Source organism: Natator depressus, chromosome 8, assembly GCF_965152275.1.
Source record: "Natator depressus isolate rNatDep1 chromosome 8, rNatDep2.hap1, whole genome shotgun sequence".
NCBI classification, from domain to species: domain Eukaryota; kingdom Metazoa; phylum Chordata; order Testudines; family Cheloniidae; genus Natator; species Natator depressus.
The window spans coordinates 104,954,283-105,086,949 of record NC_134241.1 but is presented as its reverse complement, the minus strand read 5'-3'; the positions used below and the strand labels follow the sequence as shown (position 1 = coordinate 105,086,949).

Below are 132,667 nucleotides of genomic sequence, written 5' to 3'. Positions count from 1 at the left end.
CCTGGGAGCCCAGGGCAAAGAGTGGCCAAGGGGAGCCAGCGTGAGGCTGGCACGGATGGGTGGAGGGGCTTTGCCCTAGCTGCGGCTTGGGAGCCCTGGCTAGGTGCCCGAGGGGAAGCACCAGGCCAGGCGAGCTGGTGGCCGTGCTGCAGGCACGGGCCTGAGCACAGAACCAGTAGTGGATACATCTGACTGCAGCTCGGCGCTAGCCAAAGTGGCCTGCAGCAGAGCAGGCCAAGGCTTGTCTGCCTGTCCGTCTGGTCTGGTGAGGGGGGGGCTCTCAGGGGCCAGGGCTGGAGTGTGTCTATGGTCCAGTGACGCCCAGGTGCTGGAGAGCCCTTCTCTTCACAACTGCCCTGCGGCCCCTCTCAGCAGGGGAAGGGGCTGCTGCAGAACCGGCCCAACTTTCAGGGGTCCAGCAGTTCCTTGGGTCGCCCAGCTGATGGGCCCAGCTACGTGTCAGCCCTGTGACCTGGGGTGGGCAGGGCCCTTCATCCCTAGGGCTGCAGGCTCACCCGGCCTGCACCAATGCAAGCCCCAGAGTGAGCGAGAGCAGCTGCTTCTACGTCTCAGCTGGCCAAGCCTCCTGCCCCCAAGGCTTGAAACTCAGCTGGGCAGCCTGGCCCAGCCCCTGGCCCTTCTTGTGCTTAGCGGGGTTTGGGGATGCTCAGTTAGGGGTGGCTCTGGGCCTGGCACAAGCGGGGCCAGTTTGCGCTCTCATTTGGGACCCTGCCTGGTTCATCCCAGTCTCACCGGCTTCTCTCCAGCCTCAGTTAGTAGGAGGCCACGTGGGTTTCTCAAGCGGGTCAGGGAGAGGCTGCCCCATGGCATGGGGCCAGGTTTAATTTCCCCTGCCGTACTTAGCCTGCCACTGTGTGATACTGTTGCATCAACCTCGTAGGTTTCCTCTGCTATGGGGCAAAGGCTGGAGCTGATGCATCTCCCCACTGCCCCCCCAGGTGTGGGGCAGCCCAGTGCCTGGGCCTGGTGGCTCCCTGCCCCTCATGCCTTGTCCTTAGCAGTGGGTCAGTGGGGTGGGGTGCAGCAGGATGCGCTGGTGAGGAAAGGCGCACACTGGGCAGGGCATGTTGAGACCCAGCTCTGGGAGGCAGGGCCCGAGCCTGGTGCAGGAACAGCCAAGGCAGCCCCTCCCGGGCCTATTAGAGCCGCCCGAGCCCCAGCCCGAACGGGGGCCAAGCTGCTTTTCCAGCGCAGTGGGGCCAGGCTGCCCCTTGCTGCTGCCACCAGGGCCCTGCTGGGAGTTGGCTCCCAGTCACCCCAGGGTGTGGATGGCTGATGTGCCCGCTGCCTCCTGCACCATGCACCCTGGGGCTGCAGGAGGGAGGTGTGGGAACAGCCCCTGCTTGAGGGCAGCAGGCTCCAGCTCCTGGCAGCCTTTCCAGGCTAGGCGGGGAGCACCAGATGACAGTAGGAGCAGGAGGTGTCCTGCCCCTCCCTCCCTCCCTCCCAGCCTGCCTCAGTTGTGTCTGGCGTCCTGTGGGTCAGCAGGCCTGGCAGGGAGCGGGTCAGGCCCCCCCCCCCCCATGTCATGGACAGGCTGGGGTGAGCCCTGCCCTGCTGGTGCCCGTTCCTCAGGAGGAGCTGCCAGGGCGGTGGCCGGCTCAGTGGCAAGCTCCAGCCATCACGGTGCCACCCCCCAAAACCCTGGAGCTGGAGGGTGGGTCTGTAGAGTGTGATCCCAGCTCTGCTGGTTCCCCTCAGCCTTGACCCATAGCCCCTGCTCACATCCCATTGCACCAGGCACTGTGCCCCTGTGGTGGCGGGGGGCTGTGGTGTTTGTGGGTACAGGGCCATCCCCGTGGGGTGAGCCCCACATCTTTTATCCCCAGGTTCCAGTAGCTCCTCCTCCCATCCCTTTGCAACACCTTCCTGGGCCAGCCCCCTACTGGCGGTGCTCTGGGGCTAGGCCCTTTGGTCCCACCTGGGACTGCAGCCTCCAGCAAGCCAGGCTCTCTCTCAGGGTCCCCTCACGCGGGTGCCCCCCCAATGTCCCCTGATCTCTCGCCTGCAGTGACTCTCTGAAGCGGGCACAGGCTCAGCACCATCAAGCTGCGTCTTTCCCCATCCAGGGGGCTCAGGCTGCTCTTTGTCCCCCCTCCTCCAGCCACCCCTAACCAGCTCACCCGGGCCCGCGCTCCTTGCCCTTCCACATGCTAGAGCGGGCTGGTCCCCCGAAGGGCTGGGCGGCCAGGGCACCAGGGGCGACGTTCTGCAGTGTCCGGGCTGGGCAGCAGACACGCATTACTCATGCTACTCCCCCACTCCGTCACCCCCCAGGGCCCCCCGCAATGAGCTGGAAGGGCGGGGGTGAGTGAGGACACCCTTGTGCAGGTTAGCTGGGACCAGCGAGGCCTGAGCGCAAGGCAGAGAGTCCTGCCCTGGGAAGTGTTTGCATTGGACCCAGTTCCCAGGGGTTGGGCTGCGCAGTGGGGCCATTGCAGTGACGCTTTGCCTGGAGCCTGGGCACTGGGAGGGCTCTGCCCACTCCCTGGGGCAACCCGCGCCCTGCGTCTGCCCCTCAGGGGCACATGCTGTCACTAGCGTCAGCCCCTTGGCTTCCACTCTCCCACCCTCCTGGGACTGACCTCGGACCCTCCCGCAGGGCTGGGGCAAGCCAGGCGCACCCCGCAGGGAGCATCCCCCCAACGCCCTGACTCTGGGTGACTCCGTCAGCAGGGTAAGAGCAGGAGGGTTTCTGGGCACGGCGTCAAGCGCCCCTGGTTAGCAGAGAGCAGCAATTCAGTGGGTCAGCCTGGAGCCCCGCGTGTTCTTCTGAGCCTTTCTGTGGCCCCGGCCAGGCGCTTCCCTGACTCCAGCAGCCCGCACTTACCCCCCCCCCCCCGCCTTTGTCCTTGTTCCTGGGGAACTCGCGTCACCTGGCCACCGCCTCAGGCCTCTGCTCTGCAAAGGGCTGCCTTCCAGAGAGGGCAGCCCCCAGACGTTAGTTGGTAGGTACCCACCGTCCGGGCAATTGGACTCTCCATGGAATGGGGCCAGGCCCAGCTAGGCATTAGTCGCGCTCTGCAGAGTAAACAATCTCCCCAGCCCTAGTTAACCATGCAGCTCTTAGGGGAAACTGAGGCACACACCGTAGTCATCCCACAGGAAAAAGCCCCCCCTCACAAAGGGTGAGAGTTCATGTTTGGGTGGCTCATTCATTCCAGGCAGCAGGTTAAACACAAACAAGAGGAAGTATTTCTTCACACACCACACAGTCAACCTGTGGAACTGGTTGTTAGGGGATGTTGTGAAGGCCAAGACTATAACAGGGTTCAAAAAAGAACTAGGGAAATTCATGGAGGACAGGTCCATCGATGGCTGTTAGCCAGGATGGGCAGGGATGGTGTCCCTAGGCTCTGTTTGCCAGGAGCTGGGAACGGGCGACGGGATGGATCACTGGGTGATGCCCTGTTCTGTTCATTCCCTCTGGGGCCCCTGGCAGCAGCCCCTGTTGGCAGACAGGACATGGGGCTGGACGGACCTTTGGTTTGACCCAGTCTGGCCCTTCTTAGGGCCAGCACCCCTGGCGCCATGCCCTGTAATGTGCTGTGCCAGCGGCTGGCAGGGCCCCTTGTGACCAGCGAGCGTGACGCACCCAGCACAAGCCAGGGAACAGCCGCCACACAGAGCTGGGGCTGTCAGTGTTGGGGGACGTGTCCCTGGAGGTTTCATACCATGACATGCTTTCCCAAGATTACCCTTTAATTCCTGGTGACCCCAGGGCACTCCTGGAGGGCTGGCCACCCTACGCAGCCCATCTCCATGTAAGGGGGCACACGGGTTTCCACCCCAGGCAAGAAGGGGTTAAAGGACCACCTGAAGGCCTTGTTGGAGCAGGGGGCAGGCGTCTGGGCAGGGAGGAGGAGAGCGGGCAGTGCGTGTGGGTGGCAGGGGAGGTAGGCCCAGGGCAGGCTGGGGAGGCCGGTCTGCTGGAGAGAAGCGAAGTGTTCAGGTCATTTCCTACATGTTTTGGACAGGGAGGGGCAGAACTGGGTCACCACCGCAGGGAAACCGAGGCTCAGTGGTTCCACACATGGCCAGCAGCGCGCCTGGGGGCAGGGGTGGAGCTGGAGGGGCTGCCAGGCAGGCTGGAGGAGCAGGCGAGCAAGGGGTGGTGGGGTGCTGGGCGGGAGCGTGACAGGGGCAGCCGGGGCCCAGGGCTGGGCACTGGGGAGACCCGGGCTGTTACTGGTTCTGCCACTCATCCTGTGACCCTGGGCAGGTCATGCCAGGCACCAGATGGAAGCAGGGCCTCCCCCTCACTCGGCTGGTCTGGCAGGTGCTGCTAAACCAGGGATACGGCCACAGCGGGAGCAAACTGAAGCAGGGGGCTTGTGGGCGGGCGTCAGCTCCACTCCCCCGCCCCCTCAGCGCTGGCCTGGCTTCGCCTTCACAAACTTTTAACCCGCAGACTGTGAGGAGCTCAGAGCCGTGGGCACAGCCAGGGCAGGTGGCTGGCAGGAGAGGTGCCCATGCCTGCTCAGGAGCGGGCCTGGGTGTCGCTCCCCCTGCCCCTGGAGCACTCGGGCCTGGCTCACACCCAGTCGGGGCACCCCTGTGGAGGCGGAGAGTAGGGGACATGGCGCTCCCCTGGTGGGGGAAGGGGCGGAGCTGGGGCTCGTAGCAAGGTGCCCCTCTGCCCGCGAGTCGGGCTGCGGCAGTCAGGACACAAACCGACTGCTAGGGCTACGGCCCAGCACCCCTGCGAGCAGCCAGCTGCACCCGGGCTCCCTCAGCCAGAGCAGGGGGGAGGGGAACACACAGGCCCCCCAAGGCACGTCCCGTGGAGCCTCTGGCAGCAGCCCCAGCCCTGTCCCGGCTCGGATGAGCTCCCTGGCGCTGCTGCTCCGGGCCAGGCCTGCCTGGGCGCCGCCTCCCGCCTTCAGCCACGGCTGCCTTGGCCTCGCTGTCCTCAGGCTAGCGCTGCCAGGGGAGCCGGGGGGACGCCGAGCTCCTCTACCTGCCCCCCGGCGCTGGGCAGGGGACCCAGGCTCAGGGCGGAGGCCAGGCCCTGCCCAGCCCAGGCCTTGCCCCTGGGAGCTGCCGGCTGGGGTAGCGAGGAGGGGAGGTCACTCCCCTGTGCCCTCTGTCCAAGGTGGCCATGGAGGCTCATGGGGGAGTGGGCCGGGGGTGTCCGCCTGCCCTGCCGAGTCGCACCCCGAACGCCATCGGGTTCTCTAAGGCACAGCTGTATCCAGGCCAGCGTCACCAGCAGCCCCAAGGATCCTGCACTCCCCCGTCTCCAATGCCAGGCCCCAGCGGGAGAGGGCCACTCTTGGCATCGGCCCCAGGACTGAGCTGCAGACGGGCCCAGGGCAACCCAGGGCAGGAGGCTGGAGCCCCACAGGGCCCGTCTCCCAGCAGTGGCGTCCCGCAGGGTCAGGGTCACCCACAAGCCTCGTCTTCGTAGGCGATCGCGATCCCCCTCCGGCCCGGCACGGCCTTTGTCACGGGCGTCTGGCCCAGCTGCTGCTCCAAGCCCCGCCAACTGCGCGACTCCAGGAAGGAAGCTGGGAGCAAGGGAGGGGAGAGCGGTTAGTGGGAACCGGGCACAGGCCTGTGGGGGAGCTCCCGGCTGCTCCAGCCCGGGCTTCTCCCAGCAGGGGGCGCTGTGGGACGGGGAGGGCTGGCTGGGTCGGGTTCCGGATACCCCAGCCCCAGCAAGGGGCGCTGTGGGACAGGGAGGGCTGGCTGGGTAGGGTTCCAGATACCTCAGCCCCAGCAGGAGGCGCTGTGGGACGGGGAGGGCTGGCTGGGTCGGGTTCCGGATATCCCAGCCCCAGCAAGGGGCGCTGTGGGACGGGGAGGGCTGGCTGGGTCGGGTTCCGGATACTCCAGCCCCAGCAGGAGGCGCTGTGGGACGGGGAGGGCTGGCTGGGTCGGGTTCCGGATACCCCAGCCCCAGCAAGGGGCGCTGTGGGACGGGGAGGGCTGGCTGGGTAGGGTTCCAGATACCTCAGCCCCAGCAGGAGGCGCTGTGGGACGGGGAGGGCTGGCTGGGTCGGGTTCCGGATACCCCAGCCCCAGCAAGGGGCGCTGTGGGACGGGGAGGGCAGGCTAGGTGGGGTTCCGGATACCCCAGCCCCAGCAAGGGACGCTGTGGGACGGGGAGGGCTGGCTGGGTAGGGTTCCAGATACCTCAGCCCCAGCAGGAGGCGCTGTGGGACGGGGAGGGCTGGCTGGGTCGGGTTCCGGATATCCCAGCCCCAGCAAGGGGCGCTGTGGGACGGGGAGGGCTGGCTGGGTCGGGTTCCGGATACTCCAGCCCCAGCAGGAGGCGCTGTGGGACGGGGAGGGCTGGCTGGGTCGGGTTCCGGATACCCCAGCCCCAGCAAGGGGCGCTGTGGGACGGGGAGGGCTGGCTGGGTAGGGTTCCAGATACCTCAGCCCCAGCAGGAGGCGCTGTGGGACGGGGAGGGCTGGCTGGGTCGGGTTCCGGATACCCCAGCCCCAGCAAGGGGCGCTGTGGGACGGGGAGGGCAGGCTAGGTGGGGTTCCGGATACCCCAGCCCCAGCAAGGGGCGCTGTGGGACGGGGAGGGCTGGCTGGGTAGGGTTCCAGATACCTCAGCCCCAGCAGGAGGCGCTGTGGGACGGGGAGGGCTGGCTGGGTCGGGTTCCGGATATCCCAGCCCCAGCAAGGGGCGCTGTGGGACGGGGAGGGCAGGCTAGGTGGGGTTCCGGATACCCCAGCCCCAGCAAGGGTCGCTGTGGGCAGAGGTTTGGCATCACTTTATGGGGTGGAGAGGGTGGACAGGGGAGACACAGGGAGGGTAAATAAAGCAAAGTACAAACCCGCCGGGCTGATCTCGGCCAGTGCGAGTGCCGGGTTCCTGCAGGCCAGGGCAGAGCTGGAGGATGGGGCCGGGGAGCTGGAGAGCCCAGCCGCGCGCAGCTCCCCAGTGATCAGCGACACGTCGGGAACGTCGTCTTCTCCAGGGACCGTGTCTGGGAAGCCGACATGTGCACAGCCACCTGCCCGGGTGAGAGTCATCAGAGAGCAGCCTCTGGTGGCAGCCATCCCCAAATCCACCCTACCAGGCTGGGGCCCACACTGGGGTTACCCTGCATCTGGAGCCTCACACGGTCCAGCTCACCCAGTGAGTCAGGGTGGGAGCCGCGTGGCCACATAATGTGAGAACTGGGTATGGCAGGGCTCCCGGCTACTCCAGCCCCGGCCTCTCCCAGCAGGAGGTGCTGTGGGGAGCAGGACAAAGTGCTGGCTTGGGGGGAGCCCCAGCCCCAGCCAGCAGGGGGCGCTGCAATAGCTCCCGGTGGCTCTGGCGCTGCCCCCTTGGCATGGAGCCGGCCGGGTACCTGGCAGCAGGTCTCTGAAGTCAGTGACATAGAGGCTGCTCCATTCCCGGGCCGGGTTGCAGGCCAGCTCCAGCTCGTAGGGTGTCACCACGGGCCGGTAGAAGTCCTTGGAGTCCAGCAGGGAGTTCTGGGGACAGGCCACCAGCACGAAGATGTCCACCTCCAGGAAGTTGGCCAGCTTGGCGGGGCTCAGCTTGCCCATGGCCAGGGTGTAGCTGCGCTTGCCGGCCCGGCTCAGGGTGCCCCGCAAGTGTTCCAGGATGGAGAGGTAGCCGGCCACGCCCAGCGTGCCCACCAGGATGCCCACCACGCGGGCATCCCGCGCCCGCTCCACCAGGTAGAGGCGCCGCAGCAGCGCCCGGTTGCCGTCGAGGCTCTCGCGCCGGCCGTGGCCCGTGGCCGGGTCGAAGGAGCTGAAGGGGCAGCAGTTCCAGCTCAGCATGAAGTTGGTGAGGGCCAGGCCCTCGGTGCCCACGTAGAACATGGCGTAGTCCTTCAGCCCACTCTGCGCCTCCACTGCAAAGAGGCGCCCGAACTGCCGCACCAGCCCCGGGCCCTGCGGGCAGTCGGGGGCCTCGTCACTCGCCAGGCGGGAGAAGACGACGTGGGGGTACTCCGGGCCCAGCAGCTGCTCCAGCTCACCTGGGGGGAAGGGGATGACAGGCTGAGCAGGCCCCACGCAGGCCAGCCCCATGCAGAGAGCCCGCCGGGCAGGGACAGGAGAGGGCTGCCAGGCAGGGGCATCGGTAGGCCTGTGTATGGGGGACCCAGGCCGGGTCAGCAGGGGCCCGTGGAGCTCAGGGGATCGGACGGGCTAGCCAGCCTGGTTTGGTTCCTGCTGCTGCTCTGACCCATCCCCCCAGGCGAGGAGCAGTGCTGCAGCGGGCGCGCGACCCTCCCTGCACGCTGTGACAATGCACCCCATACTCCCCACGGTGATAGGATGATGATGATGCATCTGGTACAAGATCAGTCATGTGAGGGGTCTCCGGAAAAGTGATGATTTGCTGGATAGGATCACCCGATCCGTGGGCATGTGTCAGTTTTGTATCTGGAGTTACAAATATTGACTGGGGACCTGCACTTCAAATGGGCTCACCCTGGGCGACACCCACAGCCAGCCTGTCAGGTACAGCAAGGAAGAAGCTTGACTGTGCCGATGGCCTGTCAGCAAAGCCAATGGACCATGGAAAAGCTTAGCCTTCCAGTGAACGTTTCAGCCAGCCAATGACTAATGGCTGCTATGACCCAGCAAGGACATGTGACCAGACCACATGACCCTGAAGTCTGTTTTGGTACCTGTATTTTTCCACAAACTGGGCTGGGAACAAAGGCTTCCTGCCAAAGGGAGAGACTATATAAGGTGTGGAGTGAGATCATGATTGGTCTTCACTCCCCCACAACTCAACACCTGGAAGCAGCTTCAAAAAACAAAGGACTTGGAATAGGGGAGGGGAACCCAGGTTGCCCAGCAATTGCAGTCTTTGCCTTAACAATCTGCAAGCCGGCTTGTCCCATCATTCAGGGTGAGAAGCAGCTAATTCAAATGCCATCTGTCTAGTATGTTAGGCTTAGTTGCGGTTTTGTTTATTTGCTAGGTAATCTGCTTTGATCTGTTTGCTATCCCTTATAATCACTTACAATCTCTTTCTGTAGTTAATACACTTGTTTTAAGTTTTATCTTAACCAGTGTGACTTTAAGTGAAGCATCTGGAAAATCTCAGCTTGGTTAACGCAGGCTTGTTGTGCATCTCTCGCCCTCATTGAGGGAACTATATTAACGAGCTTGCGCGGTATAGATCCCTGTGCAGTGCAAGATGCTATAATACTGGGTTTATACTCCAGTAGGGGTGCAAGGCTGGGGAGCTGGGAAATTGGCTGGTGTCTCCTGTTTGTCCTTGAGTGGCTTAGGTAAAGCACTCAGGTAGCTCAGCTGGGTGTGTGGCGCCACCTGCTGTTGTGTTGGGTGATAACAGGGCCTGGAGAGGCTCGCTGAATCACCAGCACAGCAGCGTGAGAAGGGCCAGCCCAGCTGGATGATTTAGGGGGTACAGTGGTTCACACGGCCCCCAGACTGCACCCCGGGGGTGACAACCCATCACGCACGGCCCACCCCAGACGCAGCTCTCACCTAGCGCATGGGCGTAGACCACGTCACTCAGCACCACCACGTGGCTCTGGCGGTCAGGGTAGAGCTCCCGGAAGGCCCCGGCGCAGCGCTCCGTGTCCAGGGGCTGCCGGCCAAACACGTGCAGCACCAGCAACTTCCTGCAGGGGCTGAGACACGCTGGGCCGTAGTGCACCACGGCCTCCGCCCCCACGTGCTCCGCAGCCACCTCGTCCACACAGCAGCTACCGGAGGAAGGGAAAGTGTCAGCCGGAGACACGGCGACCTCGGGGGCCCACGGGCAACGCAGCACAGGAGGCTGCTCTCCTCTGCCCCCACCTACTCCCGCTGGGCCCTGCGCTCCGACACCGGGGTGCCCGGCCACTCTAGGCACAGTCGCAGCGGGCCCAGCATCGCTTTGGGCAACCTCCCCAGAGCCTGCACTGGCCACGGCAGGAGAGGGGGGCCCAACAGCCCAGCAGTGAGCAACGCGCCCTGCTCCTCACGGAGCCTCCCAGGGGCGGGCAGAGGAGCGGGGATTCACAGGACCCCCTCAAACCGACGGGGATGGCACGGGCGACCCATCAGTCAAATCAAGCCCAAAGCTGCCGTTGCTTACGGGGCGCGGTACAAGTCACGCCCCTCCCCGGAGGGGAGCAGCCGGTTGCTCACTGTAGTGGGACCTGGCACAGAATGATCAGATGGGCGTGTTAACAGGACCCAGGGGGAGCAGCGAGAGCGCCAGAAGGGCCGCAGGACAGGAGGAAAAATGGGGGGGGGAGCCCTCTGAGCCCCAAGAGGAGGCAGGGGCCCAATCAGAGGGGGATGGGCCATGCCACCTGGCAGCCCAAGGCTGGGCGCACAGCGGCTCTTGTCCTGGGGGGCAGCTTCTCACCTCCCACGGATCCAGCATGGGGGAAGGGCTGAGGCTGGAGCCCAACCTGAGCCCAGGTGTGGGGGGCCCCACGCCACCCCTCCGCGGCACCTACCTGCCATACGACGTGTCCCCCAGGATGTACATTTTGCTGCCGGTCGCCTCCTCCATCTTGGCTGCGACGGCGGCTGAGTCTGCCAGGAGCTCGTCGGGGAACTGCAGGGCAACCTGCCGGCAGGGCCAGCGCAGGGAGATGTGGGTACATGCAAGGCCCAGCCCCCCGCATATGGAGCCCCTGCCCAGCCACGCTTAGGGCAGCCCCACCGAGCAGAACAGGGATCTCTGCAGCCAGCCGTGGCCCCATCATGGGCTGCCTGGGTCAGGGAGCCCAGGAGCCATTTAGTTCTCTGTGACACCCCCTCAGCCCCGGGGTGCTGCTGCCCGCTCCACCGGCAGGCCGGGGCGCCAGGACAATCCCCAGCTCCCCAGGGAACCTGCCCCAGCTAGCGGGAGAGGCGCAGCCAGGCTGAAGGGCGCGTGCGGCCCATCTCTGTGGGAGGGTCACTGGCAGCGCCAGCCGGTGTGGGCCTGCACCTGGGGGTGGGAGGTGGGTCTGACACCAGCGCGCTACCCAGGGGAGCTAAGGGACCACGGGCAGGCCTGGGGGGAGAACGTCCGAGCTCTCGACACCGACTCACCCTGCGAAACCCGCTCGCTGTGACGAAGGCCGCGGCTCGCTCCAGCTCGTAGAACTCATCGAGGGCCTCGGCAGGGGTCCTGCCGCTCGACTCCTTGACAGCCAGGGCCCTCTGGACCACCTCGGCCCCATCGTGACTGAAGAGGGTCGCCATGGTTACCCCAGCATCACCTGCACCCACAGGCCGTGGGGAAGGAAGCTGGAGCATTTATCAGGGTTTGGCCGCGCTCCGGAGGCTGCAGTGGCCTGGCTGTGACGGGTCAGTGCAGCCGTTACAGTGCCGGGGAACCCCCCGGGTCGGTGTAGGTCCCCCGCCTCCCTCCCACCAGCCTAGCGCCAGCCACTTGGGGCTTAGGTCACTTTCCCCACGGTGCTCACGGCTGGTTCGGGGAGAGCCGTGGGGGAGGGACTGGGGGGCAGAGTGGGGGGCGGGGGGAAGCTGGGGTGGGCTGGCTCGGGGAGAGCCGTGGGGGGAGGGGCTGTGGGGCAGAGTGGGGGGCGGGGGGGAAGCTGGGGCGGGCTGGCTCGGGGAGAGCCGTGGGGGGAGGGGGTTGTGGGGGGCGGGGGTCTGGCTGCCGTGGGGGGCGGGACTGGGGGGCTGGAGGGGGCTGTGGGGCGGGGGTCTGGCTGCCGTTGGGGGCGGGACTAGGGGGCTGTGGGGCGGGGGTCTGGCTGCCGTGGGGGGCGGGACTGGGGGGCTGGAGGGGGTTGTGGGGGTCTGGCTGTCTGGGGGGTCCCAGCGGGCTCCGATAAGGAGCCCGGCGCCCAGGTCTGGCCGTCACTAGGGCCCAGAGTGAACAGCCTCCGTCCCACGCGGGGTCCCAGCCTCCCCCACTCACCGGCCTCCCCGGCACAAACCACGGGGACTCGCCCGGGACTCGCTCCCAGGCCAAAGACAGAGCCAGCCAATGACGAGCCGGCATTGTCCCCGCCCGGAAATCCCGCCCCCAGAGCTCGGAGCCAATCGCAACACGTGTGGGAGTGAGGCTGCGGCCGCAGCCAATGGGAGGAGCCGGCACGGACGTGCGGTGAGGAAGGGGCTGGCGCGGAGCACTCTGGGCTTTGTAGTTTGGTCCCCTGGTACCGCCCGCCCGCCCGGGAGCCAATCGCCAGCCTCGCCTCGGTCACGTGCCGGGGCCCCTGGCCCGCCCGGTCACATGGTGTGAGTCAGGTGACCTGCCCCTGTCCCGGCCGGTCCTTCCCCGCAGTCCGCGCTGAGGAGCCGCCGCCATGTCCGGGCCCCTCCTGCTGTACGCGGGCCTCGGCCTCGCCTTCTGGAGCGCGCTGGCCGGCGTGGGTGAGCGGCGAGGCCGGGGGAAGGGGGGTTAGTTGGGGGGCGCGGAGATGGAGGGGGCCGGGGGAAGGGGGGTTAGTTGGGGGGAAGGGGTCGCTGTTGGGGGGTTAGTTGGGGGGTGCAGAGATGGAGGGGGCCGGGGGAAGGGGGTTAGTTGGGGGGGAAGGGGTCGCTGCTGGGGGGTTAGTTGGGGGGTGCAGAGATGGAGGGGGCCGGGGGAAGGGGGTTAGTTGGGGGGGAAGGGGTCGCTGTTGGGGGGTGGGGGCTGGGGGGTTAGTGGGGGGATGCAGAGATGAAGGGGGGTTAGTTGGGGGGAAGGGGTCGCTGTTGGGGGGTGGGGGCTGGGGGGTTAGTGGGGGGATGCAGAGATGGAGGGGGCTGGGGGAAGGGGGGTTAGTTGGGGGGAAGGGGTTGCTGTTGGGGGGTGGGGGCTGGGGGGTTAGTGGGGGGATGCAGAGATGGAGGGGGCCGGGAGAAGGGGGGTTAGTTGGGGGGAAGGGGTCGCTGTTGGGGGGTGGGGGCTGGGGGGTTAGTTGGGGGGTGCAGAGATGGAGGGGGCCGGGGGAAGGGGGTTAGTTGGGGGGGAAGGGGTCGCTGTTGGGGGGTGGGGGCTGGGGGGTTAGTTGGGGGGTGCAGAGATGGAGGGGGCCGGGGGAAGGGGGTTAGTTGGGGGGGAAGGGGTTGCTGTTGGGGGGTGGGGGCTGGGGGGTTAGTTGGGGGTGCAGAGATGGAGGGGGAAGGGGGGTTAGTTGGGAGGGTGGAAGGGGTCAGAGTTGGGGGTGGTGAGGGGAGGGGGCTGGGGGGGTTAGTTGGGCGGCCGGGGGAGATGGTCAGTTGCGGGAGGCGGAAGGGGTCAGAGTTGGGGGAAAGGGGACGGGCTGGGGGGGCAGTGGCAGGAGTCCCGGCGTGTGAAGTCCCTTCTGTCTGGGCAGGGATCTGCCTCGCACCCCCTGTCCCAGGGCAGCGCCCTCCTGCCTTCGTTGGCACCTGCTGGGGCAGGAGAGTCGGACGGGGCTGGCTCCAGGCAGGAGCTTGGGGCTTCTTGCTCCTGTCGCCCATTTCGCTGAGCCCAGGCCAGTGGCGACCCGCAGACCGTGGCAATGGGACAGGGGGCCCTGCCTCTCCTGCTGCGGGGTGCTCCCAATCTCCTCTTTGATCACAGGGAGCTAAGGTTGGCCGGCTGCCTGGTGGGCTCTGAGCGTTCCTCCTGTCCGCTTTGGCTCTGGCTGTGGTGCGTGGGCTGAGCTGCAGTTTGTACCAGTGTGCTCTGCCCCTAGGCTGCATTCCTTAGCTGGGCATTCGCTTGCAAGTGTCTGCCACAGTGGGGTAGAGCTGTCTGGTACGTAGTGAGTCCAGAGCCCCCATCTGTGCCCTTTGGCAGCCCCTGCAAAGGCCAGGAATGAATGACCCTGGAGACTGAGCCCCCTTGTGCCCGAGCATGAAAGGACCTGCAGTGTGGGGGCTCTTCCGGACAGGGTTCAGAGGCATCAGTGGGGGGCTGTGGCAGGTTTGCGTCGCTGCTGTCTGCTGGACAGGTCCTGTGGACAAGCTGGGGGGGAGCTGGACTGGTCCTGTGGACCAGCAAGGGCCCAGTCTCCCTTCGCTGCAAGGATTCTCCCGCTAAGACTTCCCTCGGGTAGGAGTTTCTCTTCCCTGCTACGCCCGCAGGACTCTTACACTAATCTGTAGTAGTTCTTGGTCAGCATCCCCTAGGAGTGTCTTCAGCTGGATCTAGATAGTCACTTTTTGGGGGGCATTTCATCCCCTCATGTTGAAGGGGACAGGTCTACCAGGCAGAGCACAGAACTGGGAGCCAGGCCTCCTGGGTTCTATTCCTGGCTCTCTGACCCACCCTGCTTCACCTCTTCCCCGTTGGTAAACAGGGGTGACCGGTGGTGTTGTGGGGGCTAGTCTGTGTCTATCAAGTGCCAGGCAAGTTGTCATTTGGCTCAAAAAGGGAGGAGGGGCAGCAGCAGGACTGCAGGAAAGCAAGTAACTGTGGCTTTCCAGATGGAGGAACCCAGCCTCTTCCAGGCTGAGAAGCTGGCTCTCCTTCGTGGTTGTCAGAACTATGTTGTTTTGGGTAGGTGCACAAGTTTTTCCAAGCTTTGGCTTGAAGCCGGTGGCGTAACAATTCTGCAGCGCAAAGGAAATGCCCCATGGAAGGGCAGCCCTCCTGGCAGTGGGGTCAGACTGTCTGGTATCCTCGTGGTGACCATGGTTTTGAAGGTCAGAGCGTCACTGAGGACTAGTCAGGCTGTACTTTGATGGAGTTGCAGGTTAGCGCCTGCTCTCACAGCCGAGTGAGGTGGGCACGAACAGCCTGGCTCCTCTGAGAGACAACTCCAGGCTCGGTGCTCAGCTGAAGGGGCAACTGAATAACAAGGTGACCGTGCTGCTGGCTCGCTAGTTCGGTCAGGATCTCCCTGGAGGTCCTATGGGCCTGCACCGCTCTAGTCCACCCCCTGCTGAAGTGAACACCACATCCAGAGTCGGCTTAATGAGATCCACGAATCAGGCAGCTCTCGGGGACGTGCTGAGTGCAGCATCGGGGACGTGGGCTTGCCGAGCCATCGGGGAATGGTTTCTAGTTGAGGCCGGGCATTGACTGCCCATGTCTGGTGCAATCCCAGCTCCAGTAAAGAGCAGGCGGGGACCGATCTGTGCCTTTGTTTCTGCATTCTTGCATGGTCAGCAAAGTGCCAGAGAACTACCACCGGGAATGCGCCAGGGCTCGCTGGCGGCACCGCTGCAGCCTGCAGTGACCCCCGCCTCTGGCCTCGCACCTGCGCCGTGCAGTCTGGTTGCTGGCACACAATGGAAACCGTGTCTGTCACCCGGCCTGTTTTGTCAATAAAACCCAGGGCCGAATATGTTCTGAGCCAGTGAGAAGGTGCTGTAGGAACCTGCTTTGGGTTTGGCCCCGTGCTAGTCAGTGGCAGCTGTGACTGGCTGGGCCTGGTGGCAGGACCCCAGTCTGTAGAGCAGGAACTGTAGAACCCAAAACAGTAAACAGTCCCAGTGCAGACAAGTCTGCCCTGGCAGAGACACTCGGGCATCTGGGCACACGCGGGAGTGGGGAGAAGGGAAAGGGGCCTGCAACGCTTCTGCCCATGCTATAGGAGTGGTCCCTGTCAGGAACAGCCTCCCTCCCCTGCGGGAGCCGTGCTGTTCCTTGTGCGGGTTGCTCAACTGCCAAGAGTGACTCGTTCCTTCCTCCTTTCGTGGCGGGGCCTTCTGGGAACAGCTTTGCTTCCTCTCTTGCGCTCCTCACCCCGTGGCAACTCCAGCCAGAGCTTGGGGTGTTGGTTCACCCTCCCCCAGATAGCGAGGGGCCCCCGCTTGGCATGTTGCAGTCAGGCTGGCCGTAACTGACCGGTGTGTGGTGATCCCAGTCTTCCAGCTCCTAGCATGGGGAGAACATGAGCCACTGAGGCCCTGGGGCTATTGTTGGGGGTGTCTTCAATGGGTTCAGGATAGATCTCGGCAAACTGCTCTGGAGAGGCCTGCACTTTGTCCCAGATCACAGGGTGTGGGGGCAGGAGCGGGCAGGGCCGGGGTGGTGGATCCTGGGCATCGCAGACACCTGTTTCTCAACAGAAGCGAGACCCAGCAGGCTGGAATAATCTCCCGGCAGGCACATGGCTCGTCTGGAGCAGGGCAGGGCTAGATACCTCCCTTGCCCAGCTTCCCTGTCCCAGTCCTTGCTGGCTAGAGGCTGGGAGGCAGGCAGGGTGTAGTGGGTTCTGAGCTGCTTTTAATGCCATTTGAGCACTGTCAGGTGAAGAGCCAGCACGACGTGAGCTGCCAACCCCAGTGATTCACGGGCTAGAGGCTGGGGGTCCCTGGGTGACTGGCTGCATAGTGCTTGCTGTCGTCAGTGGTCAAACGGCAGGGCCGAGCCTGGCTCCCCTGCATGCAGCCAGGACTGGCCCCACTACTGGCTGGCTGGAGCATTGAGCAAGCGCCCCAGCCGGCCTGGTGGGTTAACTCTGGGCGAGCCCCTCTGGCTAGAGGCTGAGCAGCGCGGCTGGCCACGGAAGTGATGGGCCAGTGCAGCCAGCCACCTTCCCTCAGGGCTTGTGGTGCCCGTGGCGAGCCTGTGAATTCTGCGGGGGCTGGTGAAGCCATGGATTCTGGCCTTGGCATATGAGGGAAGGTATTTGAAGCTGTTTTGGAGGTGACTTGCCGCTCTCTCTTCCTCCATGTTCCCTTCTAACCCTGCTTTGCTGAAGGTGTGATTGACATACTGCATGCACCATGCAGCCATCCAGCCTTCGCGCTGCTGCTGCCGTCTCCGGGGGTTACCCACCCCATGTATCTGGTGTGATTCCAAGGCTGTAACGTCTGCCTTCCCTTATCTGCTCCTTGGAGCCGGAGCGAGGCTTCCTCTCTGCCTGGGACACACCCTGTCCGTTTCTGGGGCTGTATAAACAATGCATGTCTTCTCCATTCTGCAGCTCCATTTTCCAGCTTGCGCTTCCTAGTGCCCCTTGGGAAGCGCGAAGGAGATGTGCCGTTAGTGAGGGGAAACTTCGGACAACCAGTGTCCAAGGCAGGGCTGGGCTGGCCTGCTGGAAACCGTTCTGATTCAGATGTCCCCGCACTGGAGGGGGGGGCTAAGTGCATGTGAATTTCAAACTCTGTAAAGGGGGGAGCTGAACTGGATGGAGCTGGGCCCTGCTGCTGGCCCTTAGCTGTGCTTGTTTGAGGCCCAGGTTCTTGGCTGCGACCTGACAGATGAGTTGTTGGCCTTTTCCTCCTGCAGGCAGAAATTGGTTCGGGCTTTAGGCTCTGCACAGCACGCTGCGATTCAGAGCCTCTCCTGCTCCGAGCACTGGTCAAGCTGTCCCCGATTGGGGAGCGTTCGAACGCCCTGGCTGGGTGCTCGTTACTCACCTCTTCAGAGCTACTTGTTTTTACAACGCAGCGTTTGTACCTGTGGGGTGAGGCGGCTCCCTCCCCGCCAGCCAGAGAACTCTGCCCAGCTTCAGCTGTCGCATCAAGCTTCTGGCCCCGATGCGGCGTCACCTTCTGGTGTCACCGGTTCTTGCCACTGCTCAGAGGGCGCAGAGGGAGATGGACATGGCACTGGGCAGCTCCCTGCTGCCAAGGGGAGACCTGGGGGCAGTCAGGAAACTGACCCAAGGCTTGTTAATTTCACGCTGCTCTTGCTTGGGCAGGCTCTGAGCAGCAGCTGGCCCTGACTCTGAGCGGTGGCTGCTCCCTCTCAGTCTCTCTCGTATCCCCTCTGGCTGGCTGGGGAGTGGGGTGCCTTCAAGTCCTGGTTTGGGGGCTGGGGGAGTTGAACTATTGATTTAGGAAGTTTTACTAGGTTTACGAGTCCCTGCCACGTAACCCTCAGAAACAAACCAGTCATCGTTACAACAGCGTGCATTTGTTTGAAGAGACTTGTGAAGGATTTAGTCACCAGCTCTGGTGGTGTGAGCGTGTTAGTGAGCTTTGGTGCAATGCCCGGGCCACATGGTTTCTAGTGATCGCATTAAAGCGGATGCACTGATTGCAAGCGTTTAGCAGGGGAGCAAGCCTTGTGCTGTGTACCCCTCCGTACAGCAGGTTGTGTCCATGGGGAGGGTTTGCTAGGCCTAGTGTGTCTAGCAGGGCTTGTGCACGGCAGCTGCTGTGGGTGCCAGGGAAATAAGGAGATTAATTCCGGGGGAAGAGGCCAAGTGCTGAGGCATGAGAAGTACCTTTACAAGCAAGACTGTCATGGGAAGGAGGGGGCTGAGTCCCCTCCACCAGCCACTGACACGGGAGAAATGGCCCCAGGCTAAAGGGGAGGCCAGTTTGTTAGACCCCCCCACCCCCCCTTTACGATGGGCACTAGGGTGCTGCTGGGGATGCTCAGGGATATGCTGAGCAGGGCGTGGAGGCCTCTCCTAGCCCACCTGAGCTGGGCTCCTTGCAGCTCTCGATGTCACCGTAATGGGCTGACCAGATGGGCTGCTAGAGAGTGAGACTCACCCCCACCAGAGCGTGGCCTGCTGCCCTAGCACGCAGAGAGCGCAGGAGCACGTCCCCTGCAGCTCCCTCACCAGCCGCCACAGTGCTGGGCCCCCCGCGCTGTTGGAGCAAGCAGAGAGAGGTTTTTCAGGAGTCACGGAAGAGAACAAGCCACGAGGTGGAAGGTCAGGTGATGGGCAGAGCCCACGCAGCTTCCATGGCTCCTGCAGGGCCAGGATCTCTGCCAGGGCAAGGGCCTGTGTCCCAGGGTAATGGCCCAGGGAGCCCCACAGGATCGTACCCACCTGTGGACCAGAGGAGCAGGGCTGCAGCATAGCTGTGTGCCTGGCTGGGCGAGGTGACACTGTGGCCAAGAGCACCAGAGGCGCTGCCCTTGGGCTTCTGGGTGTCGGGTCCCCCATGGGTTGGTGCCGAACCGCAGGGGACTGTACAGTCCACAGACAGCTGCATGTCCTAGCGGGAACACAGTCCTCCTAGAATCCGCTCCTGGGTGAGCAGGGACCCAGGCTGGCTCAGCCGACCCTGGGATCCTCCTTGAGCAAGGGGCCGGTGGGTGCGCTTGGGCTGGCACATGCTCCTCAGTCCTGGGGAGGCTGCTCCGGCTCATTTGTGTGTTTGGGGGCAATGTGCTCTTGTGCAGTGATTCTCAACCCACGGGCCACTTGAGGCCCATCAGCTCACAGCTGCAGCCCATGTGACCCCCTCAGGGCCATACAGGCAGCATATATATTGTGTGGATGGGGCCCACATAATAGAGGGAGCCGCATATGCGGCCCATGATGGTAGATAGGTTGAGAGCCAGTGGCCTAGCGGTTAGAGCATGGCTCTGGGAGCCCGGAAGGGCAGAGTTCTAGTCCTGATTGCTGCTCAGCCCCTGCTCCATATCCTGCTGGCCCCTGCCAGCACTCAGCGCATGCCAGGCTGCTCCTCGGCCATTCCCCCGCAGGGCTGTCAGACCTAGTGCCCCAGGACTGAGCTGAGCTGTGGGGCAGCCCAGACCCATCACTGATTGCTGTGCCCAGCCGGCTGCAGACTGTCCCTGCCCTGCAGCGCTCCCGGGGCGACTGTCAGTGACTAGTGCTGGCCCTGACTCATGGTGCGGTCGCAGGCTCAGGGTGACGGGGCAGCATGTGAGGATCAGTAGTAAAGGAACCCGGCCTCTGTGCTGTGGAAGGAATGAGCCAGCCTTGCCGAGCGCTCGCTCACACACTCTCTTGGAGTCGGGGGCCCCCGCTGGCTGGAGGGGCAGGGCACTGGGTGAGCTGGACAGACCCCGCTGTGCCCCGAGGGCTCCCTTGCCCAGGCTGGGGGAAGGGGCATGGCGGGCGACCTCTTCTGTGCCTTCAGGGCCAGATTGGCCCCCGTGGTCCTGCTGGAATGGGGCGATGGTCTCTCGCTGCTGACCCTGCTTTGTGGGTGGAGGAGGGGCCAGATACCATGGTGATGGGCACAGTAGCAGCACGCACAGGATCTGTCTCCAGTCAGTGTTGGTGCGACGCCCCCTATGTGTGCGAATCAGATGGTCGTCAGGCTGGACCATGGCTGCTTTCAGCGTCTCTGGCGGGAATCGCCGGGACAGCTGCTGTCCGGGGGAAGCCACGGGGAATCCTTCCCACCCTAAGCTCCCCAGAGCAGGGTGTCTGTCTGGAGGGCCGTGCCCCAGAATGCTGCCTGGCACGGGGCTTCCTGGTGCCCTTCTGTCCACTGGCAGCCAGGCTGCTCGGTTGGTGTGGGCGGCTCACAGCAGCCGGGTTGGGCAGGGTGGGAGCAGGCAGGCCAGGCGGGGGCTCAGGCCGACTGAAGGTTTCCCTCTTGCTCTTGTTTTCAGGTATCTGCTACACGATATTTGACCTGGGCTTCCGTTTCGATGTGGCCTGGTAAGGTGGCTACACCTGGCTGGGCCAGTGCCCTGCTCACTCCCACCATGCACTGTCCCATTCCACTGCTGGATCCTGCCACGGGGTGCCGGGCTGCGGCTCCCCTCCCCTCCCCTCCCCATTGCAGCCAGCAAAGCCTGCACCCTGCCCTCAGTGTCCAGTCGCACTCTGCTGCCCCTGCCCTGGCCCTCCCTGTGCCGAGTGCTCTCTGCCAGCTGCCTGTGGTGCTCTTTGCCGGCAGGCACTAGCCAGATTGCCCTGGGCTGGGCTGGCTGATTCCTCCAGCAGCCAGCCCTCCGCCTTCCTCCACCAAGGGCAATGGGAACAGGGCTTTCAAGTGTTCTCCTGCCTGGCCTGGCCTGCACTGCAGGAGGAGCCTGCCTGGCCATGTCAGGGCTCTGGTGGTGAAGGCTGGGGACAAGGAGTGGCGGGGTCTGCTTGGAGCCCCGGGCAGCGTTGGGCTGGTCTCTTACCGAGCTCATGGCTCTGCCACGTGCTGGGGAAGGACAGGTGGGCCCTGGGGTTCCTTGCTATGTGCTGCAGACCCGAGACTGGTGACTCCCCTCCCCTTTCATTGGGCCACCCACGTGGGCAGCCGTGGGTCTGGGGTGGTCAGGAAAGCCAGTGAAGTGTCTCCGTGTGCTGGCTGTGTGGTGCTGCAGGAGGGGGTTGGGGGAGCCGCATGGCAGGCAGCCGTCTCGCCTGCTGCCCTCCTCCCGTGGAAGGGAGGCGCTGGGCTGTCGTCCCCTGGACTGTGGCCCTCGAATGCTGGGGTGGGTAGGGCCGGCCCAGACTCTGCACTAACGAGGTTCCCTTCTGCGTCTAGGTTCTTAACGGAAACCTCCCCCTTCATGTGGTCCAACCTGGGCATCGGTCTGGCCATCTCGCTGTCCGTGGTGGGCGCAGCCTGGTGAGTTGGGTCCCATTGTCTGGGACTGCCGGTCCCATGGGGTTTGCTGCTCCCAGAGCCTGTCTGCTGGGCTGGGGGCAGGGGAGACGTGCCCTGGGGGCGGGGACTTGCTATCAGGCGATGCCTGAGTCAGCCCCTTGGCTGTGGCCTGGCTCCAACCTCATGGCAGGGCCCCCTCGGGTCTGGGGCAGCGCTCTGACTGGCCTCGTGCTCCTGCTGGCGGCCTGGGAGATGTCAGATGTCTGGCTGGTCTCCGTGGGTTCTGTGCCAGCGAGTTCCAGTCAGGCTGGCGGCTGCCCTGTGTCCCTAGGTGCCGCTGCTTTTCCCAGCCCGTCTCACCGTGCGCGCCTGTGGTGTGAGCAGGAAGGGCTGGGCATTCAGCTCCCGCGGAGCTTGCTGCGAGCTCTCTCCAGTCAGCGCTCGGCTCTGCTCCAGGGAGGCACCATCTCCTCGTTGGCAGCCACTAGCTCTCCGTCCAGGGTCCTGCAGGCAGGTGCCCACCCCCGGGCTCCCTCACTGACTGGCCTGTCTCTCGCAGGGGCATCTACATCACTGGCTCCAGCATCATTGGTGGGGGAGTTAAGGCCCCCAGGATCAAAACCAAGAACCTGGTCAGGTAAGGACAGCTGGTACCCCGTGCTTGATGCTCTGGGACAGATCCTGGCACCTGGAGCACACAGTGCCCCACGGGGCTAGTCAGCGGTTCACCTGAGCTGCTCACACTTCCCCAGCACCCGGGCCCCTCTGGGCAGGGCCTTGTGCTGTACAGTGCTGACCCTGCTGGTCTGCGGCTGCGTCCGGTGCTGGGATCCCAGCCCTGCTAGTGGTTGGGTCGGATCACTGTGCAGCTGCCGGATCGAACAGCTCCCCACCCCACAGCCTGCCCCCTTCTCTGGCCCACGCGCCCTGGTGTGTGGGGGCACCGGTCAGTCCCCACCTGAAGGAAAAGGCTCCTGCCCAGGCCTCGGGGCTCCGCACCCTTGGACTGGAAATGTGAAACATCCTGAAGCACCAGCGCATGCTGGGAAAGGCAGTGCTTCCTGTCCCTGGCTGGCTGCAGGCCTGTGTGGGGTACAAGGCCCCCCACTCGTGTGTCTGCCTGTTGGATTGCTGTGGGATGCTTCCCATCTGTGCCGGGATGGCAAAGGGCCAGCGCTGCCCCCCACAGAGCGTCTCAGCCGGGGGGCCGAGCAGGGGGAGATGCCCTGGGTGGTGTCAGTGTGGGGGCCCTCGCAGGGAGACGACTTGTCTGTCAGCACGACAGGCAGCTGTGAGGGGCAGAGGCTGGGCCGTGGGCCGCTGGGTCCGGTTGCTAACGCTGCCCATCATCCACAGCATCATCTTCTGTGAGGCCGTGGCCATCTACGGGATCATCATGGCGATCGTCATCAGCAACATGGCTGAGGTGCCAGGGCCTGGTTGGGCTGCCTGCCGCTGGAGTGGGGTGGCGGGAGGGTGCAGCCCCTGGAGATCTGCACAGTCTCCCCGACACATTCTTACGGGGGAGGAGGGGCCCAGCCAAGGCTCAGGGTCTCTTCACTGCTTCCCTCAAATATCGCTGGGCAGAGCAGTAAACCCAGTGCAGGCTTCTGGCGGGGGGAGCCTCTGCCACATGGGGTGTCCCTTGGCTCCCCTGGCCTGTGGTCCTGGCTCTAACTGGCCTGTATCAGCTGCGGCAGTGGGCAGAGCCTGGCGCCCCACTGGGCTCGGTGCTGGCTGCCCACAGGGCGTTTTTTGGCTGGGATAGTGGGCGCACGGATCCAGGCTCTGTGAAGCCATTGAGGCGTGCAGGAGCTGAGCTGGGCTCCAGGAGGGGAGATGGCAGGGCTCTGGTAAAACCCTGTTATTCCAGCCTAACCCGGGCAAGAGGCAGCGCCCGAGCTCGCTGCCAGAGCAGGCTGGGCCCTCTCGGGAAGAGCTGTGGTTCCCTTGTCCAGAGCAGGGCAGGACTCGCCCCGGGTCCCACCGTGACTTGAACCAGACCTGGCTGTGAGTCCCAGCCCATCTCCGAGGCAGGGCCATTTCTCCCTAGCCCGCCAGTCACTCTGGGGAGCCAGGGAGAGTTTGTCCAGTGCAGCGCGGGTGGTGCTGCTTGGCCAGGGCAGTGCGACACAGTAGGGTCCTTGCCACCATATGCCCGCTCAGACAGACCCAGACGCTGGTTATGTGCTGGGGGAATCTCCCTCTGCCCCAGCATGTGGCGGGGAGGGGCCTGTGGAGCAGGTAGCTAAGGCCCTGGACTGGGACTCTGGGGGTTTGGGTCCCAGCTCTGGGCAGCCTGTGCCCGTCCCCATGGCAGGGAGCTCTGGCCAGGCTGCTGTACCCCTACCGCTAACCCTGCTCCATGTGTCTCCTTCCAGCCTTTCAGCGGCACCACCCCAGAGACCATCGGAGCCAAGAACTACCATGCAGGTAAGCGGCGCCCTTCCCCATGTCTGGAGGGGCCTGTGGGGCCAGCGGGCTCTTCCCTGAGTGGAGGGAGGCTCCTGCACCCTGGCCCCATGCCAGTGCCTGTTCTCGCTGCACGCTCCGGCATGCTCTTCCCCAATGGGTGCACAGTGGTCCTAGTTCGCTCTCCCCAGTGAGCGACGGGCCCCTATGTGCTCAGTGCAGCCCTCCCTGGGATGTTTGGCGGCAGCCGGACCCCTGCGAGAGCAGCTGTGAGCCCTGCCCCTGCAGGTCCAGCTGTTTAGGGTGGTGGCTCGCCTGGCCTAGCATTGGGAATGGGGGTGTCTGGGCTGGGTGGAACCCAGCCCTTGGGGCCTTTCCTGAGTCTGCCAGCAGAGCGCCCTCTGCTCTCCCAGACTCCATCCTGCTGGGCACCTGCAGCGGGCTCTGGACCTAGGGCAGCTGCCACAGGGCAGGGCAACGTTGCTGCCCCTCAGGTGTGCCTATGTGGCCATATTTGGGGGTCCAGTCTCTGGGGGCATCTACCTTGGTAGCTGGGGGTCTGGGTTCGCTACCTCTGCTTCCCCTGCCCCAAACGCAGGGTATCACCCGCTCTTGGTGCGCGGCGGCTATTTGAGCTCGCCCTGGTGCTGCTGGAGCGGGTCCATGGCCGGCTGAGTGCACAGGGCCCTGCCTGGCAAAGATACTTCAGGGAAATGGCTGGAATTTGGCAGCCTTGGTTTGTCCTCTTCATGTTCTGCTCTGTCCCCTTAACTCTGCCCCTGGCAGCTCCTAACAGTTTCCTAGCCTGGGCCAGTGCCCGGAGCACCCTAGCGGGCTCTCACAGGAGGAGGCCGAGCCCCTGTGCAAGGCAGGCCCTGGCCTGAGACCTGCCGCATCTCACTGCTCCGTGCCCCACCCCTCCAGGTTACTCCATGTTTGGAGCCGGCCTGACCGTGGGCCTCTCCAACCTTTTCTGCGGGGTGTGCGTGGGCATCGTGGGCAGCGGGGCTGCGCTGGCCGACGCCCAGAACCCCAGCCTCTTCGTCAAGATCCTGATCGTGGAGATCTTTGGCAGCGCCATCGGGCTCTTTGGGGTCATAGTCGCCATCCTGCAGGTACTGGCTCCTGCCCTGCTGGGCCCAGCATGCTCCTGGGGCCCCCAGCCCCACATCTGCCCCAGGCATGGGCTGCCCAGCTCATCAGACAGGCCTAGGTGTCTGCAGGGCCTCAGTGGAGGGCTGCAGCCACTGCTCTCTGGTGAACAGAGAAGTCCACCCAGGGGACACTGGCGGGTGGGGGAAATGATGATGATGCAGTGGCTCCATCTGGCCTGGCTGCTGGAACCCATCTTGTCACTGCCAGTCCCCCTCCGTCCCCCCCCCCGCCTCTCCCCCAGCAGTCACAGGGAATGGTTCAACTGGGCACCGGAATTGGAGCTGATTGTGCACAGGGCTGATCGGGGAGGAGCAGCCTGCAGGTCCTGCAGCTTCAGGCAGGCTGCCTGATCAAGGCAGCTGGGGGGGCACCTGGCAGGGTGTGCTCCTGGGAGGGGCTCGGGGCATGCTCTGACCTGTCTCCTTTCTCTCTGCAGACATCTAAAGTAAAAATGGGGGACTGAGCCCCTGCCCGTTCCGGCCTGGCCCCCTGCGGGCACGTCTGTACATATTTATTTAATGTTTCTATTTCCTGATCGGGGGCATCGCTTCGCCGCCTCGGGCGCGGGAGCCCAGGTGTATAGAACCGTCCCTGCTGATCCGCTGCCCGCTGGCCCCATGGAGGAAATAATCATCTGTGTGTGAATTCGGCTCCCTCCTGTCGACCCAGCCAGGTGGGGGGGAGGGGGTTGCTGCCTGAGTGTTCCCGGTGTGTGTAGAAATCAATCGACCAGTGTAAGTCAGTGTCACGTGAAATAAACATGGTTCCTGTCCCCGCCTGCTGCATTCTGTCTGTGCCATGTGCTCCCCTACTGCCCTCAGGGCATGCCGGGGCACTGCCAGCCCTGCCTGGCCACGGACATGGCACTGGTGTTCCCAGAGCCCTCTTCCAGCGGTGGCAGGGCTAGCCCAGATCTAGCTCAGCGCTGCAGGCAGCTGCCAGCCCTGGTGCTGCCCCCTGCTAGCGCCCGGGGAGGCACGAGAAGAAAATTCTTACACTGGCATGGACCTGTGCCCAGTGTCCCAATGGGTTGGTGGAAGGGCGGCCTGCCTGAGTGTCCTCATACAGCTGCCTCAGATCACTGCTGCAGCCGAGGGAGGCCCAGGGGTGGGGCTGGCTCAGAGCTGAGGGTTGGGAGTGTCTTGGACTGACATCAGGCTAACTGGGCTATAGCTTGCTGGGTCACCCCGTTCCCCACCTTTCAATAGTGGTGCAACGTTAGCTTTTCCTCAGTGCTCTGGTGGAGCATGTTCAAAATGACGTAATGGATTTGGAGAGCTCCTCAGCCAAGCCTTTTAATAGGTTTGGGTGCAAGTTATCCAGGCCTGCGGATTCCAAAGGTTTCACTTTAATACTTGCTGTCTCGCATTTGCCCTAGTCCCTGAGGGACTAGGAAGTGTTTCATTATCACGCTCAGCTATGGACGTATCATCCTGCATCTTCCCAAATATATAAGAGAAATCGTTGTTGAGTACTTCTGTGATTGACGATTTTAGCATCCTACTCTAATACTGGCCACGGACCAGTGCTAGGATTTGGCTTGTTCCTGATCTATTGAAGGGATTCCTTCTCGGTCCTTACCCCTCCAGGCCATATTCCTTGCTGATATCTTTAGCTTCCTGAACAACTGTCTGCATTTCCTAATGTCCAATTTCTACTCATTGCTACCAACTTCTCATTTTTCCATTTTGGTTTAGGTGTGAGGTGGGGAGAGGTTGGGTAGCAGCTGTCTTCACCTCCCCTCTTTTAACCCAAGAAGGCACCTGTCATGATTGCAGAATTCGTTTCTGGGGGTCGAACGCTGCGTCCTTAAGCAGTTCTTTGCCTTCACATGTTTTGTTGACATTTGTCCTCCCAGTCACCCACCATTGCTCACGATTCTTGTCAGCCTTGGGGAAACGGGTCCTTTTAAAGCCCAAGTCTGGCTGTTACCAGTTGGGACATTGCCATGCTCACAAATGAGCTTAGTTTGTGGTCGCTAGCATCCAGGTGTGACAGGTTCGGTCACAGAGACCCCCTTGGAACTGTCACCCAATGTGCTCTGAGCCCTTTTCCCTGTCGGCTTGGGACTCCAGAACCCTGTCTTGTTAAGCCACTCAGCAGGTTACCTGTCTCCAGCCCCCAGCTCCCAATGGGATCCAAACCCCAAATAAATCCGTTTTCCTCTGTATAAAGCTTATACAGGGTAAACTCATAAATTGTCCGTCCTCTATAACACTGATAGAGATGCACAGCTGTTTGCTCCCCCAGGTATTAATCACTTACTCTGGGTTTAATAATAAACAAATGCAGTATCGAAGGAACACTCCTCCTAGTGCATCATGTGCTTGCTTTTAGACAATGGTGGGCCCCAAACCAAAATGGAGTCATATATGCTAACTTTTCCTTAACACATGTCACTGTAAGACCTCATTCTTCATTACCCACAGGCTGGCCCCCACATCTATAGGAAGGCTTGCAGGTAAATAACCCATCTACAACCAGGTTTCAGAGTAGCAGCCGTGTTAGTCTGTATTCGCAAAAAGAACAGGAGGACTTGTGGCACCTTAGAGACTAACAAATTTATTTGAGCATAAGCTTTCGTGAGCTACAGCTCACTTCATCGGATGCATTCAGTGGAAAAAAACCTACAACCAATCGTCCTAGTCCATGGGAGCCATCGAGATTCTAAACCACCATTAATGACTCACGCTTTGCATAATTACAGTAGGGCCCCAGAGTTATAGTTTCTATTTCCAGATACAAGAATGATACATACATACAGATAGGATGACCACATTCAGTAGATTATAAGCTTTGTAATGATACCTTACAAGAGACCTTTTGTGTAAAGTATATTCCAGTTACATTATATTCACACTCTATAAGCATATTTCCGTAAACATATGGAGTGCAACCTCACACCAGGCAGCCATAATTTTTTAGAGGGACAAGGTGAGTGTATTGGCCCAAACTCTGGGGGTGAGAGAGACGCTGTCGCGCTTACACAGAACTAAACAGCTTGGTCTAATGCCTGCGTCCCACCTGGCTATAGCAACCCTGCATCCATCAGGTTTTAGGTCAGTGAAGAATTCAGTGTGTCTAATACAAACTTGGCTCTTGTTGGTTGCAATACTGTTTGTGTAGAAAGTTCTGTTTTCGACTGGCCCACTGAGCTCTGCAGCTTGTGTCCCACAACCTGAAGTCCCCCATGATCACACGGGGTTTCTTTCTGCACAGTGGGATGTTGGAGGAGCAGCTCCACGTGTTCCCTGTCTGACTGGGGGGCTCTAGCCAGGCCCTCTCGCGTTTTGGGATGTATGGGAACATTGACCCAGGAGCACCCTGGAGCCTGTCCTGCAGTAGCAGTGATGCCAGAGCAGGGGATGGTGTCTCCAAGGTTGAGGGCCACCTGCCTGCCCGTGACACCCCCAGCCCCCATTCCTAAATGGGGCGGAGCCAGCGTTGCACATTGCAGCCGGGGACTCTTCCCCCCCCCCCATGTGTAGCACATTTGGTGTCATACACCAGTGTTTCTAATTCCTCTTGTCTATTACCCAGGAGTCTGGTGTTGGTGCCCAGGCCCCCACCCCCAGGGCACGGCCCTCTGCCCCCCAGTCCACTTGCTGGTGCACAGGCCCCCACCCCCACACAGTGGTGCCACCCCACCTGCTCCCTGGTGCCCCTTCCCTGCACCACCCACACCCTTGGTGCCCCCGTCCTGCATCACCGCCACCCAGCGGTGCCCACCTACACTTGTCCCCCTGGTGCCTCCACCCTGCCCTGCCCCACCCCCACTTGCTGGTGCCCCCTTACTGCCCTGTCCCTGCTCACTGGTGCCCAGGCTCCAGGGCCCTGCCCCAGACAAGGGGGGGTTCCCGCCAGGAGTCAGCCTTGGGGGTCCCATTGCAGGGGCGGTGCCTGACGCTTCAGGGACCGAGGGGAGGGGATTGGGGGCAGGGATGGGGTGAGGGGGCAGGGATGGAGCGAGGGCGTTGCCAGGCCTGAAGGTGGGGCCTATTGATGGAGGGGGCACGCTGGTCTTTGGTGGGGGCGGAAAGGTCATGACCTATGGAAGGAGTGGGCAGGGCAGGTCCTGGGGTCACAGCAAGGGTGGGACTAGGGAAAACGGGGGTGGGCCCGTCCTGGGGGCGGGGCCTAGGGCAGTGGAGGCGGGGCCGGTCCTGGGGGCGGGGCGGGGCGGGGCCGGGCCCAGGGCGGCGGCGCTGCGGTGCGGGAGCGGCCGGGCCTGGTCGCTGCGGAGCGCAGGGCGGAGCGGAGCCGAGCGGGCCGGGAGGCCCCGCAGCCCGCGATGGGCGCCCCGTGGCCCGGAGCGGGCGCTGCCGCTGCACACGGGGCCGGGCTGCGGGGCTGGCGGGGGAGCCGGAGCCGCCCGCACTGAGCCCGGCCGGGCCGGGGGAGCCGCCGCGTCCCGCAGCCGCCCGGCCCCCGACCGGTGAGTGCGGCCCCCGACACCGGGCCCCCCCCCGGCCCGACACCGGGTCCCCCGCCTGTCCACCCCCCCGTCCTCCCATAGTCAGCAGCCCCCGGGGGGGCGGGGCCCCCCAGCTCCCGCCGCCTCCCTCCCCCCCCGGTGGGGCGGCCCCTGTCTGCCCGGGGGGGCCGCAGGCCGGGGCAGAGCGAGCGGCCCCAGGGCCCCTGTTTGTAACCTGGGGCTGGGGGGGGAGTCCCTGCTCAGGCCCCCCCGGGCTAGCACCGCCCCCGGCAGCCCCCCCCCCCCCCCCGCTTAGCTCCTCCTCGCCTTTATCCCCAGCCGTCTCGCCCACCCCACCCAAAATGGCTCCGGCGCGGCGCCCCGGGCCGCCCCCCCAGGAGCGGGGCCGGGCCGCCCGCGGGCCGGGAGCGGGGCCGGGCCGCCCGCGGGGCCCGAGGGCCGGGAGCGGGGCCGGGCTGGGGCTGGCTCGCTGCTGGGCGCGGCAGGAGGCTGCGGGCCGGGCGCGGGGGGCCCCGTGGGAACGGCGCAGGTTCGGGGGGCAGGCAGTCTGGCTCATGGCGTCGGGGGGCTGGGGCGCGACGCCAGCGGGGGAGAGAGGGGGGTTTGCCGGGTTCCCAGCGGGGCTGTGCCCTGGCGCCCCTTGCTCCTTGTCTCTGGCAGCTGGGTGGGCTCCGCAGAGGGCCCTGGGCAGAGACCGGGGGAGGTGACTGCGGGTGCGAGAGACAAGCCCCTGACAGGTGCCGGTCCAAGCAAAGCGGTGACCCCGGCTGCCTTGTCGCCCGGGGTCCTGGGACCCAGCAGCGCTGGCAGCTCTGGGCGCTGCGGGAGACTCGCTTTCCCCAGCCGTCGTTGCTCTGGGGCCCTGCTCTGGGTGCCCGCCAGACCGCCTGCGGAAGCGGGTCGGGCTGCCAGGTCCGGATGGGGCTCCCCGGGGGCAGCGTGTCCAGCTTTGAGTGGCCTTTGGACGGGGCACCCGCCAGTGCAGGACTGTCGCTCAAATCACGTTCTGGGCAACGGGTACACGTGGGCATTCGTACCTGCCATCTGCCCGCACGGGGTGACTCCGGAGCGGGGAGGACAGCCACCCACCCATGCTGCAGGGAGGCTTGGCTTGAATCCTGACCAGCCGTGACCCTGTTTCTTTGCACTCTGCCAGTGTTTGTGCCAGCAGCGTTTCTCTCTGGGAGTGGCTGCTGATCCCGGCCTTCACACGGGACCGGGGGTACTGGGGCTCCAACAGAGGTATTTGCTGGGCCAAAACTTTCCCTCATCCAGTCGGGCCACGGAAGAGGGAACTTCTGCCTTGGGTGACCCGTCCTGGCTGGTCAGAATGGCCGGCAGCCCCAAATGAGCCGTTTCTGAGGCCCGGAGACCTGACTGACAATCGCTGTTCTCACAGGCAGTTTGCAAAAAGCCTGAACTGACCCAGTTATTCACAACAAGTAACTGGCCTGGCTCTGCTCAGCTGCCGCAAACTCCATTAATGACCTATTCAAATCACCCTCAGCCTCCTTCCCCGCTTGCTGGCACACCCTGCCTGGGCCAGGCCTTAACGGCTCCATTGAGCTACACACTTTAGAAGGGGGTGTGATGGAGCAGGGAGTGGGGCAGATTGACCTGGGACTGTCGGCATTGGGGATGGGATGGCAGGGGGTGGCTTCACTGGAGGGACGATACCTGAGCCAGGAGCGGGGCTGGGGCCAGGTGACGCCTTCTGCCCGGGAAGCTGGACCAAGGCTGGAGGAGGAGTCAGGGGGAGGCTGGGGGAGTCAGCTGGAGGGGGTTTTGAATTGGGAGTGGACTGGGGAAATGGAGAGAATCCCAAGGCTGGGGTCTAAGCTCCCTGCCCCCCAAGAAGGACCTGAATGGGGGGTCCTGGTTGTACCAAACAAGCTCTGTTTTCGACTGTGTTCCTGTCGTCCATTAAACCTTCCGTTTTGCTGGCTGGCTGAGAGTCATGGGGAATCGCAGGAAGAGGGGGGTGCAGGGCCCGGACTCCCCCACACTCCGTGGCAACAGGAAAGAAATAGAAAATTTCTCAGATGGGCCACCCTTGACCCTGCATTTCCACACCCTGGGGTTCCTAGCATCCCAGCCCCAGCGACTGAATTGCTGCCTTTAAAAAAAAAATTAATTTAAATTAAAGAAAGGTAAAATAGGAAGGAAACTGGCTTGTGGATGCTGTGGGGTGGGAGGCAGAGCTGCTCTGGTCCTTAGCAAAGTTCACTTGTGTTTAGACTCATAGATCCCAAAGCCAGAAGGGACCATTGCAATCAGCTGGTCTGACCTCCTGTGTCTCACCAGCCCAGAACTCCTGGAGCAGAGCTGTTAAACTGAGTCTGGATGTTTTTCTAATACTTGCCAGTGACGGAGAATCCACCCCCACCCTTGAAGGGTTAATTACCCTCACTCTGAAAAATGGTGTCCTTGGCAGGTTTTCCACCCCTCTCCTCATTCTCGTGGCTCTTCTCTGACCCCTCCCCAATTTATCAACATCCTCCCTGAACTGTGGCCACCAGCCCTGGTCACGGGATTCCCGCAGCGGTGGCACCAGGGCCCAACACGGTACAAGAACCTCTCTGCTCCTACTCGAGATTCCTCTGTTTATGCACCCCAGGGTCCGATTCTCACAGCCTCGCACTGGGCGCTCAGGTTCAGCTGATCTCGCCCCCCCCACCCCCGAATCATTTTCAGAGTCCCGGCTCCCCGGGATCGAGTCCCCTCTCCTGTAGGTACGGCCGGCGTTCTTTGTTCCTAGGTGTACCCAGCGGACGCCTCAGCCTGCCGGTAAAGAAGGGGTGTTTCTCTCTCGCTCAGTACAGGCTCTGTGTCTTAGGGGCACTTCCTGCTAGCCTGGCTGATTTCCAGCGTGGCCTGGTGAGGTCCCTTTCCAGGCAGGCTGAGGCTCCTGTGGGCCCCGGGAACGGGGTGGCCGGGAAGGCGAATGAGAAGGAAGATGTAGTTCCAAACCAACTGCAGAGACATTGCTCCGTGTGAAACGCTCCTGGAGCAGTGCAGCCCCAAAGGCACGTGAAAGGGAGTCGGGGCCCTGGGCGCTGTGTGGCAAGCTGCCCCCGGGTTCTGTGACCTGCCCGTGCGGCCAGCTGGGGCTTGCAGGGCTGCCCTGTTGAGGTGAACGCCTGGGGTCCGCCAAGGGGACGGGCAGGAGTTGGGGAGGCGCAAGCAAGCTGGTGACTCCCCTGCCCAGCTGACTCTGAATAGACTAGCGGGGCTCTGTGTCCCCCACTTCCTTCCTCCCCCCCGCGTGCCACGGGCTGTGTCCCCCACTTCCTTCCTCCCCCCCGCGTGCCACGGGCTGTGTCCCCCACTTCCTTCCTCCCCCCCGCGTGCCACGGGCTCTGTGTCCCTCCTTCCTTCCTCCACCCCCCCCGGTCCCACGGGCTCTGTGTCCCCCCTTCCTTCCTCCCCCCCACGTGCCACGGGCTGTGTCCCCCACTTCCTTCCTCCCCCCCGCGTGCCACGGGCTCTGTGTCCCCCACTTCCTTCCTCCCCCCCGCGTGCCACGGGCTGTGTCCCCCACTTCCTTCCTCCCCCCCGCGTGCCACGGGCTCTGTGTCCCTCCTTCCTTCCTCCACCCCCCCCGGTCCCACGGGCTCTGTGTCCCCCCTTCCTTCCTCCCCCCCACGTGCCACGGGCTGTGTCCCCCACTTCCTTCCTCCCCCCCGCGTGCCACGGGCTCTGTGTCCCCCACTTCCTTCCTCCCCCCCGCGTGCCACGGGCTGTGTCCCCCACTTCCTTCCTCCCCCCCGCGTGCCACGGGCTCTGTGTCCCTCCTTCCTTCCTCCACCCCCCCCGGTCCCACGGGCTCTGTGTCCCCCCTTCCTTCCTCCCCCCCACGTGCCACGGGCTCTGTCTCCCCCCTTCCTTCCTCCCCCCCACATGCTATGGACTCTGTGTCCCCCCTTCCTTCCTCCACCCCCCCCAGTGCCCTGGGCTCTGTGTCCCCCCTTCCTTCCTCCCCCCCACGTGCCACGGGCTCTGTGTCCCCCCTTCCTTCCTCCCCCCCCCCCCCGCGTGCCATGGGCTCTGTGTCCCCCCTTCCTTCCTCCCCCCCCCCGCGTGCCACGGGCTCTGTGTTCCCCCCTTCCTTCCTCCCCTCCCTCATGTGCTGCAGGCTCTGTGCCCCACCTTCCTTCCTCCTCCCCCCCCCCCGTGCTGTGGGCTCTGTTCCTCCCCTCCCCCCACCGTTCGTAGTGGTCTCTCTCTCTGGGAGAGACGTTCTTCTGGGTGCCAGCCTGTTACCTCTCTTGGGGCCGGGCAGGGTGGGCTGGGGGTGGTTGTGCTGGGGACACTAGTGGCTGCCCTCAGCCAGGGCTGTGATCTGGAGACCCCTGCAGCAGTGCTGGAAGCCGTGTCTGTGCCCGCGGGATGCCAGGGCTCCAGGTGTGACGGGACGGGCGTGCGGAGAGGTGCCATCAAGGCGAGCGTGGGCTCTCCCGAGCTCGGCCAGCCAGCCAGGCCGGGGGTGGGCGCGGGGAGGGCTGGTACCTGCTCTGGTGAGCCGGGGGTGGGCACGGGGAGGGCTCATACACTAGCTGAGAGAATACGGCTCCTTCCTGATCTTGTGCTTTCAAGTCTGTGACCCTGCAGTGGGGGGTCTTCCCAAGCCTGCCCTGAAGGGCCCAGCCGGCCAGTGGGGCTGTGGGGAATGACGACAGGGAAGCCTTACCTGGAAGAAGACGCTGCCTATGGAGCAGGCCATGGGGAAAGGCTGCAGTGGCTCCCTGGGTGGAGGGGGGGCTTGGAGGTGGCAGAGACATGTAGGCTGGGAGGGCGAGTGCCAGGGTAGGAAAGGGCTCAGGGAAATGCAGCAAGCTCTGGGGTGGAACAGGCCTGGGCTGCAGACGGGAGGGTCCCTGAGCTGGAACCGAGAGTAAAGGGCGGGCCCAGCCCCTGGGGACGTGGCACCGGCGGGGCAGTGAACAGGAAGACTGCTTGAGCCTGTTCGTGAGAAGAGATTTTCCTGCCCCCAGAAGGGGAAACCCCGAGTGTTACCTAGCTGGAGGCTGTGTCCTGAGGCCGGGGCGGCTCCTGGGGCGAGAGGGGCTGCAGACGGGGGTAGAGGGACAGTGAAGGGGCATCGACCTCACGAGCCAGGCCCCAGCATGGCCAGGAGGAGGCGCCAGCTGGCGGTGAGTGACGCCCCCATCAGAGCCCAGAGGAGCAGGTTTTCTCCCAGACGGGAGGGGGACGGTGGCTGGCTCCCTGTCTACAGCGAAGTTATGCCAGAGTGCGCCCAAAGCCAGTGGGCGCCCCCTTTCCAGCCGCGTGCCGAGGAAGGGGCGACCAGCGGGAGCTCACCCTGCGCGCGGGACAGAACAGTGTGTTTGGGAAGCTGAGACGAGCCGGAGTGCAATGGCTGGACGGACGCGAGGGGACGGAGTGCGTGCGAGCTGAGGAGGAAGGGCTGTTCTGCCGGGAGCCTTGGAGTCTCTGGGGCCTGAGTAGAGGTGCGCCCAGCTGCTTGCCCGGCCCCTCCCGCTGCTCTGGCAGGCCCTGGCAGAGAGCCGGCCACAGCTGGAAGGGGGAGGACCAGTAAGACCCCAGGCTGTAGCTTGCAAAGTTCAGTCGGAGCCCCTCGGAAGCATGACTCCGATTTGCTTGTAGCTGGTTTGTCTTTATCCCTGGTACTTGAATTCTCCTAAAATCCTCGGTGTTCATAAACGGGTTCCCGGCATGGGGCTGGCTGGGAACGGGCGGGATCGGGAACTTGGGGAGCCAGGCTTTTGTCTCTGCGCAGGAGCAACAAACCTAAGAGTTTTCTGTGCCCCAGGAGAGGGCTGGGCACGTCGGGGCAGACGGCTTGGGCGGGCCTGCAGGGCATTGGGGTCGCTTCGCTGGGGGAGACCAGCATGGGGCTGGGAAGTAACAAGCAGCTGGAATCGGAGTGGCTGAGCTGGGGTACGCTCATACGCTGGCTGGATGCGTCTGGATGGGGCACCGGGTTACAGGACACGTGGGGACCCGACCTCTCCCTGGGCTGGGTGGGGTAAAGGGGCTCCCTGGGGCGCAGGGGCCTTGTCCTGACTGTTGGTGTCCCCTGGGCAGGACTGGTGCCTTGGCGGGAGCCGCCCCGGAGCTTGGCGCACATGCATGCCCGCCAGTGCCCAGAAGATGACCAGGCTGCTCCTGGGGGTGACCCTGGAGAGGATCTGCAAGGCCGTGTTGCTGCTATGCCTGCTGCACTTCGTCATCATCGTGATTCTCTACTTCGACGTCTACGCCCAGCACCTGGACTTCTTCAGCCACTTCAGTGGCAGGAACGTCTCCCGGGCCCAGCCCTCCTCCAGCTCCTCCCGGCCCAACGGCACCGCCCCCAGCTGTGGACCGGCCGGTGCTGACCCAGCCCCCAGCGCCAACCACTCCGGCACCGAGAAGCCCTTACTGCCCTGCCAGGAGGTGCCGCCTGGCTTAGGTGAGTCGCTGGGGCCAGGGAGCTGGCTGGGCTGGGGGAGGGTGGGCAGCCGGCTGGGGCGGGGAGGGTGGCTGGCCGGGGCAGGGCGGAGCGGGGAGCTGGAAGGGGCGAGGCTGGGCTGGCTGGCCAGGGCAGGGCTGGGTTGGGGGAGGGTGGGGAGCTGGATGGGGCGAGGCTGGGCTGGCTGGGGTGGGGCAGGGCGGGGAGCTGGAAGGAGCAAGGCTGGGCTGGGTCGGCTGGGCATGCCCATGTGTGGCCAATGCTAGCCTGGCCCTGTGGGGTTGAGACTGACTCTTCCAGAGCTGCCAGCTGCCTCCTTTCGCTGCCCTGTGGCCGTGAGGGTGGGAGTGTGACGAAACGGGACTGTTCTTAATGTTTCCTCTGAATAGTGTGGGGGTGCCTCAGTTTCCCCTTGGCAGTTCTTAAGTATCTAGGTGGTGGGATAAGGGTGTATGATCATTGCAGAGCCTGAGAGGGCAGGTGTGTGCAGGGGTCTGGACACAGACAATGGCTGACACCCTGTTTCCTGGCACCTGATGGCCTGGGCCCTTCCCCCCTGCAAGGTGAGAGCTAAAGGGTTGGAGAACAAAGGAATCAGGTGACCTCCTGGCCCGGGAAAGGGACAAAGCCCAGAGGAGGAGGGGCTGGAGGGAGTTTCAGTTTGGGGCTGGCTGGGACATGGAGTGAAATGCAGACAGGGTTGTCTGGCTCACTGCCCCCCAAAATGGACCCAGCTGAGGGGTCCTGTTCTCTGCACCTACAAGCTCTGTGTTAGGCCATGTTCCTGTCATCTAATAAGCCTTCTGTTTTACTGGCTGTCTGAGAGTCACGTCTGACTGCGAAGTTGGGGGGCAGGACCCTCTGGCTTCCCCAGGAGCCCCGCCTGAGCGGACTGGCTGTGGGAAGCGCACGGAGGGGCAGAGGAGGCTGAATGCTCTGAGGTCAGACCCAGGAAGGTGGAAGCTGTGTGTCCCAAAGACAGTCTGCTCCCAGAGAGGAGACTTTCCCAGAGTCCTGCCTGGCTTCATGGGGAGCAGTTCCAGAGCATTGCCCGGGGACTCCGTGACAGGGTGACTGCCCTGCACAGCATCGGGGGTGGCCTGGGGGCTGCCTGGGATCTGGCTTCCTAGCCATTCCCAGTCCCTGGCCGTGCCCCCAGCCAGCAGGGGCTCACAGCCGCAGCCCCATGGGAACGTCAGATTTCTCCCATGCCCCGCGCCGGGGTCGGCACCATGAGACCAGCCTCTGGGCTGGGCAGGAGGTCGCCTGCCAGGGCCGAGTGGAGCAGGCCTGAAGCCAGCTAGGGTACAGAGCCCTGCCTGTACCATGGCTCCCCCCTGCAGTGCCCAGCGCTGAGCTCCCTGCCCGGTGTGCCCGTCCTGCCACAGGCCCCATCGGGGTGGGGGCACCGCCAGCTGCAAGCCTGAGGTGTGTTGTGGGGCTGATTGCCAAGTGCTCGCTGAGCTGCCAGGGCGCAGTCCCTGGGAGCACCAGCCAGGCTCACTGGCGCATGCTGGAGGCTAACCCTGCTGGCGCGTGGCCAGGCTGGGCATTTTCCGGCTAGGCTCCAACTGGCCCCACGTCTCCCCTCGGGGCTTGCCCTGTGAAATCGCCATGGACATGGGGAGCACTGCGGAGGTCGGAGTCCTGGCAGGTGACTGTCTCCTCAGCCCGTACTGCTACCTCCCTCCAGCCCCGCTGCACGGCGGGGTCGGGGCAGGTCTGCAAAGGTGTTGACGCCAGGTCCCTTCTCCCAGCACCTTGGCACTGACCGCTCATTAGCGGGGCTGCCAATGGGCTTGTGGGGGGGTGGGGCATTGCTGCACTGACATGGGAGCAGCCCTGCACCCCAGGGTGGGGGAGAGGGAGCCTGGCCTGGGGGGGTCCCTGGGCACACCCGATTCACCTGGGCATTGGGGCTGGGGGCTTTGCATTCCTGATGCCAGTGGGTTCACCGTTGCCCCGTCAGAAGCGATTGCACCCGATTCCTTGGGCACTGCCAGTCCCGGGTGGGGAGCCCAGGGCGGGGTTGCTGGGGGCTGTGGGTCAGGACTGAGGGCACTGGCAGAGCTGTCACAGCACCCCTCTTGCCAGTGAGCCCTGCCTGCTGCTCCAGGGGCTGCGCGTGGGGCACCTGGTAACCGGCTCCCCCAATTCCCTGCAGTTGGCCGGCTTCTCATCGAGTTCAGCTCCCCCATGAGCATGGAGCGGGTGCAGCGGGAGAACCCAGACGTGAGGGAGGGTGGCAAGTACGTGCCCCCAGACTGCCAGCCCCGCCAGAAGGTCGCCATCCTCATCCCCTTCCGCCACCGGGAGCACCACCTGCGGTACTGGCTGCATTACCTGCACCCCATCCTGCGCCGGCAGAAGGTTGCCTACGGCATCTACATCATCAACCAGGTGGGGGGGCCTGGGGGCAGGACAACAGCCCCTCCCCCAGATCTCAGGGGCCCAGCTCAGGGTTCTCCCATTCCCAGCGGGAGGCTGAGCCCCGGCAGAACTCGGCCCCCGAGGAGGGCCCTGCAGTCTGGCCTGTGCATGGCGTATTCGGGGCTGGCTCCGTGCACCCTGCCGGCTGAGCCCAGGGCAGACCGCGTGGCTGCTCTTCCGGCCCCGGCTGGCTTGGCTCCCTCCCTGGCTGGGTTCCAGGGGTGCCCCGGGGCGAGCTGCGCTAAATGGACCCGTTTGCCTGTGGCAGCTGGCCAAGACCTGCCGGCCGGATTTGAGGCCTGGCTCTGCTCACGGCCCCGCCGGTGCCCCTCAATGCTGACCCGCAGCCCCTCCGACAGTGCCCGTGGTTACGGTGGCTCCAGCCAAGCAGGGCGAGCCGGGGACACGAGGCTGCTGCCCAGAAGTGACTGGGCAGGGCCCGTGGGCTGGGCCGGCGGCAGAGGGCCCTTTCCTATCACTACTCACTGAGCGCCTCTCCCTGGCGGGACAGCCCAGTGCGGAATGGGGCAGCACAGTGGGGTGCTCGGGGGCCGGGGGGTGGGGCTGTTCGTACAGCTGGGCGACGCGTCTGAGTGCGTAGGGCAGGAGTGCCGGGGGGGGCAGGCGGCTGGCACTGGCCTGGTAGCCCCCCCTAACGCTTGTCCCCCCACCCCTGCGCAGTACGGCGAGGACACCTTCAACCGGGCCAAGCTGCTCAACGTGGGCTTCCTGGAGGCCCTGAAGGACGAGGACGACTACGACTGCTTCGTCTTCAGCGACGTGGACCTGGTCCCCATGGACGACCGCAACTTGTACCGGTGCTACGAGCAGCCGCGGCACTTCGCCATCGCCATGGACAAGTTCAGCTTCAGGTGAGTGCCGGGGGGGCCGCGGATGGAGCCGTGGCGCGAGCCAGCCCTGGCCCCGTCTGCAGGGCCCCGCTCGGCGGGCAAGGAGGTGGCCCTCTGGGAGGGAGGTTAAGTGGGAGGGGCGGCGCGTGCCCTGGGACTGCGGGGAGCCTGGGGGCAGAGGGGTGGGAGTGGGTGGCGGAGGTGCCGTGCTGGGCATCGCAGAGGGGCAAGGGGTGCCACTTGGCAGAGAAGCGGGCGACGGGAGCTGGTGGGCTGGCAGCAGCTTTCCTTGCAGGCTCTTGGTCCTTGGGAGCCTGGCCCCCTTCCTGAGCCAGAGCAGAGCCCAGTCGGCGCCCGGGGGGCAGAGAGCATTGCCCCCGGCTCTCCCTTGGCCTGCCCACGCTGACGCGGCTGCTGCTTTTCCCTGCAGGCTGCCGTACGCTGGCTACTTCGGGGGCGTCTCAGGCCTGAGCAGGTCCCAGTTCCTGAAGATCAACGGCTTCCCCAATGAGTACTGGGGCTGGGGAGGCGAGGATGACGACATCTTTAACCGGTGGGTGACCCCCCGGTGCTGCGTGCCAGGTCCCTTGGTGAGCTCCCCTCAGTGCCGCTGTGCCAGCCCAGAGCCCAGCCCTCCACTGTGGCTGGAGGGCCCGGAGCACAACCGTGAGGCCCTGAAAGAGACACCTGCCCCTCAAAGCACCTCCCGTCGGTCCGGCTCCCAGGCAGCCCCAGCCACGGATGTCACAGGCCCCGGCATGCGGCGCTCTGCCCCCCTGTGGCCGGACTCGGGATGGACAGGGCTGGCTGGGGGCGTGTGTAGGTCTGGTCAGGAACGCAGCTGCTTTGGATTGGGGCCCCATGGAGCGGGCTGGGCAGGGCGAGGGCTCCTGGGTCCTGCCCGCCATTCGGCTTGCTGCTTGCTACCTCCCCCGGCAGGGCCTGTGTGCTGCACCTGTGCCAGGCAGCGGGGTGGAGCGCCCAGCTCCGGGGGGCGGAGGGGAGGCGCCATCTCTGCAGTCTCGTCCGTCCCACTGCCAGGGAGAGGAGCCGGCCCAGTGTGCCCGGCCCGGCGAGCCCTGCTGAGCTGCCTGGCACTTCACATGCCCTCCGTGGTGCGGCATGGCTGCATCACGTTGCTGTGCCCTGCCTTACGTTGGGAGGGGCTGGTCGGGCCCAGCTGGGCATGCCCTGTTGGCATCTGTGGTGGGCCCAGTGCAGGATCTGCCCCCGAGCTGCTCTTGCTGCCCTGGCGCTTTCCCGGCTCTTGCGGGACTTGTCGCCTCAGTGGCCACGTAGATGCCGTCGAGGTGGAGATGTGGCTTAGTGCTGCCACGGGGCAAAGCCAACCGTGGTACTGGGTCCAAGACACAGCTGGGATGGGGGCACGTGGGGAGAGGGGCTGTGCCAGTGTGTTGCACCAGGCTGGGCATGGAGCAGGGCAGCGCCTGGCCTGGGGAGACGGAGAAGCTGCCACTGATGGATCAGGGAGTGCTTGCGAAGCGGTTGGGGCTGGGTGAGTCTCATTCCCTAGGCCAGCAGCTCCCTGCAGTGGCTGGCTCCAGGTGGCTCAGACTCACGTCCGGAGGCCACTCGGCAGCAGGGCGGTTTGATTGAAATCCTCGGGTTCAGTCGTGGTTTGCATTGGTCCATTTCAGTTCTTTGTCCATTGGTGGGGGGCCAGCACCAACTACGTGGCTTTGTAACCCCAGAGAGCCTCCCGCTCAGCCCGGGGCTGCTGTCTGCAGCTGGCTTGGGGCTGCTGTTAGCAATTCCCTCGCTTAGCATGCATGTACGTGTCCCTTGGTCCCCGTGCCCTGGGTTACAACATGGGGAGGGACACAGCTCTGGTTTGCTCAGTGGTGATGTTTTACTCCTGGCTGGGCTCAAACTGGATTTGGATGGAAATTGGAGGTCAGTTAAAATGCACAAAACCCAACCCTTGAAACCCACCCTGGTGGCTGGAGACCCCAGAAGAAAGAAGTCCTCAGACTGTGTTTGGTATTGACGGGGCTGTGTTAAAGCAGTGGCGGGTGGGCTGTAGTTACTGAGTTGAGATTGTTTATGCTTCCCAGGGCCCAGGCCCCAAAGGGATTTAGGAGCCTAAAGATGCAGCTAGGTGGCTAGTGGGACTTTGGAAGCAGGGTTAGGTGAGGTGCCCAACTCCCACAAAATCCAGCTCAGGAGCTCTTGAAATCCCCCCCTTGCCCTCTGGCTTCCTCTTTAGGTGCCTGCCCACCTTCGACCATCTGGCCGCAGCCTTTGTGTGGGGGTTGGCAGCTCTCCTCCTCTCCCACCTGGTTTGCAAGGGGAAACCAGCTGACCTGCTTCCTCACCTCCTGGTGGGTTCCTCGATCTGGAATGAACTAGTCCAAAGGGAGGGAGGGGTCCGATGCACCTGCCAGACAACCTGGCACCTAAAGGCCTAGTGGCAATGGCTTTTTGGCAGGGATGGCGCTGACCTGGCCGAGCGGGACTGGCAGCGTTGTCTCCGTCGTGGAGGGGGAAGCCCTGGGTCTGGCTAGTTCAGGCAGTTCCTGGCGCGGTTCTGAAGCTGGAGCTGACCTCGGAAGCTGAGAGGTTTCCCCGTTTGTGTAAATTACGCAAGGAGCCGGGCCTTGAACTCCCCAGTGCGCGAAGGGCTCCGTGCGCAGCCACTTTTTAGTATTTATTTAAATGTTAACGGGTCGCGGGGAGCGTTGGCTGTGGCACGGGCTGCGGGCGGGGGGGGAGCGTTGGCTGCGGCGTGGGCTGGGGGGCGGGCGGGGCGGGGGCGCGGGCTGGGGGGCGGGCGGGGAGCATTGGGGGCGGGGTGGGAGCGTTGGCTGCGGCGCGGGCGGGGAGCGTTGGCTGTGGCGCGGGCGGGCGGGGGGGGCGGGGAGCGTTGGCTGTGGCGCGGGCGGGCGGGGGGGGCGGGGAGCGTTGGGGGCGGGGGGGCGGGGTGGGAGCGTTGGCTGCGGCGCGGGCGGGCGGGCGGGGTGGGAGCGTTGGCTGCGGCGCGCAGCTTGACTTGATTTCATAGTTCATGTCGGTCAGGATGATCACAAAGAAACGTATTTCAAAGCCCATGGACTTGCCCTCGCCCCGCTCAGCAGTGCGGTCCTGCTCCAGGGCCCTGGTTGTGACTGCCCCCTGCTGGCGTCCCAGTGGTGGTGCAGGTGGGGCCTGTGGGCATGGCGGTCTCCCTGAGCAGCCAGTAGCATCTGGCCTTGCGCTGCCTTGGCCCTGCCCTTGCTCCGCTCCCCAGTCACGCTCAGAGCGGCAGGAGCCCTGGCGCCAGCTGGGCCCCGTGGGAGCGGGCAGTGGGGGGGGGCACAGGCCCGGTGGAGGTGTGGAGGGGCTCAGGCCAGTCGCTACAGACTCGGGGGGCATAGGGGTCCAATCCCTTTCCTGCTTGTAGCGATGGCAGAGGGCCAGGCCCACCGGGGCTGGGGCCAGATCCCAGCTGGCCCAAACCGTGTGCCCCTCTTGCCAGCCTGGCTCACTCTGTCCCCAGGATCTCTCTGAACGGCATGAAGGTGTCGCGCCCCGACGCCCGCATCGGGAGGTACCGCATGATCAAACATGAGCGCGACAAACACAACGAGCCCAACCCACAGAGGTGAGACCCCGGGCCCGGCCTGCCCCGCGCCCCCCAGCTGGTCACCGCCTCCAACGCCCCATGTGTTGCCTTGGCTCCGTGGCTTAGCACTGCCTGTGGGAAGCCTGCCTAGGAAAGCTCCCCCCACACCATCCAAGAGCCCTCTCCAGGCCATGGGGTCATTCAGGCCCAGACCCCAACCCACCCCCAGCTAAGGCTGCTGGAGAGGGGCCGGGGGAGCCGGCTCTGCCTCCAGATGGGCACCTCAGCAGGCAGCAGAGGGTGGGGACAGCTGCGGAGTAAACGCTGGGGTGTGGTGCTGGGAGCCAGGATGCCTGGGTTCTCTTCCCTTCTCTGCCACTGACTCACTGTGTGGCCTTGGAGAGGCGCCCCCGCCCCTTTCTCTGTGCCTCAGTTTCCCCCACCCCCGGGTGAACCTGCTCCTTTGCACACCTGGTGCTCTCTGGCTGGGTGAGAGGGAAGCCCTGCTGTGCAGCACTGGGCTCCTCACCCTGGGCTGGCATTGCCAGGCAGGGACCACAGCCCCAAGGGCCACCCAGGGCTGTGCCCTCTGGGGCTACTGCTGGCCAGGGGAGAGCTCAGCGTGCACTCACACCTCTCTGCACCTCTGGCAGGTTCACCAAGATCCAGAACACCAAGGTGACGATGAAACGGGACGGCATCAGTTCCCTGCAGTACCAGCTCGTGGAGGTGACGCGCCGGCCCATGTACACGAACATCACGGTGGACATCGGCAAGCCGCCCCCACGCCCAGCCCGGGGCTAGCACCTTCCCCCAGCCCACGGGAGCTGGCCGTGCCCTGGCAGGGGAGGCTCTGTGCCCTGGGCTGGCTGGATGCGGAGCCGCCTTGCCCTGGCCCAGGGGTGCGGATCGAACCAGGACGTGTTCGGCCCACGCTGTCTGCCTTCTGGATGTGGCTGCGCCTCAGAATCCCCCCTCACAGCGCGGTGGTTAGCCCTGCCCCGCGGGCCGGGGACAATGCAGCAGCCCCCCACTATCCAAAACGGCCCCAGCCAGGGGCTTGTGAGAGCTTCAGGCTCTGGCTAACAAACCCCAGCCCTTGACGAGGAGATCCAAGCACTGAACTCCGTCTGCAGCTTCCTCGGGACAGGGCATGCTCTGCGCTGTGGTCCTGGCCGGGCGTGTCACCCGCAGGGTCCATCGCTGCCCCAACCGGCTCAGTCTGGGCCGGCGGCAGAAGGGGCTCTGTGCCCTGCGTGTTCAGCTCTAGCTGGCCAGGGCTCGTTTCTGTGGGTGCTCGCAGGGCTCCTATGGGGCAGTGTGACTGGGAGAGGGGCCAGTGCCCTCCGCCTGGCCCTCTCAGGTTCCCTGCCACCTGCTCCCCCTCCTGCCCTGCCCTGCGGATGCCTTGCTCCCAGCAGGGCGCAGGGCTCTGAGCACAGACGCAGCCCCTCTCGCTGTCTTCCTCAGCTGTGTCAGCTAGTGCTTAGAGCCCAGGCCAGGACACCTGGGTCCTAATCTCAGCTCTGCCCCAGGGGCAGACCTTGGGCAAGTTTTGTGCCTCAGTTTCCCCCATACCAGGGGCTCATGGGCTGGCCCCTCCCGCACGCTGTGGCTGTGTGTGTGGGTGTACTGTATCCCTGAGAGGCTTCAAAGGGACTATTCCCATCCTGGCCCTGCCGATGGGCTGCGCTGAGGGTGTCACAAAGCGGGGGAGCCCTTGTCTGCCCCGCTCACTCCCTACAACCCCCCTGTGCGGATGCTCCACTTAGCGGGGGAAGGCGTCTCGCAGCCTGGGGAGGTGGGTCACCCCAAAATGGCTGCTTCTGGAAGGAAGGTTGGTGGCTCTGTGGATATCCCCAGCTGTGGGCGGGGGCGCAATGCAAGCCTGGACCCAGCCCCTCGCTCGCTAGCCCCTCGCTCGCTGTCCCCTGGTGCTTCCTGCCAGGCAGCCCTGCGCCTCCCCCGCCCGCCGACTCCAGCCGCGCCTTGTGCTGCACCCACCCAAGGGCCCTTTTCCAACACAGAACATTGCAGCCCAGCTCTTCTCTAGGGCCGGGCCCTCAGCAGGGGGCAGACGTGATCTCCAGAACTAGTTTGCCTGGTGCCCTAGGAAGGGGAGGGCTCCTTGGTGGGGATGGGCACTGCCGGCCCTGGGGGGCAGGAGCTGGTGGTGGGGCAGAGGCCTGGGGGTTCCCTCCCTCTCTCCAGCCCAGGGCCATTGCACCAGCATGGAGCTCTATGTATAGTTTAACCTGTCCACCCCCCCCCCACCCCAAGACATGGCCCCCTCCCTCGCTGCCTGTCCCGGCTGGGCCCCAAGCCCGATGCGTGCGAGAACACTGCCAGGGGCAAGGAACCAGCACCACCTTGACTGCCAGGAAGTGGGGGGCACAGCATCCTGCCACCCCCCCCTCCCCTGTACTGCTGCCCCCCAAGCCCTCCCACATACCACTGCTCCCCCCCCCCCATTCTGAGCCCCCGAGTCATGGCCTGGTCCCAGCCCTACCCTGGAGCGATGAGAGAGAAGCAACCAGTGCCTGGGTGGGGCGACTGCCCCCCGCCCCCAGCGGTGATGTTCCCTCTGCACGCTGGGGGGCAGGGAAGGCGGCGGGCAGCACGCCCAGGCCAGGGGCACCGCTGCCTTCTGTCCGTTTGAATGTTTGACCGGTTTTGAGCGTATCCCGAATGCAGCCTTTGGTCCCAGCGACCAGACTTTTGTATTTAATAAAGTTTCAAAAATTCAGAGACTGTAATGTGGAGTCAGCGGAAGGGGACAGAGGCTAGGACCAGGGCACAGTAATTATGTCTGTTCTCACCCCCCCCCCCCCGGCCTGGGCCCCCTTTGTGTTGGTTAAAGCCAGGGTGGTGGGGCCAACCCTGCAGCCCCCCCCTCGCTGCACTCTGGGCTGGGGGACCCTAGCAACTTCCAAATCTGACGGTGGGGCAGGGCCATCTTCTGCCCCCAGGATCTGTGAGCCAGCCGAGCCCCCCAGCTCCTCAGCCCGGGGTGGGGGCGGGCCCTGGCAAGAAGAAGCCAGAGGGAGTCGAACCAAAAAGTAGCTTTGTTGCCGGTGGCTCAGGGCTGTCCATGCTGGAGCCGCTCGGACCCCAGGCGGGGGCTGGGTTTCAGGGTCTTCCCAGCAAGGCTGAGGGCGGGAGCTGCACGGCACAGGGGCGTGGGGGACTCTGGGGTGCCCCCTAAGCACCCTGCTGGTGTGGGCATCCCAGGCCCCACAGGGGCCCTGCTCAGGGAGAGGCTGGGAGCCCACCCTGCGGGGTCCGTGGCAGGGATGGGTGGGGTCGCTGCCACTCGGCTCCCAGCCACAAGGCTGGGGGGTGGGTGGGGGGACTCCAGAGGGAGCCTGGCCAGGGCTGAGGGGGCCGGCGCTGGAGCCGGGCTGGGGAGGGGGCCCGTGGTGCAGCCTAGCTGGGGGAAGGGGGTGTTGGGGAAGAGCCATGGGACTGGGAAAGGGTTGGGGTGGGGCCCATGTCCAGAGGAGCCTAGTGGCATAGCTGGGAAGGGGTCAGTGGTGCAGCTGAGGGTGCTCCGCGACCCAAGGGGAAGGTGGGGGAGGGGTGTCTGGGATTGGGACATGGGGGAGGGGGGCTCTGGGGCCCAGCGGGAGGAAGGGGAGGGGTGTTGCGGGGGAAGGGGGCTCTGGAGCCCAGTGGGAAGAGGGGAGGGTTGTTGCGGGGGGAGGGGGGCTCTGGGGCCCTGCGGGGGGAGGGGGGCTCTGGGGCCCAGCGGGAGGAGGAGGAGGGGTGTTGCAGGGGGAGGGGGACTCTGGGGCCCAGCGGGAGGGGGAGAGGGGTGTTGCGGGGGGAGGGGGCTCTGCGGCCCAGCGGGAGGAAGGGGAGGGGTGTTGCGGGGGGAGGGGGCTCTGGGGCCCAGCGGGAGGAAGGGGAGGGGTGTTGCGGGGGGAGGGGGGCTCTGCGGCCCAGCAGGGGGGGGGAGAGGTGTTGCGGGGGGAGGGGGCTCTGCGGCCCAGTGGGAGGAAGGGGAGGGGTGTTGCGGGGGGAAGGGGCTCTGGGGCCCAGCGGGAGGAAGGGGAGGGGTGTTGCGGGGGGAGGGGGGCTCTGCGGCCCAGCAGGGGGGGGGAGAGGTGTTGCCGGGGGAAGGGGGCTCTGCGGCCCAGCGGGAGGAAGGGGAGGGGTGTTGCGGGGGGAGGGGGGCTCTGGGGCCCAGTGGGGGGGGGGGGCTCTGTGGCCCAGCGGGAGGGGGGGAGGGGTGTTGCCGGGGGAGGGGGGCTCTGGGGCCCAGCGGGAGGAAGGGGAGGGGTGTTGCGGGGGGAGGGGGCTCTGGGGCCCAGCGGGAGGAAGGGGAGGGGTGTTGCGGGGGGAGGGGGCTCTGGGGCCCAGCGGGAGGAAGGGGAGGGGTGTTGCGGGGGGAGGGGGGCTCTGCGGCCCAGCGGGAGGGGGAAGGGGTGTTGCGGGGGGAGGGGGCTCTGGGGCCCAGCAGGGGGAGGGGGGCTCTGCGGCCCAGCGGGAGGAAGGGGAGGGGTGTTGCGGGGGGAGGGGGGCTCTGCGGCCCAGCGGGAGGGGGAGAGGGGTGTTGCGGGGGGAGGGGGGCTCTGCGGCCCAGCGGGGGGAAGGGAAGGGGTGTTGCGGGGGGAGGGGGCTCTGGGGCCCAGCGGGGGGAAGGGGAGGGGTGTTGCGGGGGGAGGGGGGCTGTGCGGCCCAGCGGGGGGAAGGGGAGGGGTGTTGCGGGGGGAGGGGGGCTCTGCGGCCCAGCGGGAGGAAGGGGAGGGGTGTTGCGGGGGGAGGGGGGCTCTGCGGCCCAGCGGGAGGGGGAAGGGGTGTTGCGGGGGGAGGGGGCTCTGCGGCCCAGCGGGGGGAAGGGGAGGGGTGTTGCGGGGGGAGGGGGGCTGTGCGGCCCAGCGGGGGGAAGGGGAGGGGTGTTGCGGGGGGAGGGGGGCTCTGCGGCCCAGCGGGAGGGGGAAGGGGTGTTGCGGGGGGAGGGGGCTCTGGGGCCCAGCGGGGGGGGGTGCTCAGGAGTTGTGCCGGTCCAGCGGGCGGCAGGTGCGAAGCCGCTCGCACTTGGCCACCCGGTTGCCCTCCCAGTAGCCCGCGTCCTGGCCGTCGTGGCAGCGGCACCGGGTGCAGGGCTCCACCCAGACGGCCTCTCCGGCGGGGATGACGCGCGTCCGGCTCCTGTCCGCGTAGCAGTTGGGACCTGGGGGTGGGGGGCTCCGGTCAGCAGCGGGCGCGGCCGGGTGGCTCCTGGTACTGCCAGGCCGCCTGCCACGGGAGACTCCAGCCCAGCCCCCCCAGCCGGGCAGAGCCTGGTGCCCCCATGGGCCCAGAGCAGGGCCCTGTCCAGCCCCACCCCACCCAGGGCCATTCCCCAAACTTCAGGCTTTGCCTTCCCCTCCCCATTACCTGTCCTCCCCTCTCATTCTCATTCTCCGCCCCACAGCTGAGCACCTCCCCCCCCCCCCGCCCAGATCCCCACAGCAACTGCACCTCTCACTGCCTCTGGGGGTTCTGAAAATGCCCCCGCCCCAGGGCCACCACACCCCCTGTGCTTTCCACCTTCCACCAAGCCCCTTCCCCACGCTCACCGTCCTGGCACGTGGGGCAGCACCGGCCCTTCTCGTAGACGGCGTTGACGCAGGGCGGGGGGGCGCAGTCGGCCACCAGGCAGCGAGCGATGCCGTCCGGGTCACAGGTGCATTGCTCACACTCCGAGGGCTGGGGGACAACGGGCCGTGGGTCAGAGGTGAGCTGGCCCCAGGGGAGCATCCTCCCCACTCCCTCGCTGGGAGTACAGGGCTGCCCTCCACGTGCTCGGCTCCCAACACCCTCAGTGCCCCTCTTGGCCCCACTCTGAAATCCACCAGCTCTGTTCCCGGCTGGGTGGCCCAGCCGAGGGGGCACAAACCCACATGCGCTCTGGGACCCCTGGTCCCGCCCATGCCATTGCTCGAGCAGCAGACGTCAGGCACCTGTCCTAGCCGCCAGGCCCAGTGCCAGGCTCTGCACCCTGGGGGGGCACCCTGTGACAAACTGGGACTGTTCTTAATGGTTCCTCTGACTAGTGTGGGGGTGCCTCAGTTTCCCCTAGGCAGTTCTTAAGTATCTAGGGGGTGGGATAAGGGTGTATGATCCTTGCAGAGCCCTAGAGGGCAGGTGTGTGCAGGGGTCTGGACACACAGAATGGCCGACACCCTGTTTCCTGGCAACTGATGGCCTGGGCCCTTCCCCCCTGCAAGGTGAGAGCTAAAGGGTTGGAGAACAAAGGAATCAGGTGCCCTCCTGGCCCGGGAAAGGGGCAAAGCCCCGAGGAGGAGGGGCTGGAGGGGGAGTCAGTTTGGGGCTGGCTGGGGACATGGAGTGAAGTGCAGACGTGGTTGTCTGGCTCACTGCCCCCCAAAATGGACCCAGCTGAGGGGTCCTGTTCTCTGCACCTACAAGCTCTGTGTTAGACCATGTCCCTGTTGTCTAATAAACCTTCTGTTTTACTGGCTGTCTGAGAGTCCCGTCTGACTGCGGAGTTGGGGGGCAGGACCCTCTGGCCCCCCCAGGACCCCACCTGGGCGGACTCGCTGTGGGAAGCGTACGGAGGGGCAGAGGAGGCTGAATGCTCCGAGGTCAGACCCAGGAAGATGGAAGCCGGGTGAGGTGTGTGTCCTGCAGACAGGCTGCTCCCAGAGAGGAGACTCCCCCAGAGTCCTGCCTGGCTTCATGGGGAGCAGTTCCAGAGCATCGCCCGGGGACTCCGTGACACCCCCCCCCCCCCCGGTGAAGCTATCCCGCAAGGGGAGGTGGGAGCCCAAGATGGGAAACACCCCATGAGCCAGCCAGTTCCTCTGCCCTGGGGCTGACTGAGAACCGGTGCCTCCTCCAGGGGAAGTCTCTGTACCCCATTCTCCACGCCCACGACCCCCCGGCATCCAGGCTTTGGGAAGCCCCTGCTGGCAGCACCCCAGCTTGGCCGGCTCCAGCGCACCTGTTGTCAGAGCCCAGCGTGCCCAGAACTGAGCTGCGCCAACTCCTAGGCCAGGCTGTTTCGGACATGCCCCTTCGCACATTTGGCTGGCAGAGGAAACGTGGCAGCAGAAGGGGCCATGCCCCGGGGCACACTGAGGCTGGAGGAGATGGGCACTGGCCATAGGAGCCCGGGGATGCCTGGGCGCCAACCCCTTCCTGGCTCTAGGATCCCACCTGGCAGGAGCAGGCCAGCGGGGTCCTGCCTCCCCATGCTCCTGACAGGCCAGAGCAGGGCTGGGCCCTTGGCCAGGCCCCACCAGTGCCCCAGGGACGGGGATCGGACTGACTCCGCTCCGCTCGAATCCCCTGCACAGTCACGTCCGTGCCGCTCCGCCAGTCCCGGCGCTTATCCCCGTCGGCTCCGGGATGGGGACATGGGCACAGACAGCTAGACCCACCTCCCCGGCACCACCCACCAGACCCCCCAACCCGCGAGCCTGGAACAGCCCAGAGGAGTCCTGGTGCTCAGCTGGACCCACCAGTCCTCCCTCTGGCGCTGCCCCTGGAGACGGCACTGGCCCTTGGTGCCTTTTAACCAGCCCCTTGGCAGTGGCACGAGCCTGTAGACCCTGGCCCGTGACTGCAGCAAATCCCCCAGCCCAGTGCCCATCCCTGCCCCCTCAGGGCAAGGGGTCTATGTCCAACCAAACGCCCAGCCCCACCCTGGTGCCCGGCACCCACCCACTGCGACCCAACACTAGCCAGCCCTGCACCCAGCCCCATCCGGGCCCCCACCGCTCAGTGCTCACCTCCCGACCAGACCCGCTCACCCTGCTCAGTGCCCACTCCCTGACCAACCCCATCCCGGGCCCCCCCCGCTCAGTGCCCAGCCCCGCCCCCTCGCTCAGTGCCCACTCCCTGGTGCCCAGCCTGCCCCCTCACTCAGTGCCCACCTCTGACAAGCCCCATCCTGGCCCCCACTGCTCAGTGCCCACTCCCCTGCGCCCAGCCCCGCCGCTCAGTGTCCATCTCCCAGTGCTCCCCCCCCGACCAGCCCCCACCGCTCAGTGCCCACCCCCTGGTGCACCCCACGACCAGCCCCCACCGCTCAGTGCCCACCCCCTGGTGCCCAGACCCGCCTCCCCTGCTCAGTGCTCACTCCCCGACCAACCTCATCCCAGCCCCCCCGCTCAGTGCCCCCCCCCGACCAGACCCTGACGCATGGTGCCCACCCCCTGGTGCCCAGCCCCGCCCCCCCACTGAGTGCCCACCCCCTGGTGCACCCCGCGACCAGCCCCCACCGCTCAGTGCCCACCCCCTGGTGCCCAGACCCGCCTCCCCTGCTCAGTGCCCACTCCCCGACCAACCTCATCCCGGCCCCCCCGCTCAGTGGCCAGCCCCGCTCAGTGCCCCCCCCCCCGACCAGACCCTGACGCACGGTGCCGACGCACGGTGCCCACCCCCGCCCCCCACTGAGTGCCCACCCCCTGGTGCCCAGCTCCGCCCCCCCGCTCAGTGCCCACTCCCCGACCAACCCCATCCCGGCCCCCCCCCCCGCTCCGTGCCCCCCCGGCGCCCCGCCCCGCCCAGTGCCCGGCCCGGGGGCGCACCTGGAAGCGCTGGCCCAGCCCGTAGACGCGGCCGCGGTGCTCGCAGCCGACGCGCTCGCAGCGGGGGCAGCAGGCGGCCGGGTAGCGGCTCACGTGGATGCAGGCGGGCGGCAGGGCCGGGCAGGGGGCGCGGGCGCAGGCGGGGCCCCGGGCCGTGCACTCGCAGCGGCTGCAGGGCTCGCCCGGCGGCACGAACCGCTCGCCCGCCGAGTAGCGCCGCCCGCCCGCCTCGCAGAGCCCCGCCGGGCGCACCGCCGCCTCGCCCGGCAGCGCCGCCAGCAGCAGCAGCAGCAGCAGCAGCCGCATGGCTCCGGGGCCGGTCCGCCGCGCAGCGCCCGCGGTCCGCGCTACGAGTCCCGCCGGCCGGGCGAGCCCCCTGCCCCGCCCCCCGCGCCAGCCCCAGCTCCGCCCCCTGTGCCCCCCACGCCAGCCCCCAGCTCCGCCCCCGGCGCCCCCAAGCCAGCCCCCCAGCTCCGGCCGCTGCCCCGCTCCCTGTGCCCCCTCGCAGCCCCCCTGCCCCGCCCCCTGTGCCCCCAAGCCAGCCCCCAGCTCCGCCCCCCGCGCCCCCAAGCCAGCCCCCCCAGCTCCGGCCGCTGCCCCGCCCCCTGTGCCCCCGCGCAGCCCCCCCTGTCCCGCCCCCCGCGCCCCTAAGCCAGCCCCCCAGCTCCGCCCCCTGTGCCCCCGCGCAGCCCCCTGCCCCGCCCCCTGTGCCCCCGCGCCAGCCCCAGCTCCGCCCCCTGCCCCGCCCCCTGTGCCCCCGCGCAGCCCCCCTGCCCCGCCCCCTGTGCCCCCCGCGCCAGCCCCAGCTCCGCCCCCGGCGCCCCCAAGCCAGCCCCCCCAGCTCCGGCCGCTGCCCCGCCCCCTGTGCCCCCGCGCAGCCCCCCCTGCCCCGCCCCCCGCGCCCCCAAGCCAGCCCCCCCTGCCCCGCCCCCCGCGCCCCCAAGCCAGCCCCCCCAGCTCCGCCCCCTGCCCCGCCCCCCGCGCCAGCCCCAGCTCCGCCCCCTGTGCCCTCGCGCCAGCCCCAGCTCCGCCCCCTGCCCCGCCCCCTGTGCCCCGCGCGCCAGCCCCCCCAGCTCCGCCCCCTGTGCCCCCCGCGCAGCCTCCCTGCCCCGCCCCCTGTGTCCCCCGCGCCAGCCTCCAGCTCCGCCCCCTGTGCCCCGCTGCGAGTCCCGCCGCCTCGGGGGGGGGCACCGGCACCTTTTGGTCGCTTCCCCTTTAAGGGGCCGAGCGGGCGGGAGGAGGCGGGGCGTCACTATGGAGACGGGGAGTTTATCCTGGTAACGGGGGGGCGGGGCGAGGAGCGTCGGGCTGGAAGGGCGGAGCCACCCCCCGCCTGGGGCTGTGCGGGTTCGGTGGGGCAGGGCCTGGGGAGGCTCCATGGGGCGCAGGGTAGAGGGGGTAGATGGGGCAGGGGTAGATGGGATGTGGGGATAGAGCGATGTGTGGGGCAGTGGGGGGGTAGACAAGGGTGTGGGGTGGCAGAAAGGGAGTGGGGCTGTGGGGGGCAGATGGGATGGGCAGTGGGGCCACAGACGGGGTGTGGGGGCAGACGAGGTGTGGGGCTGTGCGGAGCAGATGGGGTGGAGCAGTGGGGCAGCAGATGGGGGTGGGGCAGTGAGGCAGCAGACAGGGTGTGGGGCGGCAGACGGGCGGTGGGGCGGCAGACAGGGGGTGGGGCTGTGGGGGGCAGACGGGGTGGGGCAGTGGGGCAGCAGATGGGGGTGGGGCAGTGAGGCAGCAGACGGGGTGTGGGGGCAGAGGGGGGTGGGGCAGTGGGGCAGCAGACGGGATGTGGGGGCAGAGGGGGGTGGGGCTGTGGGGGACAGACGGAGTGGGGCAGTGGGGCAGCAGATGGGGTGGGGCAGTGGGGCAGCAGACGGGGTGTGGGGGCAGAGGGGGGTGGGGCAGTGGGGCAGCAGACGGGGTGTGGGGGCAGAGGGGGGTGGGGCAGTGGGGCAGCAGACGGGATGTGGGGGCAGAGGGGGGTGGGGCGGTGGGGCGGCAGACAGGGGGTAGGGCTGTGGGGGGCAGATGGGGTGGGGCAGCAGATGGGGGTGGGGCAGTGAGGCAGCAGACGGGATGTGGGGGCAGAGGGGGGTGGGGCAGTGGGGCAGCAGACAGGGTGTGGGGGCAGAGGGGGGTGGGGCAATGGGGCAGCAGACAGGGTGTGGGGCGGCAGACGGGCGGTGGGGCGGCAGACGGGGTGGGGCTGTGGGGGGCAGACGGGGGTGGGGCAGTGAGGCAGCAGATGGGGTGTGGGGGCAGTGGGGCAGCAGACAGGGTGTGGGGTGGCAGACAGGGGGTGGGGCTGTGGGGGGCAGACGGGGTGGGGCAGTGGGGCAGCAGATGGGGGTGGGGCAGTGAGGCAGCAGACAGGGTGTGGGGGGCAGAGGGGGGTGGGGCAGCGGGGCAGCAGACAGGGTGTGGGGGGCAGAGGTGGGTGGGGCAGCGGGGCAGCAGACAGGGTGTGGGGCGGCAGACGGGGTGGGGGCTGCGGGAGATGTCGGGGGATAGGGGCAGGGTGTGGGGCTCAGCCTAAGATTAGGGGCCTGCCTGCGCTGAGCCAGCCTGACCACCCCTCTCTCCGCCCCGCAGCGGGCGCTGCCCCCATGTTCCCTGCCCCCTTGCAGCCGCTGCCCTCGCTCTGGAGGCTGGTGGAGGAGCAGGTGGTGCCCAGCGAGAAGCCCGAGGTGAAGAGCATCCTGGGGGTGGACGTGGTGGAGCGCAGCTTGGAGCTGCACGCGGAGGTGAGCCCCCCGGCCAGCCCTGGGTCCGGCCCCAAGCCCAGGGAGCTGCCCCCGTCCCGCAGGAGCAGTTCATTTCCCTTGGGGTGTAGCCGCCTGCACCCAGCCCAGTGCCCCTTCTGGCTGGGTGCAGGCAGCTCCCCTGCTTGGGGGGGAGGGTTCCCAGTGGGGCGAGGGGGCCTTGTGGGGCGAGGCAGGATCCTGGCGTTGAACGAGCCGGGGTGGGATATCAGGGACGCGGCCTGAGGGCAACGCTGCCAGGTGGGGTGGGAGTAGGTCGTGCCCATCGGAGAGCCAGGCCCCTGCTCTCCTGCAGCCTCCCTTCACGAGAGCTGCTCACGGCCTCAGCAGATGTGGGTCCCCCTCCCCGATCCCCTGCAGTGGGGCCCTGTCCCATGCCAAGGGCTGGGCTCAGCTGTTCCCCGGCGAGCTGTGGGGGGTTGGGTGGGGGGTGGCGGATGGGACAGACAGTCCTTTCCTCAGTGGGAGAAGCATCATTATTTGGCACTGTGGATGCTGCCACCCTGGCCACGGGCCCCTCCTGCGTCGAGAGTCCAACCCCAAACAGAAACGCCCGCACCCAGGGAACGTGGGGTGTTGGGTGGGGGGGTTGTAGCCACTGGGCAGCCTTAACTCTGTGTTCCCCACCCAGCCCCCTCCAGGATGCTGCCAGCACGCCCAGCCCCGGCCATACACCCAAGGGCCCCTGCCCTCGGGCGCTTGCCGCCCCAGGCTGGGCCCCTGGGTGGAGGGCTTCCATGTAATCCCCGCCCCCCACAGGGGGTGTGTGTCGTCTTCACCCTCCTTCAGGCCCGTCTCTGTTGTCAGCTGCTGGGCCGGCCCTGCGATGCCCTCGGGGCAATGCCAGAGCTGCAGCCCGGCTCCTTTCACATGCTTCCCTGCAGGCCCCTAAACAGCCCTTCCCGACCAGCCCGTTGTCCCCTGCCCCTCACCCTGCCCCCCGTGACCTGCACTCATTTCTCCATGGCAGTGGCCTCAGAACTGGGGGCAGGGCAAGGGGCAGCAGCTTCAGGCCTTTTCGGGAGCCCAAAAGCTGCTGGCTGCGGGCCTGTGTCCTCTGCCCCGGCTGTGGGGTCAAGGTGCCCTGGGCCGGATGGTGCTGCGGGCTCCTGCCTGGGGACGGCATGGCGGGGGTGCCTGCCTGTGTGTGTGGGATGCACGTGGGAGGGGTGTCCTCATCCCTGCTGCAGGAAGGGGCCTGTGGGGGCCTCCCTGCCCCTCTCCCTCCATGCAGAGTCCCACTTGAGCCGTGGGTGGGGCCAGACCCGGTGCGGTGCCATGGGGCTGAGGTGGGGCTCGGGGCTGCGTTCCCAGGTAACGCCTCTCCTGCCCCTTGCTGTCTAGGTGGAGACCCTGGTGGAGCTGTGGCGGGAGGAGCGCTCAGCCTGCGCCGGGCTGGATCAGTGCCCCCCGCAGGGGGCCGGGGGCTGGGCTCTCCTGACAGCCCCCACCCACCTCAAGGAGCTGGTGAGACGGGAGCTCCGGATGCTGCTGCTCAGTCTCCAGCAGAAGGCGTCCCAGGAGGGCAGGTACCCGGGCTGGGCGGTGTCCTGGGCACTGAGCCCCCCATGGCCCTGTCATGGACCCCCAGGACCGTGCCCCTCCCCCTGCTTGGGAGCTGTGTCTGGGAGGAACCTTCAGTGCACCAGACCCCCATGGGGCCCCTCTCTGCCTCCAGGGCCGGCACCACCGCCTCCGAGACAGCTCTGGGCACCCTCCTGCTCCGTCCAGCGCGTGCACCGAGACACCCCTGGGGGAGCCTGGTGCCCGGCGCAGGGACACACGCACCCCCTGCCTGCAGCGAGGCTCCCGCAGCGAGGCCGAGCCAGGTGGGTTTGTTGGTCAGCCGGACACAGCATGGGCCTCCCTGCTCAGCCCGAGCCCATGGCTTGGCCTGTGTCGGTCTGACCCCGAGGAGCCCCCGACTCCTTCCTGCAGCCTCCCCCACCAGTCCTTTGTTCTGGGCTCAGCTTCCCTGCGGAGAGGTGGGCAATCCAGCTCCCTTGGGCCCCTCCACCAGTCCTTTTCCATGGCCCATCCTGGCTCAAACAGCTGCGCCATCCTTATCTCCGTCTCCCAGCCTGCCTGTCCCCCTCCCCGCCCTGGTAACACTGACAATAGAGGGGAAACTGAGGCACACAGACGCTTCATGAAAATACAACAGAAAATTCCCCCTTTGTCAGACTCCTCCGGGGGGGAGATGTCTCTGCTCGGTACCCAGCAATGGAGCCCCGTCTCCTCACTCCAGCCTCCCCAGGGCCCCCAGCCCTTCCTGATCGCTGCCCCGCTGCAGGAGCGCTGTGTGTGGGGAGCTATCCCACCCCGAGACCTGCATGCCCCAGTCGGCATGGGGGGCCCTTTGGGGTGGGGGTTACCCTGGCGCTGCCCCCGCTGTGCTGCAGGGCTCGGTGCTCTGCATGGTGCTGCTGGAAGGGCCCTGCTGGGGGTGGGGAGCCGAGGACCCACACGCAGCCAGCCCCAGCTGGAATTCCTGGCTGCCTGGCAGTGCCGGGGGGTGCAGGGGCACTGGGCCTGGCTGCGCTCGCGGCTGGCTGAGCCCTTCTCCCTGCCCGGGGGCTGCGATTGCAGAACCGCTGACTCAGCAGCCGCCTGGCTTAGCCCCTTCTCTGGGCCAGCTTAGCCTCCAGGAGCACTTCAAAGGGCTCTGGGAGCCGGCATTGGCCAGCTGCAGCACCCGGGGCGGAGCAGTCCCCCGGCAGCGCTGGAGACGCTGCTTGGGCCAGGCACGAGGGGCCACGTGCGGGGCACCTGCAGCTGGAGGGGGCCGGGGCAGAGCGGGGAGGTGCCCTGGGATGTGCTGGGCACTGAGGACTCCACCAGGCAGCAGGGCGCCGGGTCCTGTCCATTGCCGCTGACACCCTGTGCCTGCGCTCGCTTTGTCCTCTCCCCCGGCTCTGCCAGTGCCCCTCGATCCCGACAGCCCCGGGCTGGCATCGTGCCCGTCTGTGTTGGCATGAGCAGCGCTGGGTGCTCTGTGCTGGGCCATGTCTGGCCCATTCCAGCCCTTCATGCCCACCTGGGCCTACTTCTTGGGGTGCCTACAGCCCCCCAGCCCATGAGCTGCCCAGCCTGGCCCAGCCATGGCTACTGAGCCCCTCCAGCTGGTGACCCTCCCCAGCCCAGCCCCCCAGGGCCCAACCCAGGCCAGGGGGCTCATATCAGGTCTCCTCCTCACCACAGGGACGCAGCTGGGGCCATCGCCAAGTACAGCCCCCATGTGGTTAGCTTCGCCCTGGGGCCACACACTGGAGGGGAGTGCGCAGCACAGGACAGGTCCCTGTCTGGGGGCACCAGCACGAGGTGGGTCTGTGCCCGGGCACGGCGAGTGCTGCTCCTGCCCCTCAGCTGGACAGATGGTCTACCTAGCTGGCCCCCATCCCGTGGTGTCTGGGCCCCAGTCACCCTCCGCCCTGGGAGCAGGGCTGGGCTCATCTCCACTGGACAGATGGGAACGGGGCCACCCATGAACTGACCCCCCCACTGGGCAGCCCTCCCTCCTGTGGGTCAGCAGCAGGGCGCTCCTGGGGCATGGGGGTGGTGGCCGGAGGGCGGGTGGTGCAGTCAGTGTGGGGCCAGCCCTGTGTATGCCAGATCCTGGCTACTGCATTGGAGCGCTCCTGGAGCTGGGCACCATGAGGGTGCCACCCGCCCGAGTGCTCCGCCCCAGTCGTCCCCACTGTCTTGTAACTCTGGAACCTAATGATGACAGGATACTGCCAACTGGCTCTTTCCGAACCCCCAGCTCCTGGTGCTCTGGTTACAGTGGGAACGTGTACACATCTCGGACCCCAAACTGCCCCTGTCACTTCCCCAAGGACTCAAAGTCCTGCTATCCCCTTCCCACCCTCCCGCCCCTCCCTGCCAGCGACTCTGCCACCCAGCCCTGCACCAGGGCTGAACCACTCGCTCACCAGCGGCCTCTCTGTGGGGTTCCTGGGGGCTGGCTGTGGGGCCCAGCCCAGGGCCCAGGTCTGTGAGCGTGTGGAATGCCCCCGCCCCAGTCAGGGGGGGACGAGCCAGAGCTGCCAGCCCTTCCCCCACCAAAGGTGCTGCTCCCTACACCCCTAATGGTTCTGGGAAAGGGGCCCCCCGCCATGGTCCCCTGGCAAACCCTGTCTGTCCTCTGCCCCAGCCCAGACCCCGGCCTTGTCCACCACCTGGAGCCCCTCAAGGACAAGCTGAGCGTCTCCCGCATCCACCAGGCACAGACCCATCTCCGGTAGGTGAGCCAGGGGCTGGCAGAGACCGTCCGCCCCACCCCAACCCAGAGCCGCCTTCGGGGAGCCGGGGAGAGGCCCAGCGGCTGGGCCTGGGAGCAGAGGGGGACTGGAGCGAGCGCCTGAGCGGGGCACGGGGAATGGAGGGGTGGACTGGAGCAAGGGGCCATGCCAGGGCTCAGAGCGATGCCCCCGGTGCTGCAGCTCTGCCCTTCCAGCCCAGCGCTGCTGTGGGCTCACTCTGGGCTTTGCTCCCAGAAAGCCTCCCAGCCTTGCCCCCATCGCTGCGCCCTGCCCTGCAGCAGGCTCCTGGCAAGAGCCAAGTGCTAACGCCTCCCTTTGGGTGCTCGCCCCAGCTGAAGGTTGGGACTGAGGGGCACTGCAGAGCTGTGGGGGGGAGCCCAGGGCTGGGATAACAGGGGCTGCGGGTCGGGAGTGAGGGGCACTGGCAGAGCTGGGGTGAGTCTGGCTCCCCGCTGGGTAATGGGTTGTTTCCCTGGCGGCGTTGGCATGTCAATATCTCGACCCTGCCCGGGGAGCAGCCCCTTGTGTGGGAGGTGCCAGAAGTGGGACTGTGGCAGGGGAATATCAGTGCCTGAGGGGGGTGTAACGAGGCTGGTTCTGACGGGACCCAACGGAGAGGCGTCAATTCAGGACAAATTGCTTAGAGCAGGGCAGTTACAGCCCCAGGCTGGGGTTCCTATGCCCACCAAGGCAAACCAAACCAGCCAGACAGAGGACTTCAGTTTTACCCCACTGGCTAACCACAAGTCGCACAAGCAATTCCCTTAGACACCCCAGTTTCCTGGTATCCCCACCAGTGCCACTCGTTATGGGGACAGATGGTTATGAAAACCAATACCCCAGTAAAAGAAAAAAAGTTCCCTCGATCCCAAAGGACCATGCCCCAGACCCAGGTCAATATACAAATCAGATCTTACCCACAAATCACACTGTTGCCGATCCCTTAGAATCTAAAGGTTTATTCATCAGAGGAAAAAGAGAGAGACGAGAGCTAGAATGGGTTCAATGGAATCAATGACATACAGTGATGGCCAAGTTCTTGGTTCAGGCTTGTAGCAGCGATGGAATAAACGGCAGGTTCAAATCAAGTCTCTGGAGAACATCCCCAGCTGGGAGGGGTCCTTCAGTCCTTGGTTTGGAGCTTCCATTTGTAGCCAAGTCCCTCCAGAGGTCGGAAGCAGGATCGAAGACTAGATGGAGGAGCTGCAACAGGTTTTTATAGTCTCTTGCCATGTGGTCTCTTTCTTTGTCCCAAGGACAAGCTGCCCATCCCATGGCCTGGAAACACCTCAGAGTTCTGTCCCTAGGCAGGTCCCTGCACACCTGGCTGAGTCCCCAGGCGTGTCTGCCTTCTCTCACTGGGTCAGTTGTGTCGCTGAGGGTCCTTAATGGGCCATCCAGCAGGCTAGGCAGAGCTGACACCAGCTTGTCTGGGGTGTCCCCCAGAAGCAGAGCACAAGTTTAAAATACAGACAGCACAGAGCCAATACTTACAACTTTAAATACAAAAAAGATACACACATATAGACAGCATAATCCTAACCAGCCAACCATAACCTCGTCTTAGACACCTTATTAGACCCCCTGTATACAAGATTTGGTGCCACTACAGGACCTTGGTTGCAACAATGATCTATACGGTCCCAGATTATGTCAATAACGTCACAGGGGGGCCATGCCCCAGCGTCCCCCGGCCTCCTTCACTGGCTGTCTCCCGTGTGCAGAGTCTGGCAGCCGGGACTGGGGCCCGCGGCTTGGAGAGAACAAAGGGCGGATTGTGGGGAATGAGGAACCAACGGGGCCAGAGGGGAAGCAGGTGGTCCTGTGGTCTGTCTGGGCTGCCCTGCCCCCTCGCTTCCTGGCCCCTGTGTGCTGCCAGCTGGGGGGCAGCCAGGCCTCCTGGAGGGGAGGGGCACTTGGGGGCCAGTGGCCGTTCCACCCCTGCAGGGCCCAGGGACAGCCTCCTTCCTGGTGACGTGCGCAGGGGGTGTCTCTCTGCTCCCCGGCAGCCTGGGGTGGGGCAGTGCCCCCTGCTGATCCTGCCATCCCAGGGTCCTCGGTGGGATGGGCTGTGCACAGAGAGGGGAGAGGAACCCTCACCACCCCGCTGCACTGCTCCTGGCCTGGGCCCAGGGCTGGGGGGGTCCAGCGTGGGCTGGGGTGTCAGGCTCCATCCCTGGCTCTGCCACTGGCTCCCTGGGGTGCATTCCTTCCCCGCTCTGTGCCTGTCCCGAGGGTCAGGGATCGTGATGGCTCCCAGCCCCGGGACGGGGAGGCCTCTCCCATGTGGGCACCAGGGGTTACCTGTACCCAGCCTCCAGGCGAACCCCTTCTGCCCAGCCCCTCCTCCAGACATGGGTTCCCATCCCAGGAGGTTGGTCCTCTGTCCGCTCTTGTGACCCTTCCCAGCCACCCTGCCCAGCCACACAGCTCCAGGGCTGGGGGGTCTCTGGGAGGTGGGTTAACCCTGGCATCTGGTGAGACAAGGTCCCACTGCCATGTGCTGTGAGGGGGCACATGCCCAAGTGCCAGGGGTTGTGCCCAGGGGCCCCAGGGCATGGCAGGGAAATGTTTAAAGCAGACGCTGACCCTTGTCCCGGCCCCCCTCATTCCCATGCATCTGGTGCCCACCTAACCCACCTGTCTCTTCTGCCAGGGCCCTGCTGGAGGAGGAGTGCCGTGCCCTGGAGAGACACATCTGCCACCTCCGGGTAGGACCCCTGGGATGGCGGGATCAGCAGGGGGCACTGGCCCCTGTCACGGAGTCCTCGGGCGATGCTCTGGAACTGCTCCCCACGAAGCCAGTCAGGACTCTGGGGAAGTCTCCTCTCGGGGAGCAGCCTGTCTGCAGGACACACAGCTCACACAGCTTCCACCTTCCTGGGTCTGACCTCGGAGCATTCAGCCTCCTCTGCCCCTCTGTGCGCTTCCCCCAGCGAGTCCGCCCAGGCGGGGTCCTGGGGAAGCCAGAGGGTCCTGCCCCCCAACTCCGCAGTCAGACGGGACTCTCAGCCAGCCAGTAAAACAGAAGGTTTATTAGGCGACAGGAACATGGTCTAACACAGAGCTTGTCAGTGCAGAGAACAGGACCCCTCAGCCGGGTCCATTTTGGGGGGCAGTGAGCCAGACAACCACGTCTGCACTTCATTCCATGTCCCCAGCCAGCCCCAAACTGACTCCCCCTCCAGCCCCTCCTCCCCTGGGCTTTGTCCCTTTCCTGTGCCAGGAGGTCACCTGATTCCTTTGCTCTCCAACCCTTTAGCTCTCACCTTGCAGGGGGAAAGGGCCCAGGCCATCAGTTGCCAGGAAACAGGGTGTCAGCCATTCTCTGTGTCCAGACCCCTGCATACCCCTGCCCTCTAGGGCTCTGCAAGGATCATACACCCTTACCCCACCACCTAGATACTTAAGAACTGCATAGGGAAACTGAGGCACTCCCACACTATTCAGAGGAAACATTAAGAACAGTCCCACTTCGTCACACCCACCCCCTAGATACTTAAGAACTGCCTAGGGGAAACTGAGGCACCCCCACAATATTCAGAGGAAACATTAAGAACAGTCCTGCTTCGTCACAGCCCCGCCCTGGGCTGTCTGGGAGCAGAGAGACACCCCCTGAGCCACCCTGCGTGTCACAGAGTGCCCGGGCGATGCTCTGGAACTGCTCCCCATGAAGCCAGTCAGGACTCTGGGGCAGTCGCCTTCCGGTGAGCAGACTGTCCGCAGGGCAAACAGCTCACACGGCTTCCACCTTCCTGGGTCTGACCTCGGAGCATTCAGCCTCCTCTGCCCCTCCGTGCGCTTCCCACAGCGAGTCCGCCCAGGCAGGCTCCTGGGGAAGCCAGAGGGTCCTGCACCCCAACTGCGCAGTCAGACGTGACTCTCAGCCAGCTAGTAAAACAGAAGGTTTATTAGACGACAGGAACATGGTCTAACACAGAGCTTGTAGGTGCAGAGAACAGGACCCCTCAGCTGGGTCCATTTTGGGGGGCAGTGAGCCAGACAACCACGTCTGCACTTCACTCCATGTCCCAGCCAGCCCCAAACTGAAACTCCCTCCAGCCCCTCCTCCTCTGGGCTTTGTTCCTTTCCCGGGCCAGGAGGTCACCTGATTCCTTTGTTCTCCAACCCTTTAGCTCTCACCTTGCAGGGGGGAAGGGCCCAGGCCCTCAGTTGCCAGGAAACAGGGTGTCGGCCATTCTCTGTGTCCAGACCCCTGCACACACCTGCCCTCTAGGGCTCTGCAGTGATCATACACCCTTACCCCACCACCTAGATACTTAAGAACTGCCTAGGGGAAACTGAGGCACCCCCACAATATTCGGAGGAAACATTAAGAACAGTCCCACTTCGTCACACTGCGCACCTCACCAGGCGGGAGGCTGCCCCTGGTCACGCCAAGCCATGGCCCCCACCGGGGCAGCCTGCTGGGCCGTGCAGGGATGGACTTGCCCTGCCCCACAGCAGCCACCCTCACCCTGGTTCCCAGGGCGCGTGTGCAGGGGAAGGGCTGCTGGCAGGAGTACTGGGAGTTGGGGCTGGGAGCCAAGACTCCTGGGTTTGATCCCTGACTCTGGGAGAGGAGTGGGGTCTAGTGGGTTAGAGCGGGGGAGGGCTGGGAGCCAGGACTCCTGGGTTCTGTCCCCAGCTCTGAGAGGGGAGTGGGGTCTAGTGGATTAGAGCCGGGGAGGGCTGGGAGCCAGGACTCCTGGGTTCTATCCCCAGCTCTGGGAGGGGAGCGGGGTCTAGTGGGATAGAGCGGGGAAGGGCTGGGAGCCAGGACTCCTGGGTTCTATCCTCAGCTCTGGGAGGGCAGTGGGGTCTAGTGGGTTAGAGCCGGGGAGGGCTGGGAGCCAGGACTCCTGGGTTCCATCCCCAGCTCTGGGAGGGGAGCGGGGTCTAGTGGGGTAGAGCAGGAGCCTGGGAGCCAGGATTCCTGGGTTCTATCCCCAGCTCTGGGAGGGGAGCGGGGTCTAGTGGGGTAGAGCAGGGGGCTGGGAGCCAGGACTTCTGGGTTCTGTGGCACTGTGCTGGGGAGGGGTTTGTGGCTGCGTGAAGTGGTAGCGCCCTCTGCTGGGGGCCGGCGGCTTGGCCACGGTATGGTTGTGCTGTGGGTTTCCCAGTCCAGCGTGTGCTGGTGAAATATTTCACCGGGCCTCTTCTGGGCAGTGCCATGGCGATGGGCCAGGACCAGCCCCCCGTGGGACTGCTCCGGCCCCTGGAGGCGATCAGTGCAGGGGTGGCTGTTGCAGACACTCCTGGTGGGGGGGCTCGCCCTGCTCTGAGAGACCCTACGATAACATGCCCCTCCCACACCCTGGGGGCAGTGGGCAGGCAGTGCTCTGACTCTCCCCCCCTCTCCCCAGTGCTGCCTGGAGCAGGAACACCGAGCCGCTACGGCGCCAGCGCAGGAGCCAACGATGGCTGGTAAGAGACCTGCCCGACCTCTCCCCGGGGAGCACAAAGCCAGTGTCCCGGCCCAGCCTCCTTGCCCCGGTCGGGGTGGAGCGCCACGTGTCACGGAGTGTGGGGGAGTCCAGGCCCTGCACCCCTCTTCCTGGGATTCACTGAGACTCTCAGCCAGCCAGTAAAACAGAAGGTTTATTGGACAACAGGAACACAGTCCAAAACAGAGCTTGTGGGGACACCCAGGACCCCTCAGTGAAGTCCTTCTGGGGGAGCAGGGAGCTTAGACCCCAGCCCTGGGGTTCCCTGTCTTCCTCCACCCAGCCCCAAACTGAAACTAAACCCACCGAGCAGGTTCCCTGCTGCAGCCTCCGTCCACATTCCTGGGCAGAGGTGTTACCTCCCCCTCCCCCTCCTGGCTCAGGTGACAGGCTCTCAGGTCTCCCGTCCCCAGGGCACATTCCCAGGTCAACACTCCCCCCTCCCTGCTGCGTCACATCGTCACACCGTCCCTCACTGAGGTCGGCCAGGTCCCTGAGCTTCTGCAAGGAGGGATCTTTCCTCAACTCGGCCTGGAACTCAGTGGCTGGGGAAGGGATGGGGCCCGGTTCCCCCTCCGTGGCCAGGTCTGAGGCCGCAGCCTCTCTGAGCTGTGCCCCTCGGCGCTCCCTCCCCACCCGAGTAGGGTCTCGCGCCTCCAGTGTGGTACCCTCCCCAGGGTCAGGTCGCAGTGCCCCTCGCCGGCTCTGGCTACGGGTCACAACCAGGGCGGTCTGGGGGTCGCTTGGCCAGTCCTCTAGGTCTCCCCCCATCAAAACTTCAGTGGGCAAATGGTGGTGTACCCCCACATCCTTGGGGCCCTCCTTGGTCCCCCATTTCAGGTGTACCATTGCCACGGGCACCTTAAATGGGGTCCCGCCCACCCCCGTCAGGGTCAGGTAGGTGTTGGGCACCACCCGATCTGGGGCCACCACCTCGGGCCGGGCCAGCGTCACCTCCGCGCCCGTATCCCAGTATCCATTGACCTTCCTCCCATCCACCTCCAGGGGAACAAGGCACTCTCTCCGGAGGGACAGCCCCGCACCCACCCTGTAAACCGAGCACCCTGAGTCCAGAGCCTCCAGCCCTCTGGCGGGGCTGGCTGGGGGTACTCTTCCCTCCTGAGCAGGTGGCAAACTGGTAGCCCCCCTTTCCTGGGTCGCCTGCCCCTCGTCCAGCTGAGTCCCTACCCAGTTAACCCTGGGTAGGTTGGGTCTGCTCAGTTTGTCCCGGAGCCCGGGGCACTGGGCCCGTACGTGGCCTCTCTGGCCACAGTGATAGCAGCTCAGGTCACGTTGGTCCCCTCGAACGGGTCGGAGGGGCCCGACGCCAGGCATTCCCCTTTGGAGGGGGTTCTCCCTATTTCCCCGCTGGGAGGCCCCATGGTGACTCTCTCTCTGCATCGGGGGGGGCCTGTTCTTTTGGGACTCCTCCCGGCTACCCCCTGACCGACTGTTCACCAACTCGTCGGCCAGCTGCCCTGCATGCTGGGGGTTCGCGAGCTTTTTGTCCACCAGCCACAGCCTCAGGTCGGAAGGGCACTGTTCATACAGGTGCTCCAGTACAAACAGGTCAAGCAGGTCCTCTTTAGTTTGGGCCCCCGCTGTCCACTTGCGGGCATATCCCTGCATCCTGTTGACCAGTTGTAGGTAGGTGACCTCAGGCGTTTTACGCTGACTCCGGAACCTTCTCCGGTACATCTCGGGGGTCAGCCCAAACTCACGGAGCAGGGCCTGTTTGAACAGTTCGTAGTCCCCTGCCTCTGCCCCTGTCATTCGGCTGTACCCCTCCACGGCTTTGGGGTCCAGTAAGGGGGTGAGGAACTGGAGCCTGTCTGCAGGGTCAACCCTGTGCATCTCGCAGGCATTCTCAAAGGCCGTCAGGAAGCTATCCATGTCCTCCCCCTCCTTCCGCTGGGCCAGGAAGCACTTATCAAAGCTCCTTGCAGTCTTGGGTCCCCCCTCACTCACCGCAGCCGGGGCCCCACTGCTCCTCAGCCTGGCCAGCTCCAGTTCATGCTGTCTTTGTTTCTCCTTCTCCTGCTGCTCATGTTGACGTTCCCTCTCCTTCTCCTGACGCTCCCTCTCCTGCTCATGTTGACGTTGTTTCTCCTTCTCCTCCTGCTCATGTTGACGTTGTTTCTCCTCATGTTGACGTTGTTTTTCATGATCCTCCAGCTCCCTCATTTTCCTCTCCCTCTCCCATTCCAGCCACATCCGCTCCAGGGATGGGGAGCTCCGCTGGGAGGATCCCCTCTTGGCTCCTGGGGTCAGGGGGCCCTCGGTATTCGCTGGGCTTCCCACAACCCCTCCCCCAGGCATAGGTAGGAAGGGTCTCGGGGTGTCCTGGGCAGCAGTCTGACCCCTCCCAGCCTGGTCAGGCCCCAGGGCCCACGCTGCGTCCGCCGGGCGGCTTCCCTCAGGGACAGGGATCGGGTCATCCAAGCGATCCCTCTCCTCCAGCTGGGCAATCAGCTGTTCCTTGGTGGACCTCCCGACGCGCAGCCCCCTCTGCCTGCACAGCTCCACCAGGTCGCTCTTAAGGCGTTTAGCGTACATCTCCCGGCTGGCCACTCGCAGGCCGGGCAGCTGTCCACGGTTTCCAGGAAAAGCCCCTAGTGTGCCAGTCCTTCTTGAGGTCACCACCTCTTTGCCAGGGTCGAGCTGCAGACTCCTCCGCCCCTGGGACCGCTTGCTGCAATCCCCCAGGGGACCCTGTTACTGCAAAAGTCCTTCTCTCTGGTCACACACTCCCAGGGGTTAACCGCCCACTGAAACCGTCTCTCTCTGAATCTTCAGCACGCCTTGTCCCCGTCAATCCCCCTTCGTTTTACTGTTCCCCAGTCACTTACTGCAGGAAGCGCCGTTCACGGGGTGCAGTAGATCCCACCGCTGCCACCAGTTGTCACGGAGTGTGGGGGAGTCCAGGCCCTGCACCCCTCTTCCTGGGATTCACTGAGACTCTCAGCCAGCCAGTAAAACAGAAGGTTTATTGGACAACAGGAACACAGTCCAAAACAGAGCTTGTGGGTACACCCAGGACCCCTCAGTGAAGTCCTTCTGGGGGAGCAGGGAGCTTAGACCCCAGCCCTGGGGTTCCCTGTGTTCCTCCACCCAGCCCCAAACTGAAACTAAACCCACCGAGCAGGTTCCCTGCTGCAGCCTCCATCCACATTCCTGGGCAGAGGTGTCACCTCCCCCTCCCCCTCCTGGCTCAGGTGACAGGCTCTCAGGTCTCCCGTCCCCAGGGCACATTCCCAGGTCAACACTCCCCCCTCCCTGCTGCGTCACATCGTCACACCACGTCCCCATCACGGAGATGCAGCTGGCTCTGGGGAGGGTTGCAGGGTGTTTCACAGCCACACAGGGACAATACCCAGTCGTTGCAGGGCAGCCAGGAGCTGCGAGCTCACTCAGCACCACCGCAGGCCCCACTCTGCACCCCCCTGGGCAGTGCTTGGGGCAGGCCAGCGAGGGACGCTCTGCCTCTCATCAGCACTTCCCTTCCGTGCAGAGCTGCAGGAGCAGAGACGAGCCATGGAGCAGGACCTGCAGCTGGGCCAGCTGGACCCCAGGCCTGGCCTCTCCCAGGAGGTCCAGTGCCCTGAACCTGTGGCCCCCCGACAGCCCAGGTAACCCCCTTTGAAGAAATTGCCCAGGGGAACCCTGCGTACCAGCAAATACAAGCACCTCAGGCTTGGGACTGAGGGGCACCGGCAGGGCTGTGTGTGGGGAGGAGAGGGGCCCCAGGGATGGGATGGGGTGGACTGGGGGTCAGATCGAGGGGCACTGGCAGGGCTACAGGGACCCCAGTGGGCAGCAGGTCGTAGTGAGGGGCACTGGCAGGGCTTCAGGGGGCAGGCTGGGACTCTGGGGGGCAGCGGGTTGGAGTAAGGGGCACTGGCAGGGCTGCAAGCTGGGACCCCGGGGGGGGCTGGCTGGGGCCCTGGGGGGCAGCGTATCGTAGTGAGGGGCACTGGCAGGGCTGCAGGGGGCAGGCTGGGACCCCCGGGGGTGGCAGGTCACATAGGCCGTGCTGGTTGCAGGGGGCCCCATTGTGGGATTATTGCAGGGCCTCAGGCTATCACTGCAGGCTGGGGCGGTGGGTTCGGGGTCGGTCCTGGCTGAACCCTGCCCCCTGGACGTGAGCCTGTCTCCGGATGTGGGGCGGGGCGGGGCGGGCGGTGCTCTGTCCCGGCGGGGCTCTGCTGACGGCACTGTCTCCCTGGCTCTGCAGGTGTCCCGTGGGCCTGGGGAGCCCGGCACCAGCCAGCGTGTCCCCCCGCCTGGCACCAGCCGCTCCGTCCCCGTCGGGCCGCCGAGAACCAGCCCCGCCAGCCCCAAGCACTGTGCTGGGCCGAGTGCCCCTCGACGGGTGCAGCTGCTCTCTGGGCGGCCTGGCTGGGGGGCTCCACGGAGGGGCTGCGACCCCCGGCTGGGCCTCTGGGCACCAGGACCTGGCCGCGCCATCACCCCCAGGAGCTGGGGTTCCCCCTGCAAGCCCAGCCTGCAGCCGCCTGGCCCCCCTGCCAGCAGGGCCCAGCCTGACCTTCCTCCCCTCGCCACCTGCAGAGCAGCGCCCGCCCCTGCGCCCCCTCTCCGGCCGCCACCTGAGGCTGCTGGGGTGCCAGGGGCCGAGCTAGTGCTGTGAGCCTCTCCCCGCCTGCCCTGGGGCACGGGGTGGGGAGCCTGGGGCAGCCTGGCATGGGCAGGAGGTCCTGCCCCATCTCCCCCCCAGCTCCAGCGCCGCTTCCTGCCCCGCTGGGTCCCTCTGTCCCTGGCTCGCCCTTGCTCTGCCCTGGAGGCACCCAACCCACAGGGGCATTGTCGTCCCACCCCACCCCGGTATCAGCCCCCTCCGCGTCTTGGGGGGCAGCTCCTGAGCTGAGCCCTGGGCCTGGCCTGCGACGCCCCCTCCTGGCTGCCCCCTGCCATGGTGCGTGGGGAGCCATGCAGCGTGCACTGGCCTAGGGGTTGGGTGGGGGAGGGGCGCAGGTACCATGTGCCCAGGGGATGGGGGGCAGAGGGGGAAGGGAAGCTGCCTGGGGCCTGGGCACTTCTCAGTGCTCCTGCCTCTGGGGGGGATGGGCCCTTGGAGCCAGAGGCAGGTGCTGGGGTCTGGCACCGTGCCCTCTCTGCGGGGCCCCCTGCCCTCACCCACCCTGGGCAGGACCCACACAGCTGCCCCGTGGGGCTAGGAGCTCTGCCCAGCTGTGGAGGGGAGCTGGGACCTGCTGTGGGCATGCTGGGTGCCTCTGCCCAGCGCCAGCAGGTAGCAAGGCCAGGCGTGGGGGGCAGGGCCTGGGCCCCTCCGTGCAGCCTGGCGGCTGGGAACGGGACCCGTCGATCTCCTGGCTGCACCGGGCCACAGCATCTGGGCCAGGCCTGGGCGGGCAGTGCCGTGGGGACGGGGTACCAGGGTTGCTCATGTGTGCCTCCCCCCCCCCGCCAAAGAAAGGCAGCCGGCACGCGGACGCAGGAATATAAATTTCATTAAAATCTATCAGACTTTAAAACTCTACACGGGGCGTCACTGGCGCGGGCGGCGCGACCCAGGCCCCAGCACCGTATTGCTAACGATTAGACGGGAAGAGGAGCGTGGGCATCACTGGCACACGGGGCAGGGCACAGGATCCATGCAGGAAGTAGTGCAGCTCCGCGTCGGCTGGGGGGGCAGGACGGGTGGGGGGTGGGGAGAGGTGCCCACAGGGTGCCGCAGGCCCCCACCCAGCGTTGGCACCTTCCCCAGCCACTGCCTGGGTGGCAGAAGTGGGGCCGGCTCCGCTGCCCGTGGTCCCTGTCCCCGGGGCGTGGGTAAGTCCCACCAAACTCACTTCACTGGTGGCCTGAGCAACCCCAGGGCACCGCCCGCCCCCTGCCCCGACCGTGAGGCTCGGCTTTGTTCGGTGCCCGGGTATGGTGGTGGCGAGGCCGTGCCTGGCCCAGGGGGGCACTGGGCTCCCGGCTAGAGGGGGAGCACCCAAAGGAGTGTGCCTGCCCCCCTGCTTGGGCCAGGCCCAAAGCTGGGGGTGGGGGAAGGCCCAGCTGCTCCCCGGCCCCTGACACACACGGAGCCATGGCTGGACACCCCCACGCACCGCGCGGGCTGGGGGCCGGTCCCCCTCATGCCCGGCTGGAGAGCGGGTACAGGGACCCAGGGCCTGTCTGAGCCAGCCCAGCCCAATGCCGTGGGCACCCTCCTGTGGGGGGGCTGTGGGCAGTGATCTGGGGAGCACCCCCCGTTGCAGTGAGGGGCTGTATGCAGCCCCTCCCCCGTTAACACTCATCTGACACAGAGGAAAATGCCTATTGGGGGAAGCCCCCCCTCGTAGTGCTTCTGGCCCCAGGGGCCTCGTGTGCATCTCCTTAGCAGCAGGCTGGGGCGATGCCTCTCCCCCTGGCTGGCTGCCCCTCACCACCATGGGGGCTGTGGGGCCCAGGGTGAATCCAGCTGGGTCAAGCAAACCCCTTCGCAGTAGGGTTTGGAACCAGCCCCCTGGCCCATAAAGTGCTTGCCCTCCCCAGGGCAGAGCCATGAGGGTGCAGGGCCACCCTGCAGCCCCATGCTCAGCAGCACCAGCAGGGAGAGACAAGGCCATGGGTCCTGCTCGCTCGGTGAAGGGGGAGCCCCCAGGGCAGGGCTGAGCCCACGGAGAGGACCCCCCCCACCCCGCCATGCCAGCCACAGCCTAACCCTTGCAGCCTGCTGCGGCTGGCTGATGGCGCAGGCACCGGGCTGGACCCAGCCCAACTGCAGCCCTTCATGGGACACAGCACGGGGGGGACCTGGCCGGGGCTGGCCCTGCACCCCCAGGCAATGTGCATGAGAGCGCTGTGCGGGGGGGGGGGGGGGTATGGGCGTGTGCATGCATATGCCTGGGCTGTGCATGTGTGTCGGCACGTGTGCTGTGCGTGTCTGGGCCGTGCATGTCTGCACGTGCCGTGCGTGTGTGTGAGAGAGAGAGTCCTGCGTGTCGGCCCGTGTGCTGTGCTTGTCTGGGCCGTGCATGTCTGCACGTGCCGTGCGTGTGTGTGAGAGAGAGAGTCCTGCGTGTCGGCCTGTGTGCTGTGCGTGTCTGGGCCGGGCATGTCTGCACGTGCCGTGCGTGTGTGTGCTGGGCTTTTGTGTGTGCTGCGAGTGTGCTCTATGCCGTGCGTGTCTGCACGTGGGCCGTGCATGGGCCGGGGGGGCAGTGCATGTGGGCACGCATGCTGGCAAAGGGCTCCTCCCCCCGCCCTGCATCTCCATGGCCATCCCTCTCCAAGTGCCCCTCCCTTGGCGCCAGCTGGGGGAGCTCCCGGGGAGATGGTGGGGAGATGGTGCCACACTATGGCTTGGGCCATGCCTGGGGCACAGGTAGGAGTCCTGCCAGGTGGGTTGAATCCTGCCTGCCCCAGACACAACCCTGGCCTTGGCACTGCCCCCCGCCCCCCGCCAGTCTCAGCCAGACACCATCTCCCTCCACGGTAACAGCAGCCCCCACCCCGCTTCGGCCGGCCAGGAGGGGAGGGCCTGGAAGACAGAGCAAAGGGCTGAGCTAGCCTGACCCAGCTGCTGCCTGCCTGCCACCCCCCCACCTCCACCCCACTGACTCTCTGCTCCCCTCCCCTTCACTCCCCCTACGCAGCGGGGTGCGGCTCCTCCTGGCCCTGGCAGCCGCTCTCCTGGGCCCCCTCCTCCCAGAGCCCCATCTGCGCGGCCTGCGTGGTCCGTGGCCCCTCTGCCACTTTGGGCCACGTGGCAGCTGGGAGCCCCCATCTCACAGGGCATGGCCCCCAGCCCAGACGCCTGGGCCCCGGCTTCCCCGTCCCCCAGTCACACACTGGGCAGGGGCTGAGCCGCCCCTGGGCTCAGGCTTGCTCCCCCCTGGTCCGCACACCCGCCACGGCTCCTTCGGCCCTTGCCAAGCGGGGCTGGGCAGCCGCTCCCCTGCGGCCGGCGGTGCGCTGGGCCCGGCTGCGGGGCCCTTACTGTAAACACGAGGGGTGACACACACCGTGGGGAGGGGCGGGGGATGGGGACGCACACACGGGGGGCCCCTGGCGGTGCCCGGTGCAGCCTGGGCTCCCCCAGCAGGGGGCACTGCAGTGCGTCACCGAGCAGGGCGGGTCGGGGGCGCAGGGGCTGGCGCCGGGTCACAGTCTGGAGTCCTGGCTGTGGGCTGAGCCGTTACTGCCCTGCACCGGGAGGGCGACGTCCTCGCTCCGTGGCTTCTCGGGGTTCAGCGGCTGCACATCCAGGCAGACCGCGGAGGTGGGGGCGTAGCGCCCGGCCCGGTGCTCAGCCAGCGCTGGGCCCCAGTCCTGGCTGGGCTTGGTGGCGTTTTTCAAACGCTAGAGAGAGGGAGAAGGGGCGTTAGCTTGGCCACGTGGGCACCGGCCCTGTGCCCGTAGGGCCCCAGCCCAGAGCCTCGATCACCCGCCTCCACCTCAGACCCCTCCGTGACCCCCAAGTGGGGCAGCAGCCAGACATTCAGCCAGACCCGAGGGGCTGGCAGGGACCCCCAGCCACCTCCAGGGCAGGAATCTCCAAGCCAACCCACTAGACCCCACTGCTTCCTAGAGAGAACCCAGGAGTCCTGGCTCCCAGCCCCAACTCCCAGTGCTGGGCCTGTCAGCCTCCTGCCCGGGGGAGCAGATGCCTGGGGGGAGGGCAGGGTTTGCTGGCCAGGGCACCGGCGCCCGCCCCACGGGCCTGGATCTCCCCCGCACCTGGAGCAGCGTGTCACCGTCAGCACGGCAGAGCTTGTAGACGGCGTAGAGCGGGATGCAGAGCACGGAGGACAGCGCCATGAGGAACCCGATGCTGACGGCCCAGGTGGGGTAGACGTAGGTGTTGTAGGCAATGGGCCGGTACTGGATCACCGTGAACACCAGGATGAACTGGGGGGCACAGAAGGGGGAGTGTGGGCTCAGCCAGGAACCCCAGGCCTGCCCGTGGCCCCTGCACTGGGGTGAAGGGCAGAGCAGGTCCCTGTGTCCCACGGGCCCCACACCGACCAGCCCCACATCCCTGCCAGCCCATCACCCCTGCCCCATCACTGCCATCCCCACCAGCCTCCCATCACCACCCCCACGCGGCCTGACATCTACCATCCCCCCCAACCTGTCACCTCTGCCCCCATCTCTGCCACCCCACCAGACCCGCAGCCTGCCAGCCCCCCGTGACACAGGTACACCCAGACATGCCCAGGCAGGTCTGTCTGACCAGCCTCTCGGTACCTGGCCAGCGGGGCGGGGGCTCAGTGCCAGCCCAGCATCACGGCTGTGGCCAGATGTCTGTGTGGGAAACGCGTGACAGTCAGAGGCGTGGAACTGGAAAGGCCCTGATGGGGCACCTGGTCCGCCCCCTGCGCTGAGGCGGGACCAAGGACTAGCCGGACCGTCCCTCACAGGCATGTGTCTAACCTGTCTCCCCCGGGACCTGCCCCGGTGCCGAGCCGCCCGGCAAGGCAAGTGGTTTCTCCTGGCAAAGAGTCACTCCGGGTACCCTGCACCCACCCATCACGGTGTCGCGGTGATCGAGCAGCGGCTTTGCACCCAGCCCAGCCCGGGTTTCCAGCCTGGCGCGGAGCAAGCGACCCCACGAGAGGCTCTGATGAGGGGCCCTCCGGGCTGAGCTGGCGCGAGTGAGATGCCACGGCTGGGACAGCAGGAGAGCTGAGCGAAGGGCACATGCTGGCACCCGTGACAGAGGCAAAGCTGTGCACGGTGGGGGTCCACGGTTCCTGTTAGCTGCATGGCCGCGGCCTCTTTAGCGCCCTGCAGGCGCTCAGGGAACCTGCCCGGGGACCTGCCGGGGCCGGGGGAGGGACGCTTATCCTGCAGCCCCAGCCCCAGAGCTGGTGGGGCGGGGAGAGACACCCTCCCCCCACCCAAGTGCTGCTGTGGGGAGAGAGAACTGGGGGGAGTCATCTCTCCCTAACATAGCCCCAGAGCACCCTCCTGCACCCCAAACCCCTCATTCCCGGCCCCACTCTAGAGCCCATACCCCCAGCTGGAGCCCTCACCCCCCCACACCCCAACCCTCTGCCCCAGACCTGAGCCCCCTCCCACACTCGGCCCCACCCTGCCCCATGAATTTTGTTCTGTGCACCAATATGGAGGTGATGGGTCACACAGGGTCATGTCACACATCACCTCCATATTGGTGCACTTAATAAAATTAATTCCACACACGGCTGGGAAAATGAGAGGGACACTGGTGGGGGTCCCGTGAAAAGGGGATCCTGGCTCGCTGCACTGGCCAAGCACTGAAAGACCCTCTGAGCTGGGCTGGAATATGCTAATGAGGCCACGTCTACGTGACGAGTGTGCCAGGGCCCAGCGCCACTTGCTCTGGCGACAGCAGGGTCCCCAGTGCTGTGAAGCCCCCCGAGAAGGAGGAGCTGGGCTGGCAGAATTCCCCGCCGGCCTCGCTGCATCGAGGGGGGTGAAGCCAACCAAACTGTTGCACAGGGTGCAAACTCCTCCCCTGTGGGGCGAGGTTGCCAGGCCGGGGTCGGTGCCAGGGGAGCCCAGGATCCGGAGCGGCTCTGCGCTGTGGGTCGTCCCTAGCCCGGCATTTCCAATCCTTTCCCTTGCGTCTGGTCTTTCTCCATTTCTCCTGCTCGGGTACCTGCTCGGCCGTTTGGCCTCGCTGGGACACAGTGCTGCGGCCACGTGGGCAGCGGATGGGTGCACCGGCTGGTGTCCAGAAGACACGGCACTGGGTGGTTGAGGGGCGAGTGGGGCCCCCAGAGCCTGGAGCGGAGCACCTGTGCTGCCAGCAGAGTGGGGCAGGTGTCCCCAGCCCTACCCCCCAGACCCTCCCAGCCACTGCCATGCCCCCCCCCCCCATAGCAGCCCCATCCCGAGCCATAAACTCCCTCCCAACCTGCCACCCCTCAAGCCGAGTGCCCAGGGATCGCCAGGTGGGTCCAGCTCTGACAGTGGCCAGGGCTGGGTGCAGCCAAGGGAGGGTGTGACGTTAGGAGTGTAATATAATATCTCGTTGAAAGGTGACACAGGTCCAGAAAGAGTTAATTACCTCCCAGCCTGACCTGACCCAGGGCCCAACTTTAAACACTTGTTAGGAAGAGATGGAAGTGAACAGGGCCCTGAAATGCAAGTCTGCATTGTTAGAGAGAAGGGGAGGTGTTTGCTCAGGTCTTGTGAGGTCAGCAAACAAGTCTTGTCTATGGCTATGGCTTTGATTCAAAGATCAAAAAGGGAATATTAACATTTAGGAAGACACTTGAGTGACATAGTATTGTTGTCTCTATGTCTCTTTGAAGGTTGGGGTAACCTGTATCTGAACTGTTCAATGGATAAATTGCCCTGTGCTAATTGCCACGATGTTTGGGAGAAGGAAAGTTAAGTCTCTTGTTTTCTCAGGCCAAAAGACTGCTGGAAATGTATAAAAACCTTGGGACACGATCCTTCTTCATCTCAGATCTGCTTTGGGTTTCAAGAAGGGAAACCCTGAGCCATAAGGATTGAGATCCCCAGTCACTGACTGGAGTCACCCTGAATATGGACACTGGACTATAACCTGTGGACTATTTCTAAAAGGACTTTTGGCCACTACAAACTCAACATCTCTGCTATGTACCTGGAGCTCAAGAACTGAATTCAAGTCTGTCAACCAACTCTCTCTCTTTTCTTTTTAAATAATTTTTAGTTTAGTTAATAAGAATTGACTGTAAGCGTGTATTTGGGGTAAGATCGAAGTTATCATTTGACCTGGATCTGGGGCTTGGTCCTTTGGAGTCAGGAGAACCTTTTCTAATACAGAGGCTGGTTTGGGCTGGCTGGGTAACTCTAAGGAGTGGAATATCCACCAGCGTTTGGGGTTTGTCTGCCGTGTTCTGTTTGCCGTGCACCCTGATTGAGTGACCTCAGCTGGCTCCCACGGGCAGCATCGTCACAGAGGGGCAGAGCGCAGCAGAGCAAGGTGGGGATGAGCTACCCCTGGGCAGATCTCACCCCGAGGCAGGAGTTTTTGGACTGTTTGCTGTCACAGGGACGCCTACCCCTGCTGTGAGATGAGCTGGGATTTGCACCTGCCCCCGTAAGAGCAGGCTTGTGTGCTGGCACAGGCTGGCAACCCCTACCCCCCATGGGCTGGCACATCCGTCCTGCCCCCGCCCCTCCATGGGATGGCACACCCCTGCTCTGCCCCCCACCCCTCCACGGGCTGACATATCCCTGTCCCTGTCCAGGCTGGCACACCCCTACCCTGCCCTCACACCCCCATTGGCTGGCACACCCCTCTCCCCAGGCTGGCATCTCCCCATGGGCTGGCAACCCCCTGCCTTTACCTCACCCCTCTATGGGCTGGCACAGCCCTCCACTCCCCCCTCCCCACGGTCTGTCACATCCCTTGCCCAACCCCCCCCCATGGGCTGGCACCCCCCGCCCCATCCCTGCCACAGGAGGGGCGCAGCACTTACGAAGATGATGGCGGGCGAGAAGAACCTCCAGCAGATTTGGAAGAAGAGAGGAGGCGGGAAGCCCAGCATCATCTCGATGTCCTTGAAGTAGTTCCGGTGTCCTGGTGGGAGCAGACAGGGACACTCACTAGGAGAACAGCGCCTGGGGGTTTGGGGACAGGCGATGCCGCCTGAACGCACACGCACTCCCCTGGGAAACCTGGATCTGGGTCGGAACCACCGCGCACAGTGCTCAATTTGTGCCAGGGCCTGGCAGGTCAGAGCCCCGGCACCTCCGGGCCTGGCACTTCACAGCCCCGGCACCGCTGGGCCTGGCAGTTCACAGCCCCGGCACCTCCGGGCCTGGCACTTCACAGCCCCGGCACCGCTGGGCCTGGCACTTCACAGCCCCGGCACCGCTGGGCCGGGCAGGTCAGAGCCCCGGCACCGCTGGGCCTGGCAGTTCACAGCCCCGGCACCTCCGGGCCTGGCACTTCACAGCCCCGGCAACGCTGGGCCTGGCAGGTCAGAGCCCCAGCACCGCTGGGCCTGGCACTTCACAACCCCGGCACCTCCGGGCCTGGCACTTCACAGCCCCGGCACCGCTGGGCCTGGCAGTTCAGAGCCCCGGCACCTCCGGGCCTGGCACTTCACAACCCCGGCACCGCTGGGCCTGGCAGGTCAGAGCCCCGGCACCCCCGGGCCTGGCACTTCACAGCCCCGGCACCGCTGGGCCGGGCAGGTCAGAGCCCCGGCACCGCTGGGCCTGGCAGTTCACAGCCCCGGCAACGCTGGGCCTGGCAGTTCACAGCCCCGGCACCGCTGGGCTTGCCGCAGCAGTTATGAATGTAAAACAATTGCTTGAGCCCTGGCTCCTCTTCCATAATAAATGAAATACTGCCGGCACCCCCTGCCCATCGCCAGCACCCCCAGTTCGGGAGCTCAGCCCTGCACCCCACAGAGCAACACAGAGAGGCAGGGGCCAGTGGGAACAGAACCCAGGAGTCCTGGCTCCCTCCCCCCCCGCCATTAGACTCCATTCCCCGCCCAGGGCTGGGGATGGAACCCAGGAATCCTGCTCCCATCTGGCACTGCCCTAGAGCTGCTCTTTGGGCATGCGGCCCAGCCAATCAGAACGTGGCCTATTCCTGATGACTCTGGTGTCTGTATCAGCTGGGCTCCCATTGGCTGCTGACAGGCCAGGTGCCCCACCTGTGACCGCGGGGCAGAGGCTACGGGCCACCGTTGCCATGGCGCCAGCAGGTGGGGACCTACCGTAGATGTACATGATGGAGACGCACATGATGCAGGAGATGATGACCAGGGAGAAGCTGGCGGCGTAATTGTCCATCAGCAGTAGCCAGTATATCCCAGCCTGGAGAGAGCGGGGGTCAGAGACAGATAGTCTGGGGACTGCCTTCCTCACCTGGCACCGCTGCCGGGCACTGCCACCCCCACCTGGCACCGCTGCCTGACACTGCCACCCCACCTGGCACCACTGCCTGGCACTGCAATCTCTGCCTGGCACTGCTGCCTGGCACTGCAATCCCTGCCTGGCACCACTGCCTGGCACTGCAATCTCTGCCTGGCACCACTGCCTGGCACTGCCTTCCCCGCCTGGCACCACTGCCTGGCACCGCAGTCTCTGCCTGGCACCACAGACTGGCACTGCAATCCCTGCCTAGCACTGCTGCCTGGCACCACCTTCCCCACCTGGCACCACTTCCTGGCACTGCAATCCCTGCCTGGCACCACTGCCTGGCACTGCAATCCCTGCCTGGCACCACTGCCTGGCACCACCTTCCCCACCTGGCACCACTGCCTGGCACTGCAATCCCTGCCTGGCACCACTGCCTGGCACTGCAATCTCTGCCTGGCACTGCCATCCCCACCCAGCAATGCTGCCAGGCACCACCATCCCCGCCTGGCACTGCCACCCCACCCAGCACTGCTGCCTGGCACTGCCATCCCTGCCTGGCACCACCCCCCAGCACAGCCTTCCCCACCTGGCATGGGCACTGATGCCTGGCACCACCATCCCCACTCAGCACCACCGCTGCCACCAGGCACCACTGTCATTGCCCAGCACTGCCATCCCCACCCGGCACGGCACCGGAATCACCATCCCTGCCAAGCATGTGTCTCGCCACCCAGCCCGGGCGTCGGCACAGGCATGGCCCTCTGGGAAGGAAGGGGAGGAGATGCAGAGGGCGTACGATGGGGACCAGCTGGAGCTAGACGTTGCAAAGCGGAGCCAGCCTGCACACCCTGAACCTGGCAGGAGCCCGGCTGGCATCACCAACACCCCAAGTTCTGCTCGCTGCTTTCCATCAGCCAGGCTCGTCTCGCCCACTGCTTCAATTCAGGCCTCAGGCCAGGCCCATGTCTCCGGCTCTCTCTCTCCCACACTGCCCAGCAGGGTCCATAACGCTCCCACGCGGGGCCTATGGGTGGGGAGCAGACAGACCGAGGGGGCAGGAAGGAAGGGGGCTGGGGGAAGAGCCCCTGAGGCACTGGAGGGACAGTGGGGGGGGGGGGCGGGTCAAAGGGGGCTCAGCAGGGCGAGGCCTCTTGCTCCCCCCACAGGGCATTGGCAGGTGCCCTGGTGCCCATGCAGGGAGCCCCGCGCCCGTACCTGGGTGGTGAGTGGGACGCCCAGCAGGAAGCCCACCACGGCCATGCCCAGCGTCACAAACATCTTCCTGCGGATGATCCAGTCGTTTCCCACCTCGTCCACAATGGCCGTCACCAGCGTCTCCAGCAGGCAGAACTGGGCAGGGAGCCAGGGTCAGCCAGTGCCTGGCCTGGGCATGGTGCCCCCGGCTCCTCAGGCTGCCCCCAGCCCCCCCGGCTGCCCCCCAACTCCCCCTGGCTCCTCAGGCTGCCCCCCAGCCCCCGCCGGCTGCTCCCCAGCTCCCCCAGCTCCTCACGCTGCCCCCATTCCCCCCAGCTGCCCCCAACTCCCCCGGCTCCTCACGCTGCCCCCCAGCCTCCCCCGGCCGCCCCCAACTCCCCCGGCTCCTCACACTGCCCCCAGCCCCCCCGGCTGCCACCCAGCTCCCCCCGGCTGCCCCCCAACTCCCCCGGCTCCTCAGGCTGCCCCCCAGCCCCCCGGCCGCCCCCAACTCCCCCGGCTCCTCACGCTGCCCCCCAGCCCCTCCAGCTTTCCAGGCTGCCCCCAGCGCCCTCGGCTGCCACCCCCCAGCCCCTCCCCAACTGCCCTCAACCCCCTGTGCCCTTCCCATCCCCCTGGGACCCCTCCCCTCACCCCCACTGCCCTTCCCACCCCCCTGGGACCCCTCCCTGCACCCCCCTCTGCCCTCACCACCCCCAGGGGCCCCTCCCTGCATCCCCCTATGCCCTCCCCACCCCCTTGTGCCCCTTCCCTGCACCCCCTCTGCCCTTTCCATCCCCCTGGGGCCTCATCCTGCACCCCTCTCTGCCCTTTCCACCCCCTTAGGGCCTCTCCCCACACCCCCTCTGCCCTTCCCACCCCCCTGGGGCCCCTCCCCTCACCCCCGCTGCCCTCCCCACCCCCTGCGGCCTCTTCCCTCCCCCCTCTGCCCTCCCCACACCCCCTCTGCCCTCCCCACCCCTCTGGTGCCCCCACCCCCTGGCGCCCCCCCGCTCTCCCCGCGCCCCAGGCCCTGGTACCTGCGTGCCCAGCCCCAGCAGGATGAGCATGAAGAAGAAGAGGATGGACCAGAGGGGCGAGATGGGCAGCAGCGTCAGGGCCTCGGGGTAGGCCACGAAGGCCAGGCCAGGCCCATGGTCGGCCACCTGGGAGACGTCCACGCCCAGGTGCTGGGCCATGAAGCCCAGGATGGAGAAGATGACGAAGCCGGCGTAGACGCTGGTGGCGCAGTTGGTGATGCTGATGATGATGCTGTCCCTGCAGGGCAGGCGGGTCAGAGAGCCAGGGGGCTCGGTGCACCGGGGGGCGGGGACCTGGCCTGGCCGGCTGGGGAGGGCTGGGTGCAGTCAGGACGGGGGCTCAGCGCAGACAGAGCAGGGGGAGCGAGAAGGGGTAGGGGGGCTCGGGCTACCGGGGTTGGGGAGAGAATTCACCTGGCAGAGGGTGGGGTCGGGGGGGGGTGTGGCCTGGGGGGAACACAGCCAGGCAGAGGGAAGTGGGGAGTGCAGTGAGACCGCGGAGGTGGGAGTTGGGGACATGGCCCAGCAGGGGGGTGAGAGTTAGGGGGGCATGACCTGGCGGGGTGGGAGTCGGGGGGGCATGGCCCAGGCAGGGGGTGGAAGTCAGGGGGTGTGGCCCAACAGGGGATGGGAGTCGAGGGGTGTGACCCAGCAGGGGGGTGGGAGTCAGGGGGCATGGCCCAGCAGGCATGGGAGTCGAGGGGTGTGGCCCAGCAGGGGGGTGGGAGTCGGGCGGTGTGGCCCAGCAGGGGGGTGGGAGTCGGGGGGCGTGGCCCAGCAGGTTGTGGGAGTCGGGGGGTGTGGCCCAGCAGGGGGGTGGGAGTCAGAGGGCACGGCCCAGCAGGAGGGTGGGAGTTAGGTGGTGTGCCCAGCAGGGGGGTGGGAGTCGGGGGGTCTGGCCCAGCAGGGGGGTGGGAGTCGGGGGGTGTGGCCCAGCAGGGGGGTGGGAGTCAGAGGACATGGCCCAGCAGGGGGGTGGGAGTCGGGGGGTGTGGCCCAGCAGGGGGGTGGGAGTCAGGTGGCGTGACCCAGCAGGGGGGTGGGAGTCGGGGGGTCTGGCCCAGCAGGGGGGTGGGAGTCGGGGGCGTGGCCCAGCAGGGGGGTGGGAGTCGGGGGCGTGGCCTGGGCTGGGGTGGGAGTCGGGGGCGTGGCCTGGGCAGGCGTGGCTCACCTGTAGCAGTTGTTGTGGAATTTGTTGTAGGATGCCATGGTGATGAGCCCCCCCAGGCGCAGCCCAGAGAGTAGAAGATCTGGGAGGCAGCATCTCCCCAGACCTGGCAGACACAGAGATGTTACCACTGGCAGAGAGGGCACCGGGCTGTCCCCTACACAATGCCGTGGGGCAGGAGCCCAGCCCCGGGTCACCCTCACATCACAAAGCCAGTGTTGGTAGCCGGAGACGGCCCAGGGCTGGATAGTGGGGGGCTGCGGGTCGGGACCGAGGGGTGCTGGCAGCGCTGTGGGCCAGGGGCTGGGCTAGCAGGGGGCCTGGGTTCAGCCTGGGGTCAGGCCCATGTGGGACCCAATGCTGCCTCCTCACGGCTCCTGTGTGGCCGAGAGTCTCTCCCTTCCCCTCCCGTCCGTCTGTGGGGCAGGGCGGGGGACCTGCTGACCACACTGGGGGCCGGGGGCCCGGGTGAGGCGTTCCTGGGGTGTTCACAGCCGGGACTGAGCAAGGGAAGGATCCTGTGCCCCAGGGAGGGGCAGGACCCCCTGCCCAGTGGGGACTGACACCGCACTGGGTGCTGGAAGGGCAGAGTGCCGCCCCCGGTTCAGACCCACCTTGGCATCCAGGATCTTGTCCCACTGGGGCGTCAGGTAGTACATGATCCCGGTGACGGCGCCCTCCAGGGTGATGCCGCGCACAAAGAGGATGGTGAGCACCACGTAGGGGAAGGTGGCTGTGAAGTACACCACCTGGACGGACGGACAGACAGCCACGGCTCAGCCACGGCCCCCCACCCCCGTCCAGCCGAGCCAGGGAGCGAGGAGGGGCCCCCCATGGGGCGCCACTTGAACCCACAATGGAGGCTGCCGGGAAGGCGGCTCAGCGAGCCCAGGGCCAGGAGGAGGGTGGGGCCGGGGGGAGCCCTGTGTGACGAAGGCGGGAGTTCTTGGTAATACCCGGAGGAGGGAGCTGTATGGCTCCGTGCCAGCCCCCTTGGCAGAGCGACCCATGGGGCGTCACGGATTCGTTTGCTCCCACGCTGGAGACAGAGGGAGTCAGCCGCGGGCCCGGCACACAAAGCGATCCCCACGACCGACGAGGCAGCCGGCCAGGGGATCGCAGCCTGGCGAACGCAGGGGGGGCAGGGTCTGTGGGACCTGCGGAGACGTGGGGCTCTGACCCAGCACTGCTAGAACCATGGCGGGGGGACAGGGCGGCAGGCGCCTCTCCTGCCAACCCAGCACTCCCAGTGCCAGGCCAGGTGGGTGCCAAACCCGGCCCGTTCAAAGAGGGCTGCCGGGGGTCACGGAGCCCTCCAGAGCCTGAGAGTCTCCTCCAGGTGCCTGTGTCGGGGGGCTTGCTGCACAGAGCTGCACTGCGGGACGGGGGGGCTGGAGCCTGGAGGCGGTGGGGCCGCGGGGCTTGCCCTGGAGGAAGGGGGCAGGGCCCCTTGGGGGCCAGTGCACTGAGGGTTCCTCCAAGGGCAGAGCTTAAATTCTCATTGAGTATTTCCTGGAGCCCCCCACCCCCACCCCTCAACATGCCATAAAAATTCTAGGGCCCAGTGGGTGGGGCTCCGGGCTCCGGGCTTCAGCCGCTGGGCTGGGCGGGGTGTGTGGGAGCCTGGGGCTTCAGCCCTGCAGGGCAGTGGGACTCCAGGCTTTAGCCATGGGGACAGGGGCAGGGGGGTGCTGGGGCTAGTGGCTTCTGCCCCACGGGTAAGAAAATATTTCCTGGAGCTCTGCCCCACACAGCTCCGGCTGGACTGAAGCCCTCTCCAAGGGACAGTCAAAAAGCTGGGGTGTAGCACAGAGCCTGTGGGTCTGGGACCAGGCACAAGGGAAGAGGAGACAAACATGGGGAGGGGAGGAGCCAGGCACAGGGAGGGGAGGAGCTATGGAGGGGGAGGAGCTATGGAGAGGAGAGGAGCCAGGCACAGGCAGGGGAGGAGCTATGGAGAGGGGAGGAGCCATGCCAGGATGAGAGGAGCTATGGAGGGGGAGGAGCCAGGGTCAGGGAGGGGAGGAGCTATGGAGAGGAGAGGAGCCATGCCAGGGATGAGAGGAGCTATGGAGGGGGAGGAGCCAGGGTCAGGGAGGGGAGGAGCTATGGAGAGGGGAGGAGCCAGGCACAGGGAGGGGAGGAGCTATGGAGAGGGGAGGAGCCATGCCAGGGATGAGAGGAGCTATGGAGGGGGAGGAGCCAGGCTCAGAGAGGGGAGGAGCTATGGAGGGAGAGGAGCCAGGCTCAGGGAGGGGAGGAGCTATGGAGGGGGAAGAGCCAGGCTCAGGGAGGGGAGGAGCTATGGAGGGGGAGGAGCCAGGCTCAGAGAGGGGAGGAGCTATGGAGGGGGAGGAGCCAGGCTCAGGGAGGGGAGGAGCTATGGAGGGGGAGGAGCCAGGCTCAGGGAGGGGAGGGGGAGGGGAGGACAGACTCTACTTGCTTTTCCTGATGACTTGACGCCCTTGAAGAGGCAGAGGAAGACGATGACCCAGGAGATGCCCAGGCAGCCCAGCAGGGGGAGCCGCACCTCGCCCAGGTTCCCGATGTCGTCCGAGAGCTTCAGCACGTACCGCCTGCCCCACGGGGACACAGCGCGTGAGACGCCAGCTGCAGCCGTCTGCCCGCCCCCCGCCCCGGAGTCCCACCCCTCTGCCCCAGAGCCCCCCACCTCTGCCCCGGAGCCCCACCCCTCTGCCCCAGAGCCTCACCTGTCTGCCCCAGAGCCCCCCGCCTCTGCCCCGGAGCCCCACCCCTCTTCCCCAGAGCCTCACCCATCTGCCCCAGAGCCCCCCACCTCTGCCCCGGAGCCCCACCCCTCTGCCCCACAGTCCCACCCCTCTGCCCCAGAGCTCCCCGCCTCTGCCCCGGAGCCCCACCCCTCTGCCCCAGAGCCCCCCACCTCTGCCCCGGAGCCCCACCCCTCTGCCCCACAGTCCCACCCCTCTGCCCCAGAGCTCCCCGCCTCTGCCCCGAAGCCCCACCCCTCTGCCCCAGAGTCCCACCCCTCTGCCCCAGAGCTCCCCGCCTCTGCCCTGGAGCCCTACCCCTCTGCCCCAGAGCCCTACCCCTCTGCCCCAGAGCCCCACCCATCTGCCCTGGAGCCCCACCCCTGTGCCCCAGAGCCTCACCCATCTGCCCGGAGCCCCACCCCTTTACCCCAGAGGCCCACACCTCTTCCCCAGAGCCCCACCTGTCTGCCCCAGAGCCCCACTCCTCTGCCCCAGAGCCCTGCCTGTCTTCCCCAGAGCCCCACCCCTGTGCCCCAGAGCCTCACCTGTCTTCCCCAGAGCCCTACCCCTCTGCCCCAGAGCCCTGTCCCAGAGCCCCCCCTCTGCCCAAGAGCCCCACCGCTCTGCCCTGGAGCCCCCACTCTGTTCCAAAGCCCCGCCCCTCTTCTCTGGAGCCCCGTCCCTCTGCCCCAGAGCCCCACCCTGGACCTCTGCTCTGGCCACAGCAGCCCTGCCCCTCCCCCAGAGCCCTCAGGCCTCTGCAATGGGGAGTGCAATCCCCTCTGCCCTAGGCAGTCAGGAGACCCTGACCCCCGTCCCCACTGCCAGCGGGGCCCGGGTTTCCCCTGTGCCTGGCGAGGCCAGGCTGGGCTCTGCCTCAGGGCCCCGTGGGGCTGGCACCTCCAGAACTCCTCGCTGGGGCTGGTGCGCTTGAGCGTGTGGTTGAGGAGCTGGGTGAGGTTGAGGGGGGGCACGGCGGAACCATTGGCGGCGTCCAGCACCCCGGAGCAGTCGGGCGTGTTCCAGGGGTTGGTGCAATAGGTCCAGGGCAGCACCCGCGTCATGGAGGAGAAGAAGTAGTAGAAGGCGAGGCAGATCACCACGTTGTAGTAGATGCCAATGTACGTGGAGACCACCATCATCCCATAGCCCACGCCTGGGGGGACAGGCAGCACGTGAGGGGAGGGGCAGACCTGGGGGGGCGAGCATGTATGTGCCAGTGCGGAACAGGAGTGAGGGCAGGGTGAGTGTGCAAAACGAGTGGGGTGGTACCAGAGCAAGTATGTGTGTGTGCAAGTGTGCAACAATTGTGTTCACATATAAGTGTGTATTAATGTGTGCAACAAGTGTGTGTCTGTGTGACGAAGTGGGACTGTTCTTAATGTTTCCTCTGAATAGTGTGGGGGTGCCTCAGTTTCCCTATGAAGTTCTTAAGTATCTAGGGGGTGGGATAAGGGTGTATGATCCTTGCAGAGCCCTAGAGGGCAGGTGTGGGCTGGGGTCTGGACACAGACAATGGCCGACACCCTGTTTCCTGGCAACTGATGGCCTGGGCCCTTCCCCCCTGCAAGGTGAGAGCTAAAGGGTTGGAGAACAAAGGAATCAGGTGCCCTCCTGGCCCAGGAAAGGGACAAAGCCCAGAGGAGGAGGGGCTGGAGGGAGTTTCAGTTTGGGGCTGGCTGGGACATGGAGTGAAGGGCAGACGTGGTTGTCTGGCTCACGGCCCCCCAAAATGGACCCGGCTGAGGGGTCCTGTTCTCTGCACCTACAAGCTCTGTGTTAGACCATGTTCCTGTCGTCTAATAAACCTCTGTTTTACTGGCTGGCTGAGAGTCCCGTCTGACTGCGGAGTTGGGAGGCAGGACCCTCTGGCTTCCCCAGGACCCCGCCTGGGCGGACTCGCTGGGGGAAGCACACGGAGGGGCAGAGGAGGCTGAATGATCCGAGGTCAGACCCAGGAAGGTGGAAGCCAGGTGAGCTGTGTGTCCTGCAGACAGGCTGCTCCCAGAGAGGAGACTTCCCCAGAGTCCTGCCTGGCTTCGTGGGGAGCAGTTCCAGAGCATCGCCCGAGGACTCCGTGACACATGCAAACACGTGTGTGCATATGCATGTACAAGAGTGTGTCAGAGCATGTGTGAACATACAGGTGAGTATGCAATGAGGCTGTTCAGAGATGAGTGTGTTTGTGTACAGCAGTGAATGTGTGAGTGTGTGCATGTGAATGGACAGGTTGGGTGTGTTTACAGGGTCAAGGGTGTAAGAAAGTGTACACATGAGCATGCAATAAGAGTGTATGCACAGGTGAGTGTGCAGGTTGAGTGTACAGGAGCAAGCGTGCCAAAGTGTGTGCAGCCTGTGGGCGTGTTGATGCATGAGAGGGAACACGTGCACATGTTGATGGTGTAGGAGAGCATGGAGGAGCGTGAATGGGTGTGTGCAAACCTGAGCGTGTGCTCCCAAGAGCATCTGAGGGCAGGTGTGTGAGCATGAGGAGGGCTGGGCATGAGCGTGCACATGGCCAGGCATAAGTGTGCAGGGCTGGGCGTGAGTGTGTGCAGGGCTGGGCGTGAGCGTGTGCAGGGGTGGGTGTGAGTGTGCACAGGGTGAGCATAAGCATGCACAGAGTGGTTGAGAGCATGCACTGGGCAGGGCATCAGTGTGCACTGGGCAGGGCATGAGCATGTGCAGGACCGGGCATGAGTGTGTGCAGGGTGGTTGTGAGCATGCACAGGGCAGGCATGAGCGTGCTCAGGGTGAGCATGCAGAGGTCAGGTGTGAGCAGGCATAAGTGTGCACAGGTTGGGTGTGAGCATGTTCAGGGTGGGCATGAGTGCACTGGGGTGTACAAAGGGCAGGCATGAGTGTTCACTGGGTGGGCTTAAGTATGCACAGTCTGGGCATAAGAGTGCACTGGGCGGGCGTGAGGATGCACAGTCTGGGCATGAGTGTGCACAGGGCAGGTGCGCGCGTGCACAGGGCAGGCATGAGCGTGCACAGTCTCAGCATGAGCATGCTCAGTCTGGGTGCAAGCATGCACAGAGCAGGTGTGAGCGTGCCCAGGGTGGGCATGAGCATGCCCAGGGTGTGGATGAGTGTGCACAGGGCAGGTGTGAGCACGCAGAGTCTGGGCATGAGAGTGTGCTGGGTGGGCGTGAGTGTGCAAGGGCAGGTGTGAGCATACAGAGTCTGGGCGTGAGTGTGCGCTGGGCGGGTGTAAGTGTGCACAGGGCAGGCGTGAGCGCCCTCTCACCTTTGAACATGGGGCTGATCCTCCAGACGCCCAGGCAGCCCTGGCTGGCGAACTGGCCGAAGGAGAGCTCCATGAAGAAGAGGGGGATGCCGCAGAAAACCAGCATGATGAAGTAGGGGAACATGAAGGCTCCTGGCGGGAGGTACAGAGAGGTGAGGGCGGGGCAGGGGCAGGGCCAGGGCGGGCTGGGGCCCGTTGCCCTCTGGCCCTGAGAGCCAGCCCTGGCCTGCAATACCAGCCCCCCTGCTGACCCCGCCCGCTCCTGGCAGCCCAGCGCCCCCCTGCTGACCCCGCCCGCCTCCCACAGCCCAGCACCCCCCTGCTGACCCCGCCCGCTCCCCGTAGCCCAGCACCCCCCTGCTGACCCCTGCCCACACCCCGTAGCCCAGCACCCCCCGCAGCCCAGCGCCCCCCTCCTGACCCCGTCTGCTCCCCATAGCCCTGCACCCCCCTGCTGACCCTGCCAGCCTCCCACAGCCCAGCGCCCCCCTGCTGACCCCACCCTGCTCCCCGCAGCCCAGCACCCCCCTGCTGACCCCGCCCGCCTCCCACAGCCCAGCGCCCCCTGCTGACCCCGCCCGCTCCCCGTAGCCCAGCACCCCCCTGCTGACCCCTGCCCACACCCCGTAGCCCAGCACCCCCCGCAGCCCAGCGCCCCCCTGCTGACCCCACCCTGCTCCCCGCAGCCCAGCACCCCCTGCTGACCCCGCCAGCCTCCCACAGCCCAGCGCCCCCCTGCTGACCCCATCCTGCTCCCTGCAGCCCAGTGCCCCCCTGCTGACCCCGCCCGCTCCCTGCAGCCCAGCGCCCCCTGCTGACCCCACCCACTCCTGCTGCCAGGCCGCACTGGGGCACGCACCTCCCCCATTGCGGTAGCAGAGGTAGGGGAAGCGCCACACGTTGCCCAGCCCCACGGCGTAGCCCACACTCGTCAGCACAAACTCAATCTGGTTGGTCCAGTTGCCCCGTTTCACGTTCTCGTCTCTCTTGGTCACCTCCCCAGGGACGGCGCCGTTCTGCGGAGAGAGGGGGCAGGTGCCATTAGCAATGGGGTGCCCCCCAGGGCCCTGCCCAGCTGGAAGCAGCCCCCCCGTGGGAGAAAATGGGGGAGGGGAGATACTGCGCTACGCAGCCAGCTTCCCCCCTATCCCGGCCCCGTGGCTGCTCCAATCCTCCTCCCTGGATGCGGGGGCCCCCAGCCCTGCAGGGATGGGGGAGGACCCCAGCCCCTGTAGGGAGGAGGAGGGGGACCCCGGCTCTGCAGAGAGGGGGCAGGGGAGGGGGACTCCAGCCCCGGCAGGGGGAGGAGGCAGTGGGTCCCCAGCTGTGCCCCCCGCCCCCCGCCCCCCGCCCCTGCTGCAGGGAAGCTGGAGTCTGCGACTCATACAAAGCAGGGCTGAGCCCAGGCAGCACAAAGCCGCCTCTGTTCCCACGGTCCCCCCGCCCCCCGGCCCAGCCTGCGGGGCTGCGCTGGGCAGCCGGAGCCTCCGGCACAGTGAGCCTAGAGCCGCGGGGGGAGGGGATTGACCCCCCAGCCCCCACCACATCCACAGGTGGGTGGCAAAGTGACACCCCCAAGGGTGGGGACAGCAGCAGTGCCAGAAAGCTGGCACTGGGGGGCTGGGGGCCAGGACTCCTGGGTTCCCACCCCAGCTCGGGGAGCAGGATCTAGGGCAGGGGCTCTCAGCTTTGCCAGGCTCCTGTACCCCTTGCAGGGGCTGAGGTGTGTGGCGCCCCCCAAGTTACACCTCACTTAAAAACCACTTGATCCAGACTCAGACAGGAAACTACAGACGTGCCCCAGCTGCTGGTACTGGACCATTTCCTCCATTCTCCTGGTACCAAATCGGGAGAACTCAATGGGCTGGAATATAACACTGGCGTTGTGTGTCAGTGTGTAGCACACCCCGCACTGGGCACAGCTCCCTGACTGTGCAACTGGAGCTTGTACTGACTCGGTTGGTGCTTCTCATTGGCCCAGGCAAATTCCTTCCCCCCAGAAGAGCTCGGGGCCCCCCGGGGTACATGCATCCCTGGCTGAGACCCACTGCGCCATGGGAAAGTGTCTCCCCCTGTCTTCTGGTGCTGGGAGGACAAGAGCGCCGACCTCCCTTCTCCGGCCCGGTCAGCAGGGCCGTGGGTCTCAACCTGGGGTACACCTGGGGCACGCAGAGGTCCTGCAGGGGGCATGTCAACTCATCTAGGTCAGTATTTCTCACGCTGGGCTTGTGACCCCCAGGGGGGTTACAGGGCAGGTTTAGGGGGCTGGCATTAAGGGGCAAGTGCACGGGGCCCCACAGGGCCCCTGTGTGACGAAGTGGGACTGTTCTTAATGTTTCCTCTGAATAGTGTGGGGGTGCCTCAGTTTCCCCTATGCAGTTCTTAAGTATCTAGATGGCGGGGTAAGGGTGTATGATCGTTGCAGAGCCCTAGAGGGCAGGTGTGGGCAGGGGTCTGGACACAGAGAATGGCCGACACCCTGTTTCCTGGCAACTGATGGCCTGGCCCTTCCCCCCTGCAAGGTGAGAGCTAAAGGGTTGGAGAACAAAGGAATCAGGTGACCTCCTGGCCCAGGAAAGGGACAAAGCCCAGAGGAGGAGGGGCTGGAGGGAGTTTCGGTTTGGGGCTGGCTGGGGACATGGAGGGAAGGGCAGACGTGGTTGTCTGGCTCACTGCCACCCAAAATGGACCCGGCTGAGGGGTCCTGTTCTCTGCACCTACAAGTTCTGTTTTAGACCATGTTCCTGTCGTCTAATAAACCTTCTGTTTTACTGGCTGGCTGAGAGTCACGTATGACTGCGGAGTTGGGGGGCAGGACCCTCTGGCTTCCCCAGGACCCCGCCTGAGCGGACTCGCTGTGGGAAGCGCACGGAGGGGCAGAGGAGGCTGAATGCTCCGAGGTCAGACCCAGGAAGGTGGAAGCCGTGTGAGCTTCTTGTCCTGCAGACAGTCTGCTCCCCGAGAAAGAAGAATCCTGCCTGGCTTCGTAGGGAGCAGTTCCAGAGCATCGCCTGGGGACTCCGTCACAGCTGGTGGCAGAAGTGGGATCTACTGCACCCCGTGGGTGGTGCTTCCTGCAGTAAGTGACTGGGGAGCAGTAAAACAAAGGGGGATTGATGAGCACCAGGCGTGCTGAAGGCTCAGAGAGGAGCGGTTTCGGGGGGCGGTTAACCCCTGGGAGTGTGTGACCAGCGAGAAGGACTGTGCAGTAATGGGGGCCCCCTTGGGGACTGCAGTGAGCAGTCTCAGGGGCTGAGGAGCCTGCGGCTTGGCCCTGGGAGAGAGAAGGACTTTGGCAGTAACAGGGTTCCCTGGGGATTGCAGCGAGCGGTCCCAGGGGCGGAGGAGTCTGCAGCTCTACCCTGGCAAAGAGGTGGTGACCTCGAGAAGGGCTGGCACACTAGGGGTTCTCCCTGGAAACCGTGGGGAGCTGAGAGCACACAGGCCTGTGAGTCCACCACAACTTGGGAAGAACGGAGTGATGGCTTGTCACCGTCTCTGTAAGAAGGACATTGTAACCCTGTGCAGAAAGAGAGGGTTGCACAGGAGAAAGTTCACCAGAGCACAGTTCATCGTGCAGCTGGAGGAGGATGACCGCTCTAAGGAGCAGATTCCTGACCCCAAATGGGGCTATAGCAGGATCTGGGAGCAGCTGGAGTAGTAGCCAGGCATCCCCAAGACTCCTGTCCACAACCAGACGGGGGTCTTCACGATCGGGTTCCCCATCGGGGGATCGGAGACGGACGGGATTGGAGCTGAGTCCCAGAGAGCGAGAGGACTGTGAGAGACAGCGAGAGCCCGAGAAAGAGCTGCAGAAGCAGCAGCAGCATGAACTGGCGGTGGGGGAGCGGAGAGGCCTAGGGGACCCCCCCAGGGGTGAGTGGGGATAGACCCCGGGGGGCCAGTTCCACAGGGAACCTCGAGACTGAATTGCTGCCCCTGGTTAAGGAGGGGGGGGATGTGGATTCCCACCTCACTGCCTTTGAGCAGGCTGGAGATTTGAACCAGGGGGACCCTGCGGAAAAGCCCCGGTGTCCAGCTCCCTTACTGGGTCCCAAGGCTATAGACTCCGTCAGCCAGATGGGTGGGGAGGTGGACAGGCTCCCACTCCTGACCCCAACCTACATGTCTGTGTGGAGTTTCCTGGGGCCAGGCCCCTCGGACCCCCAGTGGGAGTGGAAGGTGATGGTCAATGGGGAGACATTCCTGGGGTTTCAGAGTAGCAGCTGTTTAGTCTGTATTCACAAAAAGAAAAGGAGGACTTGTGGCACCTTAGAGACTAACCAATGTATTTGAGCATAAGCTTTCATGAGCTACAGCTCACTTCATCGGATGCATGCAGTGGAAAATACAGTGGGGAGATTTATATACACAGAGAACATGAAACAATGGGTGTTACCATACACACTGTAAGTAGAGTGATCAGGTAAGGTGAGCTATTACCAACAGGAGAGCAGGGGCGGGGGGAGGGGGGGGGACCTTTTGTCGTGATAATCAAGGTGGGCCATTTCCAGCAGTTGACAAGAAAGTCTGAGGAACAGCGGGGAGGGGGGCGGGGGGGGGATGGGGAATAAACATGGGGAAATAGTTTTACTTTGTGTAATGACCCATTCACTCCCAGTCTTTATTCAAGCCTAACGTAATGGTGTCCAGTTTGCAAATTAATTCCAATTCAGCAGTCTCTCGTTGGAGTCTGTTTTTGAAGTTTTGTTGTTGAAGAATTGCGACTTTTAGGTCTGTAATCGAGTGACCAGAGAGATTGAAGTGTTCTCTGACTGGTTTTTGAATGTTATAATTCTTGACATCTGATTTGTGTCCATTTATTCTTTTACGTAGAGACTGTCCAGTTTGACCAACGTACACGGCAGAGGGGCATTGCTGGCACATGATGGCATAGATCACATTGGTAGAATTATAACATTCAAAACCAGTCGGAGAACACGTCAATCTCTCTGGTCACTCAATAGGTGCAGGCTCAGATGGAGGAAGGCAGATGGCTCAGCACCAGGGCGCTGGGACAGTGTGTGTCCAGGGCTGATTTGGGAGCAAGTCACTTCTAAGGGAGGTGAAACGTGGGGTCCGCAAGACAGGCCAGCTCCCTGCCAGGGGTCCCAGTCTGGGCAGGCTGAGAGGCGCTGCCATACAGCCTGTGTTAGCCTGCGGAACTGGCTGCCACAGGGAGTCGTCGAGGTCACAGGCTCGACTCAGAGAGGGATGAGGTGTGTGTCGGGGTGACAGACGGCCCAGAGTCATCACAGTTCATGCTCGCGCAGAGCACAGGGAGGGCGGACCCCCTCTCCAGGGCAGGGTCCCGAAGCCGACCTCTGACCATGAGGGTCAGGGTGGGCCCTGGGTGGGGGATCGTCCCCCATCTGCTGCTGCCTGGTTCCTGCTCCCCCATCCACACACGGTGCTGGGCACTGCCGGTGCTGGGACAAGGGGCTGGATGGGCCAAGGGGAAGCGTGCCCGGTGAGCCCTGCACCCCGATGCTCGGAGCCCACGGGGACAGGGCTGCAGATGTCCTGACGAGACGGGGGGCAGTAGCAAGGTTGTGCGAGCACCCAGCCCACCCTGCTGGGAGAGGGGGGGAATCGGGAGGGGCACCTGGGTTCTAGGTCACCCCAAGCACCACCAGAGGGGAGACCAGACCAGCTCCTGGGGGGTGACAAAATCCTTGGGGGAGCTCTAGGCCCCCCCTGCAAGCCCCACCCCCTGCTGTGAGAGAAGTCCCTGGCACCCCTGCCCAGAGAATGCACAGCGGAGATTACGGGGCCCGGGGCTGCTCTCAGTTACGCCTGTGCCCAGCTTTGCACCCCCCAGCAGGGGCCCTGGGCCCTGCCCCATGGCACCGAGAGCTCAGTGGCAGGGCGGGAGCTGGGTGCCTGATGCCAGGTGGGCACTTCCAGCACATCCCAGAATGAGCTCATTCTCTGGGGGCAAGAATGGCGCTTTGTCCCGGGCCTAAGGCCCCCTCCTGCTGTGGGGCAGCTGGTGTCGGCGCTGTGTTGGGCTCACAATGCAGCCTCACACCAGGGCCCAACAAAGGAGCGGCTGTGGCTGGCGGCAGCCTGGGGGGCCCAGCACCCTGCAAGCGAGGGGCACACAGCATGCACTGTGACCTTGCCCTTGGCCAGGCTGGCACCTTGCACAAGGGCCCCCCGGGAACCCAGCCCCCCGGTGTCCTCACTCACCATGGCTGGGCCTGCTTCGGTTTTGCCTCGTGTGCCCTGGCCCAGGCCGAACTGATTCGCCTTCACGGGCACGAGAGAGCCCCTGCCCTCCCCAGGGTTGTTGGGAGTGGAGCCCCCAGCTCCGGTGAACCCCCTCTGCTCACTGGCTGCGCCCCTGTGTCCTGCATACAGGCTCCCCCTCCAGAGACACAGCACCACCGCGCCTGTCTCCTGCCCCCCGCCTGCCCCGGCCTTGCCCCTGCGGAGCAGCGCCCGCTCTGAGCGGCCCCCAGCCCAGCCACTGCCACGGAGCCCAGCCAGGTACGGGGAGGGGCCCCCCTCCTGCCACAGCTCCCACCTGGTGAGCTCCCAGGCTGGGCCTGGCAGTGACCCTGGGCCAGCACCCCGATGCCCGGCTGGGCAGGGAGACGGCACCCCAGGGCTTTAGGGGATCTGTGTCTCCTTGCCCGGGGGGTGTGGGGTGGGGGCACCAGGCGAGCTCTCAGCCCTGCACTGGGAGCTGAGGGGATGCCGGCCATTCGCCCCGCACCACGTGTGGCCTCCGATCGCTAACAGCTGCTGCGAGCGCCCTGCCAATGCAGCCGTGGCTTCGGATCTGCCTCAGGCGCGAGGGGCGCCGGACCGTGTTATTCCCTTAGCACCCGGAGCAGCCGGGCGGCTGCAGCCACTCATCCGGCACAGCTCGGCCAAGCCAGCATCTGCTGAGAGCCGCCCAGCCCACCACCGCTGCCCCCCAGCCGAGCCCCAGCCTGGGCAGGGGGACGGGCAGGATGTCCTACCCCCAGAGAGAAGCCACAGCCCCATTGAGTCAGTGGGGATCCTGGCCCCAGGGCTGTGAATGGGGGTCCCCCAGCTCACAGGCCATGGGAGGGGGCGCGTCGGGGCTCTCTTCTCCCAGCCTGCCCCATTCCCGGTGGGCCCCCAGTCCCTGCCCTGCCACATGCCACATGGGGCACTCAGAGCCCAGCAGATCTGGAGTGGGGCGCTTGGCCCTCCCTGCTGCGCACCAGAGCCCAGGGCGGCTCTCCAGCCCCACACACTGCAGGAGGCTGCCAGCCCATGCCTCGCCCTGCCACTCCCAGAGCCTTCGATGCTGACCCATGGCGGGTGCAATGGGGGCTGTGTGGGAGCCTGGCCTAGGCGGGCAGGAAGTGACCCCAACCCCCTTCCCGGCAAGCTCGAGACATGAGGTTGGCCCTGCATGTGACCGGGCCACACAGCTGCATGCCCCATTTGCGGGCTTACATGCCTGGCTGCCCAGCCTGCGTGGGGGGCACGAGGTGCACAATTGCGCAGGGATTTCAGCATGGAGCTGTGGGCTGAGAGCAGCACCCGGCTCGTCTCTGCAGCGCCCGGCTCGTCTCTGCAGCACCCGGCTGGGGGAACAGCTGCCCACATCTCCTGCAGCCCCCGCAGTCCTCTTCCATCCTGCAGGCCTTTACCTCTGCCCTCCGGGCCTGCCCGGGCCCCTCTTGCCCCCCACAGGCAGGGAGCTGGGGGCTGGCACGTGCGGTGAGCAGGTCTCCCTGGGTGCTGCCAGCCTCTCTGCGAGACGGGGTGTGCCGGCCCTGACCCCTTTGCCGGGGGAGGAGGCACGGGGGGAATGCGGGGGGGGGGGGGCTGTGCAGCCCACGTGCGCAGGCTAATTGCCTGATTGACTTGCAGAGCAGTGGAAGAACCGCTAACGAGGCTGGCTGCTGTTCAGCCTAATCAGCAGCAGCGTCCCTGGGCCAGGGGCCGGGCGCTGCCCTCGCGAGGGGCTGGGCGCCCGCCCCCGCAGGTGAAGCCACGAGGAGTCAGGTTCAGACCCAGGAGATGACCCTGGGGGCAGCCGTCCCAGGGGAGTGCCCGGTGCCTGGCATGGGGGGCCCTGGCTCCATGGGCAGCCCCTTGCAGCACTAAGGGGGCAAGGGGGCAAAGCAGCCTGTCGGGCCAGACCCAGGGCCCCGGCCCCTGCCACGAGGCCCTATCTGCCCCCCTGCCCTGGCAGACAGGGCCCTCAAGCTCTGCTCCCGGGGGAGGGGCCCAGAGCCCAAGTCCTGCTCACCCCACGACCTCACGGGGCATGATGGTGCCACAGTCATGCCCAGCCAATGAGATGCGGCGGGACGCCAGGGCCGTGCCTATGGCCCTCACCCCACCTTGGACCTGCCTTGGCCTGGGACAGGCACCTGGGCCCCCTGCCTGGGCCCCCTGGGAAGAGCCCTGCCCCGGGAGAGATGCGCCAACCCCTGCCGTGAGCCCAGCTGCGGGCAGTCCCAGTGCGCGGCCAGGCCTGTTGGACGGGGCACCCCGCTGCCCTGCACGCCAGGGAGCGGCAGCCCATCCCGGCGCAGGCCCGAGCTGTCGGCACCCACTGCCCCGTGCCCCACACTGCTTGGATCCCGCACGCCCCCGGCCCCCCGGCGGCTGCCTCCCCAGCTCGGTCCGCGTCGCTCCCACAGCCAGCCATGGACAGGCCCCCGCCTGCCTCACCCCGCAGCCTGCAAGGACACACGCGCCCGCTGCCCCGGGCCATCTCAGCCCTGAAGCAAACGCAGCCCAATACAGTCCCCACTGGGAACCCAGCCACCAGCGTAACCAGAGCCACGGCCCCCCGTGGGCCCTGGCACCAGCCCGGCTCGAAGGTGGCTCTGCTCTGAGCCCCGACGCACAGGGGGCCTCGCTCACAGCCAGGCCCCGTGGACTGAGTCCGGCTGACGGCACTGGGTGCGCACACACGCACATGCTTACACGCACACACACACGCTTACACGCACACCCCTGCACTGCTGCAGGTACACACACACACAGGAGCCAGCTTATCCCAGCCCTTTGCCCTCCCTGGTGCCGGAGCCTCACCCTTCACACCGACGCCGGTGGGGTGGGCCAGGGCCAGGCGCTCACTCCCGCGGGCCCTGGCGGGAAGGGACTTGCCCGACATCACGCATGGGCTAGGCGAGAACCCAGGCGTCCTGGCTCCTTCCCCTGCCTTCTCCAAACACCCCTCCCCCCAGGCGGGCCCAGTGAGCAGCACGTGAGGGCGGCCAGGCGGGCATCACGCCCCAACGCACTCCCAGGCCCGTCACAGTCCCCAGCTCAGAGTCTCAAAGGGCAGAAGGGGCCATTGTGATCTGGTCTGACCCGCACATGGCCCAGCCCCTCACCCCCCTTCCTGTAACAGACCCCGACCTCTGGCTGGGTCGCTGACGCCCTCGAGTCATGGGGTAGGCGTCACAGTACAGGGCATCTGCCATGTACCCTCCTTCAGACCAGCGAGTGCCCTGTGCCCCATGCTGCAGGGGAAGGCGAAACGCCCCCGCGGTCTCTGCCAGTCTGACTCGGGAAATTCCTTCCCCACCACAAACCTGGTGACCTGTTAGACCCTGAGCATGGCGAGACCCCGCAGCGAGACACGCGGGCGAGAATTCTCTGCAGTGACTCAGAGCCCTCCCCACCTAGCGCCCCATCCCCGCCCGCCGGGGATGGCCCCACAGATGGGGGAGGGTGGGCTGGAGCACACACAGCCCTGGTCTGGCCCCGGCCCGGGCAGGCAACAGCATCCAGCCTGCCTGGTTCGGATCCTGCCACAGCAGCCTGCCCTAGGCAGCCCGGCCTGGCCGTGCGCCCCATCTCCCAGCCTGGGGTCTGGGCAGACGGGGGAATTAGCCGAGGGTCCGACTCCCTGCAGGGAGCTCCAGGCGCTGTCCCACCTCCCAGTGTCTGGGGTCACAAGCGTTTCCGGGGCCAGACTGATCCCTGACCTGACCCCAGCCCCCGCAGGGTCACTAGGCCAGACTGCCCCGAGTCACAACCGCGCCTCAGTCGGGAGTCACCCCCGGCGGTGCAGGGGGAGGAGCGGGTCCCCAGGCCCAGGCTCTGGACCAGCTGCCCCCTCTCTGTGCCGGGGCCCGGCTGTGAGCCTCGCTGGGGGCAGCAGCCGGGCCAGGGCGCCCTGGGCACTGAGGAAACCCCCCCCCCCCGACATCATCAGCCTCTGGAGCCAACCTCACAGCTGGTTCCCTTTGGGGAGGGCTGTGGGGTCACAGGCAGAGAGCTGGGGGGGCACAGTGAGGTATAACCAGATGCTAAATAAATGTTTCTAAATAGCCAGTTCCCAGCCCTTCCCCCAACAGCCCCTCCCCGGCGACACCCCCCAGCGCGGCTTGGGGGAGGGGACACTGCACCGAGGGGGCCTTCCTGGGCCAGCCTGCCATCCTCTGGGTCCCAACCCTGCCCCGGGACAGGGAGCCCCACTGCAGCGCAGGCTCCGGGGAGGGGGTGCTGGGCTGACAGCCCAGCCACGGGGCGGAGGGCTGTTCGGCCCACGTGTCCTCCTCCCTTGGCAGCTCCTGGAGCCCGCCGGTGGGGGGCACTGCCTGCCCCAGGCCCATCTGCTCCTGCTCTCCTCTAGCTGCACGGGGACGGGGCACTCCGGGGTTGGCTGCAGGGGACGGCTCCTGCCAGCCTGCACCTCCTACGGCAGCTCGGGGCCCGGGCCGGCACTGGGCCCCTTCCGCCCGCCACCCCGGTGCCACACGAACCCGGCCACGGATCCCCTGCTGCAGACTGGGAGCAGGCTGGGCTCCACCCCAGCAGCGGGTGCGACTGTCTGTGTCACAGGCCGCCCGAGGGGCAGATGAACACAGCAAATGTGTGTGTGTGTGTAACTGTGTGTGTAACTCTGCATCTGTGTGTAACTGTGTGTGTAACTCTGTGTGTGTTTAACTGTGCATCGGTGTGCAACTCTGTGTGTGTAACTCCCCTCCCCCAGCTCTGCCGGTGCCCCTCACTCCTGACTCACAGCCCCTGCTATCCCAGCCCTGGGCTCCCCACAGAAGGGCCTGTCTACACGGAGATATCTGAACCGATGCAAACCCCAGTGTGGATGCGCTGACTCCACCAAGACATGGCTCTGCCAGCCCCGGAGATACAAAGACCCTGCAGCCAGATTGCGCCATGTCCTAACCACCTGGCCAGTTTGGGGGAAGCTCAGCTTGCCCTTCGGGGCCCTGGGCTTCCGTCCTCCCCACGTCCCCAGCGAGAAGCTGAGGCCATTCACATGGGGAGCACCCTGCCCAGATACCCCAGCCCTACTGCTCCCCTTGGATTGGCTTTAACTTCCTAAGCAGATACACGGCTGTTAAAGGGTTGCTGCGTTCCAGCCCAGAGCTGGCTGCAACTCAGTGATGGGAGAGCGCAGGAGCCCACCGCGCTGGGGCCAGGAGGGAGCGAGGGCCCAGGTGACAGAGCCACAGACTTTCAAGCAGGTCATTCCCCTTCCTCCCTGTCACGGAGTCCCCGGGCAATGCTCTGGAACTGCTCCCCATGAAGCCAGGCAGGACTCTGGGGCAGTCGCCTTTCTGTGAGCAGCCTGTCTTCAGGACACACAGCTCACCCGGCTTCCACCTTCCTGGGTCTGACCTCGGAGCATTCAGCCTCCTCTGCCCCTCCGTGTGCTTCCCCCAGCGAGTCCGCCCAGGCGGGGTCCTGGGGAAGCCAGAGGGTCCTGCCTCCCAACTCCGCAGTCAGACGGGACTCTCAGCCAGCCAGTAAAACAGAGGTTTATTAGACGACAGGAACATGGTCTAACACAGAGCTTGTAGGTGCAGAGAACAGGACCCCTCAGCCGGGTCCATTTTGGGGGGCCGTGAGCCAGACAACCACGTCTGCCCTTCACTCCATGTCCCAGCCAGCCCCAAACTGAAACTCCCTCCAGCCCCTCCTCCTCTGGACTTTGTCCCTTTCCTGGGCCAGGAGGGCACCGGATTCCTTTGTTCTCCAACCCTTTAGCTCTCACCTTGCAGGGGGGAAGGGCCCAGGCCATCAGTGGCCAGGAAACAGGGTGTCGGCCATTCTCTGTGTCCAGACCCCTGCACACACCTGCCCTCTAGGGCTCTGCAACGATCATACACCCTTACCCCACCACCTAGATACTTAAGAACTGCACAGGGGAAACTGAGGCACCCCCACACTATTCAGAGGAAACATTAAGAACAGTCCCACTTCGTCACATCCCCCAAAATCCCCAGCTGGAGGCTCTGCTCCTGCCTGGTGTTTCCACCCCTTGCTCCTGGATAGTGCGACCTGGGGCCAGGCGCTGCCTTCAAGGCCTGTCTCCGTCTGCTCTGCTGAAGGGAAACTGAGGCACAGAGTGGGACCGAGTCGCTGCAGCCAATGGCAGGCAAAGGCAAGGAGCTTGGTCCCCAGGCAGGGCAGCACCTGTTCAAAGCCCTTATCTGCCACGGAACGGGTCAGGGCTGCTCTGTCCCGGTGGGCACAGGATGGCACCGCAGGACTAGGGGACTGCAGCAGCTTGGCTGGGTCAGACACGCTGGGCACCAGGGGGCACCAACTTAATTACACCCTCAAGCGAAGAGCGCCTCCCCACGCCCAGCCCTCCCCCCACGTCCAGCTCTCCAGCCTATAACCCGGGCACCAGCGACTCAGACCCACCCTGGCCTCCTCCGGGCCAGGCTGGGCCTGAATCTCCCTGATTCTCTCTGCAGGACACCTGGAAGATGCGGCCTTTGCTGCTGGTTCAAACCCTCAGCCAGGCTGGTCTCCCGGCTCCCCTTGGTCCCGTTACTGCGGGCAGGACAAACGCAGCCCTGCCCCACTCAGCTCCCTTCGGAGCCCTGCTGCAAGGCTCCCGCTCCTCGCTCGGCCCTTTGCCCACATCCCTTCTCTCTGCAGCCCCCCGCAGCCTGCCCCTTCTCTGCTGCAGCAAAGGGAACCTGCTCAGCCGTCTGCACGGCCTTACCCAGTCTGAGGGGTCGGCTCCCGCCAGCCCCTGCGCCCACGTGTTAGAAGTTCAAACCAGCCCCTCTGTGCTCCCGCCCCGCCCCGCACTGCAGGGAGCAGCTCCCCAGACACGTCAGCTTCTCGGCCTCCTTCCGAGCCCTCCTGAGAATCCTCCTCTGCCTTCATGTCTGCGGACACAGCCGGGGTAGGCCGCTGGTGCTGAGACCCTGCCTCTCCTGCTGCCCAGCATCGCCTTTCTCCTTGTCTCCCCCATCTGCACCCAGCTGTTGTTTCTTATCTTATGCTTGGATTGTCAGCTCCCCGGGGCAGCGGGAGTCTGTTTGTACAGCACCTAGCGCAGCGGGACCTGCTCCCGATTGGGGTCTCCTCTCGCTCGTCTGGGACCATCAGGGGGTGGGGGGTGCAAACACCCTGGCTTTGAATAAGGGGATGCCAGCCCTGCCCGCAGGTAATGACGGGAGTGGGCTCACCTGAACTTCACCCACAACATCAAGCCTCGCCCACAGGTGCTGTCACTAGGCTGGTGCTGTCACTAGGCTCCAGGGTTAACGGCACAGTGAGGGTAGCGCACCAGGCTGGACACAGATGTCCCTGCCATGGTCCCAGCCAGGCACTGTGTCCACAAACCAGAGCTGAAATCCTGCATGAGCTGAGGGGCCCCACAACACAATGGCCCCCCATTCACCCCCCCATGCCCACAGCCCCAGCCCCACCAGTTCCACAAAGCCCAGACAAAGCTGGGTGTGATGGGGGGTGCTGGGTGTGATGGGGGGGGCTGGGTGTGACGGGGGCTGGGTGTGACGAGGGCTGGGTGTGACAGGGGAGGGGGCCGTTCACATGGCTGCCCTGCCCCACGCAGCCTTGCTGGGATCTAGTTGGTGCCCTGGTCCCAGAGAGTTGGGTGAGAGAAGCAGGGGAAGGCAGCTCCCCCCGGCCAGCCCAGGGGCCCGCATGGCCCGGAGCCGGCCCCAGCTGGGCACAGGGGGGTGGCTCTCGGCTTGGGGAGGGCTGGTGTCCCTATGAAGCCAGCCGGGGGGGACATGTCATTCTGCACCCCTGTCCCCTGAGACACCCCCGGCACATCCAGCCCAGTGGGGCAGGGACGGGCCTGGCCGCCGGCACCCGCCATCCTGGGGGAGACCCTTGGAGCCGCTATTCTTCTGCAACCTCATTCACACCCCTGGGCTCAGCATGGCCAGCGGCCCCAGCCCCTCCCCTGCGTGCTCCTCGCTCGCTCGGGGACTTGGCATTACTTTCGGCTCAGCTCCTCCGGTGCGGCGCTGCCCCCCACCCGGCTCCGCTCTCTCGCTAGCAGACCAGCTCGCCCCCTAGCGAGGGGGCTGGCAGTGCCCAGGGCTCCCCCGGCCCCCCCCCCAGATCCGGCAGGCACGAGCCCCTGGCTCAGGGCCATGGCACAACCGCGCAGCCCGCTCCCCGAAGCAGCCGCTCGCTGGCCGGGGCCGTGAGGGTCGCCGGGGTAGCGGCCCGAGCTCAGGACAGGGCTCCAGCCCCTGAGCCAAGAGCAGGCAGCAAGGCCAGCACCCAATGGGGGGCTCCACCCCAGGGACTGGGAGATGGGGGGGCCTGGAGCGTCACTCACAGGCTCCGAGCGCCAGGCGGGTGCAGGCTACAGGGCTTGATGTGACCCTGCCCCACCAGACCCCACGCAGCATTGAGGAGCCAGAACAGCTCCTTGCCCCCCCCCGTGGGCCCAATCCTGCTCTCTGGCACGTCCGCAGGCTGAGATCAGGATCAGGCCCCACCACTCCTATCACCAGTGACTCCAGCCTGTCAGTGGCCTTGGGCCAAGTCACCTGGCTGAGAGGACTCCCGAAGAGCGACGCCACCAACCCCATGCAACGCACCCCACCATGCCTCAGTTTCCTCATTTCCCCTACCCCCTGGCGAAGAGGATTTACTGGTCCTTGCTGGTGACAGACTTAGGGACAGGGACAGAGAGGCTCCTTGGGGGTCAGGATTGAGGGGCACAGGCAGAGCTGTGGGAGGGGGGAGCCCAGGGCTGGCTTAGAGGGGGTCTGTGGGGCAGGATTGAGGGGGCCCAGCAGAGCTGGGGGGCGGGTCTAGGGCAGCGGGGGGCTGTGGGTTGGGAGTGAGGGGCCCTGGCAGAGCTGGGGGGCAGGTCTAGGGCAGCGGGGGGCTGCAGGTCGGGAGTGAGGGGCCCCAGCTGGGGGCAGGGCGAGCTTGACTCGCCCTTTCTCTCCCAGCACCCCAGGATCGTGGCCTGGCCCCGAGGGACTCACAGCCCAGGGGTGCCCCCTGCTGACAGCTCTTGCCTCAGCATTTGGGGGCCCTTTGCTAAATCGGGGTGAGTGGCACAGGGGCCCGGCAGCCCGTTGGGCTCCCCCAGGACGGCACTGGGGGAGCTGGGCTTCAGGAGGGATTCAACCTGCACGGGCCAGAGACGCTTCTGCCCCCTGACAAGCCCCAGAGACCTGCCCCACCCCGCGGGGCTCTGCTCCAGGGCACTGCTCTGCCAGTGGGGCAGCACCTGACAAACCGCCCCCCTGAGACCAGAGCTGCCAGCTGGGGGTGCCCCCCCTTCCCGGCTGGGCAGCCAGCGCAGTTTGGCCTTAATGAAGCCTCATTAGTGGGACCCAGCTGCTGGCAGCCCCTCCCTGCTGCATTGGCAGAGCTCCTTCCCCCCCCCCCCCCCCGCAGCCCATAGCATCTACCTGGGGGCAGCGCAGTGCAGGGTGCTGGGAGCTGCTGGCCATCCCACCTGTGCCCGCGAGAGGAGCCAGCATTGGGGTGACCCTGTCTCCAAGCCGGCGTCCAGCTCCCTCTCCCCCCAGAGAGAAGGACCTTACCAGTGCCCCCACACCCTGCCACAGGGATCCAGGGACCCCAGCAGAGAAGGGCAGGCTGAGACCTTGCTGGAGACCTGCCTGCCCCAGTACTCAGGGCCTGGCCCTGCCTGGGGCTTCTGGGCCCCACCCTGCCGGGAACAGTCCCAGGGCTCATCCCATCCCTGCCGGCCACCCCTTGCTCAGAGCCCTGCGGAGCATCCGCCTTGCTTTGCCCCCCCCGGTGCCTGCCCCGCCCCCTGCCAGCCACTGGCCACGGGAAGGGGGCTCGGTCGGTGCCGTGAGGATCCCAAAGCAAGGAGAGAGCCTCGGACTCACTATGGGGTCACTGCTCCCGTATGCCCCATCTCCACCCAGCTCCCCGCACCACGATTCCCCCTTCTCCCTGCCGCACAGCATCGGCCTGGGGAACTCCCTGCCACAGGCAGGCGAGGGCGACGGCAGGGAATGGAGAATTAGCTTAGACCAAGACATCAGAGATCGGCGCCAGGGCTGCAGGCACTGGGCTAGTGTCGCCTGCCCCTGAGCCTCCAACCGCCCTGCCCCCAGCCCGCTCCCCCCCTCCTGCCGGCCCTCTCGCATGGGGCCTTCTGGCCCAGCCTGTCCCCAAGGCACTGCCAAGGCCCCTAGGGCTGAGGCTGACGCTGCTCAGGTCACCCTGGCCTGGCTCCATGGGGCAGCCCCTGGCCCGGGGGCCCATGTCCGTGTCCTGGCCCAGCCAGCTCATCCACAGACCCCAGCATGCCTCCCCCGGCTGCCTGCACACCATGTGCACAGATTCCTGCTGCTATTTAAATCCCCTGCCCTGGCCTGCCCTGGCCTTGGCCCACCTGTTCTGGGGCGTCCTGCCTGGCAGCGCCGCTGGGGGCCGGAGCTGGGGGCAGGGGCAGGGAGCACACCCCAGGGTGACGGCTGGCACTGGGCCTGCAGGTATGGTGCAGACCGGCGGGGGGGAGCTGCCAACTACATGGGGGGGGACCGAGCAGCTAGAATGAGTCCGTGACACCCTCTGACATACATGGGCACACGCACTGGGCATGTATGCACACCAGGTGACTTGGGGACCGAGCCCCCCTTAGCCTGTGGGGCCGTGGGGTGTGACGCCCCCCAGGGTGGAGGGACTCTGGGCTCCTGGGCACACAGGGACTGCCAGGTGGGCTCAGCCCTGAGGCTCCTCCAGCTCCGTGTCCCAGTAGTGCCAGTGCCCGGGAGGAGGCGTGGCGAGAGGATGGGGTGGCGGGGGGAGGCGTGGCGGGGGGAGGTGTGGGGGACTAACATGAAGGGGAAAGGAGTCCAGGAGAGCTGGCTGTATTTCAAGGAATCCCTGTTGAGGTTACAGGGACAAACCATCCCGATGAGTCGAAAGAATAGTAAATATGGCAGGCGACCAGCTTGGCTTAATGGTGAAATCCTAGCAGATCTTAAACATAAAAAAGAAGCTTACAAGAAGTGGAAGGTTGGACATATGACCAGGGAAGAGTATAAAAATATTGCTCGGGCATGTAGGAATGAAATCAGGAGGGCCAAATCGCACCTGGAGCTGCAGCTAGCAAGAGATGTCAAGAGTAACAAGAAGGGTTTCTTCAGGTATGTTGGCAACAAGAAGAAAGCCAAGGAAAGTGTGGGCCCCTTACTGAATGAGGGAGGCAACCTAGTGACAGAGGATGTGGAAAAAGCTAATGTACTCAATGCTTTTTTTGCCTCTGTTTTCACTAACAAGGTCAGCTCCCAGACTGCTGCGCTGGGCATCACAGAATGGGGAAGAGATGGCCAGCCCTCTGTGGAGATAGAGGTGGTTAGGGACTAATTAGAAAAGCTGGACATGCACAAGTCCATGGGGCCGGACGAGTTACATCCGAGAGTGCTGAAGGAATTGGCGGCTGTGATTGCAGAGCCCTTGGCCATTATCTTTGAAAACTCGTGGCGAACGGGGGAAGTCCCGGATGACTGGAAAAAGGCTAATGTAGTGCCAATCTTTAAAAAAGGGAAGAAGGAGGATCCTGGGAACTACAGGCCAGTCAGCCTCACCTCAGTCCCTGGAAAAATCATGGAGCATGTCCTCAAAGAATCAATCCTGAAGCACTTACATGAGAGGAAAGTGATCAGGAACAGTCAGCATGGATTCACCAAGGGAAGGTCATGCCTGACTAATCTAATCGCCTTCTATGATGAGATTACTGGTTCTGTGGATGAAGGGAAAGCAGTGGATGTATTGTTTCTTGACTTTAGCAAAGCTTTTGACACGGTCTCCCACAGTATTCTTGTCAGCAAGTTAAGGAAGTATGGGCTCGATGAATGCACTATAAGGTGGGTAGAAAGCTGGCTAGATTGTCGGGCTCAACGGGTAGTGATCAATGGCTCCATGTCTAGTTGGCAGCTGGTGTCAAGTGGAGTGCCCCAGGGGTCGGTCCTGGGGCCGGTTTTGTTCAATATCTTCATAAATGATCTGGAGGATGGTGTGGATTGCACTCTCAGCAAATTTGCGGATGATACTAAACTGGGAGGAGTGGTAGATACACTGGAGGGGAGGGATAGGATACAGAAGGACCTAGACAAATTGGAGGATTGGGCCAAAAGAAATCTGATGAGGTTCAATAAGGATAAGTGCAGGGTCCTGCACTTAGGACGGAAGAATCCAATGCACCGCTACAGACTAGGGACCGAATGGCTAGGCAGCAGTTCTGCGGAAAAGGACCTAGGGGTTACAGTGGACGAGAAGCTGGAGAGGAGTCAGCAGTGTGCCCTTGTTGCCAAGAAGGCCAATGGCATTTTGGGATGTATAAGTAGGGGCATAGCCAGCAGATCGAGGGACGTGATCGTTCCCCTCTATTCGACACTGGTGAGGCCTCATCTGGAGTACTGTGTCCAGTTTTGGGCCCCACACTACAAGAAGGATGTGGATAAATTGGAGAGAGTCCAGCGAAGGGCAACAAAAATGATTAGGGGTCTAGAGCACATGACTTATGAGGAGAGGCTGAGGGAGCTGGGATTGTTTAGTCTGCAGAAGAGAAGAATGAGGGGGGATTTGATAGCTGCTTTCAACTACCTGAAAGGGGGTTCCAAAGAGGATGGATCTAGACTGTTCTCAATGGTAGCAGATGACAGAACGAGGAGTAATGGTCTCAAGTTGCAATGGGGGAGGTTTAGATTGGATATTAGGAAAAACTTTTTCACTAGGAGGGTGGTGAAACACTGGAATGCGTTACCTAGGGAGGTGGTAGAATCTCCTTCCTTAGAGGTTTTTAAGGTCAGGCTTGACAAAGCCCTGGCTGGGATGATTTAACTGGGAATTGGTCCTGCTTCGAGCAGGGGGTTGGACTAGATGACCTTCTGGGGTCCCTTCCAACCCTGATATTCTATGATTCTATGGTGGGGGGAGGCGTGGCAGGAGGAGGCACGGTTGGAGGATGGGGCGGCGGGGGGAGGCGCGGCGAGGGGAGGCATGGCAGGAGGAGGCGTGGCGGGAGGATGGGGCGGCGGGAGGATGGCGTGGCGGGAGGCGGCATGGCTCAGTGGAATGCCGGGCCTAGCACTCAGCGTGACCACCTCTGAGCCCTTAGGGTGCGAGCGGCTCCTCACCGCATTAATGAAGACGTGGCTCATTAGCCCAGAAAGCTGGTTCCACGCCTGCCCCTCTGGGACCCAGCCTCCCTGGGGAGGGAGCAGCTGCCGTGTGCCCATCGGCCTGGGCGCTTACATTGGCATCCACCAGCGCAGAGCCGGAGTGCCCCTTTCCAGGCCCCGGGGAGAGGAGCAGCCGGTCGGACCGTAGGGCAAAGCAGGCTAGCTGGAGAGAGACTGGGACAGGGGCGGCTTAGCCTCCAGCCCCCTGCAAGAGCGGGCAGCCTGCACCCAGTGCCACACAGGGAGCCAGCGCCGAGGGGGCCCAGGGCTGCACCATGGCTCAGCCCAGCTGGCTGGTCGCGTTCCTTTGACGTCTCCTCCCCCTGCGGGTGGGCACCAGGGCCAGGGGCAGAGACTGGGGCGTGCTGTCCCCCCAAAGCTGGATACGTCATAGAGGTGACGCTTGGGGGCACCCAGATTTCTCCCGTCTGGGGGGCGAGTGGTGATGCCAGGTGCTCTGTGCATCCGGGCCAGTTTGCCCACATGGGCTGCCTAGGGGGAAGGCGGCTCCTGCGCCTCCCAGCACGGCTCCACCTGGGGCCATTTCAGTTTTACTAGCCTATAAAATGAGAGACTTGCCCCACAAACACGGGTCTGGACGGGCCCAGGTGCGGATCGGCGCCAGTGGCCTCGGGTGCAGCGCGGCACGGGCTGGGACAAGCCCAGGGCAGGGACGGAGGACCTGGGCAGGTAACGCGGGAGGGGGACGTGCTGAGGCAGATGGGGAGGGGCAGGCGTTAGCGAGGGACTGGCGTGGGGTGGGCAGCGCGTGTGTGTGTGTCTCTCGGCCCCGGAGCCGGGCTCAGGGCAGGAAGGTGCTCGGGTCGGGCTGGTTTCTATGCTCTTGTTGAGCTGTAAGTGGCCACTGCTAAACATGGCGAATAATGAAGTTAAAACAAAAAATGAGGGTGATTAAATAAGGAGCGTGACCTGACCTGTACCGGTGATTTCACGTGCCCGGTGGTGTAAGTGCCACTAATCGTCGGTGACTCAGAGCTAGACCGAGACCTGTTATTAACAGGATTGAGCCAAACTCTGCCCCTGGCCAGGGCGGGGGTGGCTGGGGGCCCGTGCAGCAAGGGCAGAGGGAGGAGACGAAAGGGGCTGGAGGTGGGGGTAGGGGCAGGATGAGCAGGTCAGCGGGGGTGGGGGGCTGCAGAAAGGGCAGCCTGAGGGTCCTGATCTTGGCACACAGGGAGCGAGAGGGCTGGCGCTGGGGCGCCGGGTGAGGAAGGAGATCTGGGCAGGCCGGGCCCAGGATGTGCCAGCCACTGGTGCCCAAAGGACACTGAGGACATACTGGGGCCACCGGCCTGAGGCCTATGCACTCAGCCAGCCCCGCCCGGGGGGCAGTGCAGCTGATGGGTCCCAGGGCGGGGGGCCACAGGCGTGCGGGAAGGCCTGGGGGGAAGGGAGGCTCCGGCACTGCCCAGAGAGGAGCTGCCTGGTGCCCAGGGCAGATGGGCTCGGACGTCTTGCCAAGGATGCACCCAGGCATTGCTCCCCCACACACACACTGGGGGCTCGGAGCGTCCCTCTAGGCTCTCGCCCCTCACCCCCTGGTGCCTGCGGGCAGCCTGGTGGGTCTGCAGGGCCTGGCTCCGCGGCTGCCCCGTGGAGAGCTGGGCCTGCCGAGGCCGGTACCACCCGCACGGTTGGGCGATGGCTTCCCTAGCGAGCTGCGGCCCCCAGCTGCTCCCCCGCCCCGGGGGCTCTGTGGGGAACAGGAGCCCAGCACCGGCTGTTCAGTCTCTTCTGACATCGTCAGGCCCATTTGCGACCCACACTTGTCTCCATGGCAATGCCTGGCGAGGTCACCGCCCATCAGCCCGGCCATCTGGCTCTCAGGCGGGCTCCCCTCGGCGGTGTGGGAAGCCGGCGCTCCCCTACCGCCCGGGCACCCTGGGCTCATGCGGGGGGCCGGGGCCGTCTCCCCTCCAGCCCTTCACCCAGCTGCCCCAGCCGTGGTGCGGTTCTGCCACCGCCCTGGCATGGTCCAGCACTGCCCAGCCTGCCCCACAGGGGGCTCGCGCCTGGGTCCCTCTCTTCCCCATGAGACGTCCCTGCCCCGGCCGCCCGGCGTGCTGGCGCTGATGTGCCCCCCCACTTAGCTCGGAGCACCCCAGCTGTTCCCGGGCAGGCGGGAGCCAGCCAAGCTCCCTTTCGGGAGAACACGTCCAAGGTGCCCAGCGAGGCGTGAATGACAGACCGTGGAGGGGGGCTGGGCTTTCTGGAGACCATCTGGGGTCCGGGGAGTGGGTGGAGGAGGCCACACGACCACACATCACAGCACACGTGTATGGGCATGGGCCAGCGCCGGGCTGTCACGCGCAAGGACACGTGGACGCCAGCTCGCCAGGCAGCACGCGCCTCTGGGTCGGCCCCGGCCCGCCCCCACTCGCCAGCTCTGGCAAAGCCAGAGAGAAGCCAGCAGCATGGGGCTGCGGGGGGCGAGGAAATGCCCAGGGGACGGGGAGGTGGGTGACCCGAAATGCTAATTGTAAAGCTGCCCCATGCGGGCTGTCACCACCTGCATCCGAGCCGCGGCGCTGGCCCAGGGCACCCCCTACAACGCCCTCACCCGGTGCTCGCTCCCTCCCGTGCTCCCATCAGATGCCTGAGGAACTATGCAAACAGCCCCCAGGCAGGTCCCCCTCTTGCCCCCGCGCTGGGTGTGGCTGGGTCCCCTGCAGCCCTGTGCAGTCACACAGCCACGGTGGTTGTTCTGGCCCCAAACCACAGACCGGGGGGAGCGACAGTCCCCACAACCCAGACCCTAGAAATCAGGGGGCAGCCTCAGCTGGATGCTACCTGCAGCACCAGCCACCCGACCCCGTCAGGAGCCAGAGGGGGTCAGAGACGAGCAACGGGAACAAGCAGGGGCCCTCAGAGAGGAGACGGCATCCAAGTCTGTAAAATACTGACTGGGCCAGAGACAGGGTTTGGGCCCAGCTGCTCCCCCATCTCCCAGCTACGGCCCCTCCTTTGCAGGGTTCACTGATTGTCACCCGCAGTTTGGACCCCTCCAGCCCAGGAAGGTACGATCCTGGTCCAATAATCCAGGCTCTGTTGTTAGCTACCGTTGCATTAACAAGGAGCTAATCCAAGTGTAAATCCAGGCTGTCTCAGCGTAAGGCAATGGCGTGGAAGATACGTGTGTGTGTGAGTGTGCACCGGGAGCCCAGTCCAGGAAATAAACCACAGCCGTCACCTGCTTTTGCTTTCAGTACTCTTATGTCCTCCTTCGTTGCTTTTTTCTGCCTCCCATCCCCTAATATCGATGTTGATATTTACCCACAAACCCACAGGGTTACCTTTGTGTGCTGATTTTTACCCAGTTATTATCCTAAACCCTGATCCATCCCCAGGAAGTTTTAAACAAAACACCAACGGAAAACAAAGGGCTTTGCTCCCAGCACGAGACCCAGAGGCCATTTAATTAAATGGAAAGGGGGGAACTCAAAGGCCATCACAATCAGCCGGTGGAACTCCCTGCCACAGGAAGTCGAGGCCAAGACCTTTGTGAGGTTCAAAGAGGGACTGGATGTTTGCGCGGGTGACAAGACACTCCAGAGATCTTGATAAAGATGCCGGCGGGGAGAGTGAAAACAGTGTCAGAGACCAGAACGAGACCTCCCATGGGGTGGGTCAGCCCCCATCTGCTCTGGCACCAAACTCTGCAGCAGCTGGGCTGGCAGAGACGGCGCGGGGCCTGAGAGCGCCTGGTGACTGCTGTCTTCGCGGGCTAAGGCTGGGGCTGCATGCACAGCACTGGCCAGGACCTCCCTGCCGCTCACCTGCCCGGACCACGGGCACCTCCTGCCGAAGGTCTCTCCCCCTCCCCTGGTTGGGGGTGTCCACACAGGGCTCCCCGGCTCTGCCTTTTTCCTGGGGGTCTCTCCTCCAGCACTGGGGATCCCGGCTTCCCTGCCTCTCCCCCTCCCCCCAGAAGTCTCTGGCCCCCCATTCATTCATGCCCTTTCCTTGCTCCCCCTCGGGGTCTCTGGCCCAGCCCCCCATGTTGCTGGGGAGGGGGGTGTCTGTGCGCTCCCTTCCTTTCCTCCCTAGGGGCATTAGTTCTCCCCAAGTCCCTCATTGCTGAGAGGGGGGTTTCAGGCCGCACTGGCTGCCCTCTGCCCCACAGCGCCCCTGGGAGTGGGGTGTCCGAGGGGCCAAGTGCAGGCAGTGCCCAATGGGGAGGAGGGACGGACAGCCCCTCTTCCCATCTCTCTGGCCTGGTGGCTCGGGACTGGGCCAGACCTGGGGGAGCACAGACTGCTCTCCACACTGCCTGGGGGCTCTCCCGGGTGTCTCCCCTGGACCAGGCACGAGATCCCAGCTACCCCAGCAGGGTGTAGTCCCGTCAACCCCCACTCCCCCGCCCCATGCCACTGGCTCTCACCCACCATGCTTCAGCCTGCGGGATCACCCCCTCCCAGCGCTGCCCGACCCCTCTGCCATCCCCCAGCCCCAGCAGGCCCTGGCTGGAGGGGTGCCAGGGGCTGTGCCTGCTGCCCCCCTTGAGCCTGCCCCAGGGACTGGATGTGGGGGATCCCGTGGGACCCACTGCTGCCTTGGGATCCCCACAGAAGAGCAGCGCTGCCAAGCCCCCTCCAGCTGGAGAGCCGCAGCCGCGTCCACTCCCGTCCATGGGGCTGCCCCCCGGCAACACCTCCCCCCAGCCTCGCCCCCTGGCCACATGGTGCCGCATGGAGCTGGCACCCAGGAGGCCGAGCAGCCTCACAGCAGCGGCCTGGACGTTGGCGCCAGGTGCCACGGGCCAGGGCAGCGCGTGGAGGGCTCCAGCCCTGGGGGAGGCCCGGGGCAGCGTGCCAGGTGCAGGCAGCAGGCTCTGGGGGTGCCACGGGGCAGCCCGTCCCCAGCTGGGGTGGAGGATTGGGCCGTAGACCCCCTGGCTTCATGACACCAGCGGTCACGCTCCTGGGGGCACCAGTGGGCCCCGAGGGTGGGTGCAGAGTGGGGGCCTGGGCAGGGCCCAGCTGCTGGTGCAGAGGGGGCACCGCTGGGCACCGCGGGCCCCGGGCCAGGCACAGCCAGCCCTGAGCTGACTCTTCCATTCAACGGGCGCGGACTCCATTTTCCCGGGGCGCTCAGGCAGAAAATCCCCCAGTGCCCCCCCGCCCGGGCGGCCCCTTGCTATTCTGGGCCGCGCGCTCCAGCCAAGTGTGGTCTGCGCAGCGTGGCAGCAGGCGGGCGGGGGGGGGTTGTTTGGGATAAGCCTGGGGCTCCGCCCCCCCTTAGCCCTTAACCCCCCACCCCCCGGGCTTTGCCGGGGCGCCCGCACCCAGGTGGCACCAGCGCCCAAGCCAGGACTGGGAGTGGGGTGCGGCACAAGCACCTCTCCTGGCCCCATCGGCTGGGGCGACCCCCCAGAGCAGGTGGGGGGCGGCTCCCCGAGAACCCACCGCAGCCCCTCTGGGGGCGTGGGGACCAGACCCGGGAGCGCTTCGGACAGGAGCGGGGAGCTGTGCCAATGCCCTGACGCACTCAGGACTTTCCCTGGAGACCCCTTGGCGCCCCCTCGCTCCCCCAGGCCAGAGCTCCCCCCAACACTGGGGTGGGCGCTGCCCCTGATGAGACAGCAGCCCGCTCCCCCGCTGATCTACCCGTGCTGGGAGTGTGGCCCAAGGAGCTCCCTCCTGCAGTGGGGTACCAGCGCCCGGGCCTGCACTTCCCGGCTCTCGCTGGGCACAGGGGCAGTGGGCTGCCGTCCTCAGGCCCCTCTGCAGCCCCTGCCCCGAGAGCCAACGGGACTCAAGAAGAGCCCACCAGGCTGGGCACGGGGCACGCGCAGGGTACTCTCCTGGCCCTTGGGCACTGCCAGTCCTGCCTCCTGCCACCCTGGCATCAGCACGGCTCCCCGGCCTCACCCCTCCAGGATCGGGCCCATCCTCCTCGCCTCCCTCTCTGGGCTGGGGGTGACTTTGCCCCCTGAGCGCTGAACACCCCCACGCACACGCAGAGGGGAGAAGTCTGGCTACGGCAGCTCCCGGGGCTGGCACAGGATTTGCACACTTCACCCCTGCTCTGCTGGAGCCCCTCAACCCCGACCTGCAGCCCCTGGCTCTCCCTGGTGCCGTGTGGGGCAGAGACACGACTGGAGGAGCCAGGGTCAGAGCAGTGCTGGGGTAGCCGGGCGCCGGGCAGGGCAGAGACGGTGCTGGGGCAGCCAGTGCAATGGGGTGCCCTGTTAATGCCCCACAGAGGCATGGGACAGTGCCCCCACCCAGAGCTCTGGGCAGCACAGACTTGGAGGCCATGAGCCGGGGCCCCAGGCTCGGCCCTCGAGCCTGGGACCAGTGTGACCAGCCCCGGGCAGGCAGATCCCCACATGGCAGCTGCTCCCGGAAAGGCCTTGGGGGGTGCCAGCAGGGCCAGAAACCCCAGGCTGGCACCGGGCCCCCACCAGGGTCAGAGGCTGCCCTGGTGAGCGCTGGGCCCTGCCTGCAGTCACAGCACCGGCGGGGGAGGGTTGGGGGGGGGACGCACCGGCTGGCAGGATTAGGGGGCAGGGCTGGGCCACGGGTGCAGCCGGGTTTACGATGCTATTTCTATGGCCTTGGAGGCTATCCAAGGGGATTAGCTCCCTTCCTTATGGCCCCGAGAGCTCAGCAGCCACCGCCTCCGGCCCAGGGCAGGACACCACAGGGAGCCCCTCCTGCTGGCCCCCCAAGACCCCCACTCCCCGCGTGCTGCTGGGAGCTGAGCTGCGAGCAGTCGCCCGGGGGGGCCCTGACCTACCCCATCCCAAACAGGGCTGTGGGCTGCCACCCCTCAGCCCTGACAGCTCCTGCCTTGCCCCCCGCACCGCTGGCTTGCCCCCCCGGGGACCCTCTCTACCTCAGCCCTGCTTGGGGGCCGGGGCACCCCTCCCGGACAGGGAGAAAAGGTCACAAGCCCAATACCGAGAAGGAAGGGGGCTGGGTGGGGAGCCCAGGGCTGGGATAGAGGGCGCTGCAGGTCAGGATTGAGGGGCATCAGCAGAGCTGGGGGGGGCCAGCCAGGTGACTTCCAGTCCCTCCTCCCCTCACTGACATCCTGCCTTCCCGAACTGAGCTGGGCCTGGGGTATTTTCCAGGAAGTTGTTAAAGATTCACCCGAAGAGGATCTGGGACCTCACGCCTGCCTGGCTCCCTGCCAGCCCCCCATGTATCGGTGCCAGGGCTCCCCCGCACAGGCGTTTGTGCCAGCCGCCCCACCCCCCCGCACACTCAGGTGTTGCTGCTGGGCTCCCCCCAGCTCAGGGAATTGCAAAGCAGTGTCTGGGGTGCTGGGAGGGAGTTGTGCCAGGGCAAAGGGGAGAAGGGAAGCGTGTGAGTGCACGGGGGTCTGTGTGTGAGCGCACAGGGGCAGCACGTGAGCGCACGGGGGCAGCGCATGAATGCACAGGCACATGAGCGTGAGCAGCTGTGTGCACGAGGGCAGCCTGTGCCCCACTGCACTGGGGCGGGGAGGCTGGAGAGGCCAGCCAGCGTCAGAGCCTGGTGACCAGTGGGGTTGGCAGTGCTAGCAGGCCAGCCTCCCTCTGATGCCCCGCAGGGCAAGGGACTGGAGGCGGGCACAGGCAGGCACGGCGTGTGCATTGGGGGCTCCTATACTGCATGAAATATATGCCCACCTGAGGCCCAGTGCCTGTTGACAGCGAGCCCGGAGCTGAACCCAGGGCCACAGCGGCCGCCCCTGCCAAACGGGCAACATAGCAGCAGACTTCCTCACCATGCCACGTGCCGCCAGCCACAGGCGTGCGTGCAAGAGCGGGTGTGCGTGCCCAGAGCCGAAAGGTGGCAAAGGGGGGTACCCGTCCTGTGCAGCGTAGCCCCCGTGTCGCCCCTGGGGCCCAGGCCTCCCATTGCAGCAGGCACAGGGCGAGATTCCCGCGTGCTCTGGGCAGGGAACATGAGGGTGAGCTGGCTAAGATCAGGGGGTTTATACCACTGCCCATCACCACAGCCTCTGGGCCCCTCCACCTCAACCAACAGCAATGGCCATGGGGTCTCTGGCTCCTCAGCCTGCCAGGGGGAGATCTCGGCTTGAGGGTGGGGTATTCAGCTGGGCGTGAGCTGGTCACCCAGGGGCAGGCTGTTACAAGCGGCAGGGCTATGGGGCCCTGCTCCCTGGCCGAATCTGCTCCTCCCAAAGTCACCGGGGAAACAGCCTGGCCCCACAATCGCCAGGCGTGTCCCACCCCGACGCCCATCAGCCCCTGGCCCGGCCGCCGCAGAGCCCTGCCGCCGCAGAGCCCTGCCGGAGTCGCTGCAGCGTACTCCACCCCCGGAAGGTCTCCTGGTCTCCGACAGCGAGAGGTTGGGTTTGCCCCTGACTACGAACAGCTTCGCGCCAGCCACGATAACGCCAAACACTCCAATTGCCACCGGAACAATCCAGCTCTCGCTTGGCCCCAGAGGCCCCCTGTGCCAGGAGTCTCACCGGCTAGTCACACCCCGCCTGGTGCCTCTCCCCCTCTCTGTCTCACTGCATGCCCCATCCCCGAGGGACCCAGAGACATGGCCCCATGTGCTGGAGCAACCTGCCCCGGGGCAGAAATGGAGCCCGGAGCTGAGCCCAGACCCAGCGTGAGCACCCTTCCCCCACCCACGCAGGGGGACAGCTCACACACACACTCCTCTGAATGGGTGTGTGCAGAGCGCACGCGCGTGTGCACAGGCAGGATTGTGCATGCGTAGGAGCACCACACATACTCACTGGCACACACCACTCCCTCCCCACCAGCTCTCATGCTTCCCAGGAAAGTCCTGGCTCTGTTCCCTTTGGCTGGGGCGCAGGGCTATTTTGGGAGGCCCCCGGGAGTGGGAGGGACCTGCCCCCGATTCATCCTGGGATCTTTATTCCCATCTGCTGGGGAAAATAAAACTACAGCCAAGCCCAGGTGCAGGGAGGGGCCGGGCCGCCTGGACCTGCCGGGACCTGCACCTTCCCCAGAACCCAGTGATGCTGCTTTGGGTACCGGTGACATTATCGCCTGTTGCCAGGGGAACAGGAGGGCTGGGCAGGTGAGGGCAGGCGAGGCAGATGGCAGGCTCTGGGACGAGCCCAGGCTCAGTCGCCGACAGGGAGAGGGGGCCCCCGGGCGCTGCTCCCTGCACTGCAGGAGACTCTCCCCTGCTGGGAGCAGTACGGGGTCCTGAGATGCTGTGGTGCATCCAGCGGGGGCCGTGGCACACGCGGGGCAGGTCACCAGCTGGGCACAGCCCGCACACTCTGCTTGGCCCAGAGCTGCGAGGGCCACAGCGCCCCAAGAGGCCTCTGCTGAGAGGGGACTCCTGGCCCCCCGCTCGGGTGCCCGCTGGCAGCGAGCGACAGGGGAGGGGGCAGGGCCAGCGGCTCCCAGGAGAAGAGGCTGAGATGGGGGAGGCTCCGGGGCAGGCAGTTTGGGGCAGAGGGGGTGGCAGAGGGCGGCGCCCTGGGCAGGGGCATCAGCACTGACTGTACGTGAGAGATGGGGAGCAGGGCTACAGGGTGCACCGGCATGGGGGGCAGGGCGGGGTGGGACCTGGCATCCCACCCACGGGGATCGGACCTGCAGTCACCCCTCACTGAGAGCAGCCCCTGCCCCCGCGGGCACCTGCAGCTGGACCCGTTACAAATGCCATAGCCAGCTTCTGCCCCCGGGAGCCTCCCCAGCCCCTCGGAGACCTGGCCTGGGCGGGGGGCGGGTCCAGGCTTGGCTGAGCTCGCAGCTGCTCCAGCGTTTCCTGCAGCCGGAGCCGCTCCCGGGGCAGGCACCGCATCTCCTGCCACGTCCCCAGCCCGCGCGGGGGGCGGGGGGCCATGTGGGGAGGCAGAGCCAGGCTCTCCTCCTGCCCCGCAATAGGGGGATCCTGCCCCGGCCTGCCTGGGGGGACCCCGAGCCCTGGGAGGCTGCACTGCATCCCCACACACAGGAACCCCTGGGGACAACTCTGCAGCGCCCTGGACTAGAGACATCCGCTCCCCTTCCCCACCCCTCACTGCAGATCTGCCCAGCCCCACGCCACACCCCAGGGCAGGGCGGGGCTCTCCGCAGCCTTTTGCCCCCACTCAACCCCCTTTCTGCACCCTGCCACGGCAGCACACGAGAGGGGCAGGGAAGGTGCCCGTGGGCCCCAGACACCCCCGATATTGACTAGGCTCAGGGCCTGTGCCCCTTTGTGACAGTGGGGGGGCCACAGGCGAGCACAATGGAGAGGACGATGGGGGAGGGGACTCCACTCTGCGACCGGAGGAGCCCGGAGCGGGGGTGATAAGGGGGAAGCAGAGTGCCTGGGAAGGCGATACCATGGGCACCACACCCACAGGCCCCCCAGAGGTCACAGGAGTGGGTCCTCGTGGTCAGAGCACAGTCCTGTGAGCCGATCGGCCCCTGGGTCCAGGGGCACCGTGGGAGCTGATGGGAACGGCAGCAGCTCCTGCTCCCTGTGCACGGGGCCGGGCACGGGAGCCTGCGGGGCCAGCCCACCGGTGAGTGTGCACAGACCTCACGCGGGGGACGTGCGAGGCCGGGAACCCTCGCTCCGGAACGCGGCTCCTCGGCTCAGCTGCGGCGCCTCGCACGGCCCGGGGCAATCCCTGGGGTGCTGGCCGCACGAGCGGCGGTCATACGAGCACCACGCGACTAGGACTCCCTCGCGGTGGGGCTCTCGCCACAAAGGGTTAACAGGGCACACACTCACCCCCCCCCCCCGTGCATGCTGGGAGATGGAGTCTCTATGGGCCACCCCTCGGGCTCACAGCAACTGCTGCCAGGGGCCCTGCCAGAGACAGCCCCAGGGGGACCAGCCGGGAACATCCAGCTCGTGCTTCCCAGGGGAAACCGAGGCAAAGAAAGGGACGGAGCCTTCACAATGAGTCAGTCGGGAACCCAGGAGTCCTGGCTCCCGGTCCAGCGCCCTCACCACTGAGTAAGAGGCGTTGTTCTGGGGATGGCTGTGCTCAGCCCTGGCACCTCCAGGGCAGCCCCCGCCCTCCCCTGCCAGCCAAGCCCATGATGCAGCCTCCCCACCCCTCCAGAGACAGCCATGGGCTCGTGCACAAGACTTCCCGCTCCACGCCCCTGCGCCCCCAGCCAGAACTGGAGAGGGTGGCACAGCGACCGGGAGGGAGGGGGTCTCAGCCCCCCATCAGCACACTCGATGCATTCCAAGGGGAGCCAGCAGCGCCGAGATCTAAACCGCACTCTGCAAGCTGGAGTCAGCCCAGTTCCTGCCCGGATCCCGTGCCTGGCGCCACCCCCCCCGGAACAACGGGGAGGGGCAGTGCCAGAGCCACCACACGGAGAGTCCAGCAGGGCGCCATGGGGCAGAGCCCAGCCCTTGCACCGGCACCAACTGGGGCATGGGGTGGCGCTGCCGATCCCCCCACAGCTGCCCAGACAGCAAATGGAACAGCAGGGGCCTCCGGAAATGCCATGGACAGACCCCGGGACAGAGCAACTGCAACGCCAGCCATTCCCCCGGCCCCTCCAGGCCAGCCTGCCAGACAGATGGGGAAACTGAGGCACGGGTTGGTGGTGGAACGCAACAAATCAGGATAGGACCAGGAAGAGGACCCAGGAGTCCTGACCACCAGGCTCCTGCTCCAGCCTCTCCCTCGTGACAGCCTGGCCCAGAACAGTCAGCTCTCATGCTCCAGGGAGTCAGGTGGCATCGCCCCCACAACCCTCCTGCAGTAATGCACAGCTGGCCTTCCCGGCTTCTCCCAGAGACTTAGCCTGCCAGCCACTGACCCACAGGGTGCCTGGCACCATCCAACCCCCAGCAAAGCCCAGGCAATGGGACCCCCAGCACTCACCAGTAACCCCCCGCTGCATTTATCCACCATGGCTGGGGGTTCGGGTATGTTCTGCGCAGCCCGCCACGGGGGCTCCTGCCTGCCCACTCTCCGTCTCGCTGGCTGCACCCGGCTGGCACGGGGACGTTGGCACCGAGCGGTTCAGTCCACAGACAGCGCAGGAGAGAGCTGGGGAGAAACAAGACGGGAGTGACTTGTGGTCACGGGGGAACAGAGCCGGTCGGGAAGCATCCCTGCCCCCACCCTCATCGGGAAGCACACCCATCCTGCACCTCCACCCCTACCCTCCTGGGGGGGGCACTCCCACCCCTACCCTTCTGGGGGGGGCACTCTCTTCCTGCACCCTCCCGGGGGGGCACCCCATCCTGCACCTCCAAAATCTGGATTCATTCCTAGATCAGGGCCCATTCCTCTAGTCAGACTGGTCTCTGGGGGGCCACTTCTTGCCATCAGAGAATCAACTGTCTTGCAGCTATGCTTAGGAGAAGGCCCAGGGCTGCGCTAGCAGGGGGCTGTGGGTCGGGATCCAGGAGCATGGGCAGAGTTTGCGGGGCAGGGCTGGGCTAGCAGGGGCTGCGGGTCGGGACCCAGGGGCACAGGCAGAGTTTGGGGGGCAAGGCTGGGCTAGCAGGGGGCTGCGCGTCGGGACCCAGGGGCACGGGGAGAGTTTGGGGGGCTGGGCTGGGCTAGTAGGGGGCTGCACGTTGGGACCCAAGGGCACGGGGAGAGTTTGGGGGGCAGGGCTGGGCTAGCAGGGGCTGCGGGTCGGGACCCAGGGGCACGGGCAGACTTTGGGGGGCAGGGCTGGGCTAGCAGGGGGCTGCAGGTCAGGACCCAGGGGCATGGGCAGAGTTTGGGGGGCAGGGCTGGGCTAGCAGGGGCTGCGGGTCGGGACCCAGGGGCACGGGGAGAGTTTGGGGGGCAGGGCTGGGCTAGCAGGGGGCTGTGGGTCGGGACCCAGGGGCACGGGGAGAGTTGGAGGGGAGCTTGCCCAATGCTCACCCCACACAAAGACTGAGGTGAAGGTGGCACGTGGCTGCGCCTGGCGCTGCAGGGGGCAGAGGGACTCGGCCGGAGCAGGGCCGGCCTGGAGCTCAGCTGCCGTGGAGGGCACAGATGGGAGGCAATTTCCTTCTGCCCCGCTGCCCCCTGCATGCTACTGCCTGGGTCGGAGCTGGCAGCTGCTGCCAGGGACCAGCTGCTGCCAGACCTGGGGGGATGCTGCCACCCCCCATTTCTCAGCGGGCCGCATGCTCGGGCTGCCCTGCTCACAGTCTGAGCCCCTGCTCGGGCCCTGACCAAGCCCTGCCTCGCTGTCACCACACCATGCCTGCAGCTCGCCGGGCTGCCAGGAGCCCTCTGGCCAGGGCCCAGACTCAGCACCACCTGCAGGGGCAGGGCCACCTCAACAGTGCCCCGCACTCCCCTGCCCCTTGTCCTGCAGCCCAGCATGGCTCCAGCCCCCGCCGGAGGGCGAGCTAGGGCCAGGGGAGGTGCCGGCGAAGTGGGGCCACCCCCGGCAGGGCCTGGAGCAGGCTGGGGTGGGGGCGTTGGCCTGCAGGGAGGAGGTGGGGCTGGAGCAGGGTGCAGGGCCCCTGGAGCCAGGCCAGCTGGGCTGCAGCAGGACCTGAGCGGGTGAGATAAGGAGCAGGAGGCACCGCCCAGGGCCAATGGCTCCTGGGCCAACCCCCAGCCCCTGCCTCCTACCCAGGAGCTCTGAGGGTGCAGGGACGGGGTCCCGGGCAGGGGCCCAGCGGGGGCACGAACACAGGCACAGCCCCCAGCCCTGCCGGCCTGGTCAGGGCGCCGGCTGCTTGGGGCAGGTGCATTACAGGCACTGCACAGAGCAGGCAGGGTGGGGGGGTTACTCAACCCCTCCCTGGTGCTGAGCCCATCCCAACGCCCTGGGCCATGCTCCCAACTCCTTTCTTCCCTCCAGGAGGCCCCAGCCCACCCTCCCCCATGGCTAGCAGGGCCCAGCTGCTGCCGAGCTCCAGGGTCGGCAGGGATCTGGCTCCGTGTCACCCCCCCCGTCCCCCCCGCCCCCCTGTAAGGATGCTAGAAAACCTCTCCTAGCATCTCGCTGCCCCAGCAGTCACCGGGCCCGCAGTGCGGCGCGTCTATTTCAGAGAGGGGCTTCCGGGCGAGACGGAAACCGACAGCCTGCCTGGCACACAGGACACTAGCCACCCCAAGCCACCTTCCCTCCTGCTGCCCTGGATCTGCACCGTGGCCACCGCAGCCTGCCTCTCTGCCCCTCCCCTCCCCACAGGAGCCTCCTTCCCCTGCCTCTCCTAACCTCTGGTCTGGTCAAAGAGCTACTGCCCCCCACCCCAGAGGTGGCTGCATTTCAGTGGTGAGCGAAGGGTACAGTCCCAGCTACCAGTCCTCCAGGATGGAAAATGCCACCACCAAGATTGGGCTGTGGCAATTTGCATGTAGGCAAATCAGGTTTCTGCTGTCTCCCTCCCACCCCACGCCCATCCCTGCTCACTCCCATGAGGGGAGGGACATAAATCAGAGCCACTGGCCCTGCTCCAAGCACTGGTGAAGACCCAGTTCTAGAGCAGAATCCGAGTCAGAAAGGCCCAGAGCTCAAGGGCAGAAGGAACCACGCCGGCGATTGTCCCACCCGACGCCCTGTCTAGCACGGCCCAGAGAACGTCACCCAGGTACCCTGTACTGAGCCCGAGAATGTGTGTCTGGCAGCAGGGCTGGATCTGAGAGCAGCACTGCCCAGGGCCCCTTCACCACCCATACCACACACGTGTGCCTGGCTTCTCATTGTCATTTTTCCGGCCACTGGTTCTCGTTCTCCGCTAGGTACTGGCCAGGGGGCGTAGGGCATTGTACAGAGATGCAGGGGGCTGAGACAGAAGGGGAGAGGTAGCATCTCTTTAAGAGTTAAAGGGGCTCTCTCATCTCCTCCGGAACTAGATCCCGGGGCGGTGGGCAGCGGTGCCATCCCTTTCAGAGGGGACTGGGCTCTGGCACGGCGTCCTGCCTCTCCAAGACCTGCTGGAGTACACAGTTCCTTTCAGAGGATCAGGCCCAGACAACTGCCCTTTCAAGAACGAGCTCGGGGATGCATGGCCCCTTTAAGGGCTGGCGGGGGCTGCGTCACCCACAGATGCCTGACCATGGACCTGGCTCACCGGGGCCCGACACCCAAGTGCTCCTGTGACTTCAAAGTGGCCAGCAATGGAGAATGCATCCGACCCTCAGTGGGGGTATGGCTCCCGCTCGGGGCTGGACTCCGACCACAGGCGAGGGGGGAGAACATTCCATAGGGTGGCAGGAGAACTGTGTCTTTCAGGGAGCCAGAGGCCTTCCTGACGCATGTGCTGAACCCTGAAGCATGAGAGCTGATGCCCCTTCCTGCAGCTCACACAGCTACCCCACTGGTCACACGCTCAGCCAGCCCCCTATAAACGTAGCCTCGGGTCCGGATTCTGCAGCCTCTGGGGCAGGGAGCGCTGTGGGTCACATGGCGCATCGTGAATTGTTTCCTTTTCGAGCGTCTGTCAAGCCCGCCGCACTGCAGGGTCTGGGAATCAGACTAACCGGACCTGCCCACTCCCCTCGCGCTGGCCCTCTGTCTGCCACGGGACATGGCACCCCAGGCCCTGCCCTCCCTCCCAACCCCCCCAGGCCCTTGGCACTGACCTTTCCAGGTGCTTGCACTAATCACCACCCAGCGCCCACGAGCTCCAAGCCCGTCCCGTCTGGAAGCTCCAGCCTCACTGAGCCCAGCTCAAGTGCTCTGCCCACCCCCACTTACACACAGGGCGATGGGCGTGACTGACCAGATCCACGGCCTGGCACCCTCCGCCAGCGCCACCCCACCACGGCCCCCATCCTCCCCCCGTCAGCGGCTGCAGGCTGAGGCCAGACGGACTGGCAATAAGGTGTGAATGTTTCGCCGCCAGAGTAATTATCTGTTGGAACAATTTCCCCAGGGTCGGGTGGATTCTCCAGGGCTGGCAACCTAAACCGAAATTGGCTGTTTGTCTAACAGGAGTGACCGGGGGCAGGGCTCTGGCTGGGCTGTACAGGGGGTCAGACCGGGTCTCAACGGCCCCACACCAGCTCCGGGATGCCTCCCCCCAGCCCGCGGAGCTCAGGGGCTCTCACGGCTCCTCTTGCTGCCCGGGGTTAGGTACCCCCGCGCCCCCCACACCCAGCAGGGTCTTAACCCAACAACACTTTGCCCTGACTCTGCGAGGCTACTGACCGCAGGGGAGAGACCCCCCACATCCCTATGGATGGGTCAGTGGCCCCCCAGGAAGGAGAGCCCCCCACATCCCTATGGGGGGGCCAGTGGCCCCAAGGGAGGAGAGCCCCCTCAGGTCCCTATGGATGGGTCAGTGGCCCCCCAGGAAGGAAAGCCCCCCACATCCCTATAGGGGGGCCAGTGGCCCCCCAGGAAGGAGAGCCCCTCAGGTCCCTATGCGGGGGGCAGTGGCTCTCAGGGAGGAGAGCCCCTGGTGGCCCCAGCAGAGCCCAAAGCCATCCCCAGTAGAGGCTCCGGCTCCTTTAAGCAGCGGGATGGGGGGGGGGGTTACATCAGCTGCCACATGGTTACTCCTCGGCCCTGCCCCTCCACATGCCGGGTGGAAAATTACTGAGATGGGGACCCCCTGCCCCGCCCCCCTCGGGGTCCCCCTGCCCCCCGGCCCCGGCTATGACCGACCCCGGCCCCCCGGGTCTCCAGCGGGCGGAGCACGGGCCCCGTGGGAACAGCGGGGGCTACCCAGGCTAGCTCCGGCCCCCGCCGGCCTGGGGCGACCCGAGGCGGGAAGATGCGGGTCGGGCTCGCCGAGCCTCAGAGCAACTAACGTAACCAAGGAGCGGAGCTACCCTGGGCCCATGGGGAGGCGAGGGGGCCCCATGACCCAGCCCCCCCCCGGGCACCGCCCCCTCCCCATGAACCACCCCCCCTTCCCTGGGCACCGCCCCCAGGGCATCCCCCTTCCTTGGGCACCGCCCCCACCCCATGTACTGCCTTGGACATTCCGCCCCCCCCCGGGCACCGCCTCCCAGCGGTGCCGGAACAATTTTGACAGTGGGGGGGCGGATGACGGGAACCATGGAAACCACGGATTCCCTGTTTGTTGTTACTACTCCAAGCCAGGGGTGCGGCAGCCCCCCTAGTTCCAGCGCCACTGAACCCCCCGCCCCCCCCCAGCTCCTGGCCACCCCCCTCGGACACCGCCCCCCCCAGCGCCTGACATACCCCCCCTCCCCATGTACCGACCCCCGGGCAGCGCCCCTCACTGACCCCTCCCCGCCCCCCAGCGCTCTGAGCCCCCCGGAGCCAGCTCCGCCCGGTCTCCCGGACCGGCAACAACCAGCGCACGGGGGCAAAGCGCCGCCTCCGGCGCCCCCCAGCCACCCCCGCCGGCCCCCAGGCTCTGCGCCCCCCGCTCCCCACTGGCTCTGCGCCCCCCGGCCCCCCCCAGCTGGTTCTGCGCCCCCTCACTGGCTCTGCGCCCCTCGCCCTCCAGTGACTCTGTGCCCCCGCTCCAGCTGGCTCTGCGCCCCCCAGTGCCCCCTGGCTCTGCACCCGGCCCCTTACCCCCTCCATGCCGCCCGGGGCCGGCTCCCAGCCCGGCCAGGTGGATCCCCGCGGGGACGTTGCGTCAGCCCAGGGCAGCCCGGATCCAGCCCGCGGGCCCCGCTGCTCCTTCCCCGCCCGGGCTCCGCTGGGGACGCGGCGGCTGCTTCGCGGGGCTTCTGCTGCCGAGTTGCGGGAAAGTTTGGGAGGCTGGGGGGCAAAACCAGGCAAGCCCCGCCCCGCCGGCAGGCCCCGCCCCCCGCCGGCCGGCTCCAGGCCCGAGGCCCCCTGCACCGCGGCCCCGCGCCCTCCTGGGGCTGGGGGGAGTGTGCTCCGCGTTCCTTCAGTGCGCGTGTAAACACAGCCTGGTGTCAGCCGGGGGCGGGGAGCCGGGCCCGCCACGGGCACGCAGAGCCATGGACACGGCCACACACCCCCCGCCTTGGAGAGACACACACACACACATACAGCCATGGACCTAGCTAGATACACACACACATCGCCCTGGAGACACACACACACACACACACAGATACACCCCGCCATGGAGAGACACACACACACACACATACAGCCATGGACCTAGCTAGATACACACACACATCGCCCTGGAGACACACACACACACACACACAGAGATACACCCCGCCATGGAGAGACACACACACACACATACAGCCATGGACCTAGCTAGATACACACACACATCGCCCTGGAGACACACACACACACACACACACAGATACACCCCGCCATGGAGAGACACACACACACACATACAGCCATGGACCTAGCTAGATACACACACACACACCGCCCTGGAGACGCACACACACACAGATACACCCCGCCATGGAGAGACACACACCCCCTGGAGACACACTCAGAGCCCTGCATGCAGATCTAGACACACACACGCACCAGCCTGGAGACACGGCTACACACCGCCACGGGGACACGCAGAGCCCTGGACACGGATAGCTACACCCCCGCCGCCTGGGGACAATCACACACACACACCGCGCCGTGGAGACAGGCGGGGACACACCCACCCACCCCCGGGCGCGCACGCAGCACCATGGACAGACCCCGAGCCCTGCGCACAGGCTCCGCCAGGGCCGAGCCCGAGGCGCTGGAACCCGCTGAGCCGGGCTCGCCGGGCCCGGCTCGGCTCCGCTCGGCCCGAGCTCAGGAGCCGGGGAGCGCGCCCCGAGCCTGGCGAGCCCGGGGGCCGCAGACGCGCGCTGGGCCGGGCTCGGGGCAGGCGGAGCTGCGCGCCGCTTTCCCAGCCGGGAGCTGGAAGCGCTCGGCGGCAGGAGGGCCCCCTCGCCCTCCCTCCCAAATCCGGACCAGATGTTTCCAGCGAAGCGCAGGAGGCAGGGACGCAGATGGGGCTGCAGGGCCCCCAGCCCCCGGCCCCGGGCCGGGCCAATTCCCCCTGCCGCGCTCCGAGTGAATTCGGCCGGAGAATTTGCTAACTCCGCTTTCCGCTGCCTGCCCTCCCCTGAGCCCCGGCCCCCCGTGTAAACACCTGCGTCACGCGCGCTCTGCCCTCCGCCGAACGGGGCAGGGCACAGCTGGGCGCCTGCGAGTCACCATCGGCTTCGCTTTCATGCCGCGCCTTCCCTGCCAAGCGCCGCGGAAACGTGTCTTTGGACGGCCCGTCTCTCCTGCCCCCTGCCAGGGACATGCAGCCACCTCTGGCGTGGAGCCAGCCGCGGCACAGCTGCTGGGGCAGCGAGCCAAGCCCAGTGCCGCAGGAGGGGCAGGGGGCGGTCGGGAGACCGGGTCATTCCCCCAAGGGGGGTTAGCAGGGACAGCTGGGCTCAGACCTCCGGGCCCTGAGGGCCTGCAGGGCTCAGCTGCTTAGTGTGACAGTGTCTGACACACAGAGCCCCAGACCTGGGGCAATGCAGTGCCCCCTTCTGGGCCCCCTTCACTGCTGCTTCCTGCGGGGACAGTGGGGTCAGCACTGTGCCCGGGGAGAGGTCCCCGCGGAGCCCGCACTGCCCCCTGCGGACGCTGGGTCTGCCACCCGGTTCTGACTGGGCACATGGGCTCTGGCGAGGTCATGACCCCGGCGGGCGCCGGCCGGCTGCAAGGAGCTGGTGTCTTCGTGGCCTCTGTGTGTGGGCGTCTCCATTTCTGCCCTCAGCTGCACAGGTGCCCGGGTTCTCCAGTGCGGCTCCCGGCCTGGTGCTGTCCAGCCCCTTAGCCCAGAGGGCACAGGCCGTGTATGGCCCCCACGCTGTAGGAAGGTGGCGTCTCTTCGGGGCGAGGCGGGACAGTGCTGCTGCTCCTGCTCTGTCTGCTTTCAGTCTGGGGGGGCTGGCGGAAGTGGGGACTTACCCGCAGCCGGGGAGGGAAGAAGCCAGCGGAACCGGAGACCTTACAGCCCCTGACCTCCATGCCACACCTGGGGCTGCGGGCTGGCTGCTGCTCTGTGTCTGGCCCAAGGGAGCTCCCTGGTTCAGGGGCACTGCCCAGGCAGCCTGGTGCTACTTCACACCTGCCCCCCACACCTCCCGGCACCCAGGGAGTCAGGGACAGAGTGGGGACCCCCATTCCTCAGCTCTCACCACTAGCCGAGACTCCTCGGGCTGAGTCCCTGGCGAAATCCTCTGAGCTGTGCTGGGCACAGCAGTGCCATGGGGTCGGTGTGCCGGTGGGTGTGGGCTGGTCTGGTCTGCCCTTTCTCTGTGTTGCCCTTTCTCTGCCCTGAGCCTGGCATTTAACCCCTCACCCCCTGCCCAATGAGGCAAAGGAGAACACAAGGACTGAGGGGCCTACGTTGGGGTGAGAGCTTGAACCCCCCCTGCTCCCCACTCTGGGACCCTGAGACTGCGAGGCCAATGCACCGAGCATTTCCTTCTCCTTTGTTCAAACCGAGGAAACTCCACCCCAGCACGTGGCAGGAAGGAGGGTGCTGCCCAGCGAAGCATTTCAGCTGGATCAGGGGACGGCAAAGTGAACCTCAGTGCAGGTGCCAGCTCTGCTTTGCCATCTGCTGCGCGCTAACATCTCCCTTCCGCGCTGCACCCACACAGCGCAATGCGGCAGCACACGGCTCCTCTGTCTCCTGAAACCCACCTGGGCCATAGCTCGTGGTGCTGCCAAGGCCTGGCGGGCCCTGGAAGGCCTGGATCTGAAACATACAGTGAACAGCGCTCCCGGGATCGGGGGACTGACGAGATGCACTGGGCTGGCTGCTCTGCACAGGGGTGAGCCCGCCCTCAGACAGTAACTGACCGTCACACTTGAGGTTCCCAGCACAGACCAGGGGACGGACCTGCTTAGGTGCCTTTGTCCAGGACAGTTCTTGTATGGCTGTAATGGCTTTAAGGCGACGCTGAGGAATTCTCTCCCGAGTCTCCCACTGGTAGGCCATATCCGCCTTGCCTTCTTACTTCTGAGCTGCCAGGACCAACACCGCTGAGTTCCCCAGGGGATAAACACAGAGCCAGAGAGTTGTACACTTCCTGCTAGCAGGTAGTGCCGGGCCCTGCTTGCGAGCCTCAGCCCCGCTCCTCTCCAAGGCACTGAGCACTACAGCCCAGTCCCACTTACCTCCACATTTCAAAGAAAAACTCCCCATAGTAACAAACCTGACACACTCTGGGTATTTTTGATGACTACAAGTGGCTAAAATCCTGCAATCCAGAATGTTTAGTTCAGGTTCCTAGAGCTCGTTAGCCAGGCTGGCTGTTCAGAAGGGTGAATCAGCAGAGAAATAATACGGGCTTTCTTTACCACAGTTAAAAGCCATTAAAATATCAATATTAGATAAATCTGATAAGGCCGTATTCTGCCATCATTACTCTAGCTGAGTAGTACCTTACTCCGCAAGAATTAGAGGGGGCTCAAAGAAGGGAGACAAGAATGAAGGGCCTGGATAAACTCAGCTGAAGAGAGACAGAAAAGATGGGAGGTGAAAAGAGAGGGGATAAATCAGAGGGGACTGGACAGAAGTGGATGAATGGAATACGCAAGCTAGACGGGAATGTTTGTTCACCCTGTGTCTGAACCCAAGAATAAAGGGGCAGTTCAGTGACAATGAAAGTGGACAAACGCAAAATGAAGAAAAGGAAATACACACATATCCGGTGGAACTCACTGCCACTGGATGTCACTGACGCCATAACTTAGCAAGATTTGAAAAACGATCAGCGGTTTCTCTGGATAGTGAGACTGAGTTATAATAACAAATATTAAAAAATAGTCAAGAGTTTTAGAAGGAATATTAACCCCCCCCCCTGTCAAAGAGACCATTAGCTCATCTAATCTGACCCCTGTGTAGCACAGGCCAGAGAATTTCATCAAGAGATGGGGAATTCACCATTGCCCTTGGTAGCTTGTTCCAGTGGTTAATCAGCCTCGCTGTTAGAAATGAGTCTGTGTCTCCTTTACTTTGTGCACTGGCTGCGGAATAAGGAACAATGGATCCACCACAGGAATAAAAGGCACAAGGGCACATCAGGAACCAGCATTTGATGCCGATGATGTCATATTATTTTTATCTAAACCAAATATTTCCCTAAAATTTGTTTTTAGAGAAGTGCAGGACTTTGGGCAAGCATCTGGATTTAAAGTCAATTACGCCAAATCTGAAATGTTCCCTATAAACCTGCCAGACTCTGAAAAGTCTCTCCTCCTGAAAACGTTCGGGTACAAAATGGGCAACAAATTCTATAAGATAGGTGAGAATTCAAATCTCAGACAGCCTAGAATTGCTCTATGATTTAAATGTGAAGACACGGCATCAGGAAATGAGCAGGGCCCTGGAGGGCTGGGGGAAGCCTGCAATTTCTGGGTTGGGAAGAATAGCCACAGTCAAAAGGACTATTCCAACAAGGATAGCTTTCCTGTTTCAAAATGTCTCTGTTGTTACCCCAGATAAAACCCTAGCAGGACCACAAAGGATGTTATTAGACTTTATATGGAGTAAGAAAAGACCAGGGAAGCGAGCAGATGCTTTGTACAAGACCATTGAACAGGGTGGGCTCACTGTTCCAAATTTTCTCTGGTGCTATCGAGCTAGTCAGCTCAAAGCAGTACTGGGGGTGCTCTAACCTGGACAAACCTTGGGTCTTTATGGAACAAGAAACTTGGGGCAGTGTAAACATCCCTAGGCTACCACGGATTGATAAAAAAAAATCACACCGGAAATTTACACACCTCTTTTAGCAAAGGCTGCTCTGTGGGTTTGGGCTAGAACTAGGGACCACATCAGTTCTTTTCCCTCACCAATGACACCCCCTGAAAATAATCCAGCTCTTAACCCTAATCGCAAACCAGATTGCTTCACAGGTCGGGAGAGCCCTGGAATACACACGGATGGCCAGCCGTTCAGTAAAGACACTTCTCTAACTTATTTAGAGATCAAAACCAACTTTAACTGGCCCACTTTCCCCTTGTACGAGTACTTCAAGTCAGGCATTAGGTTTCTCAACTTTCTAGAACACCTAGGCAGCAAGCTAACTTTAATAGAAGCCATGGCATCTGGTCAGTTAGGAAACAAAAAATTATAACTAATTCAAACCAGCCTTTGCAGGTAGCTTTCCTAACAAAAAAAGGGTCCATAGACGACCTGCTGGGAAAAGGATGTGGGGAGACAAATTACCCCAGAGGAATGGGGCTTGATCTGGAAAAGAGGACATCAGTGACCTCCGTCTGTAGCGCAAAAAAGAAAATGTTTTTAAGACACGGTTGCAGTGATACCTCACACAAGGCAGGTGTCATAAATATCAAGGGAAGGGTAAACCCCTTTAAAATCCCTCCTGGCCAGAGGAAAAATCCTCTCACCTGTAAAGGGTTAAGAAGCTAAAGGTAACCTCCCTGGCACCTGACCAAAATGACCAATGAGGAGACAAGATACTTCCAAAAGCTGGGGGGAGGGAAAAACAAAGGGTCTGTCTGTGTGATGCTTTTGCCAGGGACAGAACAGGAATGGAGTCTTAGAATTTAGTAAGTAATCTAGTTAGATCTGCGTTAGATTCTGATTTCTTTAAATGGCTGAGAAATTGAGCTGTGCTGAAAGGAATGGATATTTCTGTCTTTGTGTCTTTTTGTAACTTAAGGTTTTGCCTAGAGGGATTCTCTATGTTTTGAATCTAATTACCCTGTAAGGTATTTACCATCCTGATTTTACAGAGGTGATTCTTTTTTACTTTTTACTTCTTCTATTAAAATCCTTCTTTTCAGAAACTGATTGCTTTTTCATTGTTCTTAAGATCCAAGGGTTTGGGTCTGTGGTCACCTATGCAAATTGGTGAGGATTTTTACCAAACCTTCCCCAGGAAGTGGGGTGCAAGGGTTGGGAGGATTTGGGGGGGGAAGACGTTTCCAAACAATGCTTTCCTAATAAAAATAAACCCAGATAAACGTTTGGTGGTGGCAGTGGAAGTCCAAGGGCAAAGGGTAAAATAGTTTGTACCTTGGGGAAGTTTTAACCTAAGCTGGTAAAAGTAAGCTTAGGAGGTTTTCATGCAGGTCCCCACATCTGTACCCTAGAGTTCAGAGTGGGGAAGGAACCTTGACAGCAGGTTAAAAACACACTGAATAGGGATGCATGTTGGGGAAATGGTGGTGAAAGAGGAGGTTTTGTGCAGAGGTGGTGGACCTCTAGACAAATTAGAGGTTTGGGCCAAAAGAAATCTGATGAGGTTCAACAAGGACAAGTGCAGAGTCCTGCACTTAGGATGGAAGAATCCCATGCACTGCTACAGACTAGGGACCCAATGGCTCGGCAGCAGTTCAGCAGAAAAGGACCTACAGTGGACGAGAAGCTGGATATGAGTCAACAGTGTGCCCTTGTAGCCAAGAAGGCCAATGGCATTTTCGGATGTATATGTAGGGGCATTGCCAGCAGATCGAGGGATGTGATCATTCGCCTCTATTCGGCATTGGTGAGGCCTCATCTGGAGTACTGTGTCCAGTTTTGGGCCCCACACTACTAGAAGGATGTGGAAAAATTGGAAAGAGTCCAGCGGAGGGCAACAAAAATCATTAGGGGGCTGGAGCACATAACTTATGTGGAGAGGCTGAGGGAACTGGGATTGTTTAGTCTGCGGAAGAGAAGAATGAGGGGGGATTTGATAGCTGCTTTCAACTACCTGAAAGGGGGTTCCAAAGAGGATGGAGCTGCACTGTTCTCAGTGGTGGCAGATGACAGAACGAGGAGTAATGGTCTCAAGTTGCAGTGGGGGAGGTTTAGGTTGGATATTAGGAAAAACTTTTTCACTAGGAGGGTGGTGAAACACTGGAATGCGTTACCTAGGGAGGTGGTGGAATCTCCTTCCTTAGAAGTTTTTAAGGTCAGGCTTGACAAAGCCCTGGCTGGGATGATTTAATTGGGGATCGGTCCTGCTCTGGGCAGAGGTTTGGACTAGATGGCCTCCTGAGGTCCCTTCGAACCCTGATATTCTATGATTCTATGACCTGGCCAGTCATTGGAGGGTCTGGGGATGCAGTCCGTACCCACACATCCCAAACGGATGGGTATTGCCAAATGACCCTTTGCTAATCCTCCTGGGGCTTCCTACCTGGAACAGTCACACGGGGAGGAATGAAGAATTAACCTCTCAGCTGCTCGTGGCTGCTTGGCTGTTAGTGGCCTCTCAGTCCTCACTGGAAAAAGAAAAACAGCCCAATCATTGAGGAATGGTTAAAAAAATGTGGGAGGTTGTGGTTATGGAAAAAGTATGTATCCAGCCAAACAGACAGAGGGCAGGTGGATACTTAGGGATCTGGTTACCTTTATTCAGAACGCAGACAAAGTACCTTCTCCTGCAAAACGCCCAGCACATCTGGCCAGTTTTTTTTTTTAATATTAACAGTTAACAGCCGTACCTGATCTGGTAAATATGTGTATAGAGAGATTTCACTGAACTGAATAAAATCACTAGAAATGACACAGGTGTTCAATGATGCTCACTCTGCACTATGGTGACACCCTGTTAAATAGAAGGATCTGACATTGTCCAATGTCTCTTTAAGCACAAGCTCACTCTCGTAATGATGGTTGAGTTTCTGATATTTACATGGCAGAATTTGTGATCGTGTTAACACTTCTGAAATAAGGAGGTTTTTGGTTTTGGTTTTGAAAGAAGAAGAAATCAGGACATTTCTAGCCTTTGTGGTTGCAGCAAAACACTTGAAAATGTGAACAGTAGAGCCTCAAAAACTAGAGCACAAATGAAAACAATCCAAAATTTAAAAAAAAAAGAGAGAAAAAGAAATGTGGTCTGATCCCTGAGTGAACTTGTCTGGCTTCAGATTTCAGTCCTGGGTCTGCTAGTACCGGATTTTCTCCCTGGGAAGGGCCTTACTTCCTCTCACCAGGCCGCCTCTCTCTTTGTTTGGACAAGCTGAACAGCCCGAGCTCTCAGGCTCTCGTCTCTCGTTGTCAGGGATTTTCTCCAGCCCTCCATTCAGTTTTTGCACCTTCTCCAATTTTCTCAACATCCTTTTAAAAACATGGACCCCAGAACTGGCTGCAGTGCCCAGAATCCGTCTCCCCAATGGCATAAGCAGAGGTAAACCCCCCTCCTTGCCCCCACTCTCCTGTATATACACTCCAGGATCACATCAGCCCTTGGGCTCACAGCATGGCCCTGGGAGCTCACAAGGAGTCTTTTGTCCACTCTGCCCCCTGGATCCTTCCCAGGATACAGCCCCCCTCTCTGCAGATGTGGACAGAATCCCTTGTTCCTACATGTAGGACCTGGCATCTGGCTGTTTCAGCAAACCTCTACCGATTAGAGCGGAAGATGACTGTCATGGAGGCAGATTATTTTACCTTGCCCCTTCCCCTGAGCAATGGGTACTAGCCGCTGTTGGACTAGCAGGACCTGGGGTCTGACCCGGCCTGGCAGTTCTATGTTCCTTGCAGATCTGGCAGAATTAGGCCTCGAATTCCCCACCCCCACATTTAACCAATGGATATGTCAATGCACCCAGACCCCCTGGGGTCCTGCTTTCTGACCACCAGGGAATGTCCGCAATGTTCCTCATCCCCATCCTTGGAAGGCACAGCGGGGGCCGCAGAGACCTCTCCCTCCTAGGGAGGAAGGCTGGGGGCACGTGGCATTAATCTGGCACCAGTCGTTGGTTGGTAGCTGCAGGCTAGAGTCATGGTGCCCTGGATGGGCGGAAAGCACCGCAGTGCAGGGCGCCTGGCACAGGACCTAGACACGACCTGGTTCACGCACAACAGGGAACGAGTTTGTTCCCACCTCAGTTACAAATAGCAGAAGACGATCCCTCCCCCCACCGCTTGCAGACTCCAGCCCCTCTCATGCACAGGTGGCCCAGCCCCCCCAGCCTCCCAAGCTGGCGTGGCTGGCG

At 64.8% G+C, this 132,667-nt stretch overlaps 6 protein-coding genes across 8 annotated transcripts; 3 read left to right on the top strand and 3 right to left on the bottom strand.

Moving 5' to 3' along the window:
- Positions 1 to 3,043: 3,043 nt before the first annotated feature.
- Positions 3,044 to 11,937, bottom strand: DPH2 (diphthamide biosynthesis 2). Its single transcript, XM_074961904.1, has 7 exons — positions 11,855 to 11,937; positions 11,017 to 11,186; positions 10,434 to 10,546; positions 9,469 to 9,689; positions 7,338 to 7,979; positions 6,816 to 6,995; positions 3,044 to 5,531 (listed from the first exon to the last, which is right to left on the bottom strand). The coding sequence occupies exons 2-7, from the start codon at positions 11,167 to 11,169 to the stop codon at positions 5,407 to 5,409; spliced, it is 1,434 nt and encodes a 477-aa protein (XP_074818005.1). The 5' UTR covers positions 11,170 to 11,186; positions 11,855 to 11,937; the 3' UTR covers positions 3,044 to 5,406.
- A 224-nt stretch (positions 11,938 to 12,161) lies between these two features.
- ATP6V0B (ATPase H+ transporting V0 subunit b) lies at positions 12,162 to 25,399 on the top strand. Its single transcript, XM_074962343.1, has 8 exons — positions 12,162 to 12,312; positions 20,123 to 20,171; positions 20,998 to 21,081; positions 21,620 to 21,697; positions 22,417 to 22,486; positions 23,442 to 23,493; positions 24,397 to 24,587; positions 25,064 to 25,399. The coding sequence occupies exons 1-8, from the start codon at positions 12,246 to 12,248 to the stop codon at positions 25,088 to 25,090; spliced, it is 618 nt and encodes a 205-aa protein (XP_074818444.1). The 5' UTR covers positions 12,162 to 12,245; the 3' UTR covers positions 25,091 to 25,399.
- A 9,732-nt stretch (positions 25,400 to 35,131) lies between these two features.
- On the top strand, positions 35,132 to 44,762 carry B4GALT2 (beta-1,4-galactosyltransferase 2). The gene is made up of 6 exons (XM_074961903.1): positions 35,132 to 35,498; positions 37,663 to 37,898; positions 38,610 to 38,800; positions 39,210 to 39,332; positions 42,276 to 42,380; positions 42,995 to 44,762. Exons 1-6 carry the CDS (start codon positions 35,177 to 35,179, stop codon positions 43,143 to 43,145), a joined length of 1,128 nt encoding a protein of 375 aa, XP_074818004.1. The 5' UTR covers positions 35,132 to 35,176; the 3' UTR covers positions 43,146 to 44,762.
- A 2,536-nt stretch (positions 44,763 to 47,298) lies between these two features.
- Positions 47,299 to 51,190, bottom strand: LOC141992999 (von Willebrand factor C domain-containing protein 2-like). Its single transcript, XM_074962342.1, has 3 exons — positions 50,885 to 51,190; positions 47,906 to 48,035; positions 47,299 to 47,517 (listed from the first exon to the last, which is right to left on the bottom strand). The coding sequence occupies exons 1-3, from the start codon at positions 51,188 to 51,190 to the stop codon at positions 47,333 to 47,335; spliced, it is 621 nt and encodes a 206-aa protein (XP_074818443.1). The 3' UTR covers positions 47,299 to 47,332.
- A 991-nt stretch (positions 51,191 to 52,181) lies between these two features.
- On the top strand, positions 52,182 to 68,285 carry CCDC24 (coiled-coil domain containing 24). Of its 3 annotated transcripts, none has more exons than XM_074961902.1 (9): positions 52,182 to 52,236; positions 53,480 to 53,631; positions 54,994 to 55,178; positions 56,851 to 56,970; positions 57,803 to 57,889; positions 60,568 to 60,622; positions 63,278 to 63,338; positions 66,870 to 66,987; positions 67,593 to 68,284. In XM_074961902.1, exons 2-9 carry the CDS (start codon positions 53,494 to 53,496, stop codon positions 67,996 to 67,998), a joined length of 1,170 nt encoding a protein of 389 aa, XP_074818003.1. In that variant the 5' UTR covers positions 52,182 to 52,236; positions 53,480 to 53,493; the 3' UTR covers positions 67,999 to 68,284. The 3 variants fall into 3 exon arrangements, with proteins under 3 accessions (XP_074818003.1, XP_074818001.1, XP_074818002.1); XM_074961900.1 differs by having other exon boundaries at positions 52,186 to 52,231; XM_074961901.1 differs by having other exon boundaries at positions 52,196 to 52,273; positions 67,593 to 68,285.
- Positions 68,286 to 70,365: 2,080 nt separating this feature from the next.
- SLC6A9 (solute carrier family 6 member 9) lies at positions 70,366 to 121,502 on the bottom strand. The gene is given in 15 exon segments (XM_074961899.1): positions 70,366 to 71,689; positions 72,068 to 72,238; positions 75,790 to 75,890; positions 77,044 to 77,143; positions 78,404 to 78,538; positions 79,423 to 79,660; positions 80,594 to 80,639; positions 80,642 to 80,696; positions 81,205 to 81,339; positions 83,034 to 83,166; positions 84,223 to 84,478; positions 86,573 to 86,704; positions 87,432 to 87,588; positions 117,766 to 117,933; positions 121,432 to 121,502. Coding segments are annotated over 14 exon segments (1,887 nt in total). The 5' UTR covers positions 117,796 to 117,933; positions 121,432 to 121,502; the 3' UTR covers positions 70,366 to 71,491.
- Between the last annotated feature and the right edge of the window lie 11,165 nt (positions 121,503 to 132,667).

Coding starts and splice junctions, on each gene's coding strand:
- DPH2 (XM_074961904.1), bottom strand. CDS start 11,169: ATGGCGACCCTCTTCAGTCACGATGGGGCCGAGGTGGTCCAGAGGGCC. Junction 9,690..10,433: donor GGGGACACGTCGTATGGCAG/GTAGGTGCCGCG, acceptor TTCCTCCGGTAG/CTGCTGTGTGGACGAGGTGG. Junction 5,532..6,815: donor GGCCGAGATCAGCCCGGCGG/GTTTGTACTTTG, acceptor CCTTGCTCCCAG/CTTCCTTCCTGGAGTCGCGC.
- ATP6V0B (XM_074962343.1), top strand. CDS start 12,246: ATGTCCGGGCCCCTCCTGCTGTACGCGGGCCTCGGCCTCGCCTTCTGG. Junction 22,487..23,441: donor TCATCAGCAACATGGCTGAG/GTGCCAGGGCCT, acceptor GTCTCCTTCCAG/CCTTTCAGCGGCACCACCCC. Junction 24,588..25,063: donor TCATAGTCGCCATCCTGCAG/GTACTGGCTCCT, acceptor TTCTCTCTGCAG/ACATCTAAAGTAAAAATGGG.
- B4GALT2 (XM_074961903.1), top strand. CDS start 35,177: ATGCCCGCCAGTGCCCAGAAGATGACCAGGCTGCTCCTGGGGGTGACC. Junction 37,899..38,609: donor GCATCTACATCATCAACCAG/GTGGGGGGGCCT, acceptor ACCCCTGCGCAG/TACGGCGAGGACACCTTCAA. Junction 39,333..42,275: donor GATGACGACATCTTTAACCG/GTGGGTGACCCC, acceptor CTCTGTCCCCAG/GATCTCTCTGAACGGCATGA.
- LOC141992999 (XM_074962342.1), bottom strand. CDS start 51,190: ATGCGGCTGCTGCTGCTGCTGCTGCTGCTGGCGGCGCTGCCGGGCGAG. Junction 48,036..50,884: donor GGCTGGGCCAGCGCTTCCAG/GTGCGCCCCCGG, acceptor GTTGTCCCCCAG/CCCTCGGAGTGTGAGCAATG. Junction 47,518..47,905: donor CTGCCCCACGTGCCAGGACG/GTGAGCGTGGGG, acceptor CCCCACCCCCAG/GTCCCAACTGCTACGCGGAC.
- CCDC24 (XM_074961901.1), top strand. CDS start 53,494: ATGTTCCCTGCCCCCTTGCAGCCGCTGCCCTCGCTCTGGAGGCTGGTG. Junction 63,339..66,869: donor GCAGGAGCCAACGATGGCTG/GTAAGAGACCTG, acceptor CCTTCCGTGCAG/AGCTGCAGGAGCAGAGACGA. Junction 66,988..67,592: donor GTGGCCCCCCGACAGCCCAG/GTAACCCCCTTT, acceptor CTGGCTCTGCAG/GTGTCCCGTGGGCCTGGGGA.